At 29.8% G+C, this 144,179-nt stretch overlaps 3 protein-coding genes and 2 non-coding genes across 9 annotated transcripts; 4 read left to right on the top strand and 1 right to left on the bottom strand.

Annotated features, from left to right (window-relative positions):
• Positions 1-3,072: 3,072 nt before the first annotated feature.
• LOC129966992 (L-xylulose reductase-like) lies at positions 3,073-19,801 on the top strand. Its single transcript, XM_056081617.1, has 7 exons — positions 3,073-3,309; positions 5,581-5,678; positions 12,301-12,455; positions 14,602-14,644; positions 15,550-15,714; positions 16,825-16,951; positions 19,542-19,801. The coding sequence occupies exons 1-7, from the start codon at positions 3,258-3,260 to the stop codon at positions 19,649-19,651; spliced, it is 750 nt and encodes a 249-aa protein (XP_055937592.1). The 5' UTR covers positions 3,073-3,257; the 3' UTR covers positions 19,652-19,801.
• A 2,130-nt stretch (positions 19,802-21,931) lies between these two features.
• Positions 21,932-56,150, top strand: LOC129965624 (hydroxyacid-oxoacid transhydrogenase, mitochondrial-like). The gene is made up of 14 exons (XM_056079681.1): positions 21,932-22,126; positions 23,381-23,421; positions 24,296-24,348; positions 24,620-24,673; positions 25,461-25,615; positions 27,304-27,500; positions 28,338-28,415; positions 32,163-32,268; positions 33,490-33,642; positions 34,792-34,890; positions 35,045-35,123; positions 52,816-52,912; positions 54,622-54,779; positions 55,987-56,150. The coding sequence occupies exons 1-14, from the start codon at positions 22,074-22,076 to the stop codon at positions 56,068-56,070; spliced, it is 1,407 nt and encodes a 468-aa protein (XP_055935656.1). The 5' UTR covers positions 21,932-22,073; the 3' UTR covers positions 56,071-56,150.
• On the top strand, positions 49,545-49,615 carry Trnag-gcc (transfer RNA glycine (anticodon GCC)). Its single transcript has one exon. It is a non-coding gene; the product is annotated as a tRNA-Gly (tRNA).
• On the bottom strand, positions 56,091-100,600 carry LOC129965625 (uncharacterized). Of its 5 annotated transcripts, none has more exons than XM_056079684.1 (4): positions 100,452-100,600; positions 59,862-60,045; positions 57,707-57,836; positions 56,091-56,708 (listed from the first exon to the last, which is right to left on the bottom strand). In XM_056079684.1, the coding sequence occupies exons 1-4, from the start codon at positions 100,453-100,455 to the stop codon at positions 56,550-56,552; spliced, it is 477 nt and encodes a 158-aa protein (XP_055935659.1). In that variant the 5' UTR covers positions 100,456-100,600; the 3' UTR covers positions 56,091-56,549. The 5 variants fall into 5 exon arrangements, with proteins under 5 accessions (XP_055935659.1, XP_055935660.1, XP_055935657.1 ...); XM_056079685.1 differs by lacking the exon at positions 100,452-100,600 and adding an exon at positions 70,448-70,612; XM_056079682.1 differs by lacking the exon at positions 100,452-100,600 and adding an exon at positions 70,236-70,272.
• Positions 100,601-134,354: 33,754 nt separating this feature from the next.
• Trnap-ugg (transfer RNA proline (anticodon UGG)) lies at positions 134,355-134,426 on the top strand. Its single transcript has one exon. It is a non-coding gene; the product is annotated as a tRNA-Pro (tRNA).
• The last annotated feature ends 9,753 nt before the right edge of the window (positions 134,427-144,179 follow it).

Below are 144,179 nucleotides of genomic sequence, written 5' to 3' on the forward strand. Positions count from 1 at the left end.
TTGCTACATTTTTAAATTTTCGCTCTCACTTGCATGCAGAAGTACAGACAGACAGACAGAGAGTCTCGGAACGGGTTTGGTTCCGACTTAAATACAGTTTCTACAGTTTCAAGTCTACAGACTTAAATACAGGATCTACAGTTTCGATATTAAACTTCTGTAGTAAATTTTATCTTCCTAGCTCCATAAATTTTGTAGTTATCGGGTTCATTTGTCCTAAGACAGACAGACAGACAAATTTCCTATGAATGAATTTCATTCAAAATTTGATAGAAATTTGAGAATCCGGTGATCCGGATCCGATCAAATTTCATCTGTTTTGCTTTATATCGACCACATCACGTATCAAAACGTTTTGAATTATCTTATTCTCAAGTTTAGTTTAGTTATATTAACGTCCCATTTTAAAGCAACACTAGGGCTATTTTGGGACGGACCTCATTTTGAACCACGGTCAGATGACGAGGACGACACCTCAGCTGACACCCCCCCCCCCCCTCTCTACACTACACCATACCAGCTGGAGGAGATTTGGTCATGACGGATTTAACGTGCAACAGACCTTCTTACACGACGGTTCTTCGGTGGAATCGGGTCACGAACCTGAAACCCTCCAGTTCCGAAGCTGAGACCTTACCACCGCGGCCCATCTTATTCTCAAAGAGATAAATAAACGGAGTGATAGACATAATTCCAAAAATATTTTTTTATTTCAAAATCAGGTGGGTCTCAAAAGTGGAGATTCGGAAAAATATGTATGCCCGCAGTTTTGAAGATGCGTTCTCTTTGTATACTTCATATACGAGAAAATATAAAGTAGACTTTGTGTGTTCCATTATCTTATAATCATATGTACTGTCTAGTTGGCGGCATAACTAAGCTTAATGTAAAGCTTACCAAAATGAAAAATGGATACATGTGACAACGTCCTCATTTAATGTTGTAACAGAACACAAGAAAGCATACCGCCATTCGAGCATATCCGATACATTTGTTGGTGTAAAAGTATTTAAGGTGAATTCAAATCATGGTAAAGAAAGATGCATGCATAATGGAATGCCACAAAAATATTGGCATTATGATCTCATTAAAAGCAGTATAATTGCCATTAAAAACCCTTATTAGTGTTTTTAATGATAGAAGGAGATTATAATGCCACCATTTATCGTCGCATAGTGGCTGTTTATGGTCAGCCCTACTTCGGATTAAAATCTATGAGCAAATAGTGCAATATGTTTCGCGAAGGAGATAAGGCCAATACTTGTCGTCGTATAGTGGCTACTTATGATCATTATTACTTAGGAATATGAGCAAACAGTGTAAGAGGTTTCGTAAAGGAGATAAGGCCAACAGTTATCGTTGTATAGTGGCTGCTTAGGATCAACACTGTTTAGGATTAACATCTGTGAGCAAATGGTGTAAGAGCTTTCGTGAAGGAGATAAGGCCAACAGTTATCGTTGTATAGTGGCTGTTTATGATCAACACTGTTTAGGATTAATATCTGTGAGCAAATGGTGTAAGAGCTTTCGTGAAGGAGATAAGGCCAACAGTTATCGTTGTATAGTGGCTGTTTATGATCAACACTGTTTAGGATTAACATCTGTGAGCAAATGGTGTAAGGCTTTCGTGAAGGAGATAAGGCCAACAGTTATCGTTGTATAGTGGCTGTTTATGATCAACACTGTTTAGGATTAACATCTATGAGCAAATGGTGTAAGAGCTTTCGTGAATGAGATAATGCTGACATTTATTTTCATATAGTCATTGTCTATGATCAGTACTATTCAAGACAATAAATAGAATTAGTACTGTGTAAGAGTTTTCGTGACTAACGAAATCAATCAAATCAACGCAAACCCAATCAAACAAACGCCGTGGTCGGCACTGAATCAGTTCCTGTTGTTGGTGAAATGATTAGAGATAGTCAAATTATAATTATCTTTTAATCTATATAGCAAAGTCTAAGTTATGGAATGGTGCTGCCAATCAACCTCCTCTCTGCCGCACGCTAAAGTTTGTGTGCAGTGTCTTCCAAAGCACATTACTCCTGTTCACAAAAAGCAAGAATATGTCTCACCCTTTTTATCCGTTTGAGATATTTGTAAACGGACAAATATCTTTATAGCTTACAAGTATCCGTTTAAAATACTTGTAATATTTCTAAAATGCATCGTTGCGGGTAACGAGGCTTGATGTTACCACTGTGCGCCCGATTAGGGGAGAAACACATCTCTCTCTCTCAAAAAAAAAAAAAAAAAAATCAACGGAATTACAGACTGTATAATGAAAGTGGTGTTATGTTTTACTTCGATCATCACGGACCATTTTTGATTGATTTTCTACAAAAAATAGGGGCTATTGATTCTTTAGTACTCTTAAAAAAATTCACACAGCAATTCAAATCAAATACTCTTGTTGTAGTTTTTTTCATTACAAGTTATCTTTTTTTGTTATATTGTTCGTTTACATGGTATTTCATGATTAGTAGTTAGACCATTAAAATAGTGATTTTAAAAAAAACCTAACAGAAAACGCTCATTGATCAAATTAAATTTGAAGCAAAAATTATCGGTTAAGTAAAGTTTAAGTAAAAATAATAATTTTAAAAAATAAGGGAAATGAATGAGAAGAAATATTTATTTTTTGTAAATAGTTATCATTTTTTTTTTTTTTTTTTTTTGCAAAATTGTGAATTTATGAAAAATAATGTCGAACACCTCCGAGTATATAAACCTGTATCATATACAAGAAAATAATAAAAAAGAGATAACTAGGAAAATAAGATTACTTTTAAAAGAATTAGTCATCCTCATGCAAATGATAAATGTCTGTTTCCTTTGCTATAGCAGCATGCTTATTCTTATTTTTGACAACATCATCAGAGTAAATTTTGCATTTAAAATAACACCCAGCTTCCTCATGACAAACCTGAAACAAAGTAACATACTCTAACTGCAATTTTTTCATCTTCCCCCTTTGACGCCGCAGCAAAAGAGGTTTTTATTTTTGGACTTTAAATATTAGTAGTGCCAAGGTTGTGCCTTCCACCGGCCAATCGCAAAACAGTCTTTTTCTTCTTTACACCGCCTTTTTTCTATTCCGACAACTTCCCTTTTCCACTTATCGACTGAATCTCTCTTCTGGCTCCGCTAATTTGACATTTGCATAGCCAACAGAGCGCTTTTTCCGACCGAATTCAAAGAGTGCCCGATAAAACATTGTTTCGAGATATTAAAACTTTTCCGATTGAAGAATCATGGAAATTTTGTTCCACGGAAAACGCGCTCTTGTGACTGGAGCTGGAAAAGGTAATTATCTTTTAGCAATATTCTTTGAAAAGTTGTGATTTATCACGTCAAGAAACAAATGTTTGGGTTTTTATTATTCTTGTCAGATTTTATTATCATGATAGAAAATATTACTAAACGCCATTTCCTTCCTAAATTATTCGTAAATATTTTTTGAAAAGATTTAATTTTTATAAACATCTGTAAAATGATTCTTAGTTTTTGAACTTTAATTTATTTTGTGCTTATTTATTTATGTAGAAAAAAAATAAAAAGGAATTAAATAACTAAATGTTGATGATATTAATTACAGAAATCGATAAAATTCCAATTATTATTTTGCAGACGATTTATTTTCCTGAAGCGATACTTACTTTTTTTTCATTGCGTATCAAGAAAAACCAGTTTTGCCATGAATTTTTTTATTATTAAATTAAATCTTGTTGAAAAACTTAAAACTTGGTAAAAAACACTTCAAATTTTTCCGTATTTTTCTGTCTTTTTGCTTAATGCATTTAAACCTACTTTGTTTTGTTACTGAATTTCTATTTCTATATTATTGTAATAAAAAGAAAATTGTCCAAAAATGTAAGTAAATAAAACTGATTTACAATTTTTTAAAAACTTAATTTAACATGGTCGTTCTATAAAACAAATCATTTTTTATTTCCTTTTTAAATATTTGATTAAAGTTTCACAATTTTATGATATTTTTTTTTTTATTTTATGTGATTTATTACAAACTTTATTCAAGAGTTTGAAATTATTTTCTGCTGTGTATATAAGAATTTTTTATATTCCATAAAATTCAACCCATTAGTCACAGAATTGATAGCCCTTTCATTTTGGTTTAAAATTGCCATTAGAGCTCACAGTTGCATATTAACAACTTAGTATAAAATAGTAAGATATTTTGTGAAACTCTTAGTTATAAAAAGTTTTATAAATCCTCAAAATGAATATAATTGTTTTAAAAATATTTTATAAATAATAAAAACATAAATAAACTTAATTATTATATTATTAACGTAATTAAATTTTAGATGCTTTTTCAAAATTTAAGCTACATGTTTGCTATTCAACAGAATTGATGGCGAAAAATGTCTGCTTTTCATAAAACTGATAAAAATGAAATACATTCATAATAGATCTACTCATTTAATTCATACTAATAACTAATCTAATAACATAATAACTAATCTTTAAATATAGATTTTATGAAAAGAAAGGTGTTTGTTCTTTTTTCAAGGACTTATCTGCATTTCAGAAATAAACTATTCACTTCTCATTCTTATGCTTCTAGTTCCGGAGGAAATGAAAGAAAGGAAGCGAATGAAAAAATAGAAATATTTCTATTGAAATTCATGAAGAAAAAAGTTGTGAAAGACAAACCACACATTCTTGGAAAATTATTATTATGTAACGATTAGTAAATGAACTTGGACACTAATCATAAAATTTATTGCAAAATGTTATTTTCCAAAATAATAGTATTTCAGAAATGTGTTTTATTATTTTAAGTATTATTTTTCCTTCCTTCCGAAATCTTTCTATATCAAAATGAGTGTTTGGAAAAGGGTATTCTTTTTGTGTTATTTCTTTAAAAATCAAAAAACTTCTTAAGGCTTCAAAACTACCTGTTATTCCCATTATTATTAATTCCTTTATTGCTTAAACTTTTTTTGATTAATTAAACCAGAATGTTTTTAATATTTCTTTAGAAAAATTAACTTTTCAAGTAAATTATAGAACAAAATATATTAATAATAATAAATGTTACAACCTCTTAATTTTTTTAAAATGTCAAAATATTTTATAAAGTATTAAGTACTTAGCAACAAAATTAATATTTTAAAATAAAATTTAGCAGAATTTTCTTTTTCATAGTTTATATAATTAAATAAATTGAACGATTAAAATTGCTTTGTGTAAACATATATTTAAAAGATAAAAGATGTTATTATATTATATAAGATATTATATAAGATTAAAATTATAAATAATTTTTCCTTATTTTTTCAGGAAATACATTTCACAAATCTTTCAAAAACAATATTATTTAAATTAGTGTTTGAAAGAACATAAAAATTTACATATTTTAAAAAATCTTACAAAAATTATAAATATTCAGGCGTTAATAATATTTTATTGTAAGATCCTTAAGTCCGGTATTTTGATGCCCTTTTTTTTTCTTATTAAAATGAAAAAAATTCCGTATCATTCAGATTGGTTTCTATTTAACCATATTTCCAGATGGATATATGTCTGATAGAATCTAATCTGTTTTTTCAGGCATCGGTCGAGCTTTGGCGTTGAAATTGGCCGATTGCGGAGCCGAAGTCGTAGCTGTTAGCAGAACTCAATCAGACCTCGATGCCCTCAAGAAAGAAGTAAGACGCTCCGAACGAAATTTGTTTCTCTAAATTTTTTTTTTTTTTTACTTCCAAACTTAATAACTGAATTATACTACTTTTACATTTAACGTCTTTGCATTCTCCGTCTTCTGTGTCTTGAACATACTCCGTCATTTACAATATTTATTATTGCCCTCTCGAATGCTGCAAAATTTTATATGAAAATGAATCTCTAATGTGAACTTTATTTTACATAAGTAACGTCAGTGATAAAATCGAGACTCTTAAATTTAAAAAAAAAAAAAAAAAAAAAAAAAAAACAAGAGGTAACCTAAATTTGAGTATCTTTTACAAGTTAGAAATATAAAAGAAAGATATCTAATTCGATTAAAAAAATATCTGGAAGTATCTTTGAAACATATTGAATAGTTTAAAGTATTTGAGAAAAATTTGAGAATATTTGACTCAAGTTTCATAAATTTATTAATTAGTCTTTAATAAAACTGTCCATTAGTAAAGTTTTCGTGCTAAAACTAATAACTGATTATCTCTGGGGGGGGGGTTCTACTTGTAGCATTTTATGGGAATAATTGCATGGATTTCTCTCGAATTTGAGTATATAGCCGCAAGTGATCAATATTTTATTTAAAAGTAAAAGTCATACTAAAAAAACTTGGAACAAGTTATTAATTTTCAAAACTTAACTTCTGTGGAGTTTCTTTTCCAACTGTTAATTCAGAACGACGTGAGATTCTGCCATGTACGCTGAAAATGAGTCAACAAGTATTTACACAAATTTGCATTCTAAAGACTAATAGTGAAAGCCAGCAATTCACAGCACTAATGCAAATTCATGACTGCCTTAGAAGCTATCTAGAGTTTTCAAGGTTGAAATATAAAACAATTCATCTATTTAATTAAATTTAACTTGAATTTATAAATAACTTTCCAAAATTAAATAGCCTATTTAGGTTAATTTTATGTTTAGTTGGTTACAAATAATAACACGGGTTCAATTTTTGCTTGCGCATTATTGTAACTTTTATTTGTATTGCGTTTTCATCATATATGGTGCCCAAAAGATGCAGGAAGAAGGTAGTATTATTTTTTAGCAGACTGATATTTAAAGATAATTAGCAGTGTAAATTAAAACCTGTTTAAACTTTATCTTTATTTGTTTATCGACATTAAAATCAGTTTTCTTTTATGTGCATTTTACTAGCATTGCTTTTTATTTTCTCGCACACGAAAAGGGAAATATTATAACGGTCCAAATATTCGATCGTGATATTTTGACAAACCCCGCCTTCTAAACTTATGTTGGCCAAGAAGAAATATTTGTGAAATTATATTTATTTGACTATCTCAACTCAAATACTGAAAGTAATAGTAATATTTGATAAGTGATTCTTATACCAGAATTGTAGATTTGTGTCACGTTTTGAAAAAAAAATCAATGGGCGAAAAATCCAGTTCAGGTTTTCTGTTCAGATAAGTTAAATTACACAAAAACGCCACGAATTAAATAAACAAGGCTTGGCTAATTATTTTATCACAAAAACTACAGATCTGTTTCAAATTTTAGATCAAATTCTTTTGCTAGTTGACGATTTGTCAGTCTGTTTATGAAACTCAAAAAAACTATACCTAATTGTTCAGTAAGAAAAGATTCGAAATGTACTTTTGTTTCCTCGGCTATAAGGTGAAGATTACACAAAAAGCATCATTATCATCAAAACGCATAAGTTTATGAGGAATTTGAGGGGAGAATAATTTCCTTGTTTAAATCAGAGGAAGTGGTGTCCCCAAAACTTTTCTCGCATACTCCCAAACAAACTTGCCATCCCAGAGAACGCATTGCATAGCATTGGTGTACATAGTTACGAAATCTTAACCTCTGACATGAATTTAGCATTTCTACTAAATATATTGTACCATCATCCTTGGCGAGTTATTTGGCGATTTATCCCTGGCATGCGTTAATAGTATACAAAAACTTGTGTTTTAGATACGTTTTCCTCAACCGTTTGAATCAAAAATTTAGCACAAAACTGTACTTGTAATCATGAAATCTCATACCAAATTTGATTTATTTAAGTCGTTGCGATTTTGAATGATCATGTTTACTTGTTTCTGAAAGGAAAGATGACAGATGGTCAACCCCTAAATGTATTTGGCACAAAATTTGACAGATATTTATAATACATATGTTAAATCTGTGTACCGAATCTTATCTATCTAGCTCTCTTCGTTTTGTAATTGTCGTGTTAACTTATACTCGAATAGTCGGACGGACGGACGGACTTTCTCTGAACAGATTTTATTGAAAATTTGATAGATATCTGAAAATTTAATGTAAAGGCGAAAGAGTTTCAGTTTTTGAGATCTTTGTAACAGATAGGCGGATATTTTCAAAAATGTATTTTTCGAACTAAGGAAAGTTCTGAAGCATAGAGATTTGTCAAAATCTCGAGTACGAATTTTCTGACGATTACTATACTTTCTCTATATTACTTATACAAGAAAGTAAAAATTGTTATTTACATTAGCATGATTTTCATATTATCGATGTACGTATACACAATCGACTACTTATTAGAATCGTCTTGTTTTATTTTTAAAAAAGACATAAGGAAACGCCGTTGTTAGCATTTTTCACTAGTGCTTTAATGATTCATGATTATGCACTTGGCGAAATGGATAAAATGGAATGATTATACAATTACGAAAAGAAGTCATTGTTATTTTTGCGTATAAAGCTTAGACTCAAGGTCATAGAAATTCGTAGACAGTAACTTGCATTTCAATCATATTTCCGTACAGTGAAAAGACAATCAGATCGTGAAAAATCTTTTTTCATGCTGTTGTTCCAAAGAAATATTAAATTGGCTGGAATACTATAATGAAAGATTATTGCTTTCGCTTAACTTCCTATGACCAGTCTTTCTACTGGAAATTCACAGTGAAATCATAATATTACACTTTTCTGTTGAAGATTAAACTCGCTAATAAGCGACTGACTGGATAATATAGGTTTAAAAAAAACCGAAACCTCAAAACCGTATTGCGATTTGATATTAAAAATTGGGTTTTCATGGAGGGCTTTTTATTAAAAATCCATTTGATATTAACAATTATTTGTAAATCATTGACTCATTGCAATAAATGTCTTTACATACTCATAACACAAGTCATCATTAATGCTATATAGTTTTAAATTATCATTATGTCGAACCTCTAAAAAGAATATGTATTGTTTGTTATTTCTCAAATGTTTTCTACGCCGTTTCTTCTTATATAGCTAGTTTGTTGCATTTTGAGAAATCTTTAAACTACATAAAGCGTGTTTCAATGAAATATAAATAATTCATACATATATATGTTACATAAATCAGTTCATTTTGCCACATTAAGCCGATTCGCCAATTTTTCTTCAAAAAAATGCTCACTAAATGATCATGAATTTTGCTATTTACGACAAGGGTTAGTCCGTACGCAATTGTAGCAACAAATATCTTTACTGACAAATATCTTTACCCCATCATCGACATTTTTAGAACATATGTCAACATTTGAAATTCGGCATTCTATGAAACACCCAAAGAATTTTAAGCATAGTAGGAAATGTTTAATATTTCACACGATTCCTAGGCTAGATTCTGTACAATGTCAAAGAAAAACCTGGAACATATGAAATATATATTCAGTTACATTTTATAAGAAATAAAATTAAGTGTAATTCAAAATAAAATTATTTCCTCTTTTTATCATGCAGCAAGTAGACTGTTATTTTATTTTGTTTTCTTTAATAAGAGTAAGATAAATTTTCTTTTAAATAAATTCCATTTTCTTCTACTTATTTTGAATAAAAGATTTTCAATTGCGCTTTTTTATTATAAATATTATTTGCAAATGACATTTATATTTTGTAGAATGTCGTTTTTTAATTAAAAACCATAACATGACCTTGTTTTCGCATTTTGCCTAATGACAATTACCATTCTATAGAATGTCCCGGTATTAAATGCAATAAATAAAGAAAATATATAACACCAGCAGAAGAAATAATTTTGGAAATATCGTCTGAAATTTGAAATAGCTATCTTGTTTAATTAGAAATGATAGAAAGAATGATATTTATTTTCTTGTCGATAATGAAAGCATTCATTGAAATATGAATGATATATAAAGAAGAAGTAGAAATATCATTTATTCTATTTTTTTTTGACATTATTATACAAGTATGCTTTAGGGTAGACAATATATTTTGTTTTTCTTTCTTCAGCAAAAACAAACTTCGTGACTGTCCGACTCGTGAGCATCCAACATGTAACTAATCATGTGAAAAATATGGATTTTCTAGGTTCAAATCAACAAACTGGCAAAATTTTATCACAACTGGATGAATAGTACGAAAGCGCATAATATACGAACAAACAAAAATTCTTTTTTATATATTAGATATAATAATTGTACTATGCTTATAACCTTCGCGCAAGTGCAAGCAATAAATTTACAAAATTTTATCGCCATCGGATGCCTATAAAATACGAACAAACAAAAATTCATTTTTATATATTAGATTAATTAATTAACAAATAATTTTCAACTTCTTTACTTTACTCAGAAATGCCAAGGCAATATATAAAATGCAACAGCTTCATATGCTGTTGATAGCATGTAAATATAATCACTAATTGATTTAATTTAGCAGGCTATATTTAACCCATCGATGATATAATAGCATTTCTTTCTGAGCTTTCAATATTCATGTGAAACTCAGCAAAAAATGGTACATCTCTTCCAAAAAGTACTGGTTTCTAAACAGCGCATGCGCAGTAGTAACGACCATTTGTTATGTTCCATAGCTTATGATGGGAAGAACATACTTCCCGAGTATAAAGCCTCCATATCTAAGTGAATGACAGAATTTTTCTATTTAAACACTTTTCTATTGCCAAAATATTGTTATTGAATTTGGAATTTGAAAATAAATTAAAAAGGGATTATTGCGAACAAAAATTAATTGGAAAAACTTTGTTATTAAATGTTTTGTGATAAATTTGATTTTTCCTATATATGTGTCTATTTTAACCTTAAAATTCCATGATTTTTCATTATTCTGTAGCAGTTGAGAGGATGATCATAAACAGGAGAAAAAAATGCAAGGAATAGAATCAAAAATAATCATTTTGAAGTTTTATTTTTAATTAAACTTAATTTTAAAAAAATTGTTATATCTTTGTTGAAGCTTACTTACATCAAGTCAAAAATCATATTAGTAACTTTTACTGAGTAGTAATGAAATTATTTTAAATAATTTAGAAATGCTGAATGTAAGCTACATACAAGATCAAAACCCCTCTTAAGCCAAAGTCAAAGAGGAAAGATGGACCTCCGCGAAGCAACTCATCCAGTTGCAAAGCACACACACACACACACACACACACAAAAAAAAAAAAAAAAAAAATCAAACCTCAAAGAGGACAATAACCCGAGAACCAGCAGCCGCCCCGTTTATACTTAGGTCCTTCGAAATGTCAAATAATAGATCATGAAAAATAAAAATAGAAAGTAAGAAAAATGCAAAAAATAGTCTTAAAAAATTAAATAGAAAAAGGAAGATAGAATAAAATAATAAAAAATAAAAAATAGTAAAATCAGTAAATGTAAAATAGTGCAGAAGTTGAGAAAAACTTAATGATGTCTATAATTACCGATGACTAATATAATAAATGTAAATAAGTTATAAGCAGGAAAATAAAGTCTGCCTTAATCTATCCCATACAGGCAAAAATGTACATTTAATAGAAATAAAATTGTAGTAAAATGTACTTAAATGTAAACCATAAGCAGAAAAAGTAATATTCGCCCTAGTCTATGCCATACGAGCAAATGTAGAATATGAAGAAAGATATTGCTGCCCAATGTAGAATAGATTATAGCACGCATAGATTGTAGAATGGATTATAGCATAGATTATAGAATTTGGTTGCAGCATTACTACAATACTCCAAACGAGCCGCAACTGCATGAAAGGTTCGAGGAATGCCTCCACAAAAAAGCTATGGAATTAACAGATTATTTTTTCATTATCAAGTTAACAGATGCGGCATAATTCCACAAATAGTTTTCTCAGTATCATAGTGAATTGATATGTGAGGATTTGTCAAGATATTTTTATATAGCATTTTCTTTTTGTGTAATTTGTAAATGAAAAATTATTATATATAAACTTTTAGTCTATTTTTGTACTCTTTAATAACATTCGTCGAAAAAACAAGATATTATTGTTGCGAACTGTCTCAAGTATTCACTTGAGTTAATACGAATTTTTAAAAAACTTTTTTTGAAACATTTCCAGTGCAAAATATGAAGTATATGCGAAAAAGCATTAAATTTTTAACTTTCAAGAAATATAAGTTTATGAAATAAGCAAAAATTTCTTATGGAAATTTATATAAAATATAAATTTCTATAAGAAAGGTATCCTTATGGTTGAACTAAGAAATTTATATGCTTTCAATTTTTTTAGTACTTTCTTGGAAACTATTTTATCAGACAACTTTTCTAAAACACTTAAGACAACAGTTATTGACATTTTCAATAAACGAATAGAGAAGACTGAACCGAAATTCTTTTTCATCTTCTTTTTCAGAGCCCCAAAATCCAGCCTTTGTGCCTGGACATCGGAAACTGGGAGGTGACCAAAAATGCCCTCAAAAGCGTCGGTCCCATCGATCTGTTGGTCAACAATGCTGGCATTATGGAACCGAAAGAATATGGGACTTACACGGAACAAGATTGTGACAAGTATGATTGATTGGTATTTTGCTAACTATCACTCATTGAAACATATCGAAAAAGTAACTATTCTTGTAATAAACTTGCTTTTGATTTTATTTTGAGGCAAACTGCAATAAAATGCAATGTATAGATTCTTGGTAATTACTCTAAGCCAAGTTTATTATATTTTTAAAAAATATGTACGTATATAATTCGAAATTCGATGTATAGTTTTCTGAAAAATTTTAATTGTGCGTAACACTCGTATTTTTATACAGTTGTTATTCCTCTATAATTGAATTCCTATCTCAGAACTCAATATATAGATAATAGTATAAAAAGACTTCTGTCAAAAAAATATCCTTTGTAATATAATTGTCATGTTCCAAAATTTACTTCCCTATCCAAAAATTCGATGCACAGGTACTAAGATGAACATGGATAACTCCATATAATATAACTGCAATGTTCTAATCCTTAAATTTGACACGTAAATACAACAAATATTTTTTAATGCTTATATTTAATAATCTCTGTGTGATTGAAATAAAAGCAGTTGTTAGATCACTGAAAAGACCGCATGAAGCAAATTCTTATTACACAAGGCAAAGACCCAGAATAGCCTAGTTCAACGAACAAACAGTTGTGCAGTAAAATTGTGTGGTCTCAATCTATTTTGATAATTTATGAGGTGGGCATGAATCAAGGTTTCCACATCAAGCTTCCTGGATAATATTCGAAATAAAAGATACATCATTAATGGAAGTAGAAATAAATGGACCGAATTCAATACAATTGTTGTTGTTTTTTTTTACAGTCTTTTAATTTCTTTGTTATCCGCTCTCCATTTCATACTCTTCTCCCTCTCAGCAAATGCGCTTGTGAGTCGAAGGTCAGCCCTAACTCTCCAGTACAAAGCTGTACATTAAAGCAATAGGCTGGAAATATCTCAAAAACAAATACTATATTTTTCTATAATAAAAAATATATCTTTAACAGCACTTTTCATTAGAAGTATGGAATTAATATGTATAAAATAAAATTTCCTTTGCTATCTTTACTTTATCAGTTTATTTTCGAAATCTTTATCATTTATACTTCAGCAATATGTTTTTTAGTGTGTTTTTTCAATAGAAAAGGTACTTAGGCCTGCTTCTAACTGTGAAAACTTTACAAATGTCGTTAGACAAAGCTAATATTCGTGAAGGTCTCTGAATTTATTTGTTTCTTTCAATGTTATTCGTTTAAGTAATACGGATCTAACTTTACCTTTCAGTTAAATTGAAGCTATATATATATATATATATATATATATATATATATATATATATATATCACCCTCCCTGGTTCATTATTTTAAATGAACCAGGGAGGGTGGGGAACCAGGGAACAGTACTGGTCTTCTGTTACCTACCCTGTCACCCTGAATTATGTTTCTTTAACTTCATGTAATATAGTTTTGTTAAAAGTATTATTACATAATGCTTTATCAAAGATTTTTTACTAATTCTCGGAATATGTTAGACTATAATTGTGTTTTAGACAAAAAACGTTGAAAAAAGTGTTTTCTTAACTCCTAAATTGTAATTTTAAAAAAAATTGGTAAAAGAGTAGCTTTATCAACTTTACTATAAAGTTCAAAGAAAAGTATCTGAAAGGATGGATGCGATTGTTTTAGGATTTCTTTCCTTAGAATTTTTCTAGCATTTACCGTTAGTTTTATTCAACTACTATTTTGTTTGTAAAAGTATCAGTACAAGTTGAAACAAAATTTTCATAATAAAGGATTTTACTTAAACTGGCTTATCTAGACTTTTTAAAGGCAATCTTAAAGGCAACCTTGACTGTCTTTCTAGTAACCAAGAAAATGACATTGAACATATTCTTGTGCGCTGTTTGAAATATTCAACTCAAAGAACAAACCTTTGGAGTAAGCTCCTTTTCAATCACCAAATAATTTCGTCTATAAATATTTCTTCGTTTACTGAAATGTTTTGATATTTATTAAGCCGGACTCTCTTGCTTTATGGGATGATAGCCTTTGCTGCTAAAACTCCCAATTTATCCATTTCAATAATAAAAATATAATTATTTCTATTTGAATGCCTTAATTTTGAAACTTATAATATTTAAAACTATGATATTTAATTAATTAATTTTGTTTTATTTACAGGACATTTAATATCAACGTGAAAGCCATAGTTAACATAGGACAAGTAAGTCAAACTCGTTTCATTTCATTCATTCATTATCATTAGGTAGCCTATCCTGTTACACAATATTGTATATATCATTTAATATTCAACAGTATTATAAAATATTGTATAATATTAAACGATATCGTACAATATAAGTGTGCTACTAGGGATGTTGATTTTTTAGATCCAAATCTGCTCACTCAATGCAGTCAAGTCACTGTTGGAGTTTAAGAGCTTAAAACAAAGAGAATTTAACCAATCGCATGAGAAATACTAATTTTAGCACGAGAACTGATAATTTTGATTCAAAGCAACCCTAATAATAAATCGTCTAAAGATGGATAAGTCAAGAGAAAAGAATAAAATAAAGTCACTTCCGCGATTATCGTTAAAAATTCAGTGGATTCATTTTATGTGGCATCATAATCATATGACAAGCATAAATGGGAAAATTATTTAGCATCTAATTGTGCATGGTATCACCTGAGCTGTGACGTTACGTTCTGATGTGCCATAGATGATAATCCTTAGTCATTTAAAATGCACCATAGACTCGGAAATTCAATGATCACTGCGCATATGATGCTCGAGGCACATCTCGAACAAAAATTTATCGCATTAAGCATATTCAAAATTCTTCTGATATTTTTGAAAACAAAAATATCTTCACCCAAAAATGTGATGTTTTACAAAAAGAAAAAAATCATTCCTTAAATTAATATGTAAATGTAATTTAATTTACGCATTTTAGTAAAAGTTTTTCTTTATAGATAATAATACACTGTTTTAAATTTGTACTTTTATACCAATTTGAATTTATGATATTCTTCAAATTAGTCAACGATTGATTAAAAAAGTTAAATCATTTAGTTGAAAATACAAATGTTTTGTGTTTTTTCATAAATCAATTCATTTTTTTCCAGATGATAGCTAACGACATGAAGACAAGAGGCACTGGTGGGTCCATCGTCAATGTATCCAGTGTGATGGGCTTCACTGTTGCGCCTAGTTATGGAGTATATTGCGCCAGCAAGGGAGCAGTGGACCAGTTGACGAGAAGCATGGCTGTAGAATTCGGACCCTACAATGTAAGCTTAATTTTCATTCTAAATCTCACTTCTTCAATATAAATATATTTTTTCAGAATTTTTCGCAAATCCGTGCGTGAGTGTATACGGTTAATAGGCTCAGTAACAAAAAGCGAAGCTCCATTCAACAAAAAAATACGAATACACTTCTAATAAAATACAGTCGAAGCTCGCACAAGAAGAGCAGAACAGCAGGAAATTAGTAATAAACAATCGTAACTGCACAGCGCTTAGAGAGAACTTGCAGGAGAGAGATTTCGCAGGATTATTCACGCCTCCCGATCGTCTGCTATTCTCCACCAACTACCCACTTAAATTGAACTCAACTGCCAATTTACTACTGAGTTGGCTAAATACTTTATTTAAGTTTTATCCCACAACTTTTAACAATTTCAGTAATAAGGTAAAGAAAATTCTAGAACAATTTACGATGCTTTGACAATAGCATCCTAATGAAGCTATTGTCAAGATTCTTGTAGTTCCTGGAATCTTTGATTTAAGCTTCAAAGTCTCCAAATGGCCTTTAAGGTTGGGGTTCACTTATTCGACATCCATTCAGTATTCATTAGAGTAAGCTATAAATATATTTTCCTCATCATTAGACTTACTGCGACGAGAAGCAATGTTAAAATTTCTAGCAAGATAAATCATAATTTCAAATGCTTGTTGCTTAAATTTCAAAATTATTCTAAATTATTAAGGAATATATTAACAAATATCTTTAATAATGGACCGTTCCCTACAGAGATGGGTGAGTTCAGTGCATAGTACATATGCCTTCCATTTTGGGTGATTCACTTTGTATAGAAAGTTTATTTGTGAATGGACGACAAATATTTATAATACTAAGGAAATATATCAAATTTTAATGTGTACTTAAATAATAGTAATACAGTAGTTCATCGTTTGTATAAAAGTATCTCTGAGCACAGCGAAAAGCTTTATTCAACTCATGAATTCATGTACGTGTAGATGTGTGGAAGCACCGGCTCTCATCCTCTGACCATCAAAATTACGTTGTCTCTCCTAAAATAGTCATCGTTTTATTTTAAAACGGGTTGTTTATATTACTAAACTAAACTCAAATCTCATTTTTTTTTCTCTGTACAGATTCGAGTGAATTCGATTAACCCGACTGTTGTCCGCACGAGGATGGCAGAGAAAGAAGGCCTTCTGGACAAAGATAATGAATTCGCCCAGAATATGATCAAAAGAACCCCTCTCAGACGATTTGCTGGTGAGAAATAATGCTATAACTAATAGATTAATGAATACAATTCGTTCAAGGACGATATATTTTATTCTAACTGCTCATTAACTGCGTTTTTAGAGATAAGGTTTTAGGTATATTTGACTTGCTCATTCTGGAAATCAAAATATGCATAAATAAACTCATAATTCTTATTACATTTATAGTATGCAACAAAAATAATGCACATCCCATGTATGCCGTCTGTAGTGATCACATTTCTTGACATTCCATTCTTTTATAGCACATTTTATTATCAGTTATTTTAATTAATAAAATTAAGAAAATACTAAGAATAAAATTCAGAAAACAGAAGCAATTTCATAGTACATACAAAGACTATAAATGATATTGTTTCGATCTTTTTCCAAAAATTTTTTTTTTAATTTGTTGCGGAAATTTAAATTTATCTACATGCAAATGAAACTTAGCATTCTAATTTTATAGTACAGGGTATGGTTTTGCTTTAGCAGCCTACAAAATGAAATTGACTTCCACATAAAAACGGGAGATACATTTCATATAGTTGGAAATTCCATTATACAAAAAATGCATCGTCAGTTAAATTTATGCTAATTTATGCATTCTAAAATTTGAAACTGAACGTAATGCTTGTGAGAAGTTAATCTTTTTAGAGTATCGGCTTCACTGTGAAATTGATATGTGTGTGCAATTGAGTTTCTGGGGAAAAAAAAGAATAAAGATTAAGAAAATGCTAATTATATCTTATTCGTGTTACGAAAAGTACGATGTACGAGTTTTTCTCATGGATTGATTTGCTCAAAATTTAATAAAAAAAATACACTTTTGATGTAATCTGTTTTAGATTCATCTTGATTATTGTGAATCATGTTATGAGATATGGACATAATTCCATAAATGTTTTTTTTTAATACCAGGAGTTCAAAACAACGAAATTCTTCAAAATTTGGACATTGACAGAAGTTGTGGTGGTAACATTATAAGCCAGATAACAACTTCCGGAGAAGAGAGTACTCTTTTGTCTAGTGGTTATGTTACTCGGCCATGAACCCTAACATTGCGAGTTCGAACCTCAACCTGCACATTGGTGACCCTGGTTCTGAACAACCGCATCCTTCGTTCTGCTGTCGTGGCTCCATCTACCGGCAGCAACCACTCACACACGCTCGCCGTCGCCCGCCATAACACTTGGCGCGATTACAACGTTCGTCGCTCGCCATAACGCCTGGCGCGATAATCACGTTCGTCGCTCGCCATAACTGGCCCGATAAAACTCTACCGACTCACTGGTGGGGGACTGTTGTGGTGGTAACATTATAAGCCAGATAACAACTTCCGGAGAAGAGAGTACTCTTTTGTCTAGTGGTTATGTTACTCGGCTATGAACCCTAACGTTGCGAGTTCGAACCTCAACCCGCACAAAGTGTTTCTATTACTATACAAGACAATAACAAAACACTCTTTGAATTGTTTCTGGCATGCAATATCACCCAGCTTACACTTTCCAAGAGAATACAGAAATATTTGCATAAATGGTGGGGAAAATAGATAAAATTGCTCAAGTAAAAAAAAGATGTAAAAATTTCAGAAATACTATCGCTTTTATTCCTGCTTCAAATAAATATACAGCATAAATTAATTTCTGACTCTCTTAATCTGATCATTTTTCGTATCCATAGGCTAGTAGAAAGTTAATTAAAATATGAATAATGTATTCTTTTTATTTGTTTATCATTCATAGTACGGATCTGGAATTTCGTAAGGTGCGATAATTGTTCTATATCTGCGCAAAACATTTACCTTTTAGTAACTAGTATTGTATTTGCAATATTATTCAATTATTCCCAAATGAAAATTGTAATTGCTGTTTTCTACTGAAATATCTAATACGAAACAGATTTCTGTTTACGACTCTCATTTCACATGACCTTTATTTTATTCAAGTTTATAAAACTTATTTGAATCGTTTTCACACATACAAATTATCTAAAAATAAAACCATGGTTACTCGAAATGCATCTGGTTAATTACTACGCCATTTTATTTCGATTTTTTCCCCCGAAGTCAAAGTTAAGTCGTTAAAAAGTCTTTTTTCAAAAATATATTTTTTTTTTATTTAATATTCTTGATATTTAAACGGTTTTCTTTAAAAAAAAAGGAACATTTTAATTTTGTTACTAAGTCTATTTTTATAGAAGTGACTATGGTAAAATACTACTAATATCCTATATTTTATAGTTCAAGAATTTGTATTCTTTGAAAATTTGTTAAAAAACTAGGAATAAAATATTCTTTAATAGACCTGCTTGACTTCCCTCTTCAGCTCAGAGATCCTAGGCATTCGTCTACTCTCCCTAGATGGAAATTCGACAATGGTAAATGATGTATAGGATGGATAGCATAAAATTTCTTAAACGTAACTTGACGATTTTAATAAATAGGAAATTTGAAAATATTAATAAAAACTGTTGTAATCGATAGGAAAATGTTAAAAACGGGAACTTGAAATTGAAATAACACTGTATTTAGTCATAGGACATTTGCTATCAATCTTACATTTCTAACTCATTTCTCATTTGAAACATTACTTATCCAGACCCAGGGGATGTTGTAAACCCTATCCTGTTCTTGCTGAGTGATAAAGCTGCCATGATTACTGGCATCACAGTTCCTGTGGATGGTGGTCTGGCAGTCAATTATGTCTGAAATATTGCAAGTTGTTCATTCCTGATTGCAGTTCTTCAATTTTCTTTTTCCAGCACATCCAATGTTAATACTTGTTTTACTGAATAGTACCAAATTGTATGAATATGCATATATATTTTCTTAAATAAAAGCAATTTTTTATTTCCTAGAGCATGATTGGTTTTTATTTCTGATAAAATTTCATGAAGTTTCAAACAGAAAACAGCATGCTCAACCTACCATGAGCAATGGTAATTTACAATCCAATATTAATTATTTATCATATAATTATGGGGCTATTTATTTAACTAATTAATCATTAAATTGATAAAAATTTACGTATACAGTCTTATGAAATTAATTCCATGAACTAGAACATTGCTTTACTTGTAGAATAGAACATGGATGATTCCTAGCAGTTTATAAAGATTATATATTTTTTCCACGATTTACACGGCAATCAAATAGCCATATTTCAGTCTCGCCTGTTTGTTTACAAATGCATGATTGCAATAAGCTCATGTTCTCAGAATAAACGTTAAATGTGTCACTCAGCTTCAATTTGATATCCTCTGTACATCCTGCAGAAAAAAATGTCAGAGTCTAGCGTAAGATAAAACACTGTTCGATAAAATTGTGATGTCACATAAATTGTCTTAATTTCCGTTTATTAATATCATTATCATCATTATTATTAATATCAACAAATTGCAAAGATGTAAAGATTAAATAGAACGTTTGTTTATGTTTATGTTTGTTTTTTTATGTTTAATTTACCAATTTAATAGATATTGTCATTAAGGAACCATTTTGGTTATTATAAGCATTTTATTTATGGATCCCGAATAAGCTATAAGTACACATTTTTAGAAATAATCTAGATTTCTCCTTCACTGAAATCAAGAAATAAGGCACAACTAACAGTAGCCGACAGTAATCTTTTTTAAAGTTGGCTTCCTTCTTTCTCAAATAAAATTAATGACATTTTATTTTTACCTATAACAATAATTTAAAGTTTCTTAAATAAATTTTTATGACGTGTCATGTTACTCGGTAATGGTTTACTACAAAATTAGTCACACTGTAATCAAAAATTACATTCCTTAATTTACAAATCTTCCTTAATCACTATCTTCCTTAAATCTACAAATTTAGTAGTTCTAATTCTGTGTTTTTACTCTTTTTGAAAAATGAATTACCTGAAGTCTTCCCATACCAGATATATTCGTTTATCTCGTTTTGAAAACTCGATAGTTTAGACTGTAATGAAAAATTATAGCTTCTGCAACAATAAATTAAGTTATTCTGTTTACAAATGCTTAGCTTCAGCATAATTTGCACACATTAACGTGGCCCACCTCTTTTATTATTCAATAATTTTTTTATGTTTTTATAGAAGCTACAAAAAATTTCTAGCAATTGAAAGAAGAAATGTACCTATACATTGCTAAACTTTATAGACAGAAGAAAATATGATAACAGTTGCCACTATATGTATTCAAGTACATTCTATAAGAGAAGTAGATTATTTATTTATAAAAATAATGAACTGTAAAAACTTTTTAGAAAACATGAAAAGTTCATTATTCGCGTAGCAGTTTACCCTCAGTGCTGGTAGCCATGCATTAAAATCATAGCAATGACACCAAAGGATTGACATGCTTCTAACTCTAAAAATAGCTACATTTGCAAAAAACTTCAAAGCAATAAGGAATTTCTATAACAAAACAAACACAAAAAAAGCAAATTGTAAAGAAAAGTAAATGCAGTAAAAAATAAATCGAATCGATAAACGATAGATACATGTTCCGTATTTTTCTAACTTTACTGCTCTTCTAATTTTTTTATTCTTTTAATTAATAACTTTTATAAATTTAAATAAAATTTAGATTTAAATATCTTATGATGCGTGGTAATTGTTCCTTTTCTTGTTTCTTTAATAATTTCTCCAATAGATGTCGCCACTAAAAATTATACGTGTTTTTTTTTGTTTTGTTTATAGTTGATTTGGGTTATTATAGATGAAAAATTAAAACAGACATGTATTCCCAATATAATAACATAGTTTGTTTTTATAATTAAAATTATTGCTAAAATTTTTATATGTAACTTCATTTTTCAAGCCGGAAATTAATAGGAATATAAAACATTCTATTGAAATAATATTTCAATTTCTAAATGAAAAACAAATATGATAAAAGTAAATATATATTAAAAGAGTTGTCTGTATTAGATGTTAACCATGTTGCTTTGATTTAACATCCTTCAGAAAATTCATGATTTAACTGCAGCGAAAATCATCTGAAATGCTATGAAGTGAACAAATCTTCATTGTTTATAAACAAATCCACTCCGATTACGTAAATTCGATAACTAAGTGATTAAACCAAGGTGTTTCACATATATAAGAGAATCCCACTTAGCAACACCAGCACTTGTTACTATGGCACCAAGAGAAAGAGTTCTGGGTCTTCTTAGCAATATAGCTAAATCATCGTAAGTATTTTTTCTTCTTTTAGTTTTTTAAGAAAAATTTAATACTGTAACATTATTTGATTTATGTTTGCTTTTTTTAAATAATTTTTTATAATTAATAGGAATATATATCAGGCTTCTGTAATAAATGTTATCATATTATGACCTTTCTATAAAGTCATAACTAAAAGGACTTATTTATTACATTTATTTTATAATTTTTATGGAATGCCTCAGTTAAAAATTATGAATTGCAAGTAATATATATATATATTACTTGCAATTCATAATTATATATATATATATATTCAATCATGAAAGGTAACCATTTCTTACAAAATATTAAGCTCTTATTACTTCTCAAAGAAACAATAATACAGAATAATAATAATAATAATGTACTCTTACTGTAAATAAAATGTAGCTTATGTATTTAAGTATGCTTATGTTAAATAAGACATTAAGAATAATATATTACTGAACTTGAATATATCATATCTCCATACTGAAAATTTTATTTTATTATTTTGTAATTAAAAGTGGATTAAAGAATATTCATCTTTAAATATCTGAAATTAAACATATAGGAATGAATTTTTCATTGTTTTATTTATATTCATAAAACTCTATATAAATTTAGATCAATTATATAATCAGGAATTGCTAAACTTTTATGATTTTAAATGTTACCAAGCATGTGTATTTTGAAGTAGTCTGAATAGTATACAAATTTAATCATTTAAAAAACTTAAAAGTTAGAACTTTTTCCTACATGTTATCTAAAAACAGTTAAACCTCAAATGTGTAGACTGGAAACAGTTCCTAGATATCTAACTGATAATCAAGGTTTGGAATATTTTTATATATTTTACTTTGCTGTCTATGAAAAATTAATTTCACCCTTTATGCTTTTACTTTTTTGCAGCAACTTTTTAAAATAATATTTAATAGTTACATTTAAGTGGTCTGATGTACTTCATCAACTGTATCAAAATCTAATCTAATCTATCTTATCAAAACAAGTACTTGAGAGAGAAGAATTTCTAAGGTTTTCATTTAACATTTATGCTAAAAAATAAATCTATATATCTGGACATTTTTTAATTATTGCCATTGATTTCCAATAAATATTTAATTATTATTTAAAAATATGTAATTTTTCTTCAGAATTAAAATGTTTGTTAAAAAATTTGTTTTTTTAAATTGAGATGCAATAACATGCAATCATTTACACTTTATGTTACTTAAAGATGTATTTTTTAATCATTATTTTAGATGCAGATGCCCTGCCCATTCAAGTGCCTTATATATGAGAGGTAATATGCTATTCTTTTTTCTCCACTAAACAATGGTACTTTTTATATCAGATATACAATTGGATAACAAAATATTTTATAACTTTAATCTTTTTTATAAAAGGAGAACATTTTTAAGCATATTTTAATTAGCTTTAGTTTGTCTAAAAATACACAATAAAATGTGCTTCTAATATTCTACCATCTTCTGATAAATTGCATTTAAAAAATTATAAAACATTTTTAAAAATTAATTTTACTTCTTGCTTGAAAATTAAACCATACAAGATTTTTTTTGATTTTCAATGTAAAATATAAGGCTTATATCAACATAAGACAAGATTCATTTTGTAGTTAACTCAAATTATTTTAAATTAGGATATTTAATTTTATCAATGTTTTTATTATGGTACTATTAATTAACTGCAGGAGTTAATACTGCATTATTTTTAAGTATAAATTGATAATGAATAGAAAGAATGCTCTTAATTCTAGATTCCTAATATGAAAAATTTGTTTCATGAATTTAAATATGGAATTGCATCTAGCAAAAATCATATTACTAAACAAGAAAACAAAATTAAATTCATATTTATAAAATTATTTTAGATGATATATAGTAAAATTTTTGATTTTTATATGTTTGGGCTAAATTTTTTAAAAACCCCTGAAGTGCAAAATTAAGATATGAATGCATTATTACATTTAGTAGAAATTACTTTGACTGATATTTTAAAAACTGATTTATTGATTATTAATATATTTTTAAATTAAAATATATTAATTATCAATAATCTTCCCTATATTTAATAATCTTTTTAATGTGTTTTTAAAATTTAAATTTCAAAAAGGATTTTTATTTATATTATATTTGTTTCTTTTTCATCATGTTTAGGCAGCTCTGCTGCAGTGCCAAAACCTGTCGATGGAAAAGAATATGCCTTTGAAGTGAGTTTCTTAAAATGTTTTGCATTACTAAACAGTAGCATGATTCAGAGTTTTTATGTAAAAAACTTCTAAATAAATTATAAATAATTAAGTGCTCTTAATAAATTAACTCAAAACCATTATAAATTAGATATACATTTTTCAATAAATTAACATTTCTAAACATTTTTAAAGTAAAGCATCTAACTTTAATATTAATATTTCTCAAGTTTAACATGCTGGACATTTTTTTTTACTAAAATTGCATTCATTATTAATTCATTCTATTTAGATGACATGTTCAAGTGTTCGATATGGACCTGGAGTAACTCAAGAATTAGGAATGGTTTGTAATTTGTTCTTTTTATCTAAATAATAATTTAATTTTTTTAATTTCTTTTTATTTTTATAAATATATTTTAATTGAAATAATTTTTTTCTTATTTTAAATCTCATTTATTCAGGTTTCAAAAAGTATAAATCTTTTAATAGTTATTAATTTTATAATAAAATATTTAAACCATATGGAAACAGTAAAGGTTAAACTTAAAAAAAAAATCCTATTTTCATAGATTTTATTCTCTTTTTTGCCAATTTTATACTAAGAATTTTTTATAATGTGCTGTAGTCAGTGACATATTAATCTTGCAATACCTCCAAAGCAATGATTTTATTCATTACAATTGCAAAGATTTATACACTTCCTTGGACTATTGAACCGACTTCAATCAAATGGGTATCCATGAAAGAAGCTTCATCAATCCTTATTTTAAATGTGTACAGTTTTAATAATTAAAATAACATTACTGATTTTAAAAATCTACATTAACTAACATTAAATACCTTACATTAATTAACATTTTAAATGCATTAGATGTAATACAAAGTATAATCCTATACTACTATATAATACTTATGAATATAATCCTGCATCTCATAACCTTCCCTATATTGGTGCATATAGCCACTAATAACAACATTTATTTTATCTCAAATCAAAATAAATTTAATTTATGGAAATATTTTAATCAAATTGATATTCTAGTTTTGAGAAAAGTAATTAAGAAAATATTGCAGAAAAGATCCAATTTACATTTTTAACTTTAATATGATGAGTTATAATTTTTTTGTAGGATTTGCAAAACATGAAGGCTAAGAATGTTCTATTAATGACGGATCAAAATATAAGTAAGCTTCCTCCAGTAACAAAAGCTCTAGATTCTCTTCACAAATTCGGCATCAATTATGATGTTTTTGATAAAGTTCGAATAGAGCCAAATAATATTAGGTATGTATATTAAATAACAAATTCAATTCTATATTTACTCTCAACTTATAAGTCACTTCTCACAACAACTAAACTTTGTTAACTATGCCATGTATAATAATCTAACTCCTGAAAAAAGTTTAAAAGAAACCTAAGAAATGAAAAAAATTCTAGATACAAATAATTTGAAATTTGAGAAAGAGCATTTTTATTCAATTATCATGATCATTTTTTTTTTAATGTTAAAAATCAATTTAATGTGTTTCAAAGAATATATAATTACCATCACTGAACTTTTTTTTTCCTATGCATCAGATTAATTTATTTTTGACTTAGTTAAAATTAAGCTATTCAAAGAAGATTTATTAATAAGACATGAGAATTATGTGAAATCCTTAATCACCTATGCTGTTTCCTAGAGTATAGTTAGTAGAATCAAAACAGCATTGCACTCCCAAAATGTATGCCATCAAATTAGATAGAAGACAGAATTGTATAATTAAATAGTTTGACTCTAAATGTCCAATGTTTCTCTCACCTTTTTTTGAGGCTTTGTTTACTCTTTGAAACAGCTTTTCCAACCCACTGTTGAAATAAAGCATTAAGCCCCTCCCCCTTTTTTTATGATGACAATGAAAAGTTTGAAAGACTTCATCTCCATTTAAGAGATTTTTGAGTTGTATTTTAGAAACAGCTGAATCCACTTTATTTAAATTATTGGACAAAATATCTTTAATTAAATCTCTTTATGATATAAATTGATAAATTATCTATTTTACATCATTTTTTATTAAACACATTAGAGATAATCTAATAATTCCTTTTATTTTCAAATAATAATTTTCCTTTCTAATTAGTGTTAGTTAACACTTTTACTTGCTTTTTTTTTTTTTTTTTTTGTAATACTGTTGCTCATTATGTTGTGTGAAATTATTATTATTATGTGAGTTGTTATAATTTAGTCATAAAGTTAAGTATTTTTTATTAAGTATTATTTATAATTATTTTAAGTACTCTTCTAGACACAAACCAAATAGGCAAAGCAAGTACTGCTTAAGGACCTTAGAGAGTCCCAAAATTATTCTGTGATATTTACAAAATAATGAAATTTTGTGCTTTTATATGATTTTCAAGAGCAGTGCACTTGAACTTAATCAGATTAAAACCAAATATCTTTAAAATAATTTGTGGGTACTCTATTAATAATCCTAAATAATTATCCTTTGCAAGTTTCACATTATGTTGCTTTGTAATCTTAAAAAATGTCTGATCATATGATTAAATAGTATTAAAATTTGTTTAAAATGTTGCATCTTTTTTTTTTCTGTTTTTATTTAAAGTTATTTTTAAAATTTGAATTTTGAATTTTTTTAAAGGCAAAACATTGCAACCAACTTTTTTAAAAGTGACTCAAAGTAGAATATTTTGCTATTTCAGCTTGTAAAAATTTGCTAAAAGTGTATTTATAAATATTTAAAATAAAATGCATAAAAATACATGGTTTTGAGAATTGTTGTGAGAAAGAATGTCTCAGAGATTTGCACAGTCTAAGAGCCTCTAAGGGGCATTATCTGATCCAAAGCAAAGGAATAATAATTTTACAAATTTCTATCATTTTGAAATGTATTATCTGTTTATATATAATACTGTCAGTTTCATTACCTTTATTTGGATTAAGTATTTAATAGCACATATTATATTAATTCCAGCTTTGAAGAAGCTATTTCTTTTGTAAAGAAGAAGAACTATGATGCTTTTGTTGCTGTTGGAGGAGGTTCAGTGATTGATACTTGCAAAGCAGCCAATCTGTATGCATCAGATCCTGAAGCAGAATTCTTAGATTATGTTAATGCCCCCATTGGGAAAGGAAAGCCAGTCACTTGTGACGTGAAGCCTCTGATTGCTGGTACAACATTTGTTTCTAATATTTTCTTGATTGAAATAAATTATATGTATTTTAATATGGCCCTGTTATATCTTTTTTTTTTTTTTAATCTTTTTGATTTTTAATCTTTACTAGCTATACAATTTTATTTTGTTTGTTTGTTTTGATAAATGAAGAAAGTGATCCAATTATAACAGTTTTGACTATTTTGTCTTTACCTTAGATAAAATACTTATGAATAGATATTTGTGATTTTTTTCATTGATTGTTATTAATATAATTCTTGTCTCAATATCCATAATTTTATCATTTAAAGTAATTTTTGTTATAGAAATATTTGAGTTTTTTAATCTAATAACTTCTTTCTTTCTATGAATAAATGTACTGAATCTGTAAAGGAATTATTATTTTTTAACTAAAAGGTTTTTTCATCTAAATTTTCATTATTTTTTTCATATAAAATAAAATTAGAAATTTTAATTTAATAATGGTAATATGATTTTAAAAACATTTCTAAATTATCCCGATGTCAAATCTGATTTTTAAAAATGTATTTTAAATGTTTGTTTATTTTATGTTTTATTCTTTTATTAAATATTTGTAATTCGTTAAATACAGTAACTTATAAAACAGGTTGTTTATGACTTTGTAATGCATAAAATTTTAATATTTATTTTAATTACAATTATTTTTTTTAAAAAAATACCTCTTACTTTATCAATTTTATTATAAAGCTGCCATAAGATATGCAATGAAACAAAAATGCATTTCAATGGTATTTAAAGCAATTTATGCAATTCAAATGATTGATTATATTTTTATTTCTTTATACTCCTATATACTTTTTCCTCTTGCTAGTGCCAACTACTGCTGGTACTGGTAGTGAAACCACAGGAGTCGCTATTTTTGATCATATTCCTTTGAAAACCAAAACAGGTAAGAAAAAAATCCATTAATTTTATATTTTATAATTCATTTCTATGTAAAATTAATGATGATTTGTTTGTTTTATTTTCAATAAAGTTTACGAAATTGTGTATATAATTGGGAATTTGAAATGTTTCTTTAAAACAAAATCATTACAATATATCTTTTTCTTTATTTCTTTTATTGGAATAGAATAAATAATGATGTAACTGTAAGTAGTGTATGTCCCAAATGTTCTTGTAATTTCATAGAATCAATAAGTATACTGATATTTAGCTTTGAGTATGTACAAGTCAAAAGGCATGATGTATTTTTGATCTGATTAAGCAATGTTCTAAGGGCTTTATTGTGCTAACATTATGAGATGTTATATTGTTTGTGTGGTCACAGTAGTCTAATTTTGTGAATTTCACTCTCTCACTAATGAAACAACTTTTGATTTTAACTCTGTGGCTTCACTTTGCATACTGCTTTTCATATCATTCACTTTATAGAATGAGCTGTGAAAAATTTTTTACTCTTTTTTTTCTCCCACACTTTTAGTAAAAGTTTTTAACCTACTATGTAATGATTTTTTTAATTCCTTAAAAATAAGTTTCAAAAATAAAACTATTCTGAGTACATTGTTTCTGAAAATTTCTAAGTAATCATCTTAAAAAAGTATTTTTGTTTGGCTTCAAAATTGATTGAATGTGATATATTTCTTTACACTTCCATCTATTTTATTGTTCAGAATTATAATATATTTTATATAGCTTTTTATCCTCTTCTTCTACAAAGAACCATTATTCTGTGCTGAAACTGTGTCATTTATATTATGAATTTTTTGCATTTTTTTTTAAAAACCTTGATATCTAAATTTTATTCATATGTACTTTATAATTAGTAATTCCACATGTAATATACTCACTTTAAATATGAAAGATTTTATATTCCCTTTACATATTTCTAATAAATTTGTATAACTAAAGAAATATTATAATGTTTTAATAAATATGTAAAAAAATAATGAAATTTAACATATCCATTCTTAGTAGGTATTGAAATTGTTTAATTTGCTGTTGTCACTGTTGATGTGTTTTATCTTTCTGTACTTCTTAGATAAATAAAAAAATACAAATTTTTATCAGAGAATCGCACAGATTCTTGTAAACTTTCATCAATTAAAATTTATATTTTTGCTATTATATATTTGTTTGGAACTTGGTTGTATTTTATTATATTCTGCAATCATATAAAAGCTTCTGTATTTACTCTTGATCTTTTCCCCTTAATTCATCTGTCAAAAGAAACAGTTACAATAATAATAATATGCAAAAATAATATCTTTCAGAATCGTTTTTTAATTTTTATTTATTGGATGGAAATTGCAACAAATTCTAAATTTAACAAGTGTACATCTTTGTTTATCACAGTAGTATATCATGAGTCTCAGCTGCCTAATGTGTAGGCCTTTTATTTAGATACTGAAATCCAAAAAATTGCAAAATTTACAGACATTTTAAAGAACTTTTTGTCAGGAATGAATTTTTTATTGTATATTGTGCAGGGTTAAGTTTAAAAAAAAAGATCAATCCTCATTTTCGGAAGATGCTAGGTCTAGATTACATTCAGTGTTGTTTAAATGTAATAGTAGAGCTATTGTTAGAAAGGTTGAAAATTCCTTAGCTGCTGAAACCTCTAACAAATCTCTACAATTATTCCATTTAACGAAGAAAACAGTTTGCATCTCAATTCATTTTCATAGGAGAAGTTGGCATTTCTACTTTCATCATCCAAAATGTGCCTTTTCATTTTGCATCTTAGAGGTACTATGGAAATTCCAAGATCTTCACACATATTTTTTGCATAACGCCATCTGTCGGTTTTTCTTTCTTTATCAGCACCATGAACAAAGCACTTACTTGTCGAACTCGCATGTTTGTACGGAGTTTCCGAGTTTTTAAATATTTTTGTTATCGTTCACTTCATGTAGCACAGGTTGCCAGAGGCTCAAGAAAAAAAAAATGACTACATCATAACTAGCAAAGCTTTTGCGTTTGTTCTTTCCTTTAAGCTTTCATCTGCCTTTATCGAATTTGGTTAACTCTTATGCTCCACTGCGTAACTTGAATCCTTTTTAAACTTTTGCATTTAGCTGCTGTCAGAATTCCCAACAATGGGTGGACATGGAATAGCGTAATTAGCAGTGTTCTAATGTACCAAAAAAGTTATTGAACTCGCCTCAATTAAAGCACCATGTAAACAAATTAGGTTTTACGAATGAATTGAGCAAGGTACGATTTCAGCTTTAAGGTTTCTTTCTTTTATTCTTTACTGAACTCCTGAATGTCTTCCAGTTATAATAGGAACCTTATCATATGTTTGATCTTAGCAGCTCATTATATCAAGATCCTCAGATTCAAGTTTACACAAAATCATGTGTCAAATTTTTTCAGCAATTTTATTTTTTGCTCGAATGAAATCTATAAAAGATTCCATTACTTGTACTTCCTGATTTCCAATCATTGCGTATCTTATTTGGTTTTGTGAAAAGTATTTAGGATGCTGTTGAGTGTAATCGAATAATGCTTGGTCTTTTTTTACTTGTCTGATGATATGTTGATGAACTTTATCTCCCAAATTGACAATAAATTCTTTTTGAATTTCTGGTGACATATAAGTAATTGAAATTTTGCTAGCCATTTCAGATCGCACCAAATAATCATGAAATATCATGTTTTGCAATTAAATGCATCAATTCTAAAAAGTTGCCTCTGCATACCCACCAACAAATACAGAATTTTCGTAGTTGCTACGGAAATTAAGTGACAAACTATGGAATTATAGATATATGGTGAAAAACCAACTCCATAAAACGCTGAAAATATCTTTCCAAAATCATGCTCTTCAATGCTGACAATAAGAAAAAAAAATTTTTTAGCATGGTTAGGGGAAAAAGAAAATGGAACCATATTTTAACATGCATACAAAAACACTGAAGTCCCTCCTTATTACAAAATTGTTTATGGTAAGATTATTTATTATGATGTTAAACTGAGCAATGATAACTTTTAAAAAGTGCAACTAATTAAAATTCTCTGGAAATATCTATTCAATGATTTGTTCATATTACTTTAAATGTAATATATCTGTAAAAAGTGCTGTTGTTGACTGGGTAACCAATGTTGGAGAATATGCCACTGTCAATACCTACCTTTATGTATAAATTGGTAACTTTTTTTTCGGAATTCATCTTCCTTAATCTTTATTAATTATAAATTTGGTTTTGTCCTCTTCATTAATTTTAGTTCTAGATGCTTTCAAACAGTAAAAGTTATTTTATAATCATGTCATGTTAATTTATTAACACTTTCCTTTCTCTTTAAACAAAATTTTTCATATTTCTCTTATTTGTTAAATTTTCTTCCTTCTGTGCCTTTTGACTATTGTAAAGGAAGAACAATAGATATGGTTCTGGATCACAGCTAGACTACAATGAAAAAAGTAGATTTCTGATTACAATTCCTTTCAAAGTGGAATACATTATTGAGGATGATTTATTGATTTTTTAATTTTCCCCAAATCGAGATAGCAATCTCATATTACAAAAAAAAAAAAAGCAAGGAAATATTGAAGAAGAATTTATTTATCTCTCAACAGCTATATGTAAAAAATTATGTATCAAATATGTATGTAATGCATTGTTTATTGCTAAATTAAATTTTTTTTTCATAATTATTCATTTATCCTAATGTATTTGATTAAATTTCACAGGCATTGCCCACAGAGCTCTGAGACCTACTTTAGGTATAATAGATCCATTGCATACTCTACATATGCCTGGGAGAGTAGCAGCATATTCTGGTTTTGATGTGTTATGGTATGCATATTACATTTCATAATGCTTAACCTTGCTGATTTTATTTTCAAAAAAAATACCAGTAGTTTTCTGAAATGTTTTTATTCAATATAATATATCGGAATTTGTATTTGTTAGTTTGCATGTTGAAAGTTTTGTAGAAGATATAAAACTGAATCCTATTTAGTATCAGATTTATAAATATGATTTTTATTGGAATTATTTTTTCCATTTGAAACTGCTAAGGGATTCTTCAATATGAGGGATATTTAAGTAAAAATGTAATTTTGAACATTATCAAGTGCATAATTAGATAATGAAAGTGACACCTTACCCTTTCCAAATTTCCTCATAAACCCTTAGAAAGGAGTTTTTCCCCATTAAATTTAGCTTATATGAATCCTGGGATATTTATATCGCACATCAATAATAACCTTATGTGTCTAATCTGTGAATCGTTGTTACAAGGCCAATGTAATCTTTATTAAACATGTTTTCTTTATATAATAAAATGTACTAAAAGTGAAGTGTATTTAATGCATGTAATAACTATGATCTTTACATATGAAAGAAATTTCTTTTTGGTGAGAAGGGGTCATTCATTATAGCTTTTGCTTTCATTTAATATACTTTTAGAGATACTGAATCATAATTGATTGTTTCTAAGAGTTCATTTCTTTTAGAAAATTTATGTATTTTATTACTTGTTCTTCATATTACATCCCTGTGGATAAAAATTATGATATTTCATAATCTTAACAGTTTTATAAATCCCATTTCGATATTTGAATTTAAATTTTTTGAATATTTTAATTATCTTTTCACACTGCCTTACCTCAAACAGTTCATATTCTTTAAAACTGAAAAAAATTAAATACTATAAACCCTATTAAAAATATTTATTTTAATACGTTCACTGCCATAATTGATGCCTGTGATTTGGATCACTATATGAGAAGATGCTTACTTGTTTACTCTTTTAATTGTAGAAAACAAGAAAATATCTAATTAGATAGTATGTTTGAAACACAGGCAATTCACATGCCAATCAACATGTTAAAACAAGGAGATATAAACTAAACATAGGCTTGTTCTGCTCAAATCATATTCTTCATTGACTGAGAACTTTTTTTGTCACACGAATGTGAGTGACATGTCAGTCAATTTGCTAAAGAACTTGTTAATGTAATATACTATTATTATGCATCTGTTTGTGTAATTCTGTTTTTTGTTTTTTTTAAGTCATGCTCTGGAATCCTATACGGCAATTCCATTTAATGAAAGAACCCCAAGGCCTGCCAATCCTGTTCTTCGTCCAGCTTATCAAGGAAGCAACCCCATCAGTGATATTTGGTCCATGAAGGCTCTCAGAACAATCCAGAAGTATTTCAGAAGGTAAACTCTCTCTCTCTCTCTTTTTTCTGCTTTCATGATATTATTTTAAAAAGTATTATCACATCTCAACATTTTATTCTCCTGTTATGAATTTATGGATACCAATAACTGTTTCCACTCATATTTTAATTCCTAGTCAAATGTATATTTTCAATGATCAGGTTATAACTGTTATATGAATGCATCTGAAATGTAATGTTACACTTGTGTTGCATATTTTGAAATTTTTTTTTTTTTTTTTGCATTTAATAGTTGTCTTTGCCGACTAGTGGTTTTGCCAGAAATCTTGGATGTGTTTAATTTCAATTGAATTTCTTTTGCATAAATTTATGTTCACGATTCTCTCAATAAAAGAAGAGTTGTTTTGTTTTAAATCGAGTTGTGTAGCATCATAGTGCTATTAAAAATTTGCTTTGAGTATTTGGACTACCTATTTCAAATTGTACGTTGTCTTTTCCTATACTATAACTTCACTTTCTGATTCCTCATGTAAATTCTAAAATAAATAGAAACTCTTTTTTTTTTCCTACATTTCAACACTGAAAGAAAATCCTGCTATTAAATATTTGAGGAAACAGTTTGAATTTCATTGTAACAATGAAATCTGTTATTAATATTCATGCAGAAAAAAGATTTTAATTGTAAGAATTTAGAAAAGAAGTGTATGGCAATAAGTTGCTATTATTAAAAAGTTATCTTAAAAATAATTTAACAAATCAGATTTAGGCTGTAATATTTTTGAAATGTATGGCAGAAAAATCAACATTTCATTTAAATTTTGATTAATTAAAATTTTTGAAAAATTAGTACTGGATGTACATTTTCTCCTTCTAGAGTATGTTTGTAGAATTTAGTAGCTCTAAATCTAATAGTCTGTTCTGTAAAGCACTGACAGAAAAAAAAAATAAGTAATAATCTTTACTCATCCTTAAGTAATTTTTTAAAAATTAGTTCAGGATTCATATTCTCTCCTTTTAAAGTATGTTTGTAGAATTTGGTAACTTACAATCCGCTCTATAAAGCACCGACACTCGCATTTCCTTTTCAAATATAAATTAATTATTGCATTAAAAATTAATGCCATAATCTCATCAATTATTACTTTAAGAATAATAAAATATATATGCTTTTTTATTATTATTTTGGCAGAGCTGTGAAGAATTGCGATGACTATGAAGCACGATCCGAAATGCATCTGGCCAGTACTTTTGCCGGCATCGGTTTTGGAAATGCAGGGGTCCATTTGTGGTACATAGACTTTGATATGTGGATATTTCTTCAATTTGCTTTAAAATTTAAAATTCTTATTTGGAATTCATTTGAGTGCTTTGTTTTCTTTACTCTTCCATTTCTTCTCTCCTTCTTTTTGAAGTTCTAGCATGCTTGTTTTATTTTTTTTTAGCCATGGCATGTCCTATCCTATTTCTGGATTGGTGAAAAAGTACAAAGCATCGGAATACAAATGTGATTATCCTATAATAGTAAGTACAATTACTCGAAGGCTCTTTTAGATTTCATTTTACTTTATATATTTTAAAATTTTTCTCTGTGGATCAAAAAAAAATCAACTTTTAATAGGAAATATTTAGCATAATTAAAAATTCAGGTTAATTTTCACAGCCTATTCTTTTCAAATACCATTGTACTGCTTTTGATTAGCCTTTTTTTCAACTGGAAATAAATCTCATTTAACTATAACCAAGCACTTGAAAGACAGTGGAATTTTTGAAAATTTAATTCTGTAAAATTATGAATTTTTCAAAGCTAATAACAAAAATTTCAATGTTTATTAATGGTAATTTTTTTTTAAAATTAAACTACTAATAAAATTATGATACCGTTTACAGGTAAATTGCATGACGTTGTTATAATTCAAAAATCATTTGAAAAGATGTACAGAGCAGACTATTGGATTAAGAACTACTTCATTTGACAAGAAGTTATTTTTTGGGTAGTAGGTGCTTATATTAAAAAGTTTAATTAGGGTTTGGATTAGGTTGATTTAATTAGGTTTTTAATTAAAATTTAATCGAAATTTTAGCGTTTGGAGGGTTACAGTGCAAAACTATTTTTCGAGCACTTTAAATTCAAAAAAATGGAAAGTGATGTGGCTCTTTTCATTAATAACAATTTCATTTCTTACTAACATTTCTCTAATTTTAATGATGTTGAAAAGTTTCAAATTTTTTTTAATGTTGTATTGTTTTATTTACTGTACGCACATTGCAATTATAATATATGAATTTTCTATGCGTGCGTATAGGCACGTTACCGTTTGCTGTATGATTAATAGTAGATTTTTAAAAATAAAAAGAAAATTAGTGAATCAAGTTTAAAGCATTATCATACTACAATATGTGGGACTAGAGCCTGGAATCTTTTTATTGATCTACGTACGAAATGAAATTTCAAATAAATCTTAAAATCGACTGTAACTTCAACCGCGAAATGTCGATCAGTCTATGCATTTTAAAAGTCTGCGACTCAAAAAAAAAAAAAAAAAAAGTTTGCTGATAACATTGAACGAATAAAGTTTACACCAAAATTGCAATTTGTGTGCCGTTTTATGAGCTTGGAGGGGGGAGGGTGTCAAAAAGTTTTGAGGCTAACACTGTTGAGATGAAACTACTTTATTTATCTACCTGGAAACTCAGTCACTTTCAAAGTAGCCATCTTGCACCACAGTACCACTTGCCCATTATTCTTGTCACTTGATGTTGCTTTCTCTTAACGTATGACATAACTAGTGTCGCAACTTTTTTACTTTCGCGTATGCGACGTATAGAGAAACTAGATTAATCATCAGAAAATTTGAATTCGAGATTTCGGCGAATTTCGAAGCTCAGAGAGGTCTACTCTCTGAACTCAAAAAACATAATTTTGGAAAATGTCCATCTGTTTGTTCCGTGGCAAAGATAACTCAAAAACGCTTTGATCTAGACAAGTGAAATGTGGTATACTGCCTTTACACCAAATTTGTATATTTCCATCAAATTTTGAGTAAAATCTGTCTAGAGGAAGTCCGGCTATTCGAATATGAGTTAACTCGATAACTTCAAAATGAAAAGAGCTAGATATATGAAATTCGGTACACAGATTTAACATCTATAGCGTAGACACCTGTCAAAGTTTGAGCGAAATACAAAAATACAACTACGGGTTGACTGTCTGTCAGGTTGTACTTTTAAAAATAAGTAAACGCGATAATTCAAAAGCGCAGTGACTCAAATATATCAAATTTGCTTTGGGATTTTATGATTACATGTGCAGTTTTGTGTCAGATTTGTCTTTTAATCGGCTGAGAAAAACGTGTGAGAAACACAAATTCAATTTTTGGATATTTTTGACCACTTGCCAAGGATTCATTTCCAATACACTCTCCAAGGATCACACGATGGATTCTGTACAAATGTTGATTTCACTCCAAATCTTAATTATTGTACACCATTGCCATTCAACATCTTTATATAGAGGAATAACATCTTTATTAGAGAGCAATGCGATAAAATTTTGGGAAGAGGACTCCTGCTGGTTTTTATGCCACCGTGTATTATTAGAATTACAGATCTGTATCTGATTAATCTAAATCTCTCTGAGGGCTGATGTGGTGACGCTTTATAAGCCAGATAACAGCTACGAGACATGAGAAATTTCTTTTGTCTTGTGGTCATGTTACTCGACTACGAACCCAAAGGTTGCGAGTTTGATCCTCGCCTATCGTCAGTAGCAACATTGGTGACCCGGACGTGATATGAACACGCAACCTTCTGATCCTATAACCAATAGCAACAATAACCCCCTGTTTATATGTCTGTTCGTACGCATAAGATCTCGGAAACACAAAAAATTTAGTATATTATCATTTTACCAATATTATGGATCTGCGCCTAATTTTGAACAAATTACATCTATGGAAAGGATGCTTTTCTGTGTTCAGAAAAGTATGATAAATCAAAAACCTACCGAGCTTGGTGAACGGGATGATTGCTAAATCCAAAAGTTTCAGCAGATCTTTTAGATTCAGTTTTGGATCCAAAATTTGAACCCAAGCGGTCTGTGGGAAGATGTCTAATGAGCATTCTCGATTCCTTTTATTATAAAATGAAAAACACGAAGTGGAAAATCAAGAGGAAAATTATCACCTTGGCCTCTTTCACCATCATTTTATTTTATTGGCCTGCAGCAATGAATCTTCACGATATTCTTTTAATTCTTAGATTTGAAGTTTTAGCATTCATAATTGTCGTTATATAATTCTTTTTAAATGTAAATCCTCCAGTGGCCTTGCTCTTTAAACGTCATCATCGTTCTTTTATTTTATTTCAGTATTTGATCTATCACTTGCTCGGCAGACCTATCGTTCGCACGTATCAAGCTGTCGTCTGTTATTGAAGAAAGCTGAATAAGACAGGAAGGAAATAAAAAAAAATTGCCTTTACCTGAACGACGGCTGAAGTCATTTACCTGTACATGACGCGCAGTTCGATAGCTCTTTTCCCCCTCTTATTTACATGCAGATACCTAAATGTGCGAATATGAAGACTCCGAATTAAGCATTCGCTAAATCGTATCATTCTTTTAAATCTGACCACTATGTTCTATAGTTAATTCAACTTGTTAGTTCACCAAATTAATTCTAGCTCTTGTAGGCTATGAATTAATTCTTAGCACAGAAAAGTAATTCGATGCATATAATTATGCACTTAATGCAAAGATTTATTTATAGCTTAGAAAAATAAATTATATAAATGTTTTAAGTTGAATTTCGCTGAAAAATTAATATGCAATTTCGTACCACTCTGTAGATATTTTTTAACAATCAGAATTAACCATCAAGATTGTCTCCCCAAAGCTTTCTCTCATATTCTCTAATAAGCTGGTCATGCCAGAGAACGCCTTACATGGCATTAGCGTACAATAGTTACAAAGTATTAACTTTTGGCGTGAATATAACATTTTTAGTGAATCAATCGTATCATCCTTGGCAAGTTATTTGGCGATTAATCCCTGGCATACGTTAATAGTATCCGAAAATCAAACTTATGTTTTAAACACGTTTTCCTCAACCGATTGGAACAAAAATTTGACACAAAATTACACTTGTTGTCACAAATTCCCGTACCAAATTTGATATATTTAATTCATTGCGTTTTTAAACTGTCGCGTTTACATGTTTCTGAAAGTACAGAACGACATATGGTAAACTGCTTGGCAGATATGGTTCAAAATTTGATAATTATCTATACTTTACATGCTAAACCTGTGAACCAAACTTTATTTACATAGCTCTTTGCATTTTGTAATTATTGAGTCCATTTGTATTCAAACAACCAGACAGACGGACTTCTGAACAGATTTTACTCAAAATTTGATAGAAATGTACAAATTTGGTGTAAAAACTGTATACAGATTTCGACCTTCTAGGTAAGCATTTTTGAGTTGTCTTTGTCACAGATAGACAAACGAACGGACATTTTCCAAAACTCGAACTCAGGTAGGTCTAAAATGTAGATGGTTGTCAAAATCTCGAGTTCCAGTTTTTATATGAATACTATACTTTCTGGATACTACGTATATGAGAAGTAAAAAAAATGAATAAGTACAACGTCAAAATGATGCTCCGTTTTGAATGGTGCCTGAGAGGAAACATCTGAGTGCCAAGGGTTCATATATACTGCCTATTCTTTTGGGCGTCTGTTTTATTTGTTTCTGCAAGTGAATGATTTAATCACGCGAGTTTCGGTTTCAGAGGGAGTGATTTCTCCGAAACTTTCTCGCATGTTCCCTAATTAAAGATGTTATCTCCCTCTCACCTAGCATAAAAATCCTGGACTAATCCGATTTCGTTTATTTCCGCCCGTTTTATTTTCAGCTCATCGCACATGCTTCGTAAATGATGAAATAACGAATATTTATCTTACGACGATTCATCATGAAGCTTCCTTCCCCAAGAAATCAAAAATTTTAAATGTTCAGAGTATCCATTGCATTAGCTAGTAATCAAAGCAGGCGAGAATTTTTCCGCTAAGCTACCGATATGCAAATGCATATAGCAGGTAACAGTAACCACGTTAGAGTTACTCTGCCTAAGCATTCAATGTAAACTGAATTACCGTCATCGGAATTGTGCGGAGTCAGGAACTAGGATTGTGTCCTATGTCCATTACCGGTAGTGGCATGGAAACACGGCGTGCCTAAGGCAGGGGCATACGGGGCAGTTGCCCCGGGCTCCACATCAGAGAGGGGCTCCCAAATCGGATAGAAAGTTTATTTTACGTTTCCTTCTTCAGATTTTGGCTCTTCAGATGTGCTATATCCTTTTAATAATGGCATAGAATTGTCAGAAAATCAATAAAATGGACAGAAAGGTATTTCGTCTGACCATTGGAAGGGGCGAGACTTTATAACTATTTTAGGTTCTAGTCAATTTTCTTGTTATATATCTATAATGAAGTGAAAAATTTAAATACCTCCATAAAGTTCGGTTCTTCATCACTAAAGTAGGGAAGCAGAGGGGGGGTCCAAAGAAGTTTTTGCCCGGGCCCCAATTAGGCTTAGTCGGGCTCTGCATGGAAGTGGAGGTAATTCAAACCCATATCCTAAATGTGCAAACCCAAGAAGCGAAAATCAACAACCGTAATGGAATCTTCTCATTCCTTTGTCTGAAGTGCCCCTCGAGGGAATAAATAACAATAAAAACGACGCCAAAAATTCAAGCACCTTCATAAATAGGATGCAGCATTGAATCTAATCTACTGGCGTGCTTTCTAAAAGTGGTGACAATTAAATATACAACATGCGAGTGCTTTTGGAAGTTAAAACAAGGAAAGAAATTTGTTTAAAAAACTGAATTGTTAAGCAGAAAAAATATTTACCACAAAGATAAATTAGCATCTATATAAAGCTGTCAGGAAATCAAAATGAGTAGAGAATCGAGTTAAATTATTCTGAAAAAGTTTAATTGGAAGTCTAATGTATTTGAAAATGAAGATTTGCAATTAAAATAATATTCAGCTGATGTTTTTAATCATTTTTGTTGTTAATGGAAGAATATTAAAAAATCATTCTGATGAAGTAATGAAATCAGTTTATGCTTCACATCTTGTGGGACAAAAAGTATGTGACGCCATAAAAATCCGTAATACGATATTTGATATTCACTTTCTCATTGACAAAAAAGGAATAATCATCATAAAAAAAAATGATCCATGAAATTTTGCCTAATCTCCGTGTTTCATAGTTTCCTGTGTTCGAAAAACACATCTTTGGTATTATCTCTGTTCGTATTTGAACACGTTAAATCAAAATGATATTGATTATAGATTTAGAGTTGTGGTATGTGATCTTTTCACCATAACTACAGCTTTTTGTTAAATATTGGCTGAAATTCGTTTGTTGGAAATATTGCCTACCCATCATCATGTGAGATGATGGATAGGTAACTAAATCAACAGTGGGAGTAGTCTTCTCAAAACTTTCTCGTGTACTTTCTAATAAACTTATCTTGGCAGAGAACGCCTTAAATGGTATTGGCGTACAATAATTACGAAACATTAACTTTTGGCGTGAGTTTAGCATTTTCATTACATCTATCGTATCATTCTTGCCAAGTTATTTGGCGACTGATCTCTTGCATGCGGTTAATATTCCTCGAAAATTGAATTTGTGTTTTATGCAGTATTTGTCAACTGATTGAAACTAACATTTGACATAGTCAGTAGAAAGTTTCTGTCGTAGTCAGAAAATCCCATACCAAATTCCATATATTTAAGTTACTGCCTTTTTGAATTATCGCTTTTACATATTTCTGAAAGTACAAACCGACAGACAGTCAACCGCTTGTTGGATTTTGCTCAAAATTTGACAGGTGGACATTATAGATGTTAAATATGTGTATCAAATTTTATCCATCTGACTTTCTTCGTTTTCTAATTATTGTGTTAACATATATTCGAACAGCCGGCCAAAAGCACTTCCTCTCTACAGATTGTATTCAAAATTTGATAGAAATCTTCGAATTTCGTGTAAAGACTGTATGCTAGATTTCATACGTCTGGATCGGGGCGTTTTTTAGTTATCTTTGTCACAGACAGAACAGACGGACATTTTTCCAAAATATGTATTTCGAACTCAGGGTGTCTGAAACGTGGAGATTCGTCAAAATCTCGAGTTCGAATTTTTTTGACGGTTTCTGTACTTTCTCTCTACAATGTATGTATACGAGGAAATAAAAACGTAAATAACTAGATGGATCAAAATAAACCTATAAGTTTATCATTGGAACAGTACTGTTTTACTGTTAATTTGCGAGTATGTGAGTATGATAGCTTGGAAACATAACAACTTTGTCAAAAGAAATTTAGAATGAGATCTTAACATCAATAATATTGATCATTATAAAACTTTTGATCCTTTCTTTAAAAGAGCCGAACCCTTTGTGTGTATGATAATTCGAAAGCGTAACGACGTGGACAAATGAAATTTGGTGTATGGTCTTGTTACCAATTTTGTAAATCTTTATCGAATTTTGGATTGAATAGGTGGGAATGAAATCGACATACTTAATTTTGGATACTTGTATATTTTTCAGACCCCAGGATTTACTTCGCGATTTTCACATTACGCCAAGCTAATAGATTTACTTGACACGCCAATAGATTTACTTACTCCAAGATAATAGGTTACCTGGTGATTTTCATATTACGCCTAGATAATATGTTTATTTGACGATTTACACATTACGCCAAGATAATAGATTTATTTGGCGATTTTCAGATTACACCAAGGTAGCCAAGTTTCATTATACAAAAGATGCCAAGATGGTGGTTGCATTTCTGTGTTTACTTGGTATTTTCATACTACGCTATTTCCAAATTCCATTATACATTAGATGTTAAGATTTCTCTAAAATGATTGGCGAAGATTCATTCACATTGCTTTTTTCTTTTTTTTTTCTTTGACGATTTTCTTTCACGTGGGAACTTTAAAAATACAGAAGTGTCCAATTTTCTTCTCTGTACCATGAAGTTCAAAATGTGCAGTATTAAGGCAACACTCGAAAAACTAGGGAAAATCACTCTCCTTCTAGTTCTACAAATATTATGTAACTTTGACCGTACGCCTGGTAGAAAATAATACCACAGAAATATAAATGACTTAGTGACTAAAAAAGAAAGAGAAAAGGGTCAGTTTTCATCATAAAGAAGTTAATCTAATTCCATGTTCGCATGGAAACATGGAAGCATATTCCATGTTTTATCTTTTATATACCAGATACGTTGATGTATTTCATATGTTATGCTGGATAAAACTCGGTATCTATTGGCATTGTTTCTTGATGCCACAGATATAATATATGCAGAAAGAAATAAGGGACCATTCTATTTCGACTTGTACTACAAGCAATATATATCATGTTTCGCAAAATCAGAGGGCATTGCGCTTTTACCTTACCCAGTTTGTAACTTGGTCCTCGCTTCGGATAACCACCTGTTCCGGTCAATGGCACACTTCCTTTCGGGGGAGCAGGAAGTTAAAAATAAAATCTGAAGGGTGTTTTTTGTCGATTCAACAACCGAACACACACAAGGGCAGAGAAAGGCCTAGAATACTGACCTAGTATCATTGCATTGTGCCAAATTTTAAAGGATGGTGTGAGAAAAGGCACCACCTGTTCGTTCTCCTCTAAAATAAAATAAAAATCACGATTAGTTTACAAGTTATATATAGGTTCGTTTTGTAAGTTTATATTGATTTAAATAAGATAAAAAGATTGCCTCTTCTCTTGCGCTAATTTTCCATTATTATAAATAATAAACTGCATTATATCCAACCTAATACAACATACGATTATTAATTCATTTCTGAATCTCAATAAATAAATGTATGCATTATTTGTTTTTTACATTTTTTTAACACAATAACGTTTTTTAATTGACATAACGTTAAAAAGTGCTGTACATTGTAAATCTTTGATTTTTGAACTATTAAATTCGGATCATAATGACTTCTTGGGTAATTAGGCTGACAATGAAAGGATTTTCAAAACTTTAATTAATTTCATGTTAATTCATTTAATGTTAAGTTTTTCCCTTAATAATGTCGGTGTATATTATAAACAGAAATTATTTTAACCCCATAAAAAAATTTGCTTTTCATTGTTATCAGGTGTTTTTTTTTTTTTTTTTTTTTTCTCCCTTGTGCACTAATATTAAATTTTTTTCCTCCTTTTTTAAAAAAGAAAATTAATATTCATTATGTAGCATCTCATGCAAAAAATTTTTACGATTTTAATCGATATTGAATGGCTGAGAAGAGTTGCTTGTTTATTTTTGGAGGTGGCTTTCATAGTATATGAATTTTTATTTTAAAAATTAGTAAATTTTATTTTCTAATTTCAAAAATATTGAATTTTGAAGACTCACTGACGTACTTTTGTTTTAAAATATCTCGAATTTTGTATTATCTATATATGATTTTATGAATCTGTAAACTTGATTTAGAAACGACTGCGAAATAACATTGTTAAGCTGCAGACGATATAATAATACTTTTAAATAAATAATATTATCACGCCAAGAAATTGTGAACTAGAAGTTCATTTTTTTTCTGATTTTTTCTTCTTTTTATATATATATATATATCAATAAAATGTAGATACCCTTGTTTTCATTTCTATTATAAACTTAAATATTTTATTTTATTCTTTTTAGTCCCTATAATATTATTAAATTCTTTAAACAAAAAGTCCAGGAAAATATTTAGAATAATTCAAAGACTATAAATCAGCAACACGCTAAAAATTTCCGTTTCGATCATACTTCGGGACTGGAGGGTACCAGGTTCGAGAACACGATAACACCAAAAAATTCCTATGTAAGCGGTGGAGAGGTTCGATAATGATGACGGACCTTTTTTGTATTTTAAAGATTTTTATTGTTTCTCCGCTTTCGGGAGTTGGTTTGAGCCTTGCCTTTCGGCGTGCTGCTACGTCGATGATGTTACAAAGACTGGTGGTTTTTTACATATACCGCTAGAGGGCGTTACAAGTGAGAGGCGGGGCAACATGCTTACGTAACAAGCGGGTCTGCTAACGTTCAATCCGTCAGGGGCAAAATTCCCCTTGCTATTGTGGTACATAAATTTGGAGAGGGGAATATGTCTTCGTCATGTGATCGTGGTTCAAAATGATGAAGTTCATTCCGAAATAGTCCTAGTATTTCCTTAAAACGAATTTTAGTGTAACCAAATTAAACTGAACAGTGAGCTCTGAATGCCTTTTTATTTTTGTCTATTTGCGGCTTTTAATGATCAATTGATCCGCCAGGTTCGTGTTTTAAATCTTTCGTGCAGGATGCTCAAGAAAATACAAACCAAACCCCAACAAAATATTTTCAAACATCAACTGTGTTAGACATAAAAACCGTGTTATTTTAAAGGCCTTATACCTCTTCTTTTTATTGTGTACATGAACCTTCTTAATGATATCAAGATTAATGATATCACAGGGTCATTATAAAGTATCTAAGTAATCTGTTTCAAATTGCACGTTGTTTTTCAAAGTAGAATAACTCCACTTTTTGATATTTGAATATTTCTTTCTTAGCTTCTAACAATAGAGGAAATTCACGTGGTTAAATGTTTCTAGAAACAATGAAAACGTTTTCAATTTAACTGTGACAATAAATTTTGTTATTGAAATTTATAGAAATTTTTTTTTAAATTATCAAAATTCAGAAAAAAAAATTGCATTAACTTAATATTATTAAAAAGAGAATTTTTTAAACAATGGGAAAATCTGTTTTTCTCGATAATATTTTTGAAAAATACTGCGGAAAATGTCAAAATTTTGCTGCCATTTTTATTAATTAAAACGCAAATAAAAATTTCATTAAAAAATTCGCCCCGAATGCACATTTTTATCCACCAAAATATTTATGTGCCGAGTTCGGCAGCTTTAGATCAAGAGATCCGTCTTGTAAAGCACCAAAATACACATATTCTTATTTATTAATAGTATAGTGGTCTCTATATAATTTTGTATTAATGTGCGAATCGTAATTCAACTGCAACATTTTCGATATTTTACTGTATAGATCATGGTAATATTACTTTACAAATTACTAGGCAAAATTTCTGTGTTCTCCCTGAGCCTAGATGCCCTAAGCAATGCTTATTCTGTTTCATAGTTAACTATCCTAACCAGATATGCTTGTTAATCAATGTTTATTGTTTTTAACATAAAGGAATCAGTGATTTCGTTTGTGGAAAAAGTTGTCTTTTTTACATTCTCTCTCTGCGCTTTATTTGTGCCTCTATAGTAAAAGGTTATTTATTAAGAAATTGTTAAAAAAATATTAAAGATTTTCTGTCTTAGTTTAACAATTTTCATGTTTCCTAAGATATCAGTTTCCAAACTGTTTCATATTAAGCTCCGTCTGTATTTCAATTTCTGTAATAAATTGTTTCTGGATATCAAAGTGTGAACAAGACTTATCTGTTAAGCAGTGGCGGAACTCTAACTAGGCAGTTGCCTAAGGCCGCTAGGCAGAGAGGGGGAAAGGTGAAAGCAGATTGATTAAAAGACTCTATTTTTCTACTTGCCAAATTAATAATTTTGTAAAAATGCACTACAAAAATGTATTTTTGTAACAAGACTTATCTGTTAAGAAGTGGCGGAACTCTACCTAGGCAGTTGCCTAAGGCCGCTAGGCAGAGAAGGGGAAAGGTGCAAGCAGATTAATTAAAAGACTCTATTTTTCTACTTGCCAAATTAATAATTTTGTAAAAATTCACTACAAAAAATGTATTTTTGTAACAAGACTTATCTGTTAAGAAGTGGCGGAACTCTAACTAGGCAGTTGCCTAAGGCCGCTAGGCAGAGAAGGGGAAAGGTGCAAGCAGATTAATTAAAAGACTCTATTTTTCTACTTGCCAAATTAATAATTTTGTAAAAATTCACTACAAAAAATGTATTTTTGTAACAAGACTTATCTGTTAAGAAGTGGCGGAACTCTAACTAGGCAGTTGCCTAAGGCCGCTAGGCAGAGAAGGGGAAAGGTGCAAGCAGATTGATTAAAAGACTCTATTTTTCTACTTGCCAAATTAATAATTTTGTAAAAATGCACTACAAAAATGTATTTTTGTAACAAGACTTATCTGTTAAGAAGTGGCGGAACTCTACCTAGGCAGTTGCCTAAGGCCGCTAGGCAGAGAAGGGGAAAGGTGCAAGCAAATTGATTAAAAGACTCTATTTTTCTACTTGCCAAATTAATAATTTTGTAAAAATTCACTACAAAAAATGTATTTTTGTAACAAGACTTATCTGTTAAGAAGTGGCGGAACTCTACCTAGGCAGTTGCCTAAGGCCGCTAGGCAGAGAAGGGGAAAGGTGCAAGCAAATTGATTAAAAGACTCTATTTTTCTACTTGCCAAATTAATAATTTTGTAAAAATTCACTACAAAAAATGTATTTTTGTAACAAGACTTATCTGTTAAGAAGTGGCGGAACTCTACCTAGGCAGTTGCCTAAGGCCGCTAGGCAGAGAAGGGGAAAGGTGCAAGCAGATTGATTAAAAGACTCTATTTTTCTACTTGCCAAATTAATAATTTTGTAAAAATTCACTACAAAAATGTATTTTTGTAACAAGACTTATCTGTTAAGAAGTGGCGGAACTCTACCTAGGCAGTTGCCTAAGGCCGCTAGGCAGAGAAGGGGAAAGGTGCAAGCAGATTGATTAAAAGACTCTATTTTTCTACTTGCCAAATTAATAATTTTGTAAAAATTCACTACAAAAATGTATTTTTGTAACAAGACTTATCTGTTAAGAAGTGGCGGAACTCTACCTAGGCAGTTGCCTAAGGCCGCTATGCAGAGAGGGGGAAAGGTGAAAGCAGATTGATTAAAAGACTCTAATTTTCTACTTGCCAAATTAATAATTTTGTAAAAATTCACTACAAAAATGTATTTTTGTAACAAGACTTATCTGTTAAGAAGTGGCGGAACTCTACCTAGGCAGTTGCCTAAGGCCGCTAGGCAGAGAAGGGGAAAGGTGCAAGCAGATTGATTAAAAGACTCTATTTTTCTACTTGCCAAATTAATAATTTTGTAAAAATTCACTACAAAAATGTATTTTTGTAACAAGACTTATCTGTTAAGAAGTGGCGGAACTCTACCTAGGCAGTTGCCTAAGGCCGCTAGGCAGAGAAGGGGAAAGGTGCAAGCAGATTGATTAAAAGACTCTATTTTTCTACTTGCCAAATTAATAATTTTGTAAAAATTCACTACAAAAATGTATTTTTGTAACAAGACTTATCTGTTAAGAAGTGGCGGAACTCTACCTAGGCAGTTGCCTAAGGCCGCTAGGCAGAGAAGGGGAAAGGTGCAAGCAGATTGATTAAAAGACTCTATTTTTCTACTTGCCAAATTAATAATTTTGTAAAAATTCACTACAAAAATGTATTTTTGTAACAAGACTTATCTGTTAAGAAGTGGCGGAACTCTACCTAGGCAGTTGCCTAAGGCCGCTAGGCAGAGAAGGGGAAAGGTGCAAGCAGATTGATTAAAAGACTCTATTTTTCTACTTGCCAAATTAATAATTTTGTAAAAATTCACTACAAAAATGTATTTTTGTAACAAGACTTATCTGTTAAGAAGTGGCGGAACTCTACCTAGGCAGTTGCCTAAGGCCGCTAGGCAGAGAAGGGGAAAGGTGCAAGCAGATTGATTAAAAGACTCTATTTTTCTACTTGCCAAATTAATAATTTTGTAAAAATTCACTACAAAAAATGTATTTTTGTAACAAGACTTATCTGTTAAGAAGTGGCGGAACTCTACCTAGGCAGTTGCCTAAGGCCGCTAGGCAGAGAAGGGGAAAGGTGCAAGCAGATTGATTAAAAGACTCTATTTTTCTACTTGCCAAATTAATAATTTTGTAAAAATTCACTACAAAAATGTATTTTTGTAACAAGACTTATCTGTTAAGAAGTGGCGGAACTCTACCTAGGCAGTTGCCTAAGGCCGCTATGCAGAGAGGGGGAAAGGTGAAAGCAGATTGATTAAAAGACTCTAATTTTCTACTTGCCAAATTAATAATTTTGTAAAAATTCATTACAAAAAATGTATTTTTGTAATATTTTAATGAATTATAATATATTAGGATAATATTAACACTTTATCATAATTATTCAAATTCTTATATCACGTTCACTTAGTTAATTATTAGAATATTTATAAAACCGAACATTTGCTCTAATAATATTCCATACGTAGATGTCGATTTAGAATCATAATAGATATATAGAAGCAAAGCTAATGAAATAAAAAAAATATTAACATAAAATAAATCATTGTTATGCTAAAAAAATGTTGAAATGCGAAATGAAATTAACTGTCTTATTAAAAGACAGTTAGTGTTCCTTTAAGCAGAATTTATCAAATTCTAATATAAAAAATCAGGCGTTATATAATAATAGTAGTTATATAAATAACCTTTTTAACTCTATAATCATATATGCATATATAAAGTCATAACTCTTAACTTATAGCTGTAACTGATTCAGGATTTTAAACTTCAAAGCAGATTTTGCTATTTATTCGAAAGCTTTCAAGAAAGAAAAAGAAATAAAACGGATATTATTGTTCTAATAGGAAGAAGAAAAAAAAAAGAAATGTTTCGTATCGTATTTCAATACTTTATAAATAAATAATAATCCAATGAATTAGTTTTATTTAGTTCAAAGAACTTTTAAAAAATATGTTACGCAACAACGAACTTCGTCAGCTATAAAACGCATAATGATGGCCTAAAAAAAGGGATTTCGTGAGCTACCGGTTTATTGATGGGGGTCAACAGCATCAGGTGCATCTGCTTTTGAACTTACCGTTTTCTATTTTATGTGTAGCATCGGTGGTTCAGTGGTAGAATGCTCGCCTGCCACGCGGGCGGCCCGGGTTCGATTCCCGGCCGATGCAATTGACTTTTGCTTCATATTTTTTTATGTTGAAGGAATAGATTTGAAATGCCGATATATTTTTTTAAAAATCAATCATTAAATTTCATTCTGGATTTTTTTTTAAATAAATATTTAGTTATATTGTGAGTAAAATGAAGTGAAATCTGTTTCATTGCTTTGTTATAATTTTTTGATTTAATTTCAAAAGATTACAAATTCACTCCAATTTTATTTAATTTCACTGGCAGTTATAAACGAAGTCACGAATTATTTAACTATTATATATATTTATTCTAGAAATTAGAAGTGTTTTTTATTTGTATTCGCATATTGTCTGCCTTCGACGACCAGGTATTCGCCCATCATATTAATAGTATTACTGTAATCATGTCAACCTACTTTGATTAACTACATCTTATTGTACCAGCATACAAGCATAAAAAGTACATATATAATTTAAAATATGCTTGCGCGATAATCTACAAAACATTTTAATTGGTGGGCTATTCTTACAAAATAGCGAATAAAGTAGGCGATATCGTTCCAGTTGTTAAAGTTGGAGATGGATTTTTTTTATGAGGGTGCCGCAGTAGGTCTATTAAAGAACTTTATTTTTAATAAATTTTATATAAAAGTTTATAAAAATTACGTTATAAAATATTAAGATAATATTATTATTTATCAAATATTATTGGTCAGGTTCTTTGTTTCATTACGCCGTTCACTTTGTATTAGAATAATTACGTACACCAAAAATCTGGTTCAATAATGTTGTGTACAAACGTAGATGATGCCAGTCTGGAATTATAATAAATAAATAAAAACAAATGCATTTTCACAAAGTTAATAAAATACAAACATTAATTTAAAATAGCGCATTAATATGGTAAAAATGTTTGAAATGCCAAACTTAATTGACCAGTTTATTAAAAGAAGGACTCATAAAGTGCACTGCTTAAGGTCATAAAATAGAGAAATCCGACATGGACCAATGATGATATTTCTAGGGATACTGAAATTTTATATGATAAAAAAAAGTGGCGAAATCGCAACTGTGGTTATGAATGGGAGTCTCTGCCAAGGTTTTTCTCTCATAGAGAATATGCAAAGAAGTTATTAATTATTATTATTATTATTTTGAAAATCATAGGAATTAGAAAGCAGGCAATCATTGATGACTCATCTTAAATTCATTAACTTTCATTTAAAATAAAAATCGACGAAATCGAATCAATAATTCGAGCTCAGGGATTAGATCTTTAGTTTTGCCAAATATTTTAAGTATATAGATTTTAGAAGAAAAAAACATTTTGATTAGTTATTCTGTTCTAAAAATATATCTTCAGATCAAGTTCCAATTTTTTTTTAATTATACTGCTTTGAACTCTTGTGGTTATGGGATACAAAGGGGCGTTGAAACTAATGACTGAAATGTGCGCTTTGGTTTTGATGTCTAAAAACCAAATATTGTGAGTGGTATCCTTATAACTTTCGTTTTGTGAATTTAATATTTTTCAAGTTTAGATTAAAAGTCGAGCGCGCTCAAGGGTCCCGTAATAAAAGAAAAGGTGTATTCTTTAATACCTTAACATTATTCTTGAGATTTTCCACATTCTTTTATAAGCTAACCAGATTGAATCAAATGGAGTGGCTTTTATTTAACTCCATCATTTTCAGTGATTCTCAAAAATAAGAAGTCTTAATAAAAACTAATAGAGATAAATGAATTGAATATTTGAGACTAATCTATTTCCTGGATTCATTCATGTATTTTCGTGATTGAAAATTCATGTCTCCTGATTTATTTCTATTTTTCTCTTGCAGTTTTGTTAAATATGTATTAAGTGTCATTGTCATCTGCAATGTGATATACTGCTTGTATGGGTATTGTTTTTTTATCGTAATCAATCAATTTAAAAATGGACCAGATTTTTAAAAATCATTAAATATCTTGAAGCTTCTGGATTATGTTAATGAAGAAGCAATCACTGACTGCTTATAATAAAAACACATTCTAGAATATGGTAATTTAAGTCTGTGGAATGGAAAAATAACAAGTATGAGCACAGATAGATTGGTAAACGTTATTTCTTGATTTTGAAGACAGCATTTATGAATAAATTGCTGATAGGAGAGAACAGATTTGTTGTTCGCAGGGCTAATATATAAATATTTGCCTTTACAATGGCAGAATAGTCAAAAGTATTCCCAAAATGTCAAAATATGTGTGTCTCAATCATCATTAGTATAAATATATGAAGACAAAGAATATCCAACTAAAAAGATCAACCCCTGAAAATAAGTTTTAATGCGACATGAGGGGTAAAAAAATAATATAAGGCGAGGTTTTATTTTCAGAGAAATACTTTGATACAGTTATTGACCTTTCCAAAAACATTTTATAAGTTTCTACCAAACAGTGCTCTTTTTTATATATATACATTATTATATTTTTTTAAGTTTACTGAAAATTACTAAAGCACAAATACCTGAGGATTGAACTATTTGACCTAAAAATTAATTTCTATGGTTTGATGTAAAATTTTTATTTTACTTTAAACCTGCATTTTACAAGAAAAGTGAAATAAGAATATTTTATTCAAAATGAAATACTATATTTTTCCTAATATATTATTTCAAAATGAAATAATATGTTCTTTCCATTTAAAGCATCATTATTTAATAAAGCCAGCAAAAATTTAATTTTTCTAATATGAAAACTAGCCCATTAGAACATATGCTATTACATATATTCTAATGTGCATTTAATTCTTATATTCTTGCTTAAAAGATTCTTTTGCAATATAAATAATTAAAAACTAGTTCGTGAAGATTAATGTATGTAGTACATAAAAACTAGAACTAGAGAAATCGAATCGTTAGTGAATGGCGCCATACATTTTTCTTTCACATCGTATAACTAAAGTTCCTTGAAAAGAGGGTGGAGGAGCTCTCATTTCAAATACAGAGTTCCATGACACAGAATATTGAGATTTAATGTTTAAAGTAAAATTCTGTTCAAATAAATCAATTACCTTTAAATAAGTTAGATTCATATTTAAAATTGTAGAACTGAGCATAATGATATATGCTTTCTAATTTTTCTATGTTTTTAGTCATTGACTATTGAAACAATGACTTTAATAGTCATTAACTATCGAACCATTAACTATTTATCCTATTTATTTCTAATTACATTGTTTCTCTTGATTGGAATAGCCGCATGGCTTGTCTGTGGTGATTACTGCCCCAGCTGTGTTTAATTTCACTGCCCCTGCGTGTCCTGAACGTCATCTGGCAGCTGCAGAAGCTTTAGGTAAAATAATTTCTTTCATATTACTTCGAATTATCTATCTATCTATATAATATATAATAAAGTACATGGCACAGAAATCCCTCTCATTATTTATTATCGTATTGCAATAGTAAAATGTAAACAAACTATGGTACGAATTTCAGATTGGATGTTTTTACAACTGCATCGACAACACTTCAAATAAAGCAGAAAAATATTATTAGAAATGTTTTGGAGAAGGTTCGCCTTCTCACCAAAAAGTCTATTTAGTTAGAGGAATGAAAATACAACAGAAATCAAGAAACAGACTTCAAATAAAAAGTTTAATAAAAAAAAATCCAGATGGATAATCTCTATGACTTGCCTACGGAAATTGATATTCATATGCTTAAAAACAATCAGCTTACAAAAATGGTCTTTTTACTATTTTTAATAAGACTTAAGACTCAAATATCACCTTTTTAATTATATCAATAATATTTCCTACATCCCCCCCCTAATTTTAATCATTCAATTTGATACACTATCTATAATAATGTTTTTAAATGTTATGAAAGTATTCAAACACATCCATCGAAACATTCAGTTACAGGCTTTGTTAATCATTAACTCTATAATAGGATCTTCATTTTCGTTTAACTTATCAATACATCGTATGTAAAAATATAATTTGCAGTAAATTAATTCAATTGAATTGGATTCGTGTTTCCAGTCGTATCAAACAAGCAAATTTTTTTTGAAATGCGTTCCATATTATTTATTTAACAGTCTAAAAAATTATTAATCTGGACAAGCAAACTGGTCACCTAAAGCGGCTGGTATCATGATTAACTGTCCAGATCTTATTACGATATTTAAAAGACAATCTTAACTTCCTATTCGAAGAAACATGGACTGCAATGCTGAATTCTAAGGAGATTCTACCCTGTGTATGAGGGAAATGCACGTTAAATATGTATAGTCAGACATGCAACCATGCAGAATGACAGTATGTACTGATAATGATATTTTATTACTACCGATGGAGTATTTCTAGGAAGAACCTACACTGAAAGTCTGTAATTGCCTTTTCTAAAACTGTTTTTTCAATAACTTGATAAAAATAATTTTAACACATTAATCGCCACAACTAAAAATCTTGTTTGAACCTGCCGGTCACAAGAAACAACTGATTCATTATAGATACAAGCGCGTGAAATACGTGTGGTTCAAATAGCTGGAACAAATAATTACCAGTGAGACATATTTGCTTCAGTGGCGCTTTAACCAAATACTGACCAATGTGCCGGCGTCCTGGCATAGGGGTAGCGCATCTTCCCCGTGATCTGGGCGTCCCGGTTTGGGCATGGTTGTTCTTCCTTTGTTCTATCTATGAGATGTGTGAGTGTGCCCTCCTGTGAAAAGGGGTTGTGCAAGCGAATGAGTGATGCGTGAGTAGCAAAGTCGTACTCTTGGCCCAGTTTGGCGCTACTAAAAAAACAAGAGACGCTCCCCAACCGGCTTAAAATCGCTGTCTTCGTAACAGCGGGCTTGTCCGTGGCAAGGGCCATAAGAAACAACAACAACACAGTTCCACATTTCCTGCATCCGACATTCTTTATGGTAGATGTCCAATGGCAAATACTTTAAACCACAATCGAATAATGACAGACATCCTATCATAATAGGAAATTAAATCTTTCAAAAATTAATTTTCTGCTGGAAATTAATTATGTGAATGCTTGTTGCAGGAATGGATGTTACAAATGCGAAGCGAGAAGATGCTGGTCGGATATTGGCCGAAACTGTGAAGAATTACATGTATGATTTGGGTATAGAGAATGGCCTGGACGGACTGGGATTTACCTCGGATGATATCCCAGCACTTGTGGAGGGAACACTGCCTCAGGCATGTATTTTATTTGGATTTTTCCCTTTTATTTATTTAAAAAATTACAAAATCTTTCATTGATGGCAATCACATAATTCACTGCATTCTTTGAAGCTTTTTCCCAATTGGCAGTTTAAGTATTAAGATGAATACTTTCACTTTTGAGTATGGGCATAGGAAAATCGAAACGGATAAAGCTACCATCCATTCCTTTGAAAAAAACCCTCAACACTTTAATAATTAACAAGAATTTGCTAGGTGTTCTCACTTAGCATCATTTTGCATTGAGAATGCAAAATGATGCATCCCTGGATTCTGTTAAAGTAATAAAAGCCAACGATATATTGTTCCGGAACATAATCTTTTAAATTTCAAATTCGGAAAGTAGTTATGACAGTTTATTAGCTTTATTCCCCCCCATAGTATTTGCAAATTCTCTTACATATAAATACTCACAACTATCATAAAGACAAAAACTCTATCCTAATTGAAATTAGAAAAAATAAATATTAAGTTTGAAATCATTGATTTAAAAAGGAAGGAAATGAAGAATCCGCCCTTATCAAGGGTCTACTTCAAGCAAGGATTTCTTCTGTGAGGGGTCAGATTTTCGTTTAAATATTGACTCGGGTCACAAGGGACCAAATGCTTAGACGGAAATCAGATCCCTCACAGAAAAAAAAAATTGCTGCTTGAAGGAGAGCCTTGATAAAGTCTTCATCTCCTTCCTTTTTATTCCATTTATGTTTTAAATATAGCAGCATTAGCGCGCTCTAAATACATTGTGTATTTCTTTTAATAGTTTTGACTTGGGAAATATTTAAATTAGTTTCATAAAAATTAATTTCTAGTTGGTAGATCCCAATTGAAAGCAAAGTTATTCTTAATGTATTCACGTACTTTCTGTCATGGTTTCCAGTGATTCATCTAATTAGATGGATGCGAATCACATGGTAGCTTACATGTTAAAATCCAGGATGACAAGAAAATATGCTACCAATTTGTTCAGAAAACGCAAGAGTTAGCTTGAATTCAGCTGATTTACAATTGCCATGAATTTTAAAATGACTGGTCCTTTTTGTGCAACCCAACCACATAAGGCGGGGAGAAATACAATTAAGATAATGAAGGTGTTTTTTCCGTCTGAGAAAACCAAAAATTAAATTGTAATTATTCCCAGGCAATGTAATTTTACTAATTTTTTTCCTCTTTCTCTCTTATACAGCACCGTGTCACAAAACTGGCTCCACGAGAACAATCCAAGGAGGAACTTGCTCATTTGTTTGAATACTCAATGACAGTTTACTGAAGCAAAGAATTTTCACACAATTTTTAAAATGAAATGAAAATCTTTATTATGAAATAAAAAGTATTTTTACACACGTTAAAGTTTGAATAAATATTACATTACAAAATGAGTACCATGCATTTGAATGTCTGCCCTTTCAAGTAGTAATAAATAAACAAGGTCTCACCCAAATGCATCATAAATACTGCTTTTTTTTTTAATATTTTACAATAAACAGGTCATAAAATCGTTAAAACTTCAATTCAACAGTTTCAAATGTTTTGTCCAATTGACTACTTACAATGCTAAATTCGAATTTTGCAAGAAACTCAAACAAAAAATTTGCATTATAGGAACGTACATTTGTTCATGTTTCACCGATACATAGAAAAATAATTTTCCAATTTTCTTGTCCTTTTTCTAATATTTTTTGGCCATATGAAAACAAATGCAATATTTCATGAAATTTTTGGAGGAATAGAGTTTTTGCTGTCCATGGTTTACAGTATATGTGCTTCACGCATCAGACTCTGGGGTAAACAGTGATAGCTGTCGGTGAAGTTAGCATTTTTGTCCTCAGACATTGTCTTCAAGAGATTCTGAGATTGACAGTTCAAGGAACAGGTACCATGCCACTGGGCGTGCTTGCTGACATGAGACTGGAAAAGTAAAAAAGGGAAGGTCAGATACCAAATCAAAATACTAGACTATAAACTCTAACACACAAATAAGTACCGAATATTTTAAGTATAAAATTGCATTATAGTGGAACATATATGATCAGATCAATTTATACAAGTTCAAACATTAATTTGTGACTATTGTTAGGAAGAGGGATCCCCCCCCCAAGCTATTCATATATAAAGCACAGGTAAATACACATTTGCTTTTCTAAACAAATACCATAAAAATGTTATGCAGTATTATAAAGTTTGATTATGCATAAGAATTTTTTTTTTTTTTTTTTTTTTTTTGGTCAAGTTATATAAAAAGAACTAATTTACTAAAAAAAGAATTTTGAAAGCTAGAAAAAAAAATTAGTTTTAAATTATAAATTCATTGTAAATATTATGGAATTTTAAATTATATCCCTTTCATATTCACTACCAGATCACATCATATGTTTAGAGTCAATTCTAATAAAATGATTCACTAAATTTATAAGTTCTGAAAATGTGTGAAATTTTACATTAAAATTTTGTCAAGCATATAAAAAAAAAAACTAGTATATTAGGAGACAAGTAAATGATTATAAAATTCAATCTTTGTAAAGACGAAACAAGTTAAAAGTGAATTAAGAATATATGATTTTATTAAGCTTTCTTCGCAGATTTAAACTCATTATGCCAATTTGTTCACTCATAACTTTATGAACTACCAGCTATAGAAATTTAAAATTAACTCATTTTATTTCATTATTAATAGCTTTTTGGAGCCATCAAAAATTACTGAACTTTACAGATATTCAGAACTACCAATTGAATTACATTACAGAATCACTACCAGATTCTAGTATATCCACTAAAAAGATAAGCTTACTATCTCTGAAAGTAGTTTTAAATAATGACTTTTGGGGGGGGGAGAAAGGGGTGGTGGTGCTCAATTTTTTTCCATGCATTCTTTTAACAAATGCTAGCAAATGATTGATAACACTTACTGCTTTGACATCTCTTCTCCACATGCTTCCACACTGCCCATTACATGTTGGGCATGGTCTGTACATTGCATATCCACCGCACTCGCTGCAGTCGAGGCTTACGTGGTCATCATACCAGCTGACGCCACAACTGCAAAGAAATTAGGTATTCATTGTTATAAAAGCAGAAATAAGGAATAAATTTAATAAATGACAAAAGGATTTAAGGATTAAAAGTTTCAAGGTATACTTTTTCAACAGCCTCTCCGGCTCCCTACCCCTACTTTTGTATGTGTGTGGGGTAGGTATTTTTGTTTTCGATTGATTAAAATTATATATAACCAAATACAGAAATAGTGGGCATATAATATACTATTTATACAAATTTAGAAGCAAATTCTGAAATATTCAGTTATTTTTACTTTCATAAAAACTGATCTGAATCAATAGCAGCGTTTACCATTCAGAATGTTTTAGATTTTAGGAAGCTAATAGAATAAAGATATATATTTTAATTTAAAAAGCCATTATTTATGAGCTATGTGATAAGTTTATTTCAACATTTATTAACTCCTATTAGCTATGAAACATTAAAAATAGTTATCAAATTAAATATTATGCTCCAGAAATAGCAGACAAAACAATTAAAAAGATGGATTATTCTGAAGAATATTGCTAACGAATGCAATTTATAATTTGGAACAGATTGTCACAAAAATTGCATAAGGGCAATGCAATTCATCAGCATGTAATACACTTGTTTTGACTAAGTCCGATTCATTGCTAGTTATATAAAAATATTGCTTCTGGTAAATTTAAAGAATTAAACATCAGTAATTAGCTAATCCTCTTGTCACAATGGAGACAATCGTCCTTGTTTCAGAAGTGTGAAAAAGTTCATGGTCATTTACATTTATTATTATGCAATCGGCAGCGCCAGTCTGGTCTGGTCACTACTGTTTATACTTGTCCTCTCCCATTTCAAAGGAAATAGATTATTAAACTGCACGCGTGATATATCGGATGATGTCTAGGTCAAATATTTTTGCTAAGAGGTACTGAAACTTTCGCAATAAAATTTGAATAGCTAATATAATAAACTGTTTTGCCGGTTTTAAATTTCGATATTATAATTTTATGTTCACTTGATGAACTGCAAAAATATTGACCTAAAATTTTAAAAATTCTGACGATTTTATTTAGTTAAAAGATGTTTTTCCAGGTACATTGGTCTTGCAATATACTGAATTGCCTTGGCAGCAATGTAAAATTAAAATGTAAGAATTCAGGCAATTCATTTTGGACAAGCAGAACTTGGCACCAAAAAATACCGTTCCGTTTCAAAACTAAAGTGAATCGGAAGAGTTGCAACTGCAGTTTACTAGATAAGCAATTATCAAATGCTTCATTTTTAATGTTAATAAAAAATGCCGAATTCAGTGGGAAATAACCCTTTGCAGTTGAATGTCTTTTCTCAGTCACCATTCAAGACGGTACATCATTGATATTTTAATTCTTAAAAATACCTACAGAATGTTAAAACGTAGTTTCATTTTTCAAGGAAATTCAATTTAAAACAATTTATATATATACATATATATATTTGGAGCAATAAACAAGTGTCCATATATTAAGTGAATAATTATGAATCAAATTATCTTTCCGACTGCAAAGGGTTAAATATTATCCCATTGACTTTCAGTATCTCAAGTTTTCATTTAAATAAATATTTGCCATACTTAATTTAAAGAAATATTTAGAAAAAAAATTGCACCCCTTGACTATGGTATTCGAATATGGTTTGTGCATCGAATGATCGTATTTTTAAACTTACAATATAAAATTAAGCTACTCAAAGACAAATGAGACAAAAATGAAAACATAAGTCCGTGTCGTCTAATTATTTAGAGAAAACACAGTACATAGGTTTAATTAAGGAATTTGTTAAAAATTAAGTTATATAAATAAAAGATCATTATGAATCAAAGGTCAAAATAAATTAATCATTTTTCCGCATTTCTCTCAATTATTCACAAATATTTACACACTTTTTTTAAAAATATTGCATAGTAAAATATTTCAGTATCTGAAGAAAAATTTAAATTGGCTCCAATCTCTGCCACATAATACACGAAAATAGATTAAAAGATTTTACGAAAACAGCGAAAAAACTCACTTGGAACATGAGTTGTAAGTCCGCCTCAATCCTTCCAAAGTCAGCATATCTGAACAATCGTGCACGGTTTGGTTGTTGAGATTTTGGTCTTCATTCTCGAAATCTCCGTTGCTCTCGTCAAACTCCTGCTTCTCACTCAACTTGTTATTCATTCGTTGAAAACGCATTTTGTTAGACTTTGAATCTGCAAGGAAAAAAAAAATCGTTATAAAATTTGGACAATGAGATTTTTAAAATTTCAATGCACTGGTTTTATGAAAATTATTGCAATAAAAGAATACGAAATTATTAAGTAGTTGCAATTAACTTCTACCTTATTGCTTTCATAACACTATAGAATTTTCTGACATACACAGATCAAACAAAATAAAAATATAAACTCTATATTTCGCTCAAATTACAACTACTGCAATTAGGATAAATGAATAACAATTTTGCAATTATTTGACAATAGACCCATGCAACCTTTTAACCACAGCTAAATCAGCATGTTGCAAAAGATCAATATTAACTTTCTAACTGCAAAGTTTTAAATCGTTAATTATTCGGTATTTCTTAATAGGTTGAATACTTTGAAGCGAAGCTAATTTGAATGCAACACTTCAACAACACAAGATTAACATAAAAACCAGCGGAAATTCCCATATGTATGTTGAAAGCACGAGAATTTAATTACAGAGTTGATTTAACGCAACCACTAGACAAGAGTGAACTCCAGCTACAAATAGGTCCAATTATTTATAAATAAAATGAACTACTATTTATATGCAAAACTGTATCTAATATATATTAATTTTTGTTCGTATTTTATGCACTGCCGTATCGTTCATCCCTTTGCGACGAGACTGTCAACTTGCACTAGCGCGAAGTTTATAGACACAGTACAATTAATATATCTAAATTCAAAAAAATAGAATAAATGTTATTTATACTTCTCCTTTATATATCATTCAATTTCAATGAATGTATTCAGTGTCGACAAGAAAATAAATATTCTATTATTCCTAATTAAACAAGATAGCTATTTCAAATTTCAAACGATATTTCCATAATTATTTCTTCTGCGGCAGCAACGTGCCGGGTACCAGCTAGTAAAATATTTCAAAAACAAAAATTATAAACTGATCTTATGAGCTCTCGAAAATAGAACTAAAAATTCACGTAAAAATCCGGATATTATAGCTGGATGGCTGAAAACAAAGGCATCATGAAATGATCTTATTATATAGTAAATTAATTAAAAACTTTCTTACCATGCATCATTACCAGCTTATCCAAATTTTATAAAATAAACTACCACCAGAACAGACACACAGGGACCAAGCAATCAAGTTTCTTTCCAATTTTCCAGAAAACGCGATAACACAGTTGAATATACACACTTTCTCTGAAAGCGAAATCGCGAAAGAAAAGTCATTAAGAATTTTCCGCGTCAAATCCACACACCTAGTACGTCATTAAGAGTAAAGAGAAAGCGCTACATCACCTACGTCAGAATGACATTTCCTTCGAAAAAACGTCTCTGTATCATCCTGAACAATCCATACGTTCCCACCCACTATAAGCAGCATAAAAAAAAACGATAGGGATATTTTCGTCATTCGATTGTGTGTGGATTTCGGTCCATTTTCTTCATCGACATCGTGACATTTCCTAACACGATACTTCATTCATGATAGCACGCAAGTTTATTTTTTTTTCCTCCTATTTTTTTTATACCACAAAACAGGCAATTTATTCAATAAAGTATAATCGGACCATCCATGTCGGGTTTATAAATGAACATAAAGGATGTGGGACAGTCTGGTGAATTTTCAAGCAGACTATCTGGGACAGGCTAGAATTGGCATATTGTCTCCTTTAGAATAATCCTGCCTTTTCGAGCCTGAACCGAATATGGCGCCACAGGAATTAAAAAAAAAACATTTATATCTTACAAACTTGAATGATTCAGCAATGTATTCATTAACTTTAATGGTGGTATAAATTCCTAAGGAAGCCTCATGGGTTACCGCGGAGGTCAAATTTTAATCCTTTCAAGACCGTTTTCACCATTCAAGAAAGTGCATCATTTTGATTTCAATTTTAATTGTTAAAAACGCCTACGAAATGGTTAAAAACATGTAGATTAATTTTTCAAAAAAATTCCGACTTAAAACAATTATGTATATTTTTCATAGCAATAAATAAATCTCATTAGGTGAATTATGCAGCGAATTACTTTTTCGAGAGCAAAGGGTCGACTGTACGCCAAAATTCTGAAGCAGATATGCTTCTGTGGCGATACAAAGTCTAGACAATCCTTGAGAAAAAGACTTAAAACACCACAATGGTAAGATCTTCGATCTTTATCACGTGTTTCTAGCAAAATTTGAATATCAATACCCCCCCCCCAAAAAAAAAAAAAAGAAACCGAAACACATTCGTGATAACAAAAGAGGAGAAGAGATGGATTCTCGAGGAAACAATCCGAAAGAAACCTGGATCTTAAAAGAAAGCTTAATCGACAAGCGATTGCAAATAACACGAAAACAAGAAAAATTCCCATATATTTGATAAAGAAACCGATTCGCAATTCAAGAGCTTAATAAATGCAGTTTTTCAAAAATAAATCCTACTTATTTTACAGATCCTCTTAAGTCCCGAGGATCAATCTGCTGGGATTTGTAGACAGCGTTTCGTTGAATTTTAAATTCAATATCCATCCAACTCAGTTATTAAATGAATAGTGCAATTACAATCGTCGCATTAAAATTCATTCAAGATTTTAAGGATAAACAACACAGTTGATTACTGCCGCCAGCAACGCATGATTTCGGCAAAAAATTTCCCGCTTCACGGTAAAACTGAGGATGCATTTCGTCTAGACGGAAATATCGAACCGAGATAGTCTCGATAGGAAACGACGCCCGCGCGAACATCCCGGGCATGACATTTGAGAATTCCGAAACACTTGCACAAATCTCGGAAAGTGCTCTTTCCCGAACTGTCAAAAATCTCAAAAGAATTGCAACAACTGAACATCTACATTATTTAAAGTTTGAACTTTGCCATTTGGATGATTCTCGTAGCATTATTTTAGGAATCGAGACTTTGGAATCAATGTTGCGAACTATATGGAATTCTAGTTTTTAAAAAAAATGTCATAAATTACAAAATGATAGCTAAATATCTAATTTTTTTAAAATAAAATTTGAGAATTCCGAAACACAAATCTCAAAAGTGCTCTTTCCCGAACAGTCAAAAATCTCAAAAGAATTGCAACAACTGAACATCTGCATTATTTAAAGCTTGAACTTTGGCATTTGAATTATACTCATAATATTTCAGGATCAGAAGACTTTGGAATAAATGTTGTGAACTAAGAATTCTGTCAACTATATGGAATTCTAGTTTTAAAAAAAATCGTCACACATTACAAAATGGCGGCTAAATATGCAACTAAAAAAATCAAATTTTGTAAATTTAAACTAGAATTTTTCATCATATATTTAAAATTTATCAGCAGTTGTTTTTTAAAGAAAAATCTGATGTCTGAGTACATATCAGAAAAGCAACATTTAACATGTTGACTGCCGTGTCATTCACATTCGAATGACAACTAAAGTTCTCAGTTAATGTAGAATTTGATGCAAGTAGAACAAGCTTATATTTTGTTTATATCTCCTTTTAATACGTTGCTCAGAGCGTGAATCGCCAGTGATTCCTGCATACTATCTAATTAGATATTTTCTTTACTACAATACAAAGAACAACTAAGTAAACATCTTACTAGACAGTGGTTCGAATCAAAGGCATCAATCATGGCGGGAAACGTTAATGTGTTGCTTCTTAACTTTGCACAACTTAAATATTATAAAAATGTGAATCGAAATAACGCAGTGCCAAAAAGGTATTCCAAAAAATATAAATACTCTGAATAAATATTAATTATTTATACAACAAATAGAATTTCACAACTCCAGTTAATTGATAATCAGTTATCACTGCAGTGTAAGGATCTATTTTGATAGAATGCGTATAAACAGATGGGTTGGGCAAAGCAAAAACAAAGGTGGGTTTTTTTTTTTTTTTTTTTCCTCTTTTTGCTAGATTTGTTCTTTTTCTGCAATATTTCGATTCAGCGCAAGTTACAGTCAGTAAGATATTAACGCGTTATTTTAATAGTATGAGATAAAAAGTTAATACGCTTAGAGATATTCGCAACGTCAGTGGTCAGTTTTATTAGCGGTGTTATGATCAAAATGGTCAATAGTACGAAAATTTGCCATTCTAATATTTGCATTAATTTGTTTCAACAAAGCTACATCTATCATTGCGATAAGAAATATTATAGAAGCAATCAACTTTTTACAGCTTCAACATTCGACAAATATGCAACAATTAAAAAGAGATAAAATAAACTGTTTTTCGCATATTTCCAGTATATCAAAACTGAAAAAATTATGCCGCTTTTCCTTGACCTTCGATATACGGTTACAATTACCATCACACTTAAAAATCCATCAACTCATCTCACTCAGCCAGCTGATTTCTAGTTCAATAAAAACATATTTTGTAATTTTCCCCAGACGAGGAAAATTTTTCACACAATTGGCTTCTAAATTTAGAAGACTGGATCTTTTAGATTCTCCGCTACAGGAAAAACATTTGAAAACAGAATCTAATTTTGAATGAAAGAAAAATATGAAGGAAGATCCAGGCTAAAATGAAGGACAGTGTTATTGAAACCTCAGTGTTATTGAAGTGTCAAGAGTCAAAACACCTTTAAAATATGTCAAGATCGTAGTGAAAATAAGACGACGTAATTGTCAAATTCATGTTAATGAACTTCGTATATTTTTTACAAACGCATTTGCACTGAATATATACTTACGTCATAAAATAACAAATATGTGGAGATGACAGGGCATACAATATTCAAAAATACTCAAATAAGAATTCCCAGATAAATTAGAAAAAGTTCAATTACGAATTTTTATCGACTTATAATTATAGTGCTTGTTTAAAAAATAATCGGGTAAGAGCTATAATTCTATTAAATTCTATGTTAACTTTATTCTATTAAATTCTATGTTAACTTTATTCTATTAAATTCTATGTTAACTTTATTCTATTACATTCTATGTTAACTCAATTCTCTGTTGAATTCTATTTTAATATAAATATCTAACTTTTAATTTTCAGGAGCAACATTCCTATTTTGTAAAAATCAAACAGCTTGATTTCATAATACATTACATAGAAAAATTAAAAGTTTTAAATGCATTGAAATCAAACTAATGTGCCAAAACATTAAATTTACTGAATTGAGGAATTAAAAAGTTACACTGTAATAGTGTCAGGGGAATTTAATTGCAACTTCGAGGGGAAAAAAACTAAAAACCACACAAAAACCAAACTGCATTTCATTTTTTAATGACCTAAATCCAACTTTTTTCGAAATCTGGCACCTGTTTCGGATAGTAATGAAATTCTACAAAGAAATGGATATCTTCTTGCTAATACACTTAGAGCTATTGCACTGAATATGGAAGGTTTCCGTATTTTAGATACAATACGAAAACTTAATTAACGCACCAAAATCCAAACTCGGCGAATACTTATTTGTGGTTTCACCGACGCGAGGGAAAAACCACAGCCTTTCCGGTGGCATCATCGTCAACAAACCAAATCTAGTATAAGAAAAGTGGTTAGGTCAAAAGCTTAAGGGCGTATTTCGAATAAAGAATGAAACTTTTTGAATCATACATAACATAAAACAATGTGTCCCAATTGTTTCCCAATGAGTCATTCTTTCATTTAACGCATTTTCTGTGTATTCAGAATAGGAAATCGAAAATAGTGATTGGTTATTCCCCTACCGTAAGTAAAACTAGGTAAAAAACTATACTGTTCAACAAGTTGGAAAAGATTTATAATAGAAAAAAAAATTCTCTAAATTTAAAATTTATAAGTAGAAAATCAAATCTTTATATCTTTTAAAATAGATTTAATTAAACAACTTTGAATTCCCTTTTAGTATTTTCCAAAATTAAAAAACGCACAAAATTGGAAATGGAAAGCTATACAGTCACCGCAGATTTTGTTTTTGAACATTAGAAGTCTCGAAAATATGCTTAGTATTTAAATATTAATGCTACGAATAATTAAAAAATATTTTATAATTAAAATTAAATTCATGGCATTTTTTGCTTTAAGTATCAATGCATCCTCGTCTGGCGTTTAAACAGTATGAAAAAATCTAAAATTCGGCAATTATTAATAAAAAACGCAAAAAAATGCTTTAATTCTTAAATATGAAATATTATTCTTACCTTTAATAGTATATCTATATTCCGAATAAAAATATTGAAATCTTCCACAAAAAGAAATACAAGATTCACTTCGGCTAAACGATTATACCAAACACAAATGTTAATCAAAATACGATAACAAACCGACCGTCTTCCTCAAAGCCACATTCACAACTGAAAATGCCAAACCGACAGCGTTCGCAATATACAGAGAAAGAGAAAGATAAAGATTACAGATTACACGATGTGCAAAGACCGCTCTTTCGAGTGGGATATCACGTGTCGCCCACTGATTTCCAGCTTCTCATATGACCCTAGTGGAAAATTTCACCGAAACTGATGCTGCAGAGACCACCAAATCAGGCGAAAGAACCGATCACAACTAGGGATTGCAATACCGGACCAAAATTTCAATACCGGTATTCGGTATTTTATAGATCTTAATACCGGGATACCGGTTTTAATACCGGTATTAGAAATTTTAGAAAAAGAAAGAAAACAAGGTGTTTCTTTGTTTTATTTGCCAGTTTTATTAGAAAGGGTAAATATCACAAAAAATAGTATGGAACTTATAAATTATAACAGTATATAAAGAATCACAAAAAAGTAAAGAAACAACTTATTTATTTAAATCACAAAAAAATTGTAAATATCACTATTCAGTCTGTGGTACTAATACAAATTTTTGAAATATGATCTTAAAAAACATAATGCATCAGTTGTACTGTCATTAAAGCTGAAAAGTAATTTTGTTTAAAAATTACAAGCTGTCGTAAACGCTGTTTCGGCATCTACGTCTACGTTCTTCAGATAGTGATTTGTGCTGTTCTTTCATGATTGCAACATGAAATTTATTGTTGCATTAGCTGTTAATAAATTAAAATCTCTCCGACATAATACCTCTATAGTCAGTTTTATTGGAAGTAGAACTGGTATAGTTCTGGATATTAAGACAAATTCACTGTCTGAAAAAATTAATTTGCAGGTTTAAGTTGATTATTGCTTTTTGGATTGGATTTCTAAATTTCAAAAACCGTTCCATCATTAGTAAACTGTTCCAACGTGTTTTAGAATATATTATTGACATATATTCTGTTTTATTTTCAGTTAGTATATATATTTTTAATATGAAATTTTTTGTAGGGGAAAGTTTAAATATCTTAACAATTTTTCGAACTTTATAAATTATAGGAAGCAATTCTTGATAGGTTAATATTTCATCCTCATTAGCAATATCTTCTTCCACAATTACATTGTCATTATCTTCATTGTCAATATCACTCTCACTCTTACTCTCTTCAATGTCGGAATCCGAAGTTTCTATATCCACAATATTTGGATTCTTCTATTCTTTATTTTTTTGGTGTATTTGGTATTTACTCCTAATTGAAATTCATGAGCAAAGCACAATTGCTGATTTGCACCAATCAACGTTCCAACTCTTTTCATAACTTTTGCTCCATTAGTCGTTATGGATACAATATCTTCTGTCAGGGATAATCCATGTTTCGCTAATTTAGATTTAAGCAACTAATTAAGCCATTCATTAGCTAATTAATTTTGCCAGTTGGGGAGATATAAAAACAAAAACGTATATTATTTTGCTATGTTGGCGAACCCTGTGGAGACAGTTTAAAAATTTCTAGTAAATACCGAAAAACCGGTATTTAAACTTGTGAATACCGGTATCACGAAATTGTAAAATGGCTCAAAATACCGGTATTCGGTATTCCGGTATACCGGTATTGCAATCCCTAATCACAACACACCGATCTAATTAAAGTGACAAAGCTGAAAAAGTTGACAATAGCTATTAGCAATCGGAAATAAGAAGCTGTTTGACGCCAATCTGACGTTGGGGGAAATTTGGGACAGGATACAATTACAATCCTATGATTTGAACAGCAGTTTACTAACTTTCCTTTGTTTTCGCATAGAATTTGTATTCGGAAAATTTTTTTAGGTCATATAATCTAAAATTTGCAATTTTGAGCAAACGATTTCAAATTTCATTAAAAAAAATTTTAATTCAGTCATTTTGAAATTCATTTTTTTAGAACGAAAATTAAATATTTCAGCCAATGCGTTTTCTTTTTCATTGTAAAACAACAAGTGTTTTTTTTTTTTTCCCACATTTAATTGAAAATTTTAATTTTGTTAATATTTTTGGCGACATTTGTTACTCAAAAAAAATTATCTACAGAGTGTTAACGAAAAAGTAAATTTAACATTAATAAAATATTAAGGAAAAAAATCTGAAATTACTAATGAAAACTTTTCTGGAAGTATTTTTTTATTTATTAAAAATGCTCCTGGAACATATCAGTTGCAATAGCACAAAGTTAATACATAAAATTCGAATACGAATTTAAATCTGAACAAAGTTAATGAAAGAATTAAGCCGAAAAAATGATTAGCTAATAAGATATATCTGATATTATGATATCTTTTTAAAAAGGCGAAATTCGTTTAATTTAGGTTTAAAATGAATGTATATACAGGAGATCTAAACCGATTCAAATGAATAGTCGTATTCTACTTATTAAATTTTGCATCTGAACCTTATATTTCAAAATAACTACCTTCATGCACTAATTAAAGAAAAAAAAATTAGTTTTAATTTCATAAAGTAAATTTCATTCAAATAAAATATTTTTTCAATGGTGAATTTTTAATCATGAAATGCAACCGTTTCCGCTTTAAGAATTTTTCTATTAAATCAACTATTTAAAAAATTTTCATAAAAATGAAGATGCATTATATACTACAAATTGAGCATTTAAGCACTACATAAACATTTTCGACTACATATTATTTATTAAAACTTTCATAAAATTTTTAAAGGAATACAAAAAATATTTAATTCAATTAATTGCTGTTTCTTTATAATTTCTTGAAAACTTAAAACAAAAAAAATGTAATTTTAATGTGTTAAGCTTATTTTTATCGCAGTCCAGTCAATTTCCAATTAGCTAAATTCCACCGAACCTCCCATTTCATTTACCGATTCGACTCACTTTCTTTATCAATAAGGCAAATTCTATTTTAAACCAAAACAGGAAGGATATCACTATTGCATAACTATAAACATTAAAAGTCCTCATTATCAGCAAGACGCAGTAATTCCCATGAATGGCAGGCATTGAAGGGATAGTAGCAATCAATACACACCAAGTATTGAATTTCAATTAAGATTTTTGAAACGCGTAGACATGATCGGAATATATAACAAGAAAAAATTGCCTTGAATCAATTTATAACTACTTTTCGCATAACTAAAAATAGGTAAAATATGCACATTTTAGAATTATTTAAGTCCTCTTAAAAAGAAATAAGTTTTTTTGCGATACCAGTTAACTCATGTAAGGTAAGAATATTTGGTATAGGTATTTGGTAATTATTGGTAATAGCCATAAATAATTATTTACAAAAATTGAATTTAATTTTTAACAGAATGAATTTTAAAAAAACATATACATAAACATAAAACACATACATACATAAAACATATACATAAACATAAAACAAAAACATTATATAAAAAACAAAAACATAAAAGTTCTTAAATACTCTAAGTAGATATCTTTATTTTCAGACATTTATTTTATTTATTGAAAATTTAAACGCAAGTCCACTACAGCAGGAATTGTAATTCGAATCTTCGTTCATAATACTACGATGTTAGCATGACCTAAATTTGCACTTTGTAACACTGGACTAAAATCCCGGGCACCTTTAGCAAAATTTTACAGTCAATAATTTTATTTTTAAAAAAAACGTGTTTTTCTCGTAAATGCTTATCTTTTTTTTTAATGTCAATGTACTAAACCTAGCAATAAATGCCATAAATTTGATTTTTTTTTCCCTTGAAAAAATCATGAAAATATATACCTGACTGAAGTGTTGACTGAATTGAAATTTATTCTTACTGATGAATATTTTGATGGCAACACGAAACAATGTTTAAATGCCGTAGAACATTTGCAAAAATAAATACGCGCAACTGAATAACCAAACAGCATCAGAACAAAGAACACAAGTTATTAAATCAGTGAAACCAAAAATAAAATTATTTTACCAAACGATAAAATGAATTCCATCTTGTCAAATTACGTTAGTCGAGAACACCATATATCGAAGGAGAAAATATACCGTTTGCATATAACTGCCAATTCTTAAAGATCTCGAAATGTTTACAAACAAAAGCAGGACAAGCACGCGCGTCGATCAAGAAAAAAGAATGGAACAAAATTACGCAACAGAGGTAAGAACACAAGCACTCGTACGTACCTGAACGGTCACAACACCAGAAGAGAAATGAAACCAATACACACACTAGCAGAACTTCAAACCAAAACAAACGAAATGAGAGCTTGACCTAGTTTGTTAGAGGAAAACCTCGGGATGAAATGATTTCAAGAATATGCTCAGAAAGAGCGGTTCGGTTAGGAAAACGTCACGTGTATTCTACGCCAAAAAATTAGACTTCTCGAGCGACTCGATGTGGTTTTTTGGAGACGGATTGGCGAGTTGTTCAGAAAACTTGGCAAAAAGAGATAACGAGTTTTAAACGGCAGCTTATTTTAAAGGATAAAAAGAAATGTTGCTTTGCAGCAAGAGACGGGTATCAAGGATTTTCTTTTTAATACTTCCTGCCGTCGCGGGTTCTGTCTAACAGTCATTACGTCACAAATTATTCAAGAATGGCAGAACGAATGATTTTTTTTTCTCATGTTCGTTGTTTCCTAATGTTGTGTTAGCGATTTTCAAGGTATTTGTCTGGGGCATTCGCCATTAAGAATGTCTAGTTTGGGATTTGGGATTTCCCAAGGTTTATTTACGTTTCGAACAATAGCAAATTAGAAAACGTCAAAAAATTCTTCGAAGCAACTAAAATTAAATTTGCAAATGTTTTAACAAAATTAAAGCAAGATCAACTGAACTATACGAATTTGGCATGTTTCAAAAAACATTTGGAATTGTTACAGAGAAAGAATCATAATAGAAAGAAACAAAAACATATTTTAGCTTCACAATTCCTTGAAACTCTAAATACTGTCCAATATTTAAACCATAGGTTCCCAAAGTGGTCCAGGTGGACCCCCAGGGGTCCATAGGAGACCACACCGGGGTTCACGTAGAAGTGAAAAGAAAACAGGGGTTCACAGGTTGTAAGTGGGGGTCCACGAAAATGTTTCTGGTTTTCATAATAAAGAACAAAAATTTTGGCTTGGATTTACCTATCAAGGCAGCCGGTTAGCATGATTCACTAGGTAGGTATTCAAAAATATTCGAGACTCAGTTCAAACACAGAATTGAATAGAACAATAGATAATAGTACAAATGTACACCACCACCAAATTTTTGATAGCGTTTCTCTCGTCATATCTTGTCGAAAGAAGTTTTAGTGCCGTTTAGTGTTAACAACAACAATAAAAAAAAAAAAAAAGGAGCAGATTGAACATCACAGAACGGGGAGATTTGAGATTATTTCTTACAAAACTGAAGCCAAATATTGATAATTTGTTGTCAATTCATCAAGTACATCCGTCTCATTAAAAGTATGACTATTTTTTGTTGTTGATTTACATTTCAGAGTTCATTGTTGATTTTTTGTCAATTGTTGATTGTTTGTAATAATAAATGTTTATAATTTTGTATAACCACAAGTATTATTTTAATAAATAGGACACAAGAAAATGTGCTTTTTTTTTCTTCTTAACACCCCCAATTTAGGGTGATAATTTTTAGGAGTTTTGGGAATACAGTAGAAATGTAGCAGCAGGGGGTCTACCGAAAATAGTAAAACTTTGAAAGTGGTCCACGAGAAAAAAAAGTTTGGGAACCTCTGATCTAAACCTTCAAACTATCAAAACATATAAGATGTTATTTGAACAGATGCATTAAAATATTTTATGTATTTGTCCTCTCCAAAAATAACATCGAATAAATTCAAAACATAAGGTTTAAAATTGCTTGCAAACCATTAATGCATTGTTCGATGAACTACACAAAAATAATCACTTTGTTGGCACATTTTTTTTTTTTAAACGCGATACATAATCGTAAAATGAATAAAAAATTAAACGCATACTTAATAATAAATTCGCCAAATTCAATTCTTTTAACATACTATATAAGTTACATTCACTCAATACAGCGCCATATTTATATCCTGCACTAAAAATGTATAAATTGTAACCGGCTTCCTAATAGACGGAATTGAAACGAAAAGGAAAAAAACTGCATAGCAATAATATTTGAACTAAAGGATACTATAGATGCAGGCGGCATTCCCTTTATTTTCCAAGATCCATTCAAAGGTATTTGACCGTAAAATGGAATGGACCAACTCTATGATTATCTGCTATAGATCGTACAAAAATCGGGTCGCCGTGAAAACTGAAATGATTTCCCATGAAAAAAGGTAGAGGAAAAAAAATTGTTGTGCCAGACTAACTAAATTTAAGCTTTTCGCAAAACTGCGATTGCTTTCAAAAGCAAAACTATTTAGGTTGAGATTCTTTCGGCATTCGAATCTACAATAACACGCCTGCATGTCTGAAAACTCACACAAACATGATCCAACTTCATCGCGCTTTGAAAGTTCGTTGTCCGTTTAAAACCGACAGTGCCACTAATTATAGAATCAAGAGTGGTAGTTGGTCTCAATTTTTCATAAAATGCGCTGCGTCGGTTCCTTTTAAAATCTTTCCGGAACAAAAAATAAAATATATATATATATATATATATATATATATATATATATATATATATATATATATATATATATATATATATATATATATATATATATATATATATATATTAAATGTACAAACAATCCACGTGTAGGTTAAAGTAAATATAAAAAATGGCGGAAAGAGCTTCAACGATGTCACAAATTCAGTAATCGATAGAAAAAAAATTGTCAATTAGAATAACACATTAAAAAAATAACAAAAAAAAAATCCTTTGTGATAACATTGATTCATTATGCTTCCTTGTAGCAAGCGATTGTCAAGAAAGATAAACATTTAACATGTCAAAATTTGGGTATACACCAGTCACGTTGCACAAAACGTTTTTCGGAAAGATAAAAATAAATTATGGATATGGTTGTTCGGTGAAACAAGATTTTCGCTCGTGGACATCTCGAATCTAAAGTAAACACGGAATTTGTCATAGAACTTTCAACTTTTCAAGAAACGAATGGGTTGTACACATTTAGCAATCCACTATTGGTTCATACATGCTTTTATATAATATTTTAAAAACACCACTCGCCATTTTTCAAGAACACGAAATCATATTATAAAGAATAAATCACTTTTTTTTGTCTTCATTTTTTCAAATTTTTATTTTCTGCTGCTGATTTCATGGATCAATTTAGGTCACAAAGGGGGAAATATATCAATACTGATTTAGGTATACTTATACCACAATTTAAGTTTATCAAAATTGAATCCCCCACCTTTTTTTTTTTTTTTGGCTGCCTAAGAACTATTCTTAGGCCCAAATCAAATCTTTGAATTATTGTCAAGCGACTATGATTCCTGAGTTAGCACCACTACAAACTTTCATGTTGCATCTATATGAGGATGTTTGACCTTTAACGGCAAATTTAATGTATCTCGAACTTAGGATCTTCTATAGAATCCAGCTGCTTCTAACTTTCCTTTTAAAGTCCTTTTGGAATTTGTTAATATATTATGGCAATTGTGCCTATGTCTGCAAGCTTGTCTGTGTTGTATTTCAAAATTTATACATATTATCTAGATTTAGAATTTAACAATTATGTATTTACAAACGAAAGAGTTTTAATGAACTCGGTTTAGATATAACAAAAAGAAAAACATGCCACTTTCAAACTTGGCGGCCCTAGTGTCAAAACACCGACGAGAAACCACACTGTGACCTACTACTAAAAGGAAAATACTATTTCCGATTTAGCTACTGCTTCTTCTATAAAGGAAAGTTTTAAATAGCTTTTTAGGTATCCCCCCCCCCCATTTTGAGATTGAGAAGTAGAACCATCTTAACAAATTGAACGCCAGGGCCAAAATAATTTGATGTCCAGATTCGTAACTAGTAATCTGAATGCCTATGGTCCAACAGAAACATCTATTTAGTAAAATAATTGAAGAGAAAAAAATCTATGTTATAAGTACCAACATGCAACTGTGCCTACTTTGTTACTGATTATGTAAGCAACTTCTATTACACGCATAGCATTTACCGATTTCTCTGTATTAATCTTTTTGAAACAATATACTTATTTATGTAATGTAACTAAACAACAATCGATTTTGTAATAAGTCCAAATCGTGTTTTTACTTTTAACATATTTAAAATAATAAAAAAAAAACGTTGGTCCAAAATTAAAATAAAATGAATATTTATAAAAACCTTTCCCAAAATACAGCCATTGGACAAAACCGTCTGCAAACACAGATAACATTTTTGAAAAATGAAAGTAGAATTTCCTCAAAATTACTTAAGTTTTACATTTGAAGCTGATAAAATTAAATATATACCATCTAATAAATATCTCCCACTTTAAACACAGAAAAATAGCAAAAATAAAAGGGATTTATAGTTTCTACGATTCTATTTGTTTGAATAATGGGAAATGTGAGATATACATTGTTAAAAATAACTCATGTCAAAACTTGACAGCTGAAACACGTTCAAAGCAAGATGGCATTTACCGATTGAAGATAGTACATTTCTGTTTGATGAACGGCACGTTGACATTAGTTTGGGAATATGACAGAAATAAAAATCTGAAAGTAAAACTAAGGTATATTTATTTTATATAGGCCATTAAAAAGGCAACAACACTGGCAATAAAACGAATCCTTGAAAAATCATATTTCGAGTGGCGTAATTAGTTTATCAGATTCGGGAGGATTATAACAAAATAAAAATTGACATATCGAGAACTTTCATCATAAATTATTAAATCAAAAATACGAGAGTTTCACTTTTTTAAAAAATCGCATTCTTATTTACAAGCAGATTGAGAATGTTCGAATGCACGCCCTACGCTTAATTACGTTCGATGCATTCTTTTTGTCTGTACGAATGTTGTTCTGGATTATTAGAGGAAAATATTCCGGGCGTGTCTCATTCTTTTAAATAAAAAAATAATAATCTGGAGGTGTGCAAATAAGTTTAAAAACTTCAAACTTATTTTCTGAAGAACTATTTTTCTTTTCAATAATTTTACTGTATGAGTATCATCATATCTAAAAAAATAATCAAGATGAATGAGTTATAAATGTCATAATCGAGATTAATGAAATTTATAATTAGTGTTCTTTATGTTTCACAGAATGTAATGAACTATGGATTTGATGTTGAACGCTTTAGAAGTGGATTTATGATTGTTTAATGTAACTATTCTAGAAAAAGATTCCAGAATTTCATAGACGATTTCATATATTATACATAAAAATTTTATTTTTGAACATATTTCTTAGATTATAGTTACACTCTAAGATATGTTACGCATGAAATGTTCAGAAAAAAAGGAGAAAAAAAAAACTTTTTTTCCTCTGTTTAGAACAAATTTTCTCTGGTTTTTGTAAATACCAAAATTTACATCAAAATATGCTGTTTCTTCAAAGGCTACATATATATTTAAATAATTTCCCTTTTATTCATCATTTTATCTTATATTAATAAAAAAAACATACAAACATTAAAATATTTGATTTTTTTTTTTTTTTTTTTTTTTTTTTTTTTTTGAAAAATTCACACCGAGACTAGTCGGATACCTTAAACATGGGAGGTTATAAATTAACTACTCTGTTTATGTATAAATAGTAATGTAATAGATCATTTTGATGAACAGATTGGTTGATTAGATGACTTATTGCACAACAAATCACTCTATAAATAAAAACACACAAAGCTAAATTCATTTCAAAGTGCTTAGAATTGCTTACTGCACAAATTCAACTTTAATCAAACAGTATTCTTTGCACGAAAGATAATAGTTAATAATTGTGGATAATTGTCTTATGCCGCAGGTATACTCGTAAGCAGGAAAAATAAACATTAATTGACGATAAAAAAAATGTAAACATGTTATTTGTAAAATTTAATAAATTAACATTTTCTGGATTATTTTTGCTTCCTAATATCGAAAAATCTTCGACATGTATGTTCTATCCTCTTATATCATAGAATCTCAGATTTAAATTTTGTAAAAACGAAAAATTTTCAACATGTATAATCTGTCTTATATCGTAGAATCTAAGATTTAATCAACGTGCGAAACAATGAGAAGTTGAGAATCACTGTTCTCAATTCAATCGTATTTGATTTGAATGAAAAAAGTGCCGTTATTGCAGAGTTGTTCAAAAATTAATGCAACTAGAACGCATTTAATTTATCCACTTCCTACCCGATTTTCCTAAGTAAACAAAAAAAAAAATCCTATATTATCGACAACAAGGTAATCAATTGTATTATATTACAACTCAATAAAAGAATAATTAAACAGAAATAAATACATACGTTTAAAATTGCTTCTATTTCGTGGTTTGATAAAACAGTTTCCAATTTTACGCTGATAATATACGGCTTTTAAGATGCAAGTTTCAGTTTTTGAAAGAGAAAACGAACTCACTTAAAGATAGTGGAAGTTCGTTTATCGCAGACGGACTCTTTATAGCTTTTCTTTCACTATCAAGAACAAACAAAATTTAGATATCAGAAATCAAGAAAAGAATTCCACTGCTGTCGTCAAAGAACTATAAAATAAAAAAAATCTACAACAAAAAAAAAATTGAAGGGAAAAAAAATGACAAGCAAACGAAGGGGGAGATTTTATGGTCTGATCACTTTGAGTCGTATATTCTGCACAATGGCAGAACTGTTTAAAAACATTTACCAAACAATGGCGGGGGGGGGGAAAAAAAGAAAAAAAAAAACGAAACTATGGGTTTTGAGGTCAAGAACAAGAAAAAGAACAGCAATTTCTGACTGAATATTTTGTTTATAACTACGAACAGAGCAAAAATCACAGCTACATATTCCAAGAACTTTAAGGCCAATATTTCCAACAAATGAGTATGTACCAAAAAAAGAAAAAAAAGAATGGCCTTCGTAGGGTGAGTCATGCTTGAAGGCCCTGGGTCAGGCAAATAGGGCTGGCCACACAAAGACATTGTTTGACTCACAACAAAACCACAGTTTTATTTATTTATTTTTTGCTAACGTCGCTCTTGCAGCTGTCAATCAAGAAAATTACTGAAAGAACGTCTCTCCCGTTTCCGTCATAAGGATTTTTGCACAAAATCCATTGAAGACAATGGAAGATAAATCTGAATGGGAAAAGGTTTCGGATTCAGTTTTACGTTACTATAAATAATGTGATGTGTACATTGTTTATTGAAATGCCACAAGCCTCATTCAACTGACTAAGTTGTCACTTTGAAATCTATTGTAGTAAATATGCATTCGTATTTCTAAACACATTTCTCCCAAACTATATACATTGTTTGAAAAAAAAACAATAATCAAGTCCAAAAGAATTGTGTGGTGATCAGTATGTCTGAATGAGGACATATGCTAAATAAAAATTCGCATATAACTCAATAAAAAGTTGTCTCCTCAAACCTTTCTCACATACACTCTAATAAAGGTATTATCTCAGAGAACGCAATGTATAGCATTGGCGTACAAAATTTACAAATATTAACATTTAACATTTTTACTGAATCTATCGTGTCAACCTTGGCGAATTATTTGGCAATTAATCCCTGACATGCTGTTAATAGTACAGAAAATCAAATTTATGTTTTTGATTCGTTTTTCCCGCCGGACTGAAACAAAAATATGACACAAAACTACACTTGCAGTCACAAAATCATATACCAAATTTGGTATAGTTAAGTTATTGCGTCTTTAGGTTATCGCGGTTACATATTTCTAAAAATACAGATCGACAGACGATCAATCCCTAGTTGGATTTGGCTAAAAATTTGATAGGAGTTTAGACTATAGATGTTAATTCTGTGTATTGAATTTTATCAGGGGTGTTTGTGGGACCCCAAAAAATCCCCTGAAACTTTTACGGACTTACTACCGACATTTTGGAGTTTCGAGAAGGGGGGGGGGGAGAAATGAAAAATTACAATTATGAAGTATTGAATGACCTAATTATAAAAGTTCAATGAATTACTTTTTTTGCAAAATTAAGACCTTTGAACCCAGGTCACGTGATCGCACATCTGGTCGAACGAAGTCTCTCCCTTTTTTTTCTGCCGCGCCTACTTGCCGAAAAGAATCCAGAAGAGAATGTCCGAGAACCGGGGGAATGAGTCATAACTCGCAATAAGGAAAGAACAAAAAAGAAGTTTTTTCCCCCTTTTCACGCATTATCACTGCCTTTGGAGAAAGAAAGGAAAAGTTTTCACCACACACACTGACCTTGCGTTTTCTGCTGTCAAAGCAAACAAAATTACCCAGATCAAAATAAATAATTCATTATTATTCCTACTTCCTTTTGAACGACGATCCCCGGAATTTCCGGGTATCGAAATTCAAAATCCCCGGAATTCCGGGGTTTCCCCGGAGCACAAACACCCCTGTTTTATCGATCTAGCTCTCTTCGTTTTGTAGTTATCGTGTTAAATTATATTCGAACAGCCCGACAGACGGACATCCTCTGAGCGAATTTTACTCAAAATTTGATAGCAATTTACACATTTCGTATAAAGCCTGTATACCACATTTCTTCCGTCTAGATCAGAGCGTTTTTGAATTATGATTGCCACAGACAGACAAACGGATATTTTCCCAAAAGGTGTTGTTCTCAATGAGATCTAAAATGTGGATATTCACGAGAAAGCAAAAAACAACTGATAAAAGAGTCATCAACAATTTTCTATCTTTTCGAATTATTTTTACTCTTATAAGATTTGATAAATTATCAGCACCAATCAATCTGAAAATTACCTCTCGTACAAGCATTCCTGCATTTGTATCTGAAATTCAAAAATAAATAAAACTGAATTCGAAACTTTTTCTTTCTAGTCAACAATGGAGTACATTAGTTTGCTATTTCAGCCATAATTTTCATAGTCCATTATTTACTATCACGCATTTCACTCTGAGATTATTTTTTATTTACTATTAGCGTAAAGCTCTGAAATGTTCTGGTCTCATTGGGGGGGGGGGGAGGGGCTGCTTTTCCTTTTATGTCAGAATTCCATCTTTCAATTAATAATATAACATTAAAAATTAATCAAATCTGAGAATCATAATTCGACGACAAGCGTGATTGCTTAGTATCAGGAATTCTAACCTTTATATTTTATACCACATAAATAGAATTCAAATATATGTGTACTGTACCATTATAAACATTATTTCCAATTAAAAAATAAATGCATTATCCTAAAGGAGTTCTTATAATCAAAGAATAAAATATTTTATGTTACTCAATTGCAATGAAACTCTTACAACATAAAATAAAAATTTCATATGTTGTTTTTGTAAATAGTTGGCAATAATATATCATTATTCATTTAAGTTTTATTATCTTCATGAGGATTAAGCTTCGGTTTCTCAAAAATATGATGAGTTGAAAAACATTATTTCCGATCAAGTAAAGAAATTTTTCCGGTCAATTTTTTGCATTGAAAACATTAGCTAGCATAGTGTTAGAGTCGATCGATGCCCAAATTTAAGAAGCCCCAAAAGCAGAAAATATATATGATGTACAAACTTTGAAAAAAAAATGCTAAAAAGAAAGCTATTTTAGATTCAATTTGAATATTAATTTTTATGTGCAAAAATTTAGTTACAAAAATAATGTTACGCACGACTAGTGGTAAGTATATGCATCATAGACTGAGGTTTCCTGGCATATATGCCATATAAAACCTACGCTTATATGTCATGCAAAATTTATGCTTATATGTACTAAGATCTATCTGCAAGTTGTTTATTTTTGGGGGGGAGGGTGTCAAATTCTTTAGTATTCATTTAATTCATATTCATCAGTGTAAATCGAATATAAGCATAGAAATAGTAAAGCATACATCTTTGAATAAGAGTAAGTTTTTGTTCTTTCAATATTTTGTTTTATTAGATTAATCGCATTTACCACTAAATTTGAAAAATGACTGAAAATTAGGTTAAGGAAAAATAGTCTTCAAATTAACATCATATAAAGGCCATCTATTTCACTTTTCAGTCAATAGCAAACTAAAAAACTAATCTTAACTGATCGATTAAAAAATGATTATCCATTAAAATGCTAATCTCAGAAAATGATGAAACAATTTTTTCCGTAAACAATCAATCACAATTTAATCAAGTTTAAACACATATATCAACAAATACGGACACGAAAGAAAACAAAGTTGCCAAACTAATTTCCCTAAATAATCAAATATAACAGCTTACTTAATAATTGGACCTTTGAATCATATTTACGAATCCTTGGGCGAAACAGTTTAAAGTTTCCGCCATAATTCACTGATTAAAAAAAAATCATAACAAACAAGTTCGAAATTATATTATGTCAACAAAAAATATTAAGGTTAACATGAAACTAGCAGTAACAGTTGCAGACTGAAATGATTTTTCTTATATTAAACAACTGTTCCAATGAACTACTTTTCTACAGGTTTTCTAATAGAGAAACTGATAACTCGTCACCTTCATTATGCCGCCCATTATTTTCATCAATAGTTTGGCAGGTAAAAAGCGGTTAAAACTCGATTACGGCATCAATTATTGTTTTTTTTTCATTTATTTATTTATCAAATGTAAATAAAAACTACTTGTCAGAAATATCAGCCATTCGTAAGAGCGACGGTTTTCCAAGGCTAGACAAGCCTCAACCTTGGAGTGTTTAAAAAAAATTAATCTTTTCCTTCAAACAAAGATTTTTTTTTCGCTCATTCAGAATACAATAATAAAGAATCAGATCAGAACTAAAGATAGACAGATGAAGATTTTACTGCTGAAAAGAATTATTCTTTGAAATACGAGACTGGGCTCTATACGAATTGAAGAAGAACAAGATAAGCTTACTCATGAATCATAGTGGATGTTCAATGTTTTCTATCAAAGAAACGAATGCATATATTATAATAATCTAGATAGGATTTCCATAAGTCTAGACAATTTCTTTTTTCTTCAAGCATATTTCACTCATATCACTTTCGAGCTAACTTTATGAACACTTTTGCACCATCTTAAAACTTGTCCAACTCGGACACAATCTACCACATATCTCTGGAAATCGTGATTACTAAATCACGTGTATAATGTAATTATGCATTCTTCGAAACACAAAAAAATTCTGACAATTCTCATTATAAACATGATAAAGTGCTGAATAATTACGTTAGTTAAAGAAATACATGTTATTCCTGTTGTCACTTTCGACTGGCTTCAATCTTTTAACTAACAAAAGTCATAACTGGATAATAAAAGTCAGCTGGAGAGGCAGGGAGATAACACTAAAATAACGGAATTAAAACAGAAGTTCTCATATTAATTACAAGTATTTTCATTAAGTTCTCGTAAACTTTTAGATTAGCTCCAACAAAATCTCCAAATATTCTATTAAAACGGAAATTCTGACAAGCAGAAGTAGAGTAATCTCTCACTTTTAAATGTATTTGAAGAAAAGTTTCCGTCAGTCCACGGGATCATTTATTCTTTTGTTGTTTATTTTTTCTTTTATCACTTCACGCCCATTAGCACATAATACAAAAAGAAAGTGAAATATATCATAATGTAGCTACTGTTGTAACACAAACCATAATTGACGATGATGACGTCAGAGACAGCGCCCTCGGAAGCCGTGTGATGCTATGACTCAGTTCAGGTCAGACGATGGCATGTGCTGCATGCTTTGATCCATGCTCTTAAATATATGTCTTAAAATTATTCTAAACTTACCTATGAAAATTGTCTGTGTGTAACGTAACCTGTAAATAAATAACTGTTACACTAATTCGGACTTTTTACTGAACCCTTAAACGAGCCCAAATAATGTAATTATAGCAGCTGGCGGGTTTGCTTCGTAACACGAATTGAATCCTATAGATTCAATGCCACATGTGGACACACGGGTGGGAGTAGTACACATAGAACAGAAGGGAGGAGGTATGATCTATAGCGTCGATATGCCGCATAAAAATAGCATTTTTCTTATTATTGTTTAAAATGGTGAATTAAATAGCCATCGCTCTTTTTTTTAATTAGAAAAAGTCAACTTAAGAACCAAGCCTAACTATGAAAAAACTGAACAAGACTTATTCCTCAATAAAAAGTTAGTACATTCGTTTCATTTCTCCCTCCGCTCCCTTTCCTTTTTTTTTTTTTTTTTCCCCTCCCCTTTCTTATTTAAACATCGCGTCTTTTTAATTTGAAAATGTAAGATCCGACAAATTTTTAAGAACCATGGAATAGAATATTTATGGTAAAATCTCTTTTCAAAACCATTGTACATTCCATTTCTTTCTCCCCCCCCCCCCACAAGGACAATATGGCCATTATAGGTTGCATCAAGCTTATGTTCAGTCTGGACGTTATATGCTTAAGCAGAGTGGTCGGCAAACCGTGGCATGCGAAACACGGATCAGATTGAGAACGTTCTTAATAAAAGCTAGAGTAAGAGTATCCTAATAATTGAATAACAATATATCTACCTACATAATTTAAGTTTTAAAAAATGTGGCACTCAAAAGACATTTCAGACGTTGAAATGATGATAATTGGCTTTGACTAATGAGTTCGCCGACCACTGTTCTAGTACAATATGCAATTTCACTCAGAAATTGAATTCTTTTCAACCAAAAATTTGTTTTTTAAATTCTCTACGCGTTACAACCACTGATACGTTATTCCATCTCATTCATAGAAATTATACAAAAGAAGGGCCTAGTTCACGAATCCATTACTTCTTCCCAAATCGAAATACAAAGGAATGAATGCACTCACGTCTTCTTTTTTGGCAAATCTTGATTACTTATGAAGGCGACGAGAACAGGCTAGCCCTGTTGAAAGTTACATTTTCTACATACAGGAAAAACCTCAACGGCCTTGGTCATACGTGACATATTTAAATGTCCAATGGCAAATTTAGATGTAGCAGTTTAGGCAGCTCCGTCAGCCTTGAAAATAACAATGCCAGTGGTGTTACTCCCTGTAATATCCAACATGATTTGGAGCAGAACCTTTTTTTCAGATACATGTCAACGATACTACCATCCTCCCGCCAGAAAGTCACCGTCCGAATTCCATACGTGATGGAACGCAGTGAAAGTGAATACCCTAATGAGATGGCTAAGTGTTTTAAAGTGTAACGCAAAAAAGAAATAAGAGTTTTCACGTTTTATTTGCTCCTAAATAGAATGGAATGTTAAGAGTCAGAACTCTTTATCTTTTATAAGCATTTTTTTCCCCTTACTGGAAATGGCATAAAATTTTTCACAGCTATGTGAAACAGAAAAAAAAAAAAAAAAAATACAATCAAATTAGCTTTATGTGTCAAATTTCTAAAAGCACTAAATGAGTTCGAATGCTTTTTTGAGTGAATTTCTATTGCTCTTGCAATCATATTGAAGTGTTCAAGAACTAATAATATTGTTGCATCGAAATTTAATATTTTGTATATTATTAAGTTGACATTAAAGAATTCTGAATATTGATAATATTGTTATAAAATAAATAAAAGTAAGACGTACTGATTGCCAATCTGAGATTGCAGAGAAAGTAAAAATTCATTTGAACTAAAATTCATTTACCATTTAACGGAATTTTCCAAAATACATTACGAATTAAAGGAATAATAAATTCAGAAAAATCTCAATTTTAATATTATGTATCTAATTTGAATATCTCGATTGCAAAACCACAATCACCCTTTTAAACTCTTTTTTTGCCGCAAAAATGTAAAGACAAAAATAGTATGAATCTTTTTTTATATATAATATATTAAAGGATAATTTTACGACTCTTAAAACCAGTCATTTGTACAATTTAATCTCTTTGAGAAGTAAAAGAGTTTTCAGAAAATAAGTTAATACATTCCAAATTGTATTTATATTTTTATTATGATTGATTGAAAGTCATTCACAATAAAAATATAATATATATTTTAAAAAATATGCGACAAGTTACTTTAAGGAAACGTCTACTACCTGTTTTGAAGAATTGTGAAATGTTAATCAATATTTAAATAAGTACTTATCTCTCACGGCTCAATTTTATCTTATTTCATGCAATAAACTGTTTTTAGGAATGGCACTATTAGAATCACTTCATATCATAGTAAACTTGAAAATATTTTGAAATTAAAGAAGAAATTAAGAGCAAATTGCGCAAAGAGTTTTCGCTGAAAAAAAAATGTTTAAATGCTTAAAATGTACAGTAAAAGACCATAAATGAATAAAAGAAATTCAGGTTATCAGTAAAAGAACGCGCAGATGTGTAAATTTTATGAGTAACGGCGTCAAACCAGCCAAGAAAGTACACAAAGGTAAATCATTTACATCAAAATTATGACTAAGAACTGTTCCAGATCGAAAGAATAATATTTGCAGATGTCGCAAGGGTTTAAAGTTTAAAAAAAAATTTAACTGAATAATTTAAATAAAGTGAAAACTCGTCATCATATCGATTTACTTGACCTATTAAGTCACTGATTGGATCGAAACATATTATTCTCTTCAGCATCAAACTTATTAAATGTAAAAAACTTATTAAATTGTCCCCAAACAGGGTCGCAGAATGTTCTTGTACGTCTCGCACTTGTTCTTTTATTCTTTATTAAGCATCAAATAATTCTGTACGGCTTATTGATTAAAATTACAATTTTATAATCGTTCATCTGTATTCAACAAAATTCTCTTTAATTTATGACTTATTAATATTTTAATAATTATTTTATTTCCTTACTAGTAAATAAAAAAATGTATATTTTAAACAACATATTAACTAATTCGCAATATCTCCTTTCATCAATAAAATGTTCGATATTAATTGCCATCATTCTGTATTTATTCAAATGTATTAAATAGCAATCGTGCAATTCGAAATGACATGTTAATCAAAAGTATATATTCATTGCCATATCAGATTCCGCATTATTCATAGATTACGTATATCATCCATAGATCATCGATACACACTGTCATTGCATATTGATCGATAGACAATGAACTTGTTCAATTATAGCATCATTTGAAACTTTGGTTAGACTTAAACTATTTTCCAATCCAATACAAACCATTACCTTGTAATAGAAAAAAAAAAAAAAAATTAGCACTTTAAAGAATATAGTAATCAAAAATGTTTCATTAGAGACAAAGAAGTTTATTTAATAGAAAAATTCTAACTGGCAACGGAATAAAGTTGCTTTCTTGCAGTTACCAAATTACCCAATAATTTTACCCAATTATCTACACTAAATATTTTTCCAAAGTAGAGAGTCGCATAGAAAAACATTGGCGAAGCGGGAGCCATGTGGTCTTTCTTGATCAAGTTTCTACAAAATTTGTAAGCAAAAAAAAGCAAAGAAAATAACTATCTTGACGTAAGATTTGATTAAATTTTGCTATATAATTAACCAAAAGGAAATTCAGTAAAAAAAATTATCTGTAATAAATTTGATATTTCAAGTTTTCCAACAATGGAGTGGCAACAAGCATTTGCTAATAAAAATGATGTTGCGAGAATTTTTTTAATCCCGAAAAAAAGGCGTCGAAGTTTCGAATATGTCGATCTATAAAAATTAGTTATCTGTGCTCAACTGCAAGTAAACTGACAAAAATATCGCAGCAAATATAATATCAGCTACATTTCGAATTTTAAAAAAATCAGCATGATTTTATCTTTCAAATTTAAGCCAATAGGAAGCATTTTTTAAAAAGAAAGCAATTTTTCGCCAATTTTCACATGCAAATTCAAGGTTTATAAAAATGGGCGCATTTTAACAAATTCCACGTCTGCAACATTGCGAATTCGAGACAGACATCCAAAGATCCGACGATTACCCAATTCAAAAAGCGCAGACATGCATTCGATGAAAGAATGCGAAAATGTGGATAAACACGTGCATTGAAATTTTCATTGCATTGCAGCCATGGCGGAAGCGAGACATTTTTAAATATGACACCCATGAAAGAATCCGTAGTGGGCAAATTGTATAGTAAATTCTTTACAGATGATTTATTCGATGAATAGTTCAACGGCATGAAATGTTAGCAGATTCGAACATATTTCACAATTGTGCCTCAGCCGACACACAATGCCGAATTCAGAACGACATTTTCGGAAACCATGAAATATCCTTGTTCTCAGTGAAGTGAAAATGGAGCAACTGTTATTTGGTTCAAAAGGGCAAAACAACAATCGTAAAAAATAACGACGTTTGTTTGTTCTTCCACATAAACATGAAATACAGAGACCTTTCTTAAACATGCCCCCCACATTTCTTTTTTTTTAATATCAGAAATACTTTATTTGTTTCATTTCTTTTTAAAGAATTACATGTTGAGAGCACATGATATTTAAAATAAAAATTTTATAAATTATTTCATCCTTTTGGAACTGGAAAATGTAGAAATCGCACTTCAACTGTGTCGTATAATTCTGTGAATGTCATCTCAGATGTACAGACTGATTATTAATTGTTATAAACTGGTTTCAATGAATTACATTAACAATTATAGGGTGGAGATTCATTATAAAGGGTGTCCCTAAATGAATGCAAGATTTGAATTTGCCACCATTCGTACAGTAAAGTGTTGGCGACCCTATTAAAAAACCCATCTGACAGCTGATAGTTTAGGGTTAATAAAAATGGAACATTCATTACACGATATAACGTGTTAAAGCAAGATTTGAATTAAATAAAAAACAATTTTTATTTAAATTGTTACATTTTAATTGAATCGTAAAGTACGAAGTTTATGTATGGAATAACACATAAGGCAAATGGCCTCCACGGCTTTGCTGGCACATGCGCACTCTTTCCCAAATTTTCCATGACCATTTTGCATAAATGTGGCTGAATTTCGTTGATGATGCGTTGAATTTCCTCTTCTAATGCACGCGTGCTTGTGGGCTTGTTGGCATATACCTTTGACTTCAAATGACCCCATAAAAAGAAATGCAATAGTGTTAAATCACACGATCTTGGAGGAGGCCAATTCTCAAATTTTCGATCTGCGGCCGTCAAACTTTCATTATTTTTGAACTATTGTTCAACAGTTTTAGTTTCGTTTAGTTTAGTTATATTAACAACATTTGTAAGCAACACTAGGGCTATTTTGGGATGGATCTCATAATTTTGAACCGCGGTCAGATGACGAGGACGACACCTGAGCTGGCACCCCCCTCTCCACACCACACCAGCGGGAGGACGTTTGGCATTTAACGTGCAACAGACCCCCTTACACGACGGTTCTTCGGTGAAATCGGGTCTCGAACCTGAAACCCTACGGCTCACAAGCCGAGACCTTACCACCAGGCCACCGCGACCTTGTTCAAAAGTGAAAACACGTTGTTATATCGTGTAACGCTCCATTTTTACTAACCCTAAACTATCAGCTGTCAATTTTTTTTAATGCGATTGCCAATACTTTATTGCTTTACTGCACGAATGGTGACAAATTCAAATCTTGCTTATTTTGAAACATTCTTTACTATTATAACCTTGTATGAAAATGGTGGTTACAATAGTCTGCTGTTGGAAGTTTTAGTTATAAAACAAATAAAAAAAATTAATACCTGGAAAATTAAACAGTGAGTGTTCGAATTTAATTTTATTTATCCGTCAACAGATACCGTTTGCCAATACGTATATGGACATGATAAGAACTAAAATGAATGAAAGTTGGAATGTCACTTTCATACTAAAACTGTACTATTTTAATAATCAAATCTATATGATATTTTGGACTCAATCTGCCATCAGGGAGTAGCTCAAAATGCATATCAGCCTCAAAACGAAGTTAAACATAAAATGTGCCATAATGCAAAATCGTAGAAGAAAGATGGAGTGAGAGAATATTTCCACTAATGAATATTTAACTTTGCTGCTAGATTTGTTAGAAGCAACTGATAATTTCTATTGCATCATCACAAAATGACACAAAAAAAAATATCCAAGTTTATTTATAAAAAAATAAAATAAAATTCGAAACCTAAAAAAAAAATGGCCTTTCTCACAAGCATATCAATTTGCATTGATTTACATTTTCTCCTCCAGATTCACAATACAAACTGTTTGTTTACCTAAACAATAAGGCGATAAATGTATCTATGCAATAATATTTCGTTGACAAATAAAAAACGGAAATCAATAAAGCATTGGGAAATAGCTTTTAGGAAACAGTATCTACCTTGAAGTGATGACATGTCGAGGTTCTTTTAGATTTCCTACACAATTGTTAACAAGTGTCACAAGGCTTCCCATTTATTTATTTGAATGAATAGCATTTTACACAACGTATTTTTCCACGGTGACATTACCGTTTAATTTCTTTTATTTGCCCGAAGAATAGCGAATACAGCGTGTGCTTTGTGTTATGCTTATAAGAAGCTTTAAGTGTTTTTATTCACTACCTTAAAAAAAATGCCAAAACATTTCCTACGTGAATCCATTGTTTATGTGGATAATTTCAGCGCAAAAAGGGGGAAACGCGAACGTCATTCAAGTTGAGGGGCAATATTAAAAGTGAAAATAAGAGGGGGAAAAAATCAAGATTTTATTAAAATACATCCATAAATAGTAACAAAATAGTAAGTAAAATAAATAGTAAGTAAAAAGATCTGAAAAATAGCGAACATCATAGGATTACATAATATAAAACATACAGCGTATCAAAATCTACACGTTTCTTTGCACGCATTAGCAAAGTAAAAGCGAATGCATATTCATCACATTAAAAAAAAATGATTGTTTTGTCTTCTGACTTCCTAGTATGCTTTCACAGTAGAAAAGCTATCATAATCAAACGCAACCGAGGCTTTATGATCTTGATTAAGGTAAGGAAAAAAAATATATAAATATCTAAACATATCTCTTTCACCGACGGTTTTGTCAATTTTGCTTCTTATTTCCCATTTTTCTCAATTCAGCATGTTTTGGACGCACATTTGGAGACTATATCTGAAGAAATCAATTTTCGCACTTCATGTACATCGCTTATCAATCCATTGATACCAGTAAGCATTAAAAATTTATTTTTCGGTTATAGCTATAATCGCATGTGCAGACGATAAGTTTTATTATTTTAACTGCTACGATTGAAATGGCTTCGTTTAATTTAGTTACTTTGATGTCCCGCTTCTTAACAGCACGAGAACTATTTTTGTATTGTTTGCATTGCTAATGGATTCTAAAACCTTCCGTGCTTTAGCGCACGCGTTAGGATGGGTTTAATTCGACAGAATATGGGTGAGAGGAAAAATGAAAGATGTTTACATTTAACAATAAAGTAAATTCCGGAAACACGTACATCTTTCCGTGTCTCCCTTAGAGTTAGAATTGTGGAAAAACGGTCATCTCTGACTGAATACGATACTGAAATGATCAGTACGGACATCGCAATTTCGAACCTCGGCGAGATGATCAGAATGACACACGAGCCATCATTCATATCTTTAAAATTCCACACCATACAAAAGCAAAATACTTGAACCTAAACATCATATTTAACTTTTAACGCTCCTCTACCACCCAAAACCTAATGATAGGCTTGTAATGCTTTGCTAGTCGCAATCGCCGGTTAAATTCCTTCAAAGGCAATACAATTACTTCGATTAGCAATCAAAATTAGTAATTCCAATCTTAGTAAAGTTTCTTTATTCGTTGAATAAAAAATTGTATTCTAAGTGTTCTTAACCTAAAGTATGCCTGCAATTTTATGTCCTCATAGCACTATCATTAAAGAGTTAAAGGTTAATAGGTCCACTAGCACTATGAATCTTTGTTAGAATCTGCATTCAAACCAAGAACTTCCTGGTTTTGAAATAGGAACCTTAACTACTAAGGCACTACGACATTGCAACTGCAATGACAATACTCATTTGAAATAAAGGTATGCATTATGGCAGGACAACCAAAAATATTTTTTAATTCATATTAGTTTACCTTCATAGTATAATAGAAGGGGGGGGGAACAGCATTTTGGAAAAATGCCTGCTTTCGATGATGAACTCAATATTGTTCCAGATTTTGTGTAAAGATCACATAAATTTCGCATACATCACTCATACGCATTTGAATTATTATGCGTCGATGCATATACAAATGTATAAATCCTAAAGTATTTTTTAGGAACTACAGCTTGGAAATTCGTTTAAATCAAGAATGTGAGTTTTTCTTGCCTAAAATCAATTTTTAGTTGAGGTATATCAAATTTACTAAGACGAAAACAAATTCGTCGAATTTCGAGCAGACGCCATGCTTGACCAACATTAAAAATATGAAGATTGTATTCTCTCAATTGCCGCTAAATTCGAAGAAGGCGTCAATTTGAAAAAATTCGAGCTTTCACGAAATTCTTCGAATCTCGAGCAGACACCATACCTGCCCAGTATTAAAAATGTACATGTTGCGCTCTCGAAATCACCATCAAATTCATGCCAGAGTCGATTCAAAAATAAAGAGTTGCCCCCCTTCCCCTTCACTCACAGGAACGCAACCGCGTGTAGACATGACAATTCTGGTGGCGCCAAAAACACTGCGCGGTATGCATGTCCCAGCGCCCAGGTAATAGCTCACCTCCCAAGGCACACATGACCCTCCCCACCTAGTATTTTGGCATTTTTGTTGTCCTGTTTTTATTTGGCGGGCCAGCGACCTTGAGGCACGAGGTTCGACCGATCGCCTTGAACCTCGACAACCAAAAAACAACCGAGGGGGAAAAAAACTAGAAAAATAAAAAGAATAAAGAAAAAGAGAAGAAAGATGGCAGACGCAAAATGTGAGTCGCGTGGAGAGTGCGAGCAGGTCGGTGACCGGTTTGCTTCGCGCGCAGCAGAGAGAAAAAGGGATTCTCGGTTGAAAGTGTGCTAAGTTCAGCGGTCTCTCAACTCGTGGGTGCCGTGCGTTCGAGCGTCTTCATTCATAACGCACTCGAAATGATTAATGTACGTTACTTTTGCAAGGAAAAAAAATCTTAGATGATTTTTTTAAATAATAATATTTTGTTAATGATGTCAATATTTAACAAATATTTTTTAAGGAAGCAAAAAAAAAGCAGAATTGCGTAATTTACCACACATATGCAGTGGGATTTTGTTTCTTAAAATAAGAAAAAATAAAAAGCTTTTTTTTTTTTTTTTGCAGATTAATCTGTTATTTACTAAATTCTCACAAGGGAGAAAAAAAAAACTAATAAATTTATTAAAATTAAGCATTTTATTGGCCAGACATGAAGACTTATTCGGTAAAAAAAATTGCACGGAGATTCAACCTATAGTGAAAGCATCGTAGTCAACATTAGAGGTTTGAATCGGACATTTCATATTTGGTTTTTGAAAAGGCATTTTTAATTATATTGCAATTATTAGAAGAAAGCAAAAACATGCATTTAATATCGTCCAAACGTGCATAGATAAACTCGCAGTAAACAAAAGCAACGAATATTATTATAATACATGCTTAAAAACGTTTAGGTAAATTTATTAAATAGAAAAAACTATAGAAATGAAATTACTATAAAGCTTATTTTTTAAACAAAAGCAAAGAATATTGTTATAATGCATGCTTAAAAACATTTAGGAAAATTTATTTAATAACAGAAAAACTTATGGAAATGAAATTACTATAAAGCTTATTTTTTAAATTGTAACCCTTTTTTGGATGATTTCTTTCTTTTTTTTTTTATGAAATAAAGCAGAAAGATATAATTCATGCCCTAGATGAAAGGAATAATGTTCAAGAAAATCCTAATATATAATATAAAATAAATAATAAAAGACAGTATGATGGAAATATCCGCCATCATGCAAATTTATATGTTAAAAGCTCAGTACAAAATCTTCAATGTCCATCTCATCTAAATTTCCTCACGCATTATCACTTTTATTAGCAAAAAAATCTCAAATCGGTTGTAAAAAAAATATTCCAGAAATCCACGTTTTTTCCAACCACAACAAACAGAGGAATAACCTATAAAACCCGCTATAATAATTGTGACTTTTTTGTAACTGCAACGTTCCTTATTACGCAATAGTCATGAAAAAAAAATTGTTATCAACAACCAATTTACAGTACATCTGTTTTCAGTACAATTTTTTGTCCACTAAATGTTATGATGGAAATTTCCATCATCATGCAAAGACGCGTTAAAATGATGTAAAAACAGTTTATGCAAATATTAGAGCAATGTGACCGGAATTTTATTTATACTCAACTAAAAATAAAATTAATAGAACTTAGAAACCGATGGCATTGTACATGCAATTAATTTCCTCAGTGATCATTATTATAAATATTCCAACCATTGCTTATCAGAAACAAAAAAAAACAAAAAACATTAACAATAGAGATAGTCGGAAGACGAGCTCAAAAGTCGTTCGATATATCTAAAGTGCCGGACACAGCGACAAAAAAAAATCAAAGCCGACCTTCTCGAATTTTCAATGCGTTGGCAAAGGAAATATCTTGTTGAGAATGGCATCGCGAACAATTTTCAACCCGTTATGTAATAGAACCCCGGATGATGAGAAGTGAAGGCTACAGTCAAGGCTAAAATAGCGAGACAGCTCCATTTCATTCAAAGCAGGTACGAGAGAGGTAGCATCTGCAGCATTTCTGACCTAAAAATTTCAAATTCTTAACCAGTTTTCAATTTTTTTTAAATCGACTTTTTTAAAAAATGTATTATATATATATTACTTTCGAATGATTAAATAAACTAAAAACTTCTTTTAATGGAAATAGGATTCAAATTTTTGGTTAATGGCAAAAATGTTGAGGATATAACTAATTGAATTTTAGGCGGAAATTTAGCACATTTAATTTTTTTAAAATTATTTTTGGCAGAATGCCAGAAATAATCTGTATCGTAAATTTTTAAATAAAATTAAAATATAAATTTTTTAAATCTGCATCGTATATATTTCCTTATTGATAATTTTCAATAAGAAATAAAAAGTATGGTATATTTTTGATATAATGATAAAGGGGCAAAAATTTTAAATTTTCAAAAGGATTTTTTTAATAAAACTTGATATAGCAAAGGTTCTCCCCCCCACCTTCTTAATTTTTGGAATTTAAAACATTTAATGTATGCAAAAAAAAATTCACATAAACTGCAAAACAACATTACAGATTAAAAGTCCCAATTGATTTATTTGTGCCATTATTTTGCTTATAAGGTCAAAAAAAAATGTATCATAAGGTAGGTAGGTACAAAGAAAGTTATCAAAAAATTTTAACACTACATCAAATGAACAAACAATAGTTGGCGACAGCTGAAGGTGATAATATGTACAGCGCTATGTCTGTGTACAGTTAAATGGTTATGAATGAGATTCTAATACATTTTAGAATTAAATTAGAAAAAAATTCACGATGATGAATTATTGGATATAAAATAAAATATTACTTAGATTCATGTAGCTCATTTTATGACCCTAAAATGTCTAAAAAGTACATTAATCATTCACTAGCAATTAGATTGCTCAAAATTATGGATGCTCTATATCAAGCCGAGTAATCACCTATGAAATCTAATATTTAGTATATAGTTTCAGTAAAAATGCTAAATTCGCATCAAAGGTTAATATTTCGTAACTATTGCTCGTCAATGCCAAGTAATGCGTTCTCTAGGATGACATCTTTATGCGAGAAAGTTTTAAGGGTGACCACTTCTGTAATTATAATAAACCTCTCTCCATATTTTTGAGCTTCTTAAGCAATAAAACGAATCCTCGCACTCACAGTATCATTATAATCGAGTATACTTTTATCAATGTTAAGTACAATTAATTAATTATGCATCTAATTACTTTTCGGAGTCCAAAGAGGATGTAGTTCTAGTTTACGGCACATTTTTCCAGAACATCGTTATCTCGATTTCCTTAGGAAGTTCCGAGTTAGACAGGTTTCCGCTGTATTGAAAAGTCTGGGTTACATTTTTACATCATATTGCCATTATGCAAAGTGAATTAAACGAGAATATTTAACTCGCCAAATGATACCACCAATTTAGTATTCGAGAACTGTATGGCAATGTCCTAAACTTTTACATTTAAAAAAACGATTACAGGTTTTGCCATGGGCTTGTTGTAATCATGGTCCGGGGGGGGGGGATTATGCGAAATTACAGGTTAAAAAGTCTACGAATAAACACTACGCATTTTTCTAGATTAACTTCTTTTCATTCACCACCAAATACGATGACTTTTTTTACGTTTCTGTTATCTCGATATCCAAGTAAACCACCTTACCAATGGGTAGGCGGCATGTACAAAAACGCGCCAGCTATCATCGGTGTTTAAGATATACTACAGATAAAAACACGGTTCAACAACCTCGTTGTCTAACTTTTTAATGATGTGAACCGCACAGGGTCGTTACGTAAAGAGGACTATAATGAGTACCAATTTATAGGGGTTCTTTTTTCCAGAAATAATTTTCTTTTGGAGAAGTTTTGAGAAGAACAATGAACTTTCTATAACAAAAACTTTCCTCCTTTTTTTTCCCCCCTATTTCAAATTGTCACAAACCGAATTTATTATATATTCGGCCAAAATATTTTTTTTAGTTAACAATTTTTATATTTCAGCAAAAATAAATTATATGAAATTATTATAATTCTATGAAAAATGATAATATGTCCTATCTGTCGTCAATATCATAAACTGCAGATTTTATAGATAAATAACAACGTTAATTGCCTACGTGCGTTATAAACCTCTAATTACCTAAGGTCATGGTAATATATAGAGTAAATGCGAATCCGTATTAAAAACATCCATTAGTTATATTCGAACAAATACATTTCATAAATTTATTTATTTTGAATTTTCCATATTCTCTAGTAAATATACTTATGTATTATTAATGATACGCCATTGGCGAACAATAGTTACGAAAAAATCTGACAGCATGCGAAATTCGACAGATTTTTTTTTTTTTTTTTTTCTTCTGGGGATGGAGGAATGGGGGATAAATCACTGAGTGAAGGCTAATACACAAGTACCAAAAAAAAATCAAATATGTATTTCGGAAGCCTTTTGTCAGACCGATTCGAATAAAAATTTGATACAGAACATGAAAATTTGAACAACTGTTGTTTCAAATTCACATATCAATTTTCATACATTTCAGTCACTGCCTTTTTTGAGTTCACATTTATATGCTTGTGAATATACAGACTGATAAATGGTTAATCACTTGACATTTGTCACTTTTTACGTTTTTTCGGGGGTGGGGGTCCTCCTTCCTTTTTTCAAAATTTGCTTTCAGTGATTGGTTCGGAATATGATACATATTTATACTTTAGATAAATTTGTCTACCAAATTTTATCCATCTACTTCTCTATGTTTTGTAGTTATTGCATTAACTTATATTCGTAAAGCCAGACAGACTTCCTCTGAAGGGATTTCTTTTTACACTCGAGGGTGCTTAATTTGTCCCCTTCCCCTTCTTTCCTTTTTTTTTTTTAATTCTATTTTGATACATTCGCTTTTTCATGTTATGAAACACATATAACTGAGATTTGGCATTCTTTCGATCACGTTTTTTTACCTTAAATACAATCAATAAGGATATTTTAATTACAATCATCAACTCTTGCACAGAATATCTTTATACAATAGATAACTATAGAGAGTTGAGATTAATATGATGTTTATAGGTTGGTATACTCTCTATAAATTGCATTACTATTTGTTACATCACATGTATGATAAACATGTAGAAATCATTCAGGGCAGATCGTTGAACTTAAAATTATCATGTGTGGCATGGCAATCACTTCTTGGATAGATGTCAAAACCTAAAAGGTTTTACAAAAAATTAAAATTTGTTTAAATTAATAAATAAAGTTTTAGCTCGATAACTTCCGAACATATCACTACAAAATCCATTTTTATATCACTTAAAAAAGTGCTTTTCAATGACAAATCTTATTTCTGTGCAATTATTTAATAATTCTAATAACTTTTTAAAAAATATTTTGAATGCATTTTACAATAACAACTTTCATTGTTTTAATATCTGTCTTTATTTTTATATTTACCTACTTTTGCGCGTTTCGATGATATTAACCCCTTGATTACTATCGAGACACATATATATATATCCCACTAACCTTTTACAATTAATTTATACAGTGCTTAGAAAAGGCAGTTTTTTTTAAAGGGGAAGTGGGGGATTATTTAACCATGTTCCAACTTCTTTCTAAAAATTATTTAGAAAAAAAAAATCCAAATAAATTTGTCTTATTTAGAGCCTATTCACTTCACTCACGTAGAAAATGAAGAGAAAAAGAAATTTAAAATTCGTAGTCAAAGGGGTAAATGCTTTTTTTTTTTTTTTTTCATGTACTCGGTACCGCTGCTATATAAGTACATTTTAAAAATGAAAATAGAGGAATCAAACATAAAATCGTATCATTCTATGATGCTTAATATAAATGGTTTGAATCTCCTTTAAATGTTAACATCATTTCTCTGTTATAGCAGAGAACTTTTAAATATTGCCCTTTGCAGTATATATCATCCTTAATATATAGCAGATATTTTTAAAACTATTAGAAGATAACAATTCTGAGCCTTGTCTTTTTTTCATTTTAGATTAAATCCCATTTATATATTTTCGTCTGCTTTGGCGAATTTTTTTCACATAACGAAACTGCAAATCGTTTGGTATTGAGAAAACGAGCTTTCACTTTTAATTTCCTGACTGCTCTTTCAGCACAAATTTGAAATCAGTTTTAAGACAAAAACACTATCATTTAGATAATAATAAAATTTGCATATCTAAACTCCAAGAATGATTGCAATAAAACCTGTAAAGCTAGATATATCGCACACGATTTCTGAAGACATAAATCTTTACAAGCTAAGTTACAAGTCCAGGTAGATTTCTTCTCGAAGGCTATCGCAATACATTTATTTTATTGACACAGAAAGTTGCCGTGAGTTGCTGTTATGCAAGCTTGCGAGAACTTTCTCGTGCTTTCGATTTTACTCAACTAATGATAAAAGAAGAATTCCATTCTTTTTTTCTGCGATATACGATACAACATAATGGTATTTTTTTAAATAACTTATCATTTGTTTAAACAATAAAAACAATTGTGGCGGACGATTAAAATGGAAATTTATCTTTTTAAAGCTATTCATTTAATACTGTATTGTAAAAAAAAAATTGCGCCATATAATAAATACATAAAGGCAATGACCGGAAGATATTCATTTTCCAAAAATTTGACCTACAAAAATTAAGTCGGAATTCCGATATCGAATTGAAATTTCACTGTAGCCAATTTGTGCTCAAATAATACGTGTCAAGGCAATTTTATCTTAGAAATAAATATGCACCTTGTTAAAAGGAAAGGTACGATATACGTGCAGTTAATTTATAGATGATATGCGCAGTTATGATCGTCTGCAATTCATGTCACGCGAACTGATGCCATTAAAATAACGAATAATTATTTCTTTTTTCTGAGTAGAAAATATATTGATGCCCAATTAGTAAAAACTCTTAAATATGACATGAAATTGCACTTTTCTCTCACAAATATATTTTTAAAAAAACTGCAGCTAATTTTAAGTTAAAATGAGTCAATGAGGGAAAAGAGGAATAGGAATTAAGTCAAATGTCAAGTATGGAAATTTTCAATTTACAAAAGAGGTCTCAATATTATATACTAATATCCTTAACATATATTAAATTGATTTGACACTATCAGAAAATTACAATTTTTATTCTCAAACCTAGAACTAAATCTGAAAAATGTTATTTAATATATGAAATGTGTTTTTAATTAAATTATCAATATAGAAAAATCCATCAAGATATCTTAAACATATAATTAAACAAAACAAAAAAATGGAATTTCACTTTTCAAAAAGTTTATATTTTCCAAGTTTATTATAAAATATTTATTATTGGAAGATAATTTATAGTTTGATTTTTATAAAGTTATCTTAAAATTGCACAATTTAATTGGTATTGAACAACTACATGTTTTTTTTCAAATACTTAAAATGCAATTTCCAAATTCCAGACAATAATCCAATTTTGCCTTTAAATAAAACTATGGTATATGGGAAAGGGGTGCATAATAAGCTAAAAGTGGAATCTCATTGTTTTAAAATTTTCATGTATAAATATAATTTTGATTGTTTACAATTCCAAATCTTACTTTTTCACAATTGCATTAAAACAGCTAGTCAATATTTTAAATGTTTTAGTGTGGCTGCTTTAATGCCTTGTTAAATTCTTTAGAAATAAACAATGCTATAAAAAGAGCAATTAGAGGTAATCTTAAAGAAAATTAAGCTTAATTTACTATAGCCTTCTTCTTTTACACTCATCATCATAAAAAAAGAATAAATAGTCGACTTCATTTAACAAAATCTCTTATATAACTATCATTTGTTTTTTAAATATCATTAATTAAAGTTATATTTTCTTATTTTCTAACTAGTGATTAAGAACAAAAAAATTCCAATAGAAATGAGATTTTTTAAAAAATTATCACAAAGAAGTTACACATTTAAAAAGTGAAATAAAAAAACAGCTTACTAAGCATAACAAATTCTATAAAACATATATTCTCTATTTCAATTAGATAAATTTTGAATAATCAAATTATTTAAGTTGTTAAAATGTGCCTGAAAAAATTCTTTAAATTTCTTTAGCTTAGTTTTGTTTTATTTTATTGATTTAAAATTATTAAATTCAAATGAATTAAAGGAATTATAAATGCTTTACTTTTATGACATATCTTCTTTAACTGCAATTCGTTTAAATTTAAAAAAAATTGTTATTATTGGTTATACTTTGATTTTTTTAAATTCTGATTTTTAGATTAAAAAAACAAAAATATTTAATCCAAAACATAGCAAAATTAAAATTTAAGAATTCCAATTTTTAATAAGGAACAATTTGGTTGTTTGGTTATCTTGGAGATTTATAAACAAAAACAAAATGCAAATAAATTTCAGAAATGAAATTCATATACTATTTTTTTACTAACATATAAGCATTTTTTTTTATTCTACTTATGAAAAAGAAATTATATTTAATTATTTTAACATAATTACAAAGTTAGTGTGTAATTATTTCTATCCTATGTTAGTAATAATAAAATTTCACTATCAATCAAATAAAGAATCTTATTTTGGTCTAAATAATCTAATTTTTAAAGACTTTTTTAACCATTAATATTGAAATATGGTGCATTATATACATTTATGGTTATGGGTTACGTAATAAAAAAACCCATAATACAATTAAAGATTTTTTCATGCCATAAGAATTTTAAAGAATCACAAGAACAATAATAAAGTTTCTTAAATCGTTAATTCTTTTAGCATTGGCAAAATTACTGGAATTATTACAACAATTTTACATCCAAGGTTACAAATGACTTAAAATTAACTAGAATGTATATAATACAGAGCAAGAAATATTTATATCAAAATATATATATATCATAATTTATAAACAGTAATGATTTTCTTAATTCATAATTATGAACTCAATAAACTTCCATATTCAAACATAAATCTAAAGTTTAATTGTCCTTCATTAGATTGCCACATTTTTGCTTTAATTTTAAAAGAAATTCAAAATCACTCTAGTAGAGCCTTTCCGATCTTATATTTTTCTTTTTCGAAGAGAAATTAATTTAATTAAAAAAAAAGTCATACGATCAAGTAAAGATAAAAATTTATGGTCTGCATATTGAACAGACTTTGCAACGAATAATAAATTTTTAAACGCTATTCAAATACACAAAGTATTTGGGTTAAACTTTAACAACAGATTAATTTTCAAAAAATACTGTAAGGATAATGAAGCGTTTATCTAAGACAGACATCACGTGTAAGGGCTGATGACTTGTCAAAACAAACATCACGTTAAACGATCGTGACATCGACATCTTGGCGTGAACTTTACACCGTTTCTACCTCGATTCTAAAAGAACATAATCGTTTCCCAACGGAGATACAGAAGTACATAACAGATAACACAGTTACAAATGACAGTACAGTAAACAGTACTTTATAGCTAGTGGCAGGGAGAAAAGAAAAATTTGAACTTACGCATTGACTGTAGAGTACACACGGACAGTATAAGAGGAACGCTCCAACGTACGGCCGAGAGTTCAGGTTTGAATGAAAGAATCAAACAAAAGATCACCGCGGCTTGAGGTCGAGGATATATAGAGTTTGTGACGTCACGTCGCAGACGAGAAGGCTATTGATGTGAAAATATGTACCGCGAAATTACGCCTCCCCTGACGTCAAAGTGTCGCCTATAGGTAGCGCATAGCATTAAACACCGAATATCAAAATAAAAAAAAATAATAAAAATAGAATATCGAAAAAAATATATTCTTTTTGTTTTGTTAGACAACCGCTAATTTACGTATACGGATAATAACAGGAAAAGAGAAATATACATAGACGTATTTTGGAAGGCAGGCTTTTCTTTTTATAAGTGTGTGCGTCCGTCGCAAATGCGGATGTATTTTATTTTTGATTATTATTATTATGGCGCCATTTAATACACGTGTTGTGAAAATGTACATGAAATAATTTTTTTGTACGATTTCGATTCTAAAGAGTTAATTATTTGTTTATTTTCATATTTTTAAATGTCTGCTTTCTAAATGCCGCTCCGATTTGCATGGAAAATAAGTGAAATTTCGCAAAGATTTAATTAAATAAATTAACAAAACTCTGTGGGAAAAAAATTATTTTAAAAAAATGCCATTTTGATATTAAATGGAATTTTTTGTTTGTTACTATTTGTTGTATATTTAAATGGAAAATATTTTTTTTTAATTACCGAAGAGAAAAGGAATTTTTATACAAAATGTAAAAATAAATATTCCAAATTGTGAAATAGTTCTGAAAGTTTATTTTACAGATAATTATTTTAATTTTTAGAATTTCAATTCCATTTTTACTATCAATTAGAAGAATATTTCAAACATTTTCGTGCTAAATTTCATAATGGTAAAATGCCTTCAAAAGTTGATTGAAAATTAGTGTGAGTTTATTAATTGATTCCGTTACAATCTAAAAAAAAAAAAAAAAAAAAAAAAAAAAAAACGAAAGTGGTCTTTCCAAAACTTTTTTGCATACTCTCAAATAAAAGTGTCATCTCAAAAAACGACTTGCATGGAATTGGCGTACAATAGTTACGAAATATTAACCTTTGCCTTTGCATTTATTGTATCTATCGTGTCATCTTTGGCGAGTTTTTTTTTTTTTTAAGATTAATCCGTGGTATGCAAATAATAGTGTCTGAAAATCAAATTTCTGTTTTAGACGCGTTTCTCTCAACTGACTGAAAGAAAAATTTGGCACAAAATTATATTTGTAGTTAAAAAATTCCAAACCAAAATTAATATATTTAATTCAATGCATTTTTTTTTTTTTTTTTTTTTTGAACTACCGCGTTTACCTATTTTTGAAGGTACAGACCAACAGATGGTCAACCCCTCATTGGATATGGCTTAAACTTTGATTTGAGGTACCTACACTGTAGATGTTAAATATGTGTGCTAAATTTCATCCACCTAGTTCGTTTCGTTTTGTAATTATCATATTAACTTACACTCGAATATCCGGACAGACAGACTTCATCTGAACGGATTTCGCTTAAAATTTGATAGAAATCTATAAATTTGATGTAAAGACCTCGTACTAAATTTCATCCGTATAGCTCAAAGCGTTTTTGAATTTACATTGCCGCAGACAGATAGACAGACAGACGGACATTTTACAGAAATGTGTTTTTCGAACTCAGAGAGGTTTAAAACTAAGAGATTCGTCAAAATCGTGAGTTCGAATTTTTCAACACTTCCTCTGTGCTACGTATATGAAAACGTAACAATATTTGTAAGGAAAAACTATTCTGTCACATACTAAAAATTTATTCATTGCTGTATAAATGAACATAGTTATTAATACCTTATCAAATTCCATGCGGGTTTTAGTTTATTCATTTATAAAGCCATATTTTAAAACCTATGAACACGTTTGACTCAATTCAAATATGGTAAAATCCTTCATAACTTGCTGCAACAGGATCCAGCCAATACTGCATAAAAGATATTTCCGGTTAACTGAAAGATTTTTTTGGAATAATTGTTTTTTAAAAATTGTTATTTTATGGTTTTTGATGTCATCAGCAGAAGTTGCACTATCTGCCAGTCATTTTTTTTTTTTTTTTCCGAACTGTCGTATACGATTGGATAAATAATAAAGAAAAATTATTTAAAATTAACCGATATAACCAACGTTGCATGGAATGGTATTATTTTTATGTTTTTTACTTCATGAAAATTTATTATTCAATTCTTTGTCGCAAAGCATTCATTAAAAGTTTCTTTTTTTTTTTAATGTTTTCTATATTTTAGAGCAAAATTTGAAATACTTAAAATATAACATATATCTGTTGAAAAGATTAAAATTATCACATATCAAATCAGCTGTTAAAAATTTTGTGGTATAAATATCCTATGAAAAAGAGTTAAAATATTTTTTTAACGTTAATATTCGACAGAAAATCAAAAGATGATCTTTCTATCTTCGATAATTTTATTTTTCATTAAAATGCGAAAACATTCCACCAAAAGACTTTTAAATTCTTGTTGCTTCTCGAAAAATTCTCAAACGAATTTTTAAAATTTCACAAGATTAAATTCCTTCATAAATTATAAATAATTTTTGAAGATCTTATTAATAATTTTTGATAATGATGTAAAAATTAATTATAAATGGCAAATGAAACATCTGTTTGCATAATGGAATACGAAGGCAGCCATTTTGAACGGTGAAATTTAAATCTCCATTGATCATTAAAAACTATTCACATTTCGAATCAAATGTTAAGTAACAGGAAGTGCAAAAAAAATTTTCAATTTTAAAAGGCATTTTTAATTACCCACAAATTAGAATAAATTTTATATCTCTCTTTTTTATGTTTTAGATATTTTAAATTTAGTTAATTTAATTTGGACAGGATTATATTATTTGTTTAGGTATTATTGTGCATGCGCAGTGGAAACAAAGTTTTTAATTGATCAAAAAAATTAGCTATTTAATTAACTGTTTTGAAACTTTCACTAAAAATATTTCAAAGTTTCAGAATATTTGCAAGAAATTTTTGAAGAAAACAGATGTAGTGGTATAATATTCTGTATTTTGAAGTCTTAAAAATACAAAAAAAAAGAAGAAGAAAAGTAATGGCATTTGAGTTTAATTTATACAGATTACAATACATATATGTAAAATTTACCTCAACAAATGTCGAGAGTTTTCAAGGCTGAACTAAGAAATTTGATAAACGGCCCCACAGATTCATCAGCTGCACGGAAATTATAATAAAAATGTTGACGCAAGTGGCAAACAGCGCAGATTCACTTTAACTAACTTTACGTAGAGGTAAATGTCATTTTTCCTGCCTGCTATTAGTGAAGATTAACTATAACGGTAATAATCCTCTCCTCCTCCCGCTTACCTGCTTTTCTGTTCCGTTCCAGTAAGATGAAATTACACTATGAGCATGTCCCAAAAAAGATTGTTTTAACCTTTCAAAACTTCAAAGGTACTTCCTGGTTAGATAATTGATTATAAACTTATCTTATTATAATAGAATAGAATCACGTTCTAAATGTATTTGTGAATATATTTCTTCTCTCTGTAACATTTGTCCCTTTTGTGTTTAATAAATAATCCTATTTGATCATAAAAATTTCTCGTTATTTAAGCATGCTGTTCGACATCCCTTAACACTCTTAGATACCTGCTCAATTTAAATTAAAATGCATCTTACTAGTTAGATATATTTTTCTATCTGGGTGCATTTTACATGTACTTTTATATTTCAGAAAAAGTAATCAAAAGTTTTAAAATAATATTTCAAATCTTAATGTAATCACATATAAATTCGAATTCTGTCACCCAACAAAATCGCTGCTGGAGTTTTAAAAAAAAAATCACTTTTTATACTATGAAGTTTCATAATATCATGTATTATCAGAAATGAATATTGAAAAGCAAATTTTTTGAAATCCTGCAGTCTTTTACTTGCCGCCTTTCATGTAATTTTCTTGGTCTGCATGTCCTCTTCATCTTTCTCCTTTAACAGTGCATGTTCCGTTATTTCATCGTCATCAAGAGTTAATTTGAAGGAAAAGTATCTCTCTATATTCACCCAAAGTCAACTTCATCTTTACCGAAGCCAGAAACTTACCGGGAGCATACGGGAATGAAAAGCTTCCGATATAGATGTTGGTTCTCGCCATCCTAGTGGTTACAGTTAATGATGTCGGGTCGAGTTGCCTCCAGCTGATGACGGGACGTATCTCCTGCAAAAGGGGCTTTACTACAGTGGTTTTCTTTCTTTCTTTCATACCCCTGGACTTATAATCATCATTCCACTCACCCAAGTCTTACCCCATCATGTTTAATTGATATCATCAGTGTACAAATGGATATATATTTTGTGGTCCTAGGCAATATATATTATAAAGCCCTTCTTTTAATAGAATGGCCAATCTAGTTTCACATTTTAGCACACTTTTAACATATCAGTAATCTATTTTAAGTTAATGTTTGTTTGTTTTTTAATTTCATTAACATTGTGAATATGTTTTATGTATCCGTTATGATTCCAGACTAACAGGCAAAAATATCGGGAGTTGTCTTCCCATGGCTTTCTCCCGTACTCTTTAATAAAAGTGTTATTCCCCTCCCAACCACATAAAATTGTGAATCTTATAGTAAACAGATAGTGAATGCCAAAAATGCTCAAATTTTTATTTTCAGAGTCCTACGAATGACATTGAAGTATACAATTCTCAATAAAGAAAACTGTTACTTGTTTATTAATTGTGTGGCATTGCCAAAAAATGAAATATTGATCTTTAGCTTAAACTTGGAGTGCGAACTTCTGCAATTTTTTAGCGATCAATCGCTGGTATTCGATTAATACACAAGTATTAGAAAATTGAATATGTATTTTAGATGCCCTTTTTGTTACCAGCTGAAATTGAAATTTGGCATAAAGCTATAATTATGGTCACTAGATTACAGATACAACTTTTTATTTATTTAAGCCATTACGTACATGTGCATGCGAAAGAACAGACAGACAAATGGTCAACCGTTAGAAAGAAATGGTTCTAAATTTTACAAGAATCTATACTTACACGTTTTTTAATTATCGTGTTCACTTGTAAGACAGATTTCCTCTAAATGGATTTTATTCAAAATTCGATAGAAATTTACAAATTTGGTGTAAGTCCATAAAACAAATTTCATTTCTCTAGCTTAGTGCGTTTTTGAGTTATCATTTTGACAGATAGACAAAGCAAAATGTGTCTTTTGAACAAAATGTGTTTTTTGGACTACGGGAGGTCTGAAACGAGAAAATTCGCCAAAATTCACTTGTTCGAATTTTTTGACGTTTTACATAGTTTCTTTTTGTAAATTTCTTTTGTACATTAATGGATTTTCGAACTTCTAATCCGAAACATTATAGCATGATCATGCTTTATATTTAATTCTTATATCTCTATTTTATTTTTTAAAATTACTCTTATTTATATAGCAAAGATAACATACACATGCACACATTCATTTTTTTTTTTTTTTTTTTTTTTTTTTTTGCAAAGTTCGTCAATATAAACCCAGTAACTAAAACGATGAAAAGTATTGTAAAATACACTTTAAAACATAGTGAGAACAGTTTATGCATTTTTCATGGTATTAGTGCAAAACGATGTTTATCTAAGATGACATATAATAGAAATTTTAATTAAATCCTGTAATTATTATAAGTTAAATGTATCAATACAAATTCAGTTTAAAGTAGATATGTTAAAGTTTCTTAAAGTGGTATTAATATAACACTAGAATAAAGAATTTTTATTAAAACAATGATTAAATTTAAAAATTGATATTTATCGTTAAATTGAAAATTTGTATTTTATTATTCAGTATTTAATAAAGAAGTTTAATTGAAACAACGATAAGATTAAAAAATTAATATGTATCATTAAAGTGAAAATTGCTATTTTATTACCTAGTATTTAATAAACAAGTTTAACTAAAACAATGATTAAATTTAAAAATTTATATGTATCGTTAAAGTGAAAATTTATATTTTATTACCTAGTATTTAATAAAGCATTTTAATAGAAACAATGATTAAATTAAAAAAATTAATATGTATCATTAAAGTGAAAATTGCTGTTTTATTACCTAGTATTTAATAAAGCATTTTAATTGAAACAATGATTAAATTTAAAAATTGATATGTATCGTTAAAGTGAAAATTTATATTTTATTACCTAGTATTTAATAAAGCATTTTAATTGAAACAATGATTAAATTAAAAAAATTAATATGTATCATTAAAGTGAAAATTGCTGTTTTATTACCTAGTATTTAATAAACAAGTTTGACTAAAACAATGATTAAATTTAAAAATTCATATGTATCGTTAAAGAGAAAATTTGTATTTTATTACCTAGTAATACATTTTTTTATTTTATACGAATTATTCGCATGCAAGCAGACGTTTAAATAAAAAATATTCGTCGTCTCATGTTCCGGTTGTCTATGAATATTAAGTACAGCATTAAGAATTAAATCAAGGTCATTGAATTGGTTGTCTCTAGTGTTTTGACGCACGAAATGAGTTAAGCTTTTTAAAGGAGATAGCTCATTGCTTCTTTAAAGGAAGGTGGAGTAATTTCTTCACATTTTCCTTCGTGTTCAATTTAATTAGTTCCGGATACTTTCTTTTCTATCAATTCATCGATCCGTATAAATAAAAACTGAAAAGTCAATTTTTTTTCCTTGTAGAAAATTATACTAATGAATAAATTTTCTTCAAAGTTTTGATCACAAATATCATAAAATATAAGGAAAATTTTAATGAATGTTTCATGATAATATATCAAAACATTCATTAAAATTTTTTTTAACAATCAAACTGTAGTATGTATAAAACTGTAAGAGAAAAAAAGCGTGGTGGTACCAAAGATTTGTTTATCAAACCAAATTTAAAATATTAGAAGTAATTTAAAGAGCTCCGTTACTTAAAATTGCGTTAAAAACTTGATTACTCGTTTTTAACGGTCGAAGGAGACTGAAACTCTTTGTTAAAAATTGCTTTAATTGTTTCATTCTTTTTTGCATTAGTTTTACAAAGGTTCTTAGTCATTTAAAAATGCTTAAGTAATTTTATTTTTAATGCAAATTCGGCGTCACTTAGTCGTAGGACAATTTTTTTGAAGGAACAAAAATTAAATAAAGCTATTAGCTGAATGAAAATGAGTAGGAAGTATTAAAATAATCCAGCTGGAATTTAAAGGTCATTGAAAAACTTTTCACGAAACTATATTCAGAATTATTGTTATTCCTAAAAAAACATTTAAGGAAAACTTGCTTAAAATATTTGCACTATTCTTGTTCCTGCATAACCATAATCAAAATAAAACAAACGTCATTTCCCGTTTCAAATGATCAAATTTTTTCATGCCAAACGATTTATAAAAAAGGGAAAAAAAAACATAATATGAATAAGAATAATTATGTTCAATATTCCTTTCTTGACAAATTCCATTTCCTTCTTCCAAACAAAATGGCTCATTTTATGACCAATATTGAAGTAATTATTCTAATGATTTCTAAAACGTATTTAAAAGCTCAATAGCTCGTTTTATAAAATTAGAAATTTTGATTTCACTGATGAAAGTTCGCAGCAGAAAGTGAACTTTATTCGTCCATAATTCTTTTATTTACCAAACGATTATCTTTCTTTCAGAAAAAAAGTAAAAAACAGGCAGTTTTGGGTGAATTTTTTTTTCTCTTGTTTATTCTTTTGCTTTTGTTTGTTATGGCGGTGTGTGTTTAAATCTGTCTGGATTTTTCAAGTTCACTGAATCTGACGGACAACGAACTCGAATCGAGACGCAGACGAGACATTTTTTGATGGAAGATCTTCACAATCGTTTGAAATAGTATTCTGACCTTGGATCAGAGATGTAAAAACGAATTGCTGGAGTGGGAGTGAAAAAAAAATGTAAAAGTAAAGCTGATTTACAAGAGATCAGAGTATAAATACTGAGAAGTGCATTGACTTAAATCATTAGTTTTTCTCGTTTTTCCATGTTAAGGATTTTTGGTTTAAAAAAATTAAAAAAAGCTTTAAATTGCAAGGTTTTCATTTTTTTTCCCTTCTAAAATTTAACCACTGCTCATTTATCAGCATTATGGTATGGTACTTATAAATTTCAATTGAAATAGATATTTAAAAAATAAAATGCGGTGAAACTTTATCTAAAGAAAGCAGTTTTAGATGAATTCAGTATAAATTATGGATAATTTTTGGAATATTTAGAATACCACATTTGCTGATCACTTTTAAATCCAAGATCGTGTATCTATTTGTAATGATGGAGGAGGGAGTTTGGTAAACAATTTGAGATATAAATGAAAAATTGAGCATGTAAGGAAAATGGGAAAATGAGTAAGATTCTGAACAGCTAAGAGACGGGAATTTTAATATTAGTGCTAGATTTGAGAAGTAATACAATGATAAAATTTCCTTTTCTGAAACGCCCCCAGATATTCGTGAATCGTGGGCGAAGTCGAGTTGGAATACATTTAAATTCGTGATCGCCTCGAAAATAAAATCAGGTATAAATTGTTGCTGTGTTGTGACTTATGGCACTTTAAAAGTCCGCTGGAATGTATGAATTAATATCAATGTAAATATAAGCCTATGTCGAAATTAATGATATTCAAAGGAATGCGGATATTTAATTGTTATCTTTTACTTCTAAAAGAAAATGTGATTTGAATTTAAATTTAACACAAAAACAAATTATTTAATATTTTATGTTGTTTTGGATGATTTTTCGCATGTATTTGTCCATACTATCGCTTCTGATGTTTGTAGAAAAGAACTGTATGTATTGTATACTATCGAATGGAACAAAAAAAAATCTGTTTTACACTTCTGATGTAATATACCGTATTTTGAAAATTTTTTATCTGCTTCTTCACTTCACTTTATCCAAATGATTTTAAGATTTGAAACTAAAATTCCTGCGTATAATTTTCTAATTCTCTCATCCCAAATTTTTTTCAGGTGATTATCGGACATTTTTCTTTAATTTAAAATAAGAACGATCAAAATGCCTTTTTCCATTGATTTTTGGAGAAATTGTTTTCCTGATGTGTTCAAAGTTTTTTTTTTTTTTTTTTTTTTTTTTCTGATCAGTGGGTCAAGTTTTATTTCTTCACTAATTTGGCAAAAAGCCAGATTGAGAAATCAAGAATCAAGTATATAATTTGAATTCTAATATAATTGTTTGCAACAAACTTTCTTATTTCATTATATATCTCTTTTTAATAGGGCGTCTTCCTTTTCAATTATTTTCCTTTTTAATTTTTAGGGTTTATAATTTATTTCCCATACAATATCATTGCCAAACAAAAAAATAAACATATAAAATCATTTGTATTTTTTAATTCATTTTCATGGGATTATTTGATATTAGTAAGATTTTGATTTCTCTAACATTCATCATGTCATGGACAACGCTATACGTGTTGTGCTGTTTTTTCTGTAAAATAAAGTGATCTTTTCCCTGTTTGTAATAAAAATTGAGAATGAATTTCTTCCAAAATTATTTTTTAATTTAATCTAACTTCTATTAATATAAATTATTTATTAATTCTGGCTGTTTATCCATTTTAGTATTGCAAATATGAAAATTCGTTAATTTAATATTTATAGCGTAAAGAACTCCTAAAGTAGGGATACAATTTCCTTTTTTAAATTTATTATGCAAAACTATTTTAAATTTATCGAGATCAAATTATCATACCCCCCCCCCCCAGCTCATCAAAATGTTTTCTCACATAGTTCAAAATCTTCAATATATTTGGGTTCATTGGTGTTTCTTTTATAGCCTAGCCCAAGCAACTTGTAATTTCAATTCAGTTGCAGAAGATGATGCAATCATGTTTAAATTTTCCTTACTTCCGATTTTATAAGTTGTATGAATTTTTTCTTGTTGTCATTTTATCAAACGTTGTGCCCTGCCAGCGTATTGTTTAGGAGAATTGCGAATTAAAAATACATTGAAAGGAATATTTCCCTTTTATAAGGACGATTAGTTTGCTTGCAAGATTTTAAATATCGCTAAATAGTCGTTTAATTTATATAAACAGTTGTCTATACTTTGGGCTTTGAAATCCCTACTCCAAAGTCAACCGTCTAAACTTTGGAGCAGGCATTGAGTAAGTACCAGTGAGCTAGCTTTTCATATCAATTAACACTTAAGAACTGGTTTAAAATACACAATCCGAATCGATAAACAGAAGATAAAAATTTATTTTTACATCGATTGCCCTTGTGCTCAGGTAGAGTGAAAATGACTAAATACAAAGTGTGTTTACGCATTTTTAGAACTATTTCGAAACCATTTAATTAAGGTTTAAAATGTAAAAATTATTCTTTTAAATGTTAAATCTGATAACCTTTTTATTGGACTGTAAGTCTGCATCATATTTTTATGATAGAAGGATTTTCATAAAATTTCTAGAGCAATTGATTCTACTTTTCAGAGTGCAACAATCGTGGTGGGCTTGCCGTTAGAAAAAGCTCTTTTCAATACACAAAAGGCACAATAGTCCATTGGTCAAAGCATTGACTTCGCAGGAATATTTTGTAAAGGTATATGTGCAATATCTGTATTAGTCTTTTAAGGAATGCAGGGTACTTTTTCGAAATAGAACTTAGTTTTGTTTTGATGTGGTTTCAAACTCTGAAAATCATTCCAATGGAGTTTCTTCCGTAAATTTCTCTTGATAGCACATTGGGTTGATTTTGACACCTTTTCTTTTTTTTTTTTCATTCTCTTTATTTCCCATTGTAGGAAAGCATTTCGACGAACAGAAGCCTTTTACTGAAACTTTCTTTGCTTTGACGGAACGAGATTTATACATTTTCTTTCTCTTCGTTTTCTTTAGTAAATAAATAGACCTATTTTTACTGCAGCCATGCTTCATCTACGGTCACAATATTTCCATTTATCTCCTGTGAAATAACTTTCATAAAGGATTTCTTCAAATTGTTCTCGACAACAGCTGGTGCATATCATTTTAGGCTTTTTTTTACGTTTAAAATCTTGGTTCATTATTTTACTCTTACTTGATTCATTCTTTGTTGCTACAGATGCATTTAAAGACTACAGTTGATTTCTGCGTCGATCGATTTTATATTGTTGCCAAAAATTTAAATATATAAACAAAACAATACATATTTTCCGGGTATTCGTTTGGAAGTTTTCTTTCTTTGTAAAATTAAAGACTGATGGTTTATTTCTTTTCAATTAATATTGTTGTTTATTTTGCTCTTAGAAATTTTAATATTATGCATTTCACAATATTTTTCAATTATGGAATAAGAATTTTTTTTCTTTGGAAAGCATAAAAACCTTTCTTTAATCCACAGCTTGCTTACATGCAACATTTTGAAAGAAGAATACATTTAAAAGAAGCAAATGATATTTTTCTTTTTAGATAATAAACTGTTGTCAAAAGTTTTTATTTTTAAAAATTTGCTTTTTTAAAATTTTAACAAAATTGTTCTAAAATGCGATAAATATTTATTTAAATTTTGTTTATGTACATCTCCCATGTATGTGTTAACCCCTTCTAGGGCCGTGGGAAGTATGCTTCCCACCAAATTTATCAATCTTTGTATGAAATTATGTATATTATCATAAGTTCTGACAAATTTTTTTTAGTAAGTCAGAAACTTAGATGCTTCAATTCTTTATTTCAGACAAAATGATGTGCCTTGATTTGTTACTTAATTATTAATTAACCAAATTAATCAATCAAATTAAATTTATCTAATAAGCTAAATGAGTCCATTTTCTTATTCTAATTTCAAGTCTAAAAATATTTTAACATAATATATCTAGAAAAAAATGGCCCTTTAAAGGGTTAAATAAATAAATTTACATTAAAGGTATATACAAATAGTTCTGTGAAATTTAGTATTTTTTTACTCAATTTTCTTTTTCAAGCTTTGTATATCTTTCACTTTTCTTTCATTCTTAAACATTTCTGCTTAGGAATTGTACTACTATAATTAATCTGAAGACAAACTGAATTTAAACTAAAATCTCGTTCTGATTTAAAAAAGGGATTTTTTTTTTTATAGCAGAAGATAAGAATAACATATCCGCCTCCTCGACGATGTTTATTACTTTTATTCGTAAACGACTTCCGGTTTTTTAAAAAATTTCAATTACAGTAACTAGTAATGAAACAGTTTTCTTTTTTCCTTATTTAGTGTTCAATCTTAAAAACAAAATGAGAGTTGTTGAAGTTATAAGCATTCATTATTTTTAATGCAAGATTTTTTTACATTATATAGAAATTTTATTCGATATAAAGAAATTGATTTTCCATTGAATAACTACGATGCCCCCCTCCCCCCCCCAAAAAAAACTCGATGTATAATAGTTCTATTTAAAAAGTATATACAAACAAAGATAAAAGTACGTTAGGTCCAACAATAAATAAAGCAAACTATTTATTTATAGTTAAAAACAGCTTATAATTTGCCAAATTTAGATGAAACGACTGCATTGCTATCAATCTGCGTGACGTCACAATTGCATCATATATGTAGCTTCGCATATCATCTAGCATCCAAATGTAAGTTGCCTTCCGTTTTTAATTCCAACAAAACATTCAAATGATTTATAATTAGATTATCGCTGCGCACTTGACATGAATGAATTGATTTCGTTTTCTAATTAGAGAAAAGGAAATTTACTGAGTTACTAATTTAACTAATAATGCAATCGATTCATGGAAAAATGATTTCAAAATTACTAAAGATGAATGCATAAAAAGCATTTAATTAAATCGAAGTTTCAAAAATATATGCAATTTTTTCTTTGATAAATCACATTGGTAAATGCTTTCAACTTTAAATGAGAAACCAAAAAGTTAAAAAACAGCAAATAGAATGAGAAATTTAAAAAAAAAATTAGTATTCGAAAGCATTTTCATAGATAAGAACTTATTTTCCGGTAATAAAAAAAAAAATTATCGTCAAGAAATTTTTACAAAACTGCGTTTTAGCCAACGTTCTTTTTCTTCTTCTTCTCCTCCTTTTTTTTCTACAAGAAATAAGCCAGAAATTGCATATCCTGTTATTCAATTTATAAATATCTGTCTGAAAAAAATTCCTAACTGTTTAATTTCTTTTTTTGACGGTGATGTAATGAGCATTTTGATTTTTTTATCCTGATATCATTAATTGTTTTGCAAATAAAACACTTCTTTGCACTGCAAAACCAATTACATAATTTCTGACCAATCACAGGCATTTCACACAGAAAAAGAAAATGATAACAAGCATACAGCTGTTTTGTTTTATATCTCCCTGACTCATAAAAAATATAAACAGATAGCAGAGATTTTATCGTTTGATTTGGGTAATTTCAAATATTGACTTCCTAGTGAAATTGCTATATGGCGCAAGCAATGAAAGCATGGAATTGTTTTATGATTTGAAATGATAAATGGCGTGGGTATATTTCAATGCTAATAAAAAAAATTCCTAAAATAATATATTGCATAGTTAATTAAATAGACTATTTTATCTTTTTAATATTTTTTTGTTTTAAAGATTTGAAACTTTTCAATAAATCATTCTCTTCAAAATTTATTTCCTCATACTATCACTTCCCAACGGACATATTCTCATTTTTAAATTTTTATATCACAAGAACACGGTTATTCGGGAATTTATTTATTTGTTATTCATCTTTTTTTTAACAAGAACAATTTGAAATAGTAATAATCAGAATTTAAAATTTAAAAAAAAACAAAGAATTATTGTGAATTATTCCATGGAGAAAGAATTTCTGAACGTGGTGAATTTTCTTTTTCTTTCTTTTAACTTGGTGCGTATCGCTTGCGCTATTAAAAAAAAGAACTAAAACTTTAACTTTTTTCTTAAGTTAAATTCGAAAGTGAAATATATCATTTTAATAACTATCATTATAGCAAAGAACAAATTATGCTCAAATCGAATAAAAGAAAACTTTTTTAGACTTTTTCTTCACTAATTTCTACGAAAATTATTGTCTTCAATACCGCTCTTAAGCATCGTATTTCTTAAAAGAAGAATTCGAACTGCCTTATGGGAAAGGTTATCATCAAGGCCAGAAACAAAGGTTAAAATCTCACAAAAGCTCTATCTATAAATATGCCTTCATGTTCCGGAAGTGGAGGGTTTCCATGTTTAATAAAAACTGCATATATTATTATTAAAAAGATTTTGTCTTAAAGCGGACGATTTGAAAAATGAATCATTTAAAACTTTCATTTGTTCCTCGTAATTTATTTCATTTGAATATTTCGCCATTATGATAACAATAAATAAAATGTTTTTTTTCTTTTTAATTTGGATTCTGCAGGTTGGACCAGGACATTATAAAGTATCTATTTAACAAATTTGATTTCATAAATATTTTGTACTTGATAAAAAATGTATTTTCTTGTACTTCTAAATGTATTTTCTTTAAATTTTTCTTACATACATTACAAAGCACAAAGAAAGTTTTACAGGAAGTATTGTGACAATTAATTAAATAGTTGATTTTTAGTGATTATAAAATATGTTTCTGTGTATCAAAAAACTTGTTTAGCCTTTAATATTATAAATTAATGAAAATATTACTATTTTAAATAATTATTTCTTTGATACCAACTTTCTACTCGCAATGATTAATTATTTCTTAATCTTTCTTGAAAAATTATCAATAATTAATTAAAATTAACTTATGGGTAAAAAATAAAGTTTCAATGGTTTTTTTAAAGATGTTTTTGTACTTTCGGCAATTTTTCAAGAATCTGAGAGATTAAAAATTATTTGGTGCAAATAAATTTTAAGTAAACATAAAATTTCAGATGTTAAGTGCAAGTTTCGTATTATAATATTTTACCTAAAAATATTCTTACATTAAAATTATCAAACGACCATAATCAAAAAGCCACGGAACTTTTTAAACTTCTAAATGCTAATGAATTGTACCAATTCTAGCAGAAAAAGAAGAAATTTATTTGTTCTCCTAATCAGAACAGGTTTCTTCCATTTCAGATATGTACATTAAATGCATATCCCTTCACGGAAAAAATAAAATAGTGGGTGTTCCATTGAAATAATGGGCCGATTCACAAATCCTTTCTGTAATCAAATTACCTGTGAAAATATCGCATTCCTGAGCTTTTATGACCAACTTAATCACTTGATATATCCCATGTGAATTTCTCTTCGAATGAAGAATTTTTTAAGAGGCAACTCTTTTCAAGTTCCGATGAAGTACAACGTAGAAGACACTAAAGGTGGTGACAAAAGAGATTTGTAATCAGTATTTACATCCTTGTATGAACGATTTGGTAATGGGTCCTTTGTGACTTACCTACAGAGATTAAGCTAATGTTCTCATCGTAATGTCTATAGAAAGAAAAGCGATACAGACCACCGGATAACTAACTATCTGCCATTGGTGGATTTAGTTATTTTGCAGTCCTAGGCAGAGTACAATTGGAAGTCTCTCTATTACTAAATTAGACAATTTAGTTTCGTATCTCAACAATTTTTAATGTAACATCATATTAAAGGTTTATTTTAGATTAATCTTTTATACCAGTGAATTAGTGAAAATTTATATGATTTTACTTACTTTTTATGAATCATTGATTTGATGGCATTAGCATTCACGTTTGTAAACACTAATATTTAAGCGAATTTGGCATTTATAATTAAACATAATTAAACGTTAATTAAACGTAATTAAACATTAATTAAACGTAATTAAACATAATGAAACAAATCAGATAATATTAACACTTTACCAGGCATAACTGGTCAAGTTCCTAATATTTTATAATTCTTAGAATTTTGCGTTTTTATAAATTTATCTATTTTGTAATTAGGATAATGATTTTTTTTCATCGATCGACTTGTTTTCGATCGGCTTCAGCACAGCGACCCTTGGTAACTATCTGACTAATCTCCTTAAAAGGAGATTCGCTTGTTTGTCCTAAAACAAAAATATTTCACTTCAACCAAGTCAACATGGAAAACTTATCGACTTGTTGCAAAAATATTGTTCAAAATAAAAGATCATGGTACGAAAAATGAAGATTATGAGGTTTCTCAAGGGTGTCCCAGAATTAACGCAAGATTTGAATTTGTCACCATTCTTGCAGTAAAGTGTTGGCAATCCTATTAAAGAAACCATTTGACAGCTGATAGTATAGGGTTAGTAAAAATGGAGTATTACACGACAGAATAAAGTATTTTCATTATTGGACAGTATATTAAAAATAATGAAATCTGGCGGCTACAGTTCGAAAATTTGAGAATTGACCTCCTAGATCGTGTGATTTAACATCATTGGATTACTTTAGATGAGGTTATTTGAAGTCAAAGATCTATGCCAACAAGCCGAGAAGCACGCGTGCATTGAAGGAGGAAATTCAACGTTGTGCACAACGAAATTCAGCCACATTTATGCAAAATGCTCATAGAAAATTTCGATAAAGAGTGAGCATGTGCTATCAAAGCCGTGGAGGCCATTTGCCCTATGTATTATAATCTACATAACTCTATCCTATGTACTTTACGATTCAATAAAAATATAACAATTTAAAGAAGAAAAAAAAATCTTGTTTTTTATTTAACTCAAATCTTGCCTTAACACGTTGTTCTATCGTGTAATGCTTCATTTTTACTGATCCTAAACTACCAGCTGTCAAATAGTTTATTAATAGGGTTGCCAACACTTTACTACACGAGTGGTGGCAAATCCAAATCTTGCGTTAATTTTGAGACACCCTTTATAAGGAAAAAGGCATAATATCGTCAATGCGTAATAATGCCTTCATTAGAACTAAAATATTCATTATAGACTTTTTCAATACATGCTGCATGTTAACTTCCACTATTATCCTATATTCTTTTATCTGTTGTGAGGGTATTATTTATTTTAACCTTATCAAATCTGTTCCTACCGGGGTTAAATTGTTAATAAAAATAACAAGACAATTCTGAGTATTCTAATACTACAGAATCTCCTTTTTATTCGGAAATGTTGAAAACAGAACTTCTAGTTAGTCAGTGAATCCTAGAGTTATCCTAGTTCAGGTACAAATGAGGCGTTATCTAGAAGTTTCGGTCCCCGCGGCGAAGAAGTAAATGCTGTCCCTTTTTTCCCCTCTTGTGTAACACTTCAAATCGACAAAAAAAATGATACTTTTGTGCCACTTCCTTGTAATGGCATCCAGTGCAGCTGTACCAGTAATGACTTCCCTCCCTCTGTTTCTAAACAGAGGAGTTGCACTGAGACACATGCATGACATGATGTGGCTATTTAGCAACCAATCGCAATAACAACTCTTTTTTTTTTTTTTTTCTTCTCCTTTCGATCATTTTCGCCATCTGGTTTGTAACAGTTGCTATGGCGACGTAATGATACTGTTTATGTTCAAAAAAATAATTACTATAACACGCATAAGCTTCAAACATTTCCGATAAAAAAAAAAGAGAAAAGAAATATAATTGAGATCACAGATTGAAGACTTAATTGGTTAGGAAAAAAGAAGTGAACTTTCTGGAAATTTGATCGAATCTTCTTCCCTTTTTTTTTAATCAGCGTTATGGAAAAATAGATCCCCCCCCCCTGCTTTGTTATCAGTACATTAAAGGAAATTTGTTGAGTGATTGGCGGCAACGTGAATGTTATCATTTAACTAGAAATTATTCTTAATCTAATTTGTGTTAAACCTTTTTTTTTTTTCTTTCTCTATCTTTCCGTTCAGATACGAGACAGGCTTGAATTTTTATTTTCTGATTCTTCAATTTTTGTTATATTCCAGAACATATAATTTTATGCTAATGTTGAAAATAATGAAATGTAAAATGTTTGTTTTTGGCATTAAAGCCTTTTAGAAAAACTAGTCAATAAGTGTCAAAATGAATGCCCTGGTTTCAAAAGCTCTGAAGCCAGTTATTTGAAAGACATGTTTCAAGACATTATATATTCAAATTTAGGATTCAAACATAGGATATATTCAATATGTTTTTTTTTTTTGTTTGTTTTTTCAGAAACAGCATATGCAGGTATAAACAGCAATCTGAATTTAGCCCAATAGTTAATATTTAAAAAAGTATGCATGTTCTTTCATTCGGAAATTTTTTTTGAATGAAGTTTGTTATACTAATTTTATACAATCCCTTGGTCACATTAACCATATATAGCACTTTTAAAATGCTGGGGTAAATATACACCCTTCTATGACAAAAATTGGCAGAATGATGGTACTTTGAGTATCATTGTTTTAGACAATTTTGCATTATTTCAATGCTTGCCTCGAGAAAGATTCGACAAGCAATGCAATGAGCTTGCCGTTGATTTGCCCAAGTAAACAAATTCTAAGCTTCCTAAATCGATCAATTTCGGTCACAAAATAGGGGAACTTTTATTATTTAAGACATGATAAGAGTGTCAAAAATATTTGCTTAATAGGATTTTGAAAACCGGCAAGCTGTTCATTAATAGGACCAAATAACACAAAATATAGTTTCTTATATTATTTAATGTATTTTTTTCAATTCTGCGTTTAGGATTAACACTAAAAGTCAAGAAATGAGCTATTTTTGCCTTTGGTGAAATGGGGACAAATAGTGCTTGGGCCATTATGCTTTACTTCTTCATAATGATTTTTTTCCAAAAATGATATAAACACAATAATATTTTGTCTCCATGGCGCCTCCCCCCCAGAGTATATATATCCCCCTTTTCCCCCTTCCTATCTCTGTGCCACTGCTTTTATCATGATTATAATGGAAATATGAATAGTTAGGCCAAGAGGTAATCTATTCAAACTTGGGATATAAGGAATGACTTAAATTCAATAGTAATCGCCTTTGTAAGCATTTGGTTGGCCGACGATATTAGTTATATTTAATTTCAGTTAAATCGTTTAGATATAACTTTATGCTCATGATTCTACCAAATGGCCGTGTGTCTTTTAATTGTCTTAAATGTGTTCAGCTCATTGTGCACATGAACACTTCTAATGGAGACTAGTCTCATTGCAACGTAGAACTATTAAACCTTAAATGTCTAATTCGTCTATCTTCTAACTTACACGGTACTATAACTTCGCTTTTTTATTTGTCTTGTAAACTATACAGATATTAAAGAGAATTCTTTATTAATAGCTTTCAAAAATTGGAAGAAAGACACGCGATTATATTTAATGGGACAATGAAAATGGTTCAGAGCAGCAATGTAATTTATTAACTAACCCAAAAAAATATTTTTTTTGAAAAATTGTCAAAATTAAAAAAAAAAAAAAAATTCCTAAGATTGTTATATTGGTATCTTTAAAAAGAGGATTTTTTAAAATTTTAAAACGTTGTAAAATTATTTGTGCGCAGCAATATTTTTGGAAATTGTAGTGAAAAACGCTAAAATTCAGATTAATTTTTAATTATTACGAAAGGAAATGTTAACGTTACAAGCACGTTTTATGCACTATTTCCGATTAACTACACTAAAAAATAACTAATATAGCATCTAAGGTATCTAATCTATCTATCTATAGTATCTAATATCTTTATTTTTTTCTTTTTTTTTTTCTATCTCAAAATATTTTTGGTTAACTCTTCCGGTATTAAAACTTAGTTTTCAGTATTTCAGTGAATATTCGATATATATAGTTATAGATTCAGAATAACATTAAAATAACTAATTAAAAATAAAAGTTTATAAATCTGTAACTTTGAAATCACTATAATATAGTCAGTAGTGAACTTTGATATTTAATGATCCTTGTCAGTGTACATTGAGAGGTTCATCTTTTAAAAAATGATCAATTTAGTTTCATTTCATTGCGTTTTTACTCAACAGAGTTAAATGGTTTATTTTAGTTTATACTGTATTTAAATATGTGAAAATGTTTATATTTTTATAATATGACTTTATTATATGATCCGCTGAATTCAGATTTGCACATATTATTTAAATAATTGCAACGAGCGCGATGAAACAGATAGAAAAGCATTACCAATTACCCTTGGCAAAGTGTTAGTATTATCTATATATTTTATAATTCATAGAATTCGTATATTTCATAGATTTACTTGGCAACTAGGCGTTTGACCGACCTGCCTGAGAGATTCCCTTAACTTAACAGCACTAGAAAGTTTCCTATTGAAAATCCACCTCGAATAAATTATAGGAAGTTTCTTAGTTTCCAGAAGAGAAAACGCTTAGCTTAGAAGTTTTGTTTTTGAATTTCACTCGAAATTGGGAGATGATGGAAAACGGCAACCATTGATTGCATAGAAAGAAGGTCATGAATTTTTTTTCTAACAAAAAAATCAGATGAATAATTGATACTTCGATTGTCCTATGGTTATATTTCAATGATGAACTTATCCGTTAATTTAGGATGCATAATATTCAGTGATGAACTTAACCGTTAATTTAGGATGCATAATATTCAGTGATGAACTTATCTGTTAATTTAGGATGCATAATATTCAGTGATGAGCTTATCTGTTAATTTAGGATGCATAATATTCAGTGATGAACTTATCCGTTAATTTAGGATGCATAATATTCAGTGATGAACTCATCCGTTAATTTAGGATGCATAATATTCAGTGATGAACTCATCCGTTAATTTAGGATGCATAATATTCAGTGATGAACTCATCCGTTAATTTAGGATGCATAATATTCAGTGATGAACTTATCCGTTAATTTAGGATGCATAATATTCAGTGATGAACTTATCCGTTAATTTAAGATGCATAATATTCAGTGATGATCTTATCCGTTAATTTAGGATGCATAATATTCAGTGATGAACTTATCCGTTAATTTAGGATGCATAATATTCAGTGATGAACTTATCTGTTAATTTAGGATGCAAAATATTCAGTGATAAATTTGTCTCTTAAAAAAAGGATGAATACTATTCAGAGAGAAGTTAGTTAGCGATGCATATTGGTCAATGATGAGTCTATCTGTTAATTAATTATGCATACTATTCAGTGATGACTTAGTAATTACTTTAAATTTAAAGGCAGGCCAAGGTGATTAGTTTGTAGATTATATAAATTCTTTTTAATCTTAAAATGCAGTATATCATGAAAAATATTAATACATAATAGATAAAAAGAATCTTTTTTTAGCATCCAACATTAATTATCCTCTTTCATATCGATAACTGAAATGGATGTGTTTTGCAATGACAATATTCGAAGTTTCCTATATTGATATAATCTTGTTTTTATATGCTTTTACTTTCCGTCCAATACCGTTGACAACAGCAAACATCCTTTGAGCTTGATCAAACTTAGAAGCACACGAAAGACAATTTAAGTGCATTGTTTCTTCGTAGCTTGACATTGGCGATAAAAGTTTTCTGGAAACACTGCGGCTAATTGGGTTTCTTTTCCTGCGGTTTCCATCTCGGCTTGAGACAATGACGATCTTTGATAGATGGAAGATTTCCGTGCATCACTTCAGATGACTTCTGACCTACAGACTGCATGGAGAGTGGCAGTCCTTTTTCTGTGGGATGTACGTGGTCTCCCAGGTTATGATTACTGGTTACTCTTTCTTGAAATTGAAAGATAATACCCTGGGAGATAAATCCGTAATTCGTTGCAACTGCTTATTTAATTTTTTTTGGGGATATTACAAATGAAATGGAATATCAGAATTGTGTTTTTTAAAATGATAATTTTCCTTTATCTTTTGTAATTATAGTAATCTCTTAGTAATCCATGTAATATCATTCGAAAGTTTCGTCAGATATCTAAAAGTGTCGAATTAGAGGGGGTCTACTAAAACAAGTATATTTAAATAGCAAAATCTTTGCTTTTTTTTTTATTTGGTTTATGTGGATGCAGTAGCGGAGGCGTTTAGCGGCCTCAGGTTATAATATTCTTGACAAATTAGTCAATTTAATTTCACATGTCAAATGTCAACACATTTTTTAACTTAAAAAGCTTGTTAATGATTAATTTACAATTATTTTTCTTATTTTAATAGCTTTCTGAAAATATGTGATTTTTATTTTCTATGAAGTATACTATTGTATTTGTCAAACAAATTCGAACTCGAGATTCCGATGAATTTACACATTTCAGAATCTAAGTTCGAAAAAAAAAAAAAAAAAAAAAAAAAAACTTTTGGTAGCATTTCCGTCTGTCTGTGAATACAATAACAGAAAAACGCTTTGAGCTGGACAGGTGAAATTTCGTATAAGTACTTTAAATCAAATTTTTAAATTTCTCTGAAACTTTAAACGAAGTCCATTCAGAAGTCTGTCTGTTCGAATATGAATGGAAACGATGATTACAAAATGTAAATAGATAGATAAAAGAAATACACTAAAATAAAATTTGGTATACAGATCTACTATCTATACTATAGATTCTAAGAAATTCGAAATGAAATCTGTCAAAGATTTTACCGTCTGTCTGTCCGTACTTTCTTATGCATGTGTAAACACGCTATAACTCAAATAAATGAAATTTGGTGTGTGATCATGTAACTACAATTACCAAATTTTCTATGTCAAATTTTGGTTTTTATCGATCAAAAAATAATGTTCAAAATATAAATTCGATTTTCGAGTGCTTCTGTATTAACCGCATGCCAGGGATGAATCAGCGGTCACAGAGAAATTCAGTTAAATTCATACCACAAATCATTATTTCATGACTAATATTTGTCAATACCATGCAAGGTATTAGCCGCTTTACCAATTTTATGTGGATTGGGGGGGGGGGGGAAGATAACACTTTTGTTAGAGATTGTGCAAAAAAAAAAAAAAAAAAATCTACAGGTTACTTTCGTTGGTTTATTTATTTACGTAATTCTGATTCATGGCCAAATGTCATGCCATTATTCATTTCATCCGTTTTGTCCGGAGGTTAAGAACCTTGAGTTCAAGAACTCCGTGACAGTCCCATGAAATCGGCAAATTCATATTTGTATGTATATAATTTTATTTCAGCAATTACTTAATGTTTATAATTATTAAATAACTTAGAGAGTATAATGAAATAGCTTAGAATTTAACCACTTATACTCGACAAAATGCTGGCACTACTTTTCTTGTATCTCATAATTCGTAAAAAAGTGAATTTTTTATAAATTTATTTATTTGCCTATAAGGAGAATAACATTTAATTAAATCCACCTGTGTACCGCTATCCTTCGTCTAGAATTCCTATTACTGTTACCTAATCAGCCTAATACTAGAATAAGAGTATCCTCGTATTCTTAAAATGACAACATTGTTTATCTCTAGTCCTTTCTATCCGAAAATACAAGAATTTTATCTTTTCAGATTACGTGAAACATTGATAACGTGAGATAATTGCAATCCATCCATCTATTTATTATTTTCGAGTTTCAACTTGCTATAAGATTGTAATATATACTATATTCTGCTTTAAATAATGCGACCATCCATCTAATATTACATACTTCGCTTCTTTCCCAACATCATAAGCAACATAAATGTTTTAGATTTCCGGTTTTGGCATATAATCCCCCCCCCCAAAAAAAATCTCGGAAAAGATATTGACTTACAGGAAAATTTTATGGTGTTAAATGATCACGTAATATTAAAACTGAAAAAGCAAATCAACAATATTTAATTTGTCACTCGTGCAAAGTTTGCCAAAGAGTAACTTCTGCAGTAGGAGTTCAGAATGAATGACGAGCCGTTCTATCAACGTCTTTATTTGTTCTGTATGCATGTAAGATAAAGTAAAATAGATGTACTTTTACGTCGAATAATTTCCATATTCTTTTATTCAACTCATTAAGATGTTTAAGGGCATTCTACCCTAATTAATAATGAAAAATTAATTAGAGCTTTCAGATAAACGATGTCTTTCATCTTTTGGCTCATATATATATATATATATATATATATATATATATATATATATATATATATATATATATATATATATATATATATATATATATATATATATATATATATGTGTGTGTGTGTGTGTGTGTGTATGTGTGTGTGTTTGCATGTGTGTGTGTGTATGTGTGTGTGTGTGTATGTGTGTGTGTGTGTGTGTGTGTGCGTGTGCGCGCGTGTGTGTGTGCATGTGTGTAATGATATTTTAAAATCTAATTTAAATTCAAATTCATTTCCAAACTTTTATCTTAATTTAGCCTGTATTAACTTCATTCTAATGTTCATTCCATAATGTTCTCTTATTTCCTGATTTATTTCCATCTTTTTTATTTAATTAATGCAACAGAAGCTCTGTAAAATTGCTGACATCGGCAAGTTCCTACACTCAGGAATATAGAGATAAAAATGTGTCGATCTAGTACATTCTTTTAAAAGATTCCTGTAATTCCCTTACCTAAATCGACACGTATAAAGAAATTCCTATTAAAACATCACAGTATATAAACATGAGGATAAATATTTCATTAGCTTTTCTCTTTTCGCTCTTGCGTTGTTCTGTGTTGATGTGCCTCGTGGCTGCTACTTGTACATAAATTATGCTTCCCGGGATAGAATAAAAGCGGATTTAATAATTGAAAGTGTCTTTTCTCTTTGACCTCTGCTTAAAAAATTATGTTTATACACACACACATATATATGTAATGAATTGCGGATTCTGTTGACTAAATAATATGTAACATATTTTGGTTTAAGTAGAATTCAGGTTCGAAGTAGTGAAGATATAGATGAGACGTTGTATTTTTAATTTCGTTTTATTCTATTCCGATTGGTAGGCATGATTATTTACAAGAAGGCGCAGTGCGGCACAAAAGCAGAAGTAAGAAGAGCAAAAAAGGACGAACAAATGATCACTAGTCTTATATAAGATAGGATTTCTGGCCACGCGCCAAGGGAATACATATGTTGACCTTGAGAAGAGTAACGGAAGTATCACTTTCATTTGATACGTAGTACTGATGGCGCATTATTTTTACAGAGGAATTAATTAAATCGAAAGTGGAATTGGATCACGAAATAATAGAATATTTTACTATGGTCTATATTAAGAGTTTAAAATATCATTACATATATATAGCTTATGTGAAAAGTAAAATCAAACATTTTAAGAAAAGACAATCTGAAAACTTCTTGGTCACAAATACATAATACTTACTTGATTTAATACTTGATGTAATAACACACACAGGTGTCTTAAAATCAAGTGCTGCTAAAAATAGAATTCCAATAACTAAAAAATTTAGAAAACTTTCAAGTAAGTAATTTTTATGGAGAAAGGTACAACGTGCATGCAATAGAATGGCAACGCGCATGAAAATAACCATATTTAAAAAAAAAAATTATACTTTTGGTTGTACTTATTTTGCACAAATATTTCTAACTTATATAAAAAAAAGTTTATAGAGTCTCTTGAAATATTTATAATTTCACGTAATTACTATTATTCCCATCCAAGCTATTTTTAGCTGTAATGTTTGATTTTTCAGTAATATTTAATCAAATATTCGAATTTTGTTTTGAATTTTGAACCCTGATGATTAACAGGAAAAAAAAAAAAAAAAACGATTTAATTTTAGATGCTGCGAAGTGAAAAACAGGCCAAAAATCTGTAGTTTGTCAAAGTTAGAAGAAAATATCCGGTTGACATGTTTTTCCGAAGTAAGATTTTGAATTCGGAGAAATAAAATAATATTATTAAAATTGACAAACTTATCATGTTAAATTAAATCTAATTCAATGAATCCGAATACATAAAAAAAAACACTTGTTAAAAAATGAGATTTGAAAACTGCGCATATTAAAAAATTTGTAAGCGTCGAAAGATGTGCCAGAATTAAATCAAACAGTAAAAGAAAGTGGATCCATTTTAAAAGAACTATTTAAAGAACTAAATTATTATGTTCACGTATTAAAAAGAACTTTTATGAAGGGAAAAACAGCAGAAACAAAATTCTCTAAAGAAACAACTTAAAACATAAATAATAGTATGGAATAGTAATATAAGTTTGTTTCAACAACAACAACAAAAAAAAAAAAAAAGAATTGTTATGAATTGTGTTTAGATTAATTTTGAAAGAGCGATTCAAGAAAGAAAAATAGTCGCGTAGATATGGAATTGGTATCAGTAAAAAGTTAATTTTCTTTCAGTGTTTAGATGATGTAAAACGAGTTACTGTCCGTTGGTCTGTTCCGACTAAGGTAGAAAATGTAACTATTTTTATCCTCATTTAAGTCCTTTAGCGGAGCACAACAATTTTTTAATAGCTTAATTAGACATTAATTAGCAATTATAAAACATCTGTGTCAAATTTCATTCGAATTCACCAAAAATGCATAACTCTCAAATAAACATATATGTCTATATACATATATGTCTATATACATATAAGTCTATGTATATGTCTATTCACATATATATAAGCATATATATGTAAAACATAATTCTGTAGATGTGCGACTGAAAAGAAGAAATTTTTGGAATTTTAATTTCGATTTATTTCTCCATGGTAGTTATAATTTGTACAAGAGAGAAACAATGATAAAATGACTTCTATTTACATCGCGATACAAAAGCAAAGTGACAGACATTTTTCCCTTCAGTGATTTTACTATGAGATTCTGATAGGGATTTCTGTGACACATGTAGACTTAGACAAGGGAATCCTAGGTATCTTTGAAAAGTATGTGGGGGTTTTAGGAATTTTTAATCCCTTCGCCTGGAACGTGAGAAAATTCAAAGTCATCATCAGTTTCTTTAGAGCTCTTTTTAAAAATAATAAAATAAAAAAGTGGAAATTGGATCAAGAAATTAGAGAACATTTTAGAACGAAATAACCTTGGACTAGTTTAAGATAAAAATTTCGAAATTAATTAAGATTTAAATCAAATTAAAATTTCACTATAGATATATGTGTTTTGATTGATATTCTCAGCTTCTGTCAAAATTCCACGGTGTACTCTCATGTATAATATTTTTCAGGTAAAATCTTCTTTTGTATAAAATATTTAACATACGAAATTGTTTTATAGTCTAAAATATATTTTTTAAAAGTTAGTGCATAATTTAAACCAAACGGTTTTTAAGAGTCACCGACATCTAATGTTCTATTTAATCTATTAATATTTGTTTTATTGTACTATAAATTTTATTTACAAATGTTAAAGTAAAAAAAAAAGATGATCTTCATTTGACCATTTGACTTCAACATGCTTTTCATCATGATTAAATCATTATTTTAAAACAGATAAAAAGCATTGTTGAAAAAGGTATTAAAGCAAAAAGAAATTTTTAAAAACAGTGGTAGAATAGATCAAAGTATGAAAAAGGCAAAATTATAATTAATTTCTAATTATTTGGGTATTTAATTAATTTTTATATTTTAAAAAGTTTGTAATATTTTTCCTTTTGTCTTTTATAATGAATGTGCAAAATTTGGTCTAATTCAACCAAGTTTTTTAGTACAAGAGTTGCGGAACATATAGGCATAGCCATAATGATTTTTATTTCTACTAAGATGTTACTATCAATCGGAGTATATAAAACTATTAATAATATCTGATTATATGTACTGAGAGCAACATATAAAATAAAAGAATGAAAAACTTCTCTTTAAATAAATAAAGAATAGAATGTTCTCTGTCGGATTCTTTTTCCGCCATTTTGTGTAAGTAACAAAGACATCCGTGTAACAAAAATAACTCATCAGAAAAAGTGGGAATTCCCGCACGTGCTGTATTATTTATATAACCAAAGTAAAATTTAGAAAAGAGAGATAACAAGAATTACGTAGTCACTATCAAAACACTTACATTTTTGTCGGTCTTAAATATCATGAATTATGTATTTTAACACATGCTACCAATACGTATTTCTGTCATTTAAAAAAAATCCACTCATTTAAAAGATGTACGATAACCTGATGTTGAGAAATGAATATTTCCTGATACATTATTTCTACATTTGAGACATTCTACATTTGAGGGTGTATATACTTTATTTATGGTTCTTGAAATGTGTTACAGTTTAGTAATAATTATTGGTTACTGTTTAAGAAAGCTTTTCATCACTAACTCTACTTAGTATTTATGTTCTTTGCCCACATTTGCATAGATAAGCCCTAAACACCATATTTAAATTATAATTTAGTTTTTTTAGTATAATAATTAGCTAGTTAAATTCAACAAGACCTATTTGTTTTTTATAATAAAGATAACATATAACATTTAACATAAATATTAAAACATCCAAAATAAATAGCAACGACTTCATGCTCTTCAATAAGAATTTGTAAACTATACAAGTAGTGCACTATTTACTTTTCCTGGACCATATTTAATACTACTATTAAAGATAAATGTTTGTGTTCTACAGACTTAATAGAGTATTTGATCTAGAGTTAGCAAACTTGGCACAATGCTAATCATATATGAAACTCTGCCGATCCTCCTTTAAGAATCAGGCCACGGTTGCTAAGTGTTATTTGTTTCGAGACTGGAGGGCTCCAGGTTCAATACCGAATTCCGTTGAAGATTCATCACATATATAGGCCTGATACAGGTTGATGCTAACGTTAATGGTCGTTTTGCTACAGATGTGATGTGACAATATGAAAAATCTGCAGAGTATTTTTCCTTATAAGACTGCGTTTGAAAATTTCGAGGTTCGTCATGATAAAAAAAAAAGTCCTCGCGTTGCTTCAAAATAAGACATTAATATAATTAAACTTTTATTAATTTGGTTTTTTTCCCCAAACGCGCTGGTTCACTTATAAAAGTGCCACAAGGCGAGAGCTGTTACAAATTGGATATGAATATGAATGCTACTCTCTGCGCCCCCCTCCCCCACCCATCAAAAATAAAATCTTTGATAATAATTTGAAATTTAGGGAAATATTCATTCTCTGTGTGAATATTATTGCGATCTGTGCATGTAATAAATTTTAATGACGGAGGAAGAATTATTTGGTGTCATAACATTCAAATAGATATTGCACTTAATATTCCTCTCCTATTTACTTACAATTAGAACTACACTAACTACTACTAAAATGCAGCAAAACATCATTTAATGGTTTCTCATTTAAACATCACTTCATCGCACTCTCAATTCATTAATAATCATTGAAACTAACAACAAAGTACAACGTTCATACGACGCAAAGGCGAAAAAATTTAATTTTTTAAACTCTTTCCTCGCTTTGACTTTCGAGGGGTATGTGAATTGTTATGACAGATATAATGACTTCGGAATTATTCACATTTGATGAATTTACAGAAAACAAATTGTTTGGGGCAAATTTATTGTTTGCAACTTCCATGCGGTTAGCACGTTTTTCTTTACTATGCTGCCAAAACATGAAAAAAAAGGATACAAAACACAAAAAAGAGAGTATTAAAATCGTCAAAAAATTCGAACTTGAAACATTGTGAGGTCAGAGAACATTTCAGATGTGTATGTGTGTGTGTTAAATCCATATTTTTTCGCACTAGCAAATCTGTTTTGTTTCATTACGTTCTGCAGTCGGAATGTTAACTTCCAACAAAAGATGTAATTTTCTCGCCCATTAATTAAAATAATTATTAATGTAATATTAATTTTACTTTAACAACAAATTAAATTTTGCATATACTTTTTTAGGGGCATCCTATATATGAAGTGAAAAAGGAATATGGCCCTAAAAATGAAATAACTATTGCAGAAATTGTTTTAGTTAATTTCACTAATTGATACTGAAATTTGCTTTGTCATTTTCTCCATTGTTTAGGAAAAGTAATTCTTTTATAACTGTCTTTTATCAGTTATATAATGAAATAATCAAAAATTGCCAACCATTCTTATGTAATTCAACAGACTTTTCCCATTGCTGTACTATCTATCTTATTGCTCAAATCGCTTTCCATCATATGGCATTTGACGTACACTGAAAAGAATGAGCTACCATCTTTCATCCTTTTTTTTTTTGCTTCATCTGATTAGATAACAAATCAGGTTTTTTAAAAAATGCAGCATTTCCTAATCTCTTGTTCAACTTCGTTCATCGTCACACCTCCAATCAGTGACGTGACGTACTCGTCTGACGCATGCATCAACGTAGCAGCGACAGTGACAGGACCGCTTTGATTTAACGACCTTATCTCGCTCAATCGCAAACACTCCCTCATAAATAAGATTAACTAGGTCCATTCCCGTAAGTCTCATTTGTAATGAAGACGACCTCCACACTATTCAAGACTTGCGGAATTAAAATTAAGCCAGGATTAATTAATCAATCTGTGCAATCAAACACCGAGGCCAGCAACTGTTTGGGGTTGGGACAGGTATTGAGCTTCTAACGCTTCGGATTTTACACAAATTTATGTTTTATTGATGCCACAAGAGGCTGTAGATATAATTAAAAAGCGAAATCTCATAAATAATTACGTTAAAATTGCTACATGGCTGTCATGGTAAAATTTTTTCTGACGTAAATTGATAAAAATCGTGACGATAATTTTCCCCATTTTAGTGACGTGACTTCTGGTTTACATATGTCAGTTGTCGCCGAGACGCAAATGTTAAACAAACAGATAAAATATGTTGATAATAAAAATATATTATGAAAAAGATAATGCGTTTCTGGTTGAATTTATTATTCATCTAATAAATAATAAATATTAAGGGCGCATTTAATAAATAATAAGATAAATGAAATACTTGGCTATAGATTGTGAAAAGAGAGGCATTGAACGTATAGAGGGTATATAAGGAATGCTAGACTAGTCCTATTTGTATTGAATATATTTAATAAATTCATTTTAAAAACGTTTCATTAATAATATATTTTATAAACAAACTACTCAAAATATATCTATATACTTACCTTTGTTTCCATTAAATTTATTTAGTTATTTTTATTTCAATAAACTATACAGGGTGTTCATTAATTATTGTCGGGATTTCCGTACCTCATAACTTTCGAATAAAAAATATTACGGAAAAACCGATTACGTATTCATAAATTACAACTCAAAGAATTTTACTTGGCAACAATGCGATCTTAGCGCATTTGCTTTACACTTTAATATCATTAATAAAATTCTTTGAGTTGTAATTTACGAATACGTAATCACCTTCAGCTGAATGCCTACAAAGTGCAAATTGTGCAAGCTTTACACTTTAATATCATTAATAAAATTCTTTGAGTTGTAATTTACGAATACGTAATCACCTTCAGCTGAATGCCTACAAAGTGCAAATTGTGCAAGCTTTACACTTTAATATCATTAATAAAATTCTTTGAGTTGTAATTTACGAATACATAATCACCTTCAGCTGAATGCCTACAAAGTGCAAATTGTGCAAGCTTTACACTTTAATATCATTAATAAAATTCTTTGAGTTGTAATTTACGAATACATAATCACCTTCAGCTGAATGCCTACAAAGTGCAAATTGTACAAGCTTTACACTTTAATATCATTAATAAAATTCTTTGAGTTGTAATTTACGAATACATAATCACCTTCAGCTGAATGCCTACAAAGTGCAAATTGTGCAAGCTTTACACTTTAATATCATTAATAAAATTCTTTGAGTTGTAATTTACGAATACGTAATCACCTTCAGCTGAATGCCTACAAAGTGCAAATTGTGCAAGCTTTACACTTTAATATCATTAATAAAATTCTTTGAGTTGTAATTTACGAATACATAATCACCTTCAGCTGAATGCCTACAAAGTGCAAATTGTGCAAGCTTTACACTTTAATATCATTAATAAAATTCTTTGAGTTGTAATTTACGAATACATAATCACCTTCAGCTGAATGCCTACAAAGTGCAAATTGTACAAGCTTTACACTTTAATATCATTAATAAAATTCTTTGAGTTGTAATTTACGAATACGTAATCGGTTTTTGCGTAATATTTTTTATTCGAAAGTTATGAGGTACGGAAACCCCGACAATAATTAATGAACACCCTGTACTTTAATTGCGAACAAAAATAGGAATTTTTAGACAAATTTGAAATTTATATATATATTTTCATTTTATGGTAATCGAGCAAACAACTCTTTGATTTTCAGAATTCAAATTTTATAAGTTTGATAAAGAGCAATAGAAAACAATTACAATGTGTAAATTTACAAATGTACGTTCTTGTCATTTTGTTTTTTAAATGACATAGATTTACAAATAAAAACAGGCAAATAAGCAGAAAGGTGAAACCGTGCGCATAAACTGTTTTAAAATTCAGGTAATACAAAGGGTTTTAGCCCAGTTGTCGGATATTCGTAACGTATTTAAAAGGCTCGGATTTGGTTCCCAAGATTTGTTGGTATTTATCAATGTTTATCAGCAAAAGAAATTTTAAAATACCTTTTTTATCTTAAGAAATTCGCTGAAATTTCCTAAATAATTATTTTTAATTAAATTTTCTTTTATTTAAGATTTATTAGTCGTAGTTTCGTAATCGAGAACCGTCCACTATTCAATCATTTTGAGTTAATTGCTGAAAAAAAAATGTAACAAATTCAGCTTGCAAAATTGAGTAAAATATAATCCATTGCACGATGGATTATATATATATATATATATATATATATATATATATATTCGATTTTTTAACTTCTTTTTATTTCCGTCCCCGGAGATATGATTTTTTTGCACAAGTAGAAGCGACGAGCCCAACACAGAACGACACAACACGAAATGAGGAAAAGCTGATGAAAATCTTATCCCTATGAATATATACTGTGAGATTTTAATAGGGATTTTCATCACGTGTCAATCACAGGCAAGGGAATCATAGGGATCTTTTAGAAGAATTTGTTTAGATCAACAATATTTTATCTCTTCACTTGGAGTGTGGGAGCTTGTCTGCTTTTAGCCGATTCAGCAATTTTAGAACTCGTGTTGAATAAATTGAATAGAAAAAGTGGAATGGGATCAGGAAATAAGAGAATATTTTATAATGAAGTTAATATGGGTTGAATTGAGCTAAAAATTAAGAAACATTTTTAAGTTTAAATTAGATTTTAAAATATCATTACATATATATATATATATATAGCAGGAAATGCTGCACTTAATTTTTCTGTAACGTTAATCAAAAACAAGTTTTATTCAAAATTAGAATTTTAGTAGCATTTTACAATTGCATAATCATGTCCAAATAATGTATTTTCTTATCCCCCCCCCCCCCCCCCGAATGAAATCGCAGAAACGGTGGAATCCTGTTTCCAACATTTCTGATATCCCAAAGTCAGGAGGAGGGAAAAGCTATGACATTAAGATAATAAAACAATTTATTTATGAAATAAAAAAAAACGTGGAAGAAGGCAAATGTGAATAAATAACTGAAGTGCACTGTTTCATTCTAACAAAACATTCTCTGTTTTAGAATTTTCAGAAATTCCATTATATATTATTTAATAAAAAAAATTAAGAAATAACACAGCATTTATTAAATAACATATAAAAAAATCTATATCAGTAAAATAATTTTACTATCAATGTTCTTAATATAACGTAAATTAATAAAATTAATTTAATATTAATATTGTATTTAATATTAAATAAAATATCAAAAAAAAAATCTAAATCAGTAAAATAATTTTACTATCAAGGTTCTTAATATAAAGATTTACCACTCAAAATTTAAAAAAAGTTTGAGTTTGAAAATGAATTTTGAATGAAATAATTACATTTTACAATGTTTTTTAATCAATCTTAAGAAACGCTTAAATAATTTATTGAAAAATCAGCTGCTAGTCTCACTCATTTAACATGAAAAATCAAAATAGAGAAAGAATTTTAAGTTCGTTCCTGCAATTCATTCTTTATAAGTAACGGACTTCCGCGGCTCGGTGGTCTAGGGGTATGATTCTCGCTTTGGGTGCGAGAGGTCCCGGGTTCAAATCCCGGCCGAGCCCAATGGTTAATTTTAAATATCATAATGTTTATAAACTATCAAAATACAAGTTTAAATGAGTGTAGGAAAAGTGAGCATCTTTTTTAATAAAATGGAACTAATATTACGAGTGTTAAAAAATATTTAAAAATTTATTTTTGTTATTAAAAAAAATTATTATTTTTAAAAAAAATTATTCGCAGTTTTCATGTAAAAGCTACACGCCGAATTTCACTTATTTCACTTTCCATTAATCTATTCATCCCCCAGAATTTTGATTTGTCGTATTCACATGCATGCAGACAAAGAGCTAAAGTTTCGAAAATGGTTTTTCCGAGATTTTTAAAAGGTAAACATTTTCATCAAAATCTCGAGGTCAATTTTTCTTCCTTTTCTTCTTCTTCTACTTCTTCTTCTTCTTCTTTTTTTTTTTTTTTTTGATGAATACAGTACTTTTGTAGCGTGTAGTTTATTTACAAAAAAGTAAAAAGCTATTTTCATAACACGTTGATGTGCACACGTTTACACAGACGTTTTACAACTGAAATGTTTGTCTATTTCATGCTTACTTATTTCCCTGTTAGGTTTTTAAGATCTTCAGTTCTCTTTCGAGAAAAGAAATTTCAAGCAAATAAATTCCAAGAAATCGTGATTGCATTTCGATGATGCGCGATTCTTAACAGTTTCGTGAAAATTTAAACTACAGATTGGCTTCAGGAAAAAACGATAAAATCACGCCAAGTTTTGTGGAAAATCCCCGGGATTCGCCTTCAAAAATGAAATCCACTTTTCAAGTATGGATTCAGTCAAGCAATTAACGATTTTAGATTAAAACGATAAAGTTTATAAATATTTTTTAAGATGAATCGAAATAGATTTATGAAGATCAATTAAAACCTAAATTTCTGTATAATTTAAACAAATAAAAAAACTTTTTTAGTTTATTACACAATGCCCAATTTAATCAAAGCTCAATTTCTAAACATTCAGAGACAAACACATATTTGCAGTTGGAAAATTCTTTTAAATAATTCAAAATTTAGTTTAGTTATATGAAAGGCATTCTAGTGCCACTTTAAGACAGATCTCGTAATTCTGAATCGCGATCAAATAGCATGACACCTGAGTTAGTACCTAGCCTCTCTAAAGTTTCATACCGCACCAACGGAAGTATATTTGACAGGATGAATTTATCGTATACCAGATCCGCTTATGCAGTTATTCATCCGTTTAATTATGTTTCAAACCTGCAAACCCTCCAGACCCGATGTTAACGAGACCTAAATGATGTAAAGAATTATATTTCTTGATTTTTTAAAATTACTACAGAAAAAATTGCGATGTTAAAATTTTTATGCAGTCCTTTGGTTCTATTCGCAGTTAGTAAAATATTCTTGAAACACTAACATTTTAAACGAATAATGACTTCTGTGTTTATAATTGGCATTTTAAATTATGAACCTTTATTATTTATTATAGACGATTTTAAATTATTTCAATGTTCATCTTTAGAATGATCCACTAATAGACAAGCAGCGCTTCCTCGAGGTGACCATTGACTCTCTTAAGATAAGGAAATCCAAAGCTTCATAACACGGTCAGTTTAAAATATAAAAGTGTGTGTGTGTGTTTTTTTTAAATATTAGAGTGTCATCATTATTTTATAAAATAATGGAACCCAGACTTGCTATATAAAAATTTTGCATTTTCACAATACAACTTATCGTGATTTTTTCAGGTGTTCATTTATTGACTCAAATAACATAAAATATAATTATTTAAAGCATTTTTGCAATATGAAGTATGTATCTATTTCTAAAAGTTTAGAAATTAGAGCTATGGGCTAATATTAGAGTGGACATCTTGTGTAATAACATTCCATTTTGAAGAAGCCTGATGTCTATTTGGAGGAAGAATTTCATAGGTTTGAAATCCGTCCTTCCATCAACCAGCAGCGCCCTAAACTTTTACTCCACACCAAAGAAGATCTTTTGATTCTCAGTGCCAGATTTAGAAAACGCTAGAACCACATATCCAATTGAATGATAGAATAGGATTTCAAATCTGAAAACCCTCCATTCTCGACCTTTTCCAACCTTTGTATTTATTTATCTCAGATGTCTGTGACCGGGATAGGAATTAGCGACAGCTTGCAATTTATACCTACAGGTATGCTAATATATATTACATACCATACTGATATCTAGCAGCATAACTTAATTCTCATTTTTTAAAATTAATTTTGAATAATTCAATTATTTCTTAATAAAAATAGTAAGTTTTTTGTCTTGATATGAATACATTTTAATAAAGAAATTGTAACTGAGCAACAATTATTTTTAATTAATTTTAACTTACAATTAAATTCATAGTTAATTTCCTTCATAACGTTTCAGTCACTTATAATCCTTAAGCAATTGCTGTTGAATAATTTAAAAAAATTTTTAAAATGGCAAGAATAAAATGAATACACAAATTAAGATGTTATTGTCGTATTTTATTGGAAACAAAAAAATGAAAGCATTAAAATGTTTAAAAAAATTTTTTTCTTTATTCATTCTTCCTTTTTTTTTCTTTATATATCTATTTTCAAATGTTAAGCCAATGAAAAAAAAAAAATTCATAATGAAAAAATGTTTTAAATCCTTTTTTTGGATACTATCAATCTAGTTACAATGCTAGAGAGAGCAAAGCATTCTAGCTCATCTTGATAGCGTTTCCCAATTATACTTTCCTTTATGGTTTTTATTTTTAATATGTTTCCAACGTACTCCTCCTTGGACAAGACAACAACAACAACGTACTCCTCCTTTCTACTAGCAGCTTATGGATTAAATTTTAAATCAATGTCAACAAAGCGATCAACTCTTTTTTTCTATCTATTTCCTTTTCTTTTATCTTTTTTTTATTATTCTATTACATATTAAAAAAACATTTGGGAATCTAAACTAAGTTTTTACGAAAGAAAATAATACTTCTTAAATGTTAAATAATAAAACAAATGCGTGTTTAGCTGTATCCAGAACAAATCATTTAAAAACGCAGAAGTGATATTCCCTTTTCACATACTGCAACTGATTTCAAAACATACAGTGTTACAATAGTTCAAAGCTCAATAAGTTTAAACAACATATAAAAACTGCCTGTAGAGATCCTTGAACTAAAAACTCAATTTATCTTTCGCGTTTTTTTTTTTTTTTTTTGAAAGTTTTGAAAGTTTTGTCTTACAATTTAAAGATAATAAAAGTAACATTTCATCTTTGGATCCAACTATTTCACAAGCCTTTCACGCGATCCAGCAATTATATAATTATGTGTACTAAGGGACAGAGTTCAACTAGTTTTGATAAGAAAATCATTGAGGCAATAAAAGAGAGCAAATAAATAAATGAATTGCGTTTCTAAAAATGGCTGCATGTGATGAAATTAACTGGCTCCGACTGGTTTTGAAGTATATGAATTCTAAAAATAGTCTTATGTAAATTACAATATCGATGTTTTTGAAGAATGAAAATAAGATAATGTGAAGAGACTCTTTAGAAAAAAGATGCTTCAAACATGTCTTCAACCCAGTTCAATGCCGTGTTACTTTCGATTTCAACATTTGAGAAGTAAAATTTCTCAATCGAATTTCAGACTCCTTGGCTTTAATTCTTTGAAAGGCTAGGGAAGATTCCAGGAAATGTTAATTGCTTTGAACCTCAACTAATTGCTCATTCTAGGTCAACATAAAATATTTCTTTTACTGAAAAATTTGCTTTGGTAAAGCAAAAAAATTTATTACAGACTCTAAAAATAAATTTAAAAAAAAGGAAAAGAGAAAAAAATCGCCTCTGTTTGTGAAGTATTGCAAATTTTTAATTACGGGTGTCCCAAAATTAACGCAAGATTTGAATTTGGCACCATTCGTGCAGTAAAGTATCAGCAACCCTATTAATAAAATCATTTGAGAGCTGATAGTTTAAGATTAGTAAAAAATGTTACACGATATAACAACGTGTTAACGCAAGATTTGAATTGTTGTTTTTTTCTTGTTTTATTTTTATTGAGTCGTAAAGTACGTAGGATAGGGTTATGTATGAAATAACACATAGGGAAAATGGCCTCCACGGCTTTGCTGGCACTACGCACTCTTTTGCCGAAATTTTCCATAACCATTTTGCATAAATGTGGCTGAATTTCGTTGATGCTGAGTTGAATTTCTTCCTTCAATGCACGCGTGGGCTTTGACATAGACCTTTGACTTCAAATAACCCAATAAAAAAAAATCCAATGGTGTTAAATCACACGATTTAGGGGGCCAATTCTCAAATTTTCAAACTGTGACCGCCAGACTTTCAGTATTTTTGAAATATTGTTCAACAATGAAAACACGTTGTTCCATTGTGTAATCCTCCATTTTTATTAACCCTTAACTATCAGCTGTCAAATGGTTTTTTTTAATAGGGTTGCCAACACTTTATTGCATGAATGATGGCAAATTCAAAACCTGAGTTAATTTCGGGACACTCTTTATTATTCATTAGTACTTTAAATTCCTTAATGTCTTTTACTTTCCGCCTTTAAAAAACTCTAAATTGAAAGAACTTATTTCTGCTTTTTACAAATGATTTCCGTTTTTTTAAAGAAAAATTTGTGAAATAAGGCTTAAAAGTTTTTATTCTAAACTTAGCCGCCTTTAGCGAATAGCCAGTTCGCCGAAATATTTGATGTGTTTGCTTTCAGTTAAATCTCGTATGCATAACGCAATGTTCATGATTCCCCCTCCCAAGAAAATATTTTTAAGCATGAAATAAGAACAGATATCAAAGTCATGTTATTTTAAAAGCCGTATACCTGCTCTATTCATTGTGTACATGAACCATTCTAATAGAGCCATATCCTATGAATCATAACGGTATTAAAAATGCAACTGCTTCACGGCGCTATGACATTTCTTTTTCATTTCTTGCTAGTCGCCTTTGGAGATCAGCTAGTTCCCCGAGGATATTGGTTATATTTAATTGCAGTTAAATCGTTTAGATATAACTTCATGCTCAAGATCCCCCCATATTGATGGACATTAAAGCCGTGTTATTTTAATTGTCTTACATATGTTTTGTCCATTGTACATATGAATCTTTCTAATGGAAGTCGGTCACGTGACAACATAGCACTGTTAAAAATATTAATGTGTGGTTCGTGTATCTTTTAACCTTTGCGATGCTATGACTTCACTTCGTACTGATGTTCTTATTTAGGTTAAACAATGGAAGAATATCATACGATAACATATTTGTTGAGATAGTGAAAGCGATTTGAATTTCCGGGCAACAATATAATTTATTTTTAGAAATTAAGCCAAAAAAAAAAGTAGTTGTGTCCAATTCAGGAAAATTTTGCATAATAAATCATTAAAAAAGGATAATAAATCATTAAAATAATATCTTAAGATAATATTATTTTAATGTTTATATCTTGAGATTTTGCATAATAAAATCTCAAGATATCAAACCGTTATATCAAAATAATATCTTGAGATTTTGCATAATAAATCATTAAAATAATATCATTAAAAAAGGATATTTTTTTTAAAAAAAATTCTAACGATGTAAAACTTAATTTTGTGCAATAATGTTTTTGGTAGTTATCGAGAAAAAAAACACCGTCGAAATCCAGCCCAATTTTTAATTAATTTAAGTTCTAATTAAAATTTCAAACAACATCATGCCTGGAAAATGAGAACCACAGCCAAATGGATGAACCAAAATGGAACTTTTGTGCGGAAAAAGAATATTTACTATCAAACATCATTTTATAAAAATAAAAGAAAAAAATTCTAACGTTTTTTGATGAGTGTTTTAAACCTCTGTCACGCTTTTGCAATTTTCGATAATTGGCATTTTTTTTCCTTGCAGACTGCAAGATATCTGTCTCGACCCACAGTTTTGGAACTCCTTATCTATAACATACAAAATATTTATATTTAAGTAATTAACTGTAGGCAGAGTAACTTAATCTAGAAATTCTAACCTTACTGAGTCTGGAAAAATCTGTATTAAGGCTAGAAATTATGAAAATTCACTATCATTCTACTTTGTTTCATAAAAAATGAGATTGGTAAAAGAAAAAGAAAAAAAAGAAAAAACTGTAAAAGGAAAGGAACCTTTACAATATCTGCCGTACGTGACTCCTTTCTCGTAAGAAGCCCTCCACCTGTTAAATGACTCACAAAGGTCGGGTCTTTGGCCCATGGGACCCTAGATGGCCCCTCATAACGTGAGTTCTGCAACATACGCCCAGTTGTAACGTAGGGAAGCGGAGGTTCCGGAAGGGTATTTCCCCATTAATGACGTTCCTCGAGAACTTTCCTACCGGAAACAGAAAATACTACTAGCTATTAATATAAAACTTTTATGAATCAGAAAAATCTCGTATTGTTATTTTCCTTCTCAAGAAACACAAATAAAATTCAAAAGAATCAAGCAAAGATTATTCATACATGCGAAAAGAACACTGAATCTTTTTTTTTCTCAAAAGGAAGACATAAATTACTGAAAATGTTCCACAAAAGAACCAAAAATAGGTCATAAATTGAAAAATCGTTCATTTTTTTGTACTAAATACAAATCTCGACAAGGCTGAATTAGTTAATTATATTTATCCTTGGTTTTGAAGCAGAAGGTAGCTATTTAGGGAAGGGTCTTGTGTTTTTAGCCGTGTTCGGTAACGCTGCTCTTGAGCCAGTGCCCTTTAATTCTAATCAGTGAGAGGGCATTTGACTCTTACAGGTTCCGAGCTCATCAGGCCTCCTTATATATAGTGATTCATCTATGAAATCGGATTTCTAATATAGACAATATTTCATATTGTATATGCTATTTCATATGTATATACAATATGGAATATGGACCAGAGACGAGGTCTAATCACCAAACCACTGTAACCCTGTTTCAATAAGAAATTCATTAAATACATTGATTCATTATACGCACAAAGTCTTCCGAAAATTACGATAAAGGGACAATATTGCATAATCATTTTATTTTTTATATAATCGAATAGATAGAGGAATTAGTCTATAAACATAAGAAATGCTCCCTTCTCAGAGAATCAATTCATCGATTCTTGGACGAAACATTTCTAGAAGATGGATTGAAAGTGATGGGGTACATAGTGTGTTCTCCGTTTCTACTTTTTTTTTACACCGCCTGACTTTTTTTTTGGGGGGGGGGGATTATATTAAGGAACTAGAGGAAGTAGTCACCCTACAACTTTCTTGTATACTCCCTGACAAATATACTTCTAGATTATTAACCACTTTCTGCTGGAGAATAATAACAAAAGAGTCCTATTAGCTTCTGCATTAATCGCTAAGATGCGGTTAATATGCAAGTTTCCGAAATCTGAATAGGTATTTTCGAAGCCTTTCTCAGTTTGACTGAAGCGAAAATTTGACATAAAACTATAAGTATAATCACATGACCACATATCAAATGCATATATTTAAGACATTGCATTTTTAAGCTATCACGTTTAGATGTTTATGAAAGTACATACCCACAGGCGCTGAATTCTTTGATAAACTGGCTCAATATTCATAAACTTTGACATCCAACCCTTTATTCAGATCTACATATGAATGTTTAGATATATTAACACTGTGAACGAAATTTCATTAAGTTATTATGTTTTTTAAGTTATCGCGGTTAAAAGTTCAGACCGACAGATGGGCAGTCCTTGACGGATTTTGCTCCAAATTTGATAAATGTCTGCACTTTAGCTGTTATATCTGTGAAACCGAATTCTATTCACCTAGCTCTCTTAGCTTTGTACTTATAGCTTTCTTTGCTTTGTTTGAATAGACAGACAAACAGATTTCCTTGAATGGATTTTGCTCAAAATTTCATAAATATTGTTACGAATCTGTAATCCTGCTTCCCAGCATAGTTGGTTCCATCATCAGAAAGACCATTTTACAGTCATCTGTATTGGACGGTGTCCGGGTGTCGCGTCGGAGGTCCCAGAGCTTGGCGACAAACTTGGCGACCATTTGGCGACGTGGCGACGAATTTGGCGACTTTGGCGTCAAAATAGATTATACCCGAAACATCGAGAATTTTCCCGATCCGTCCATTAGGAACCGAGATACGCCTCGAACGTTCCTGATTGGCTGAGAGGCTTCTAGCCCCGCCTCCTGAGACCTATAAAAGGAGGCAGTCTGCAGCTGCCAGAGTAGTCGGAATCGACGATAAATAATTGGCCTTCCAGAGATTAGCGGAGCAGCGACGGAGTCAAGCTAGTGCTGAACTAAGCTGTGCGCTACTGTCTGCAGTAGAGTCTCGTTGTATGCTGCTGTGTGCATGTCTCGGCTTAAAGATAATTGCCTTCTCTATGCTGTAAATAGTTGTCGTCTTTGTGCTGTCCTGTCCTGTCTTCGTGTAAATAAACGACGTTTTTTTTTTTTCTACTGCCACCTGCTGATTGAGCGTTTGCCACACCATATCACTTCCACTATCCAAACGAACCCGGAAATTCCGTAACAATATGTACAAGTTTAGTGTAAAAACAATATAGCTCAGTTCACCCTTCTAGCTCAAAGTGTTTTTCTAGTGATTTTGGTCACTGACAGACAGACATAGTTCCAAAAATGTAGTTTTCGGATTCATGGAGGTTTGAAATTTAGAGATTCGACAAATATCAGTTTCTAATTTTTTTACTTACTTTCTATTTGTATCTTTCGAATAAGAGAAAGTAAATGTTTTTGACATTACAGCTTGTAATATTAAACATCAAAATCTAGACATACACAGATGCGGTGATTAATGTTTTTTAAGAAAGTTTAAATAAATTCGCGGTGAGAACTAAGATACTAACAAGGCATTCTGTGAGCTATAAAGGGTGAAAATGTTGGTATTTATTCTTCAGTTCTTATTACAAATTACTATCCTGCATTTACAATTTATTAAAAAAACATGTATCTAAACATAGCTGTTCCTGTACATTAAATTTTTGTAAGCTGTGAATGATATGAAAAATGAAGAAGATATTGATTGATTATGGAGCAACATTAAAAATCAATAATTGTGGGGACGTAAAGGAATTGTAGTGAATAGCTTATAAGCCAGTGCTACGCTACCCGAGCAATTGCTTTTGTATCGTGGTCATGTTACTGGACTGCGAATCACAAGGTCCCAGGTTCTATCCTCGCTCATATCAATCCGCTAAATTGGTGACCCGGGCGTGATTTGAACCTTCAACCTTCGTACAGCTGTTGTGGCGTCATCAACCCACAGCAAACCAAAGTCGTCAGACTCACTTGACACAGCAACAGCAACCACTCATCCACACACGCTCGCCATAACGCTTGGCACTACTCAAAGGGGAAAAGGCTCATTAGAATCAACAGCTAATACATCACCACTCAACAACCATATCTTTCGTCTCCCCTCTGACTCATTGGAGGGAGAGTCTGTAGTGAATAGCTCCCGAGCAATTGCTTTTGTATCGTGGTCATGTTACTGGATTGCGAATCACAAGGTCCCAGGTTCTATTCTCGCTCATATCAATCCGCTAAAGGATTCAGTAAAGTAAGAATTAGTGTAACATTTATTTATTTTCAGGTTTCGTTACACACAGACATTATGCATATAAAAGGAGGAATGATTTAAAGATATACAAATAAGAGAATGGATCATATCACGCAGTATACATGCCATCGCCTCAGGCATCAGAGGGCTCTATCTCTGCGATTAGTGTTACAAGAGCGGCTACATAATTAAATTACAGATGAAGA

Source organism: Argiope bruennichi, chromosome 4 (genome assembly GCF_947563725.1).
Source record: "Argiope bruennichi chromosome 4, qqArgBrue1.1, whole genome shotgun sequence".
Lineage (NCBI taxonomy): Eukaryota > Metazoa > Arthropoda > Arachnida > Araneae > Araneidae > Argiope > Argiope bruennichi.

Coding starts and splice junctions, on each gene's coding strand:
- LOC129965624 (XM_056079681.1), top strand. CDS start 22,074: ATGGCACCAAGAGAAAGAGTTCTGGGTCTTCTTAGCAATATAGCTAAA. Junction 28,416..32,162: donor TCCTTTGAAAACCAAAACAG/GTAAGAAAAAAA, acceptor TAAATTTCACAG/GCATTGCCCACAGAGCTCTG. Junction 33,643..34,791: donor ATCCAGAAGTATTTCAGAAG/GTAAACTCTCTC, acceptor TTATTTTGGCAG/AGCTGTGAAGAATTGCGATG.
- LOC129966992 (XM_056081617.1), top strand. CDS start 3,258: ATGGAAATTTTGTTCCACGGAAAACGCGCTCTTGTGACTGGAGCTGGA. Junction 5,679..12,300: donor TCGATGCCCTCAAGAAAGAA/GTAAGACGCTCC, acceptor CTTCTTTTTCAG/AGCCCCAAAATCCAGCCTTT. Junction 14,645..15,549: donor CCATAGTTAACATAGGACAA/GTAAGTCAAACT, acceptor ATTTTTTTCCAG/ATGATAGCTAACGACATGAA.
- LOC129965625 (XM_056079682.1), bottom strand. CDS start 70,257: ATGGAATTCATTTTATCGTTTG. Junction 60,046..70,235: donor GGAATTCATTTTATCGTTTG/GTAAAATAATTT, acceptor TTTTCCTTGCAG/ATTCAAAGTCTAACAAAATG. Junction 56,709..57,706: donor GGAGAAGAGATGTCAAAGCA/GTAAGTGTTATC, acceptor TTACTTTTCCAG/TCTCATGTCAGCAAGCACGC.